Here is a 144,179-nt window from a genome sequence, read left to right as displayed (position 1 = left end):
CTGGTAATGACTTTCAGAAAAGTGCTTTAGATGGAAGTTCTGCTCTGTATTAGGGATAAGTCCTTCACTGATTAGCATATAGGGATTTTAGGGAGGAGATTCTCTCCCCATCCCCATCTCCTGATGGCAGACCCCGAATTTGTCAGGATGTTCACTTAAAACGGTGTATTTCTAAGCCTTGTTTCTAGCTCTACTACGTGAGTGAGGTAATAGTTTCTGCCCTTTCCTTTTAAATGAGCCACAACTATTTTTTAAAATAATACATTTCTCATATATGTCTTCTTTTAAAAAGTGTCTGTTCATGTCTTTTGCCCACTTTTTAATGGGTTTTTTTTTAATTGTAACAAAGACATGGAATCAACCTAAATGCCCATCAGTGATTGACTGGATAAAGAAAATGTGGTTACATACACACCACAAATACTATGCAGCCATAAAAACAAAATAAATAACAAGATCACGTCCTTTGCAGGGACATGGATGGAGCTGGAGGCCATTATCCTTAGCAAAGTAACACAGGAACAGAAAACCAAATACCACATGTTCTCACTTATAAGTGGGGGCCGAATGATGAAAGCACATGGACACATAGTGAGGAACAACACACACTGGTGCCTTTCAGAGGGTGGAGGGTGGGAGGAAGGAGAGGATCAGGAAAAATAACTAATGGGTACTAGGTGGAATACCTGGGTGATGAAATAATCTGGACAACAAACCCGCATGACACAAGTTTACCTATGTAACGGACCTGCACTTGTAGCTCTGAACTTAAAAACAAACAAACAAACAAAAATACGTTTTATTGTGTAAGTAACCTTAAAATGAGAAAAAAAATCCAAACATCAAAGACTGGTCCCATCCATTCCAAGTAGCCTGATGAGAATATCTAGGAACTAGGAAACCCTAGCTTCCCCCGCTGTCCAGATGGAAGGAATTGGGCTTACAAAGGACGCCACAGGGTCTCACTGCTAAGACTGTGGTCTGTTCTGTTTATGAGCTTATTCTGTCAAGGCCTGTTGGGTTTGGTTTTGTTTAAGGTTTAACAGGATTTCAGACTTAGTGGTGGTCTCTTTGGATTTTCTCCTTCTTTTTCCTTTTGATGCTTAAACATACCCCCACGACACCAAAGAAACAACCATGGCTGAAAAGACTAGAATTACACAGGATGGGCCGGGCGCGGTGGCTCACGCTTGTAATCCCAGCACTTTGGGAGGCCGAGGCGGGTGAATCACGAGGTCAGGAGATCGAGACCACGGTGAAACTCCGTCTCTACTAAAAAAATACAAAAAATTAGCCGGGCGTGGTGGCGGGCGCCTGTAGTCCCAGCTACTCGGAGAGGCTGAGGCAGGAGAATGGCGTGAACCCGGGAGGCGGAGCTTACAGTGAGCCGAGATCGCGCCACTGCACTCCAGCCTGGGCGGCAGAGCGAGACTCCGTCTCAAAAAAAAAAAAAAAAAAAGAATTACACAGGATGTAATTCCCTTTCACATAAATGCTGAAGAGTGTCACCCCTGGAGCTGTGACTTTGCTGCAAGGAGCCGAAAAATGAGGATTTGTTTAAATAAAGACACAGAGTAGGCTACATGTAAGTAGAGTGTGGACTTAAGGACTCCTCCTTGGGGTTGAGTCTTCAAATCCTAAGCTCCCAAAGGGGACCATTTGAAAAACATGAATAATTTCTGTTTGGCCAAGTACTGCACTACATAGCTGCATTTGAGAGAACAGGACTGAGTCTTTTTAGGTTTGCGAATTCCAGTTTTTCCTTTTTTTTTTTTTTCTAGGCAAGGTCTTGTTCTGTCATGCAGGCAGTGGTGGCTCACTGCAGCCTTGACTTCCTGGGCTCAAGTGATCCTTCTGCCTCAGCTTTCCATGTAGCTGGGACTACAGGCATGTGTCACTACACCCGGCTAATTTTTTTTTTATTTTTATTTTTTTAGTGAAGATGGAATCTTGCTATATTATCCAGGCTGGTCTTGAACTCCTGGGCTCAAGTGATCCTTCCACCTCGGCCTCCCAAATTGTTGGGATTACAGACCTGAGCCACCACGCCCAGCCCTTCAGTGTAGTGATCTACGGTGGACATCATACCTTTCTGGGGGCATTTTGGATATTATGGGGATGATTTTGGTTGTGTTTTGATTGGGGACACTGACATTTATTCAATTATTCAATAGGAGTCCAGGGACACTAGAATTCTGCCACATTCAGGACACTCAGATACAACAAAGTCCCATGACTTATCCATGTCCCTTAGAATAATTCATGAGCCTAGAAACTCACTCCATTTTACACAGAACTCTAGGTATTTGTGGCACCTTTCAAAGGACATCGAACACAGAGTTTGTAGTCTCTGTCCACAGACACCACTGTTCCTTTTTCCCTAACTGCCTGTGCAGAGTGCTGCTGAGCCGTGTGGCTTGCTGCTCTTTGATTGGCCTACTCACCACTGGAGGTGCAGACATCTCGCTGCTTCCGGAATTTGTCTAGTGTAGCTACACCTAATCATTTTCACATATTTATTATAAGTTCATTTTATAGAAGTTATTATTTTGTATTATGAGTATTATTTTATAACAAGCTTGTTTCCTTTTCCCCCTTTTATATTACAATTAAGGCAATATTCTGATTTGTTTTTAAGTTATGCATATAGGTAATTCCTATTATTTTTGAATTTCATTTTAGAATAGTAAAGAGTCATCATACGATAATATCATAAAATACAGTTCAGTCTAATAGGGCTGAGGATCGCTGTTCCCATGGAACTCTGCTGTGGACATTTGCTAAGAGGCCCAGAATCGGATTTTTCCAGCAAGAGCATCCTGATTTTGCTGTGGGGAATATTTCTCTACTGGACCCAGTCTTGATGACCTTGATGGGCGGTCTTGGTTCGGCAAAGGTTGTTTGCATTGACATTTGTAATCCACCAGAGACCCAGTGCCAATCAGCATGAGAAGTCATCTTCTCAAAGCATCAGTAATTTATGCAAAACAGCACATTCCCTTTCTATTCCATTTTAGTTCATTTCTCTGTTCTCCTTCCAGCTCTTTCCATTCCTCCAGAAAGGTCTGTTCTGTTTAATTCCTGGGTAGAGATGGCTCCTTGTACCCCAGTGTCCTTCCCTTCTTTCGGACAGTGATTTTCAGTTGGGTGCTTGGTCACCTAAGCTAAAGATTGCAGTTCCCAGTCCCCCTGCAGCAGATGTGCCATCTGACCATGATCTGGCCAAAGGGATGTGAGAAGTGAGGGATGCAGGTTGTGTGTACCCTCAGAGATAAGAGTCCTGTTAGCCGGACTCTGTGTACCCTTAGATATAAGAGTCCTGCTAGCAGGACTCTGAGTACAGAAAGGAAGCATCTTGGAGCTTGCTGCCAAAGGTCCTAGCCTAGCGATGGCAAAACAGGAAGACAGGAGGAGCTGGGGTCCCTGACAATGGAGCCGCCACAGCAGCCCTGGACCATTGCTTTTGACCATTGTGTGCTAGAGAAATAAACTTCTATCTTAACATACTGTTACTTTGCGTGTGGCAAAGGGTGTGCTCATCACAAACCCATTTCTTCTTCCTGGATTCACATGGAGACCACATTTCCAGCGTCCTCTGCATCAGGCGCAAGTATAGAGTGTAAGCTTTCATGGTGAATGCTTCAGGGCATCCAGAACAAAGATGAACGCCCCACAGAGCTACCTTGAGAGCCACAACCTGAAGGTGGCAGTGCCACAGGAGAGAAGGATCCTGGGTCCCCAAACCACAGGGGGACCCTCCCTACGCACAACCAGGAGCATTCACTTGGACAATTAGAGGAACAAGAAACAAACCTTTATTTGGTAAAGCCACTGACATTTTGGAGTTTGTTCGATACCTTGCATGACCTTAATTAACTCAAGTTTCTGTCCCAGGTCTATACATCCTAATCAAAGAGCCCTGAGCACACAAAAGAAAAAGATCTAAGTCTTTCTGGAATTTCTGCATAAAATATTCCTAAATTAATTGGTAGAAAGAAAGCTGTCAGTCATCCATTTGCACAGAAATACCCGTTGAGCTTCAACTTGAGCACAGTGGCAACAGAATGGAAAAGGAACCTGAAGGGTCCCTGCTGTCCTGGAGCATATGATGGGCACAGTCAGCGGACAGGTCAGTACTGCAGGGATTTTTATGGAAGGAGGTGTGTTAATCGAATTTTCATGAAACAAATCACATTCTGACTTCCTGCCAATGATATAATTTTATTTTCTGCTTTAGAAATCTTTCTTGGTGTGAAATGATGAATGCTTTCATAATGTAAGCAACAAATCCCCAATTTTTCATGTTTCATCTTCTGTAAGTTCTGGAGTCTTTGTCTGGGTTTCTAAAGGCAGTGCACTCTGGTTCAGCAAAGGTTGTTTACATTGACATTTTAAATCCGCCAGAGACCTATTGTCAATCAGCATGAAAAACCACCTTCTCAACGCATCAGTAATTGATGCAAAACAGCCCATTCCCCTTCCACTCTGTTTTAGTTTATTTTGAGGCTCTGGCCGGGCCTCTGTCAAGCCTGGTAGCATCTTTCAGGTGTGCACAAATGACCTACAGATATGGGGGTCTCCATTCTCATGATGAGACTGGGTGAACCCCAGATGTTCCCAACTCATCCCTTCTGGTAGGTTTCTCCAGGAAGGTACGTCCTGCAGAGCCATCCTTTGACCTGCACCATCTCATTCTGAATTTCTGGCTCAGAAGTCAACAAATTATGGCCTGTGGGCCAAACCTGATTATACTTGATTTTGTAAATAAAGTTTTATTGCAACACAGACACACTCATTCATTTACATATTGACTGCGGCTGCTTTTGCAATAAAATGGGGAGAATTGAAGGCAGAATGGCCTCCAGAACCTAAAATATTTTTTTTTTCTGAGATGGAGTCTTGCTCCGTCGCCCAGACTGGAGTGCTGTGGCACGATCTCAGCTCACTGCAGCCTCCACCTACCAGGTTCAAGCGATTCTCCTGCCTCAGCCTCCTGATTAGCTGGTACTACAGGCATGCACCACCATGCCCAACTAATTTTGTATTTTTTTTCAGTGGAGACGGGGTTTCACTATGTTGGTCAGGTTGGTCTCTAACTCCTGACCTCAAGTCATCCGCCTGCCTTGGCCTCCCAAAGTGGTGGGATTACAGGCGTGAACCACCAAGCCCAGCCAAAATATTTTCTATTTTATACTCTCTGGTCCTTTTTAGAAAACGTTTGCCAACTACTGACCTAGATAATTAACTTCCTTGGCTTTGCGTAATTGCCCTGGTTTGGGCAATTCTGTAAGTGTGACCTCTGGCTCCTCCTTACCCTGCATCTTGAAGCTGAACTTGGGTGGATGGAGTTTCTAGTTCTTTAATGGGAATTTGGCTCAGAGTCAATAGAAATAAAAGAAAAACACGCTTTTTAAGGTTTTATATTTTATTAAAATAAATCGGATTGAAAATAAAAAGCGACAGTCCTCTGCTCCCATCTTTTCACCTTCAGTCCATGCCTAGGGTTGACCACTTCTGATAGTTTCACATTTTTTTGGTGCTTCTGGAACTCTAAATATTAACCTTCAAGTTCTAGCTCTAGACTTGTCAACTTCAGACAGTGGCTATTGACTAGGAAGGCTGACATCCTGCCAATGATATAATTTTTATTTTCTGCTTTAGAAGTAGTGGAGCTTATTAGTTCACTTCTCTGAAGCTAAACAGTCTGGATTTGAAATTCCAATACTAATACGTTCTGGTAAATAAGTTATTTTACTTCTTTTGACCCTCTATTTTTACGTCTGTAATATGGAAGAATAATAGAAATGGTCTCATGGTGTCCTTGAGAAGACTGCATGTGTTAATTCATGTAAAACCAGTGTGAAGAGCTTCTTGTATATAGGAAACAGTCCATACATGATGATTTCTTTGTTTTTCTTTGACATTTTAAGTAACACTTGAGCATCTTTTTTTTTTTTTTGAGACAGGGTCTTGCTGTGTTGCCCAGGTTGGAGTGTAATGGCATGATCATGGCTCACTGCAGCCTTGACGTCCTAGGCTTGAGCAATCCGCCCAGCTCAGCCTCCCAATTAGCTGGGACTATGGGCCTGTGCCAGCACACCTAGGTAATTTTTTAAATTATCTGTAGAGAAAGGTTTCCTTATGTTGCCCAGGCTGGTCCCAAACTCCCGGGCTCAACAAATCCTCCTACCTTGGCTCCCCAGAGTGCTAAGACAATAGACATGAGCCACTGCGACCAGCCAAACTTGAAAGTCTTTATTTCTTCATCCATCTATGGATATAACCCTTGGCTCCCCATTTACCAGATGATAATACTATAAATGTACACAGTGCCTGCTTTATGTCAATTGCTGTCCTGAGAATTTGACATAAACATTAATTCCGTGTAATTGGCAACTGCATCCTCCAGTTGCTCAGGCCCCGAACCAGACAGTCATCTTGGACTTCTCCCTTTCACTCATCATATACATTCCATCAGGAATCCTGCTGGCTTCATCTTCAGAATGCATCTGAAATCCGGTTACTTCCTACTACTTCCACAGGTGCCATCCAAGTCCTGGTCATCTCTCATCTGAATTATCACAACAACCAAAGTACATGCCAGCGTCCTTGTAATGATCCACAATACACTTACCGCTGAGCCCTGGAGCCCCACTGCCCATTGCCTTCCACTCCCATACCATTCCACCTACCACCTCCCCTCCCACTGCCCCCTAGCACACCCCCTTATCACTCCCCCCTCACTCTGTCACTCCAAGGCAGCCACACAGAGCTCCTGCCATTCCTGCACAATCCAGGCACACCCGCCCTCATGGGCTCTGTGCCTGCCGTCCCTCCACCTGGAATGCTGTTCCTGCCTATAAGAAAGTAGCTCCCTCCGGTCGGGCGTGGTGGCTCATGCCTGTAATCCCAGCACTTTGGGAGGCCGAGGTGGGTGTATCACGAGGTCAGGAATTCGAGACCAGCGTGGCCAACATGGCAAAATCCCATCTCTACTAAAAATACAAAATTTAGCCGAGTGTGATGGTGCGCGCCTGTAATCCCAGCTACTCAGAAGGCTGAGGCAAGGGAATCACTTGAACCCAGGAGGCAGAGGTTGCAGTGAGCCAAGATCGTGCCATTGCACTGCAGCCTGGGCAACAAGAGCAAGACTCCATCTCAAAAAAAGAAGAAAGAAAAGAAAAGCAGCTCACTCCTTCTCCCCTTCAGGACTCTGCTCAAATGTCACCTAATCAGATAGACTCTCTAACTGATGTATCTAATAGCAGACCACACCATCACTGTCCAACCTGTTGCCCTCCTTAATTTTTCTTAAAGCCCTATCCCTTTTGGACACTCTATTAGAAATGTTAGTTAAATCTTTGTTCCCTGCCCCCCTGCACTGGATGAAGGCTGCACGAGAGCAGCCTGGGTCTGGTTTGCTCATTGTGAATCCCCCATTGTTCCAACAGAGCAGGTGCACATAGAAACGCAGTGAGCATGGGTGAGTAAATGAGTGAAGGGATCCAGCCGCTTGCTCCCTGCATCCTATCATCATGCAACACAATCACAAATGGAACTCCAGATAGCAAGACTTCGCCGCGTGCTGCCTAACTCATTCCATGAGCCACCAGTGGCAGGAGGATCACAATTTTGGAAGCATCAATCCAGCCTCAGGTGTTCTACCTCAGGGCCCCGTTCTGCTCACCTTAGTGGACCTGGCTGATGCCGGTAGAGTCTTATTTCCACCTGGGGCCCCTGCACACACTTCGCATCTGGCTGTCCCTGCATACAGGGCCCTTCACTGCCTAAAGCTGTGCCCACCCAGGACCACAACCAGCTTCCGGGGCTCCTGCACCTTCTGGTCTGCCCCCTCCCTCTTGCTCCCTCAGTTCAGGGCTCTAGTCCTGACAGCCGTCTTCTTAGCTGGATATGAGAACACAACTGGCATCCACATTCCACCTGGATTTGCATAATCAGGCACATTTACTGCCCTCACTCTGGGCCATAATTACTGACTTGCTCTGCATTCAACACTTTTCAACTCCACGCACGTCCCTTCTCCCTCCTGCATTTTTAAGGTGGTTATTACAGATATGGCAGACATGGCTTTCCCAGACATGAATCTGGCTTTAAAAATGCAAAAAGATCTTTATGACCCTTTATGTAATTATTTCTGCCTCTAAAACTGGGGGCACCAGCATGTTTAGTCACTTGAGGGGAGGGGAAGACCTATAGTGTATTCTCTACAAGCACTTGCCTTTTTAAAACATGCACAAGACCCTTGTTTCCTGCATTTTCCCAGGAGGGGAAGTACCTCTTGGTCCCCGAGAGTCAGACAGGATGCCTTGGCCGGGATCCCATGACAGCTCAGTCTGACAGAAGAGTTTGCAAGGGAGGGTGAGGCTACCGTCTGTGGAAAAGATGAGTGTGCAAATTCTCTAGATGAGGCTTCTCACTTTTTACTGTGACCCTCAGAGATAAATGTTTTATCAGATATGGTGTAAACACACTTGTACACTTACAGAGACAGAGAGAGAGAAAAAGCGAGAGTTAGCACAGGAAACAATAGTTATCCTTACCACATACAGGCGCAGGGCATTTTCTCTTCTGTTGCATTCTATCCTATCAATTCTGATCTATTTCATTCAGTTTCATATTTTTTTAATGCTGGCTAGATCAACTGAATTGATTTCATGACTCATTAAGGGGTGGCAAGCGTGGTTTGGAAACTGTGCTGTATGATGGCATTGTCCTTTCATCATGGAAAGCCAAGCCCCTCCAGGTATCTCACTTGACGAGATCCCTGGAGGCAAGCTGAACTCTTTTCCTCTGGAAGCCTCACATCACAGCATCAAGAAATAATAGATTTTGTTCAATGAAAGATTCCTATGACTCTGGAGATGCAGCGAGCAAAACCCACAATGCAAGAGATGACCTGGTTGTTTCAAAAAATAATTATTTTTTAAAAGGGAGGATGTTATAGATTCGTGCTGTCCGATTCGGCAGCCACAGGCCACATGTGTCCACTGAGCCCTTGAACTACGGCTGGTCCAAACTGAGATGTTCTCTAAGTATAAAATACACCCCTAGTTCTGAAGATTTTGCATGCAAAAAGATTGTAAAGTATCTCGTTTAATGATTTTACTGTTACATGTTAAAACAGTACTTTGGATATATTGGGTTAAATAAATTATCAAAATTAATCTTACCTATTTCTTTTTATTTTTTTTTTTTTTAAGTTGGCTCTTGGAAAATTTTAAATGAGGCATGTGGCTCACATGGTACTATTGTGGAACTGACTGATAATCCAAAGAAACCAACTGAAAAAAATTGAGACCACTGGGGAAATTTGAAAATGGGGTGTTTGAGGATATGAAAGAAACATTATTAATTATTTTTAAGTGTGATAATTTTGTTACAAAAAAGTTCTTATTTTTTAGAAATATTTATAGATGGACAGAGGTATTTGAGATTTGCTTCAAAATAATAGAATGAGGAGGCAAAAAAAAAACAAGTAGGGATGGCTGTAGCTGAAACCAGTTTGGCCACAGGGGCTGAGGCTGGGTGATGGGTATACAAGGCTCACTCCATCATTCCTTTAACTTTTGGATGTTTGAAATTTTCTAAAATCTGAAATAAAATTTTGAAAAGACTGGAGAAATTTACATTAAAAAATCATAGACAGGCCGGGCGCGGTGGCTCACGCTTGTAATCCCAGCACTTTGGGAGGCCGAGGCGGGCAGATCACGAGGTCAGGAGACCGAGACCACGGTGAAACCCCGTCTCTACTAAAAATACAAACAATTAGCCAGGCGTGGTGGCGGGCGCCTGTAGTCCCAGCTACTCGGAGAGGCTGAGGCAGGAGAATGGCGTGAACCCGGAGGCGGAGCTTGCAGTGAGCCGAGATCGCGCCACTGCACTCCAGCCTGGGCGACAGAGCGAGACTCTGTCTCAAAAAAAAAAAAAAAAAAAAAATCATAGACAAAACTAAATCAAACCCCAAACAGACAGCATATGTGATCAGTGTGGCAGGTTGTATGGTAACAATGGTGGACTCCAGAGTGGGACAGCCTGGGTACAGATCCAGACATTGCCCCTAACCTGTAAGCTGTGTGACCCTGGGAGAGTTACGTAACCTCTCTGTGCTGCAGTTCCCTCCTTCGTGAGTGGGGATAAGAATACTATATCTACACAGTGGGATCGGGGTACTCCTTCCCTATGGCTGCTTTGACAGGCTGCCATTAACTCTGTGGCTTAAAACTATGCATATTTATGATCTTACAATTCTGGAAGTCAGAAGTCAAAATGGGTCTACAGCAGCAGTCCCCAACCTTTTTGGAACCAGGGACTGGTTTCATGGAAGACAATTTTTTCACAGACCAGGGAGGGGGATGTTTTCGGGATGATTCAAGCACATTACATTTACGGTGCACTTTATTTCTATTATGATTACATTGCAATATATAATGAAATAATTATACAACTCACCACCATGTTCAATCAGTGGGAGCCCTGAGCTTGTTTTCCTGCAGCTAGACGGGTCCATCTGGGGGTGATGGGAGACAGTGACAGATCATCAGGCATTAGATTCTCATAAGGAGGACACCACTAGATCCCCCACATGCGCAGTTCACAATAGGGTCTGCGCTCCTATGAGAATCTAATGCTGCTGCTAATCTGACAGGGTGGATCTCAGGCAGTAATGTGAGCAATGGTGAGTGGCTGTAAATACAGATGAAGCTTCACTCGCTTGCCTGCTGCTCACCTCCTGCTGTGCAGCCTGGTTACTAAAAGGCCACCGACCGGTACCAGTCCATGAACCAGGGGTTGGGGAACCCTGGTCTAGAGAATTGTGTTCCTTCTAGAGGTCCTCTCTGTTTTCTTATACTTTCCAGCTTCTAGAGACAGACTGCATTGATTGGCTTATGGTCCCTCCTTCCATCCTCAAAGCCAGCAGCATAGAATCTTCTCTTTACTTTGAGCTCCTACTGCCCACTCATATAAAATCCCTTGAGGTTACCTTGGGTCCATCCAGGTAAGTGAGGAGAATCTCCCTGCCTAAAGATCCTTAATTTAATCACACATGCAAAGTTTATTTGCCATGCGAAATAACACATTCCACAAGTTTTGGGAATGAGGATATAGACATCTTTGAGGGGACATTATTTAACCCATCATCATGGAATTGTTATGAAGATTAAATATGTTGAGCACTTACAAGCATTCCTGGCACCTATGTAATCATTAATTAGGCATTAATAATATTATGATTATCATTATTGTTATGTAGTATTCATATTGAACCCATCAGAAAAAATGTTGCAGCCAGGTGTGGTTTGTAACTGAAGGAAACTTAGAAAAAGTTTAAGTAACTTAGAAAAAGGCTGTTGTATGTCCTTTGTCCCCCTTCAATTTCATTTCTTCCTCTTTCCTGCTGGCTGGGCAGTGGGTGTAATGGCTGGAGCTGGGGCTACCATTTTGTACCATGAGGTTGTCCAGGGAATGGAGGCCACTCATGGCAGATGAACAAAAATAAATAAATGTGGCACCATGAGGGCTTGGTAGAGCACAACCCCACACCCAACCTTGGATTGTCTACCTCAGCCTGTCACACAGGAGACAAAAATAAATTTATACTGTGCTCAACCTCTTGTTATCTTGGGCCTGGGTCACTCACAGCAGAATGTAATCCTATGAATACTTTAATTTTAATCTGTTTCTCATCAATCATAAGAGATGTCAAATGCACCAAGAGGCCACAGAATGAAATAAGAAAACAGTCTGTGTCTGCAGAGCCAAAGGGCTTTGCTGTTCGCTTTTCAATATGTGGGACTAAGAAGGGAGCCGATGTAATCATCCCAGCTTGTCTGAACTGAGGTTTCATTTATTTCTTCCTTTTCTTATCATGTATTTAAATGACATGGTTCTTGATGCAGCAAAAACAACATGAAAAGAAGATCAAACTCAGGCTATAAAGTCATGTGTGGAAGGAAATGACGAGCTCAGGTGGAAAGGACTCTGTGACCTCTTTGACCCCACACCCCTCACCTTTCCTCCTTGGCCTCTGTTCTTCTAGTTCTGTGCACATAATAGTTCCTCTGAGCTGCCTCCCCTGGTCCCCTGAGGGACCAATGATTCTACGTGCATTATTCAATGTTTTTCATTACGTTGTCAACATCTACAGACATGTTGTGGACACTTTGTGTTTTCTTTCCCAACATCCATTCTTCCTTCTTCTGACAATAATATTTGGGGCTCCTTCTCTCCCTGTTTCTCAATTCATGTGATCAAGAGGTGCCTTTTTCCTAACCTTCAGAGATAAAAGCCTGTCCTGGGCAAACACAGTAACTCATGCCTATGATTCCAGCACTTTAGGAGGCTGAAGTGGAAGAATCGCTTGAAGCCAGGAATTCCAGGCTGCAGTGAACCATGATCATGCCACTGCACTCCAGCCTGGGTGACAGAGAAAGACCTCATCTCTAAAAAATTTTTAAAAAATTTAAAAAAGCCTATCCCTGTGTCATATTCTCTGGGCCACAGTGATTGAGTCAGAGGCTGTCACATTACCCAAGCTGGTCCAATCAGGGTGAGTCTTAAGACTTTTATGGAAGATTTCAGGAAAGACTTTGAGGGCTGGGAGAGGAGGGGAGTATCTGAGGAGAAGGAAGGAAGTCAATACAGAGCAAGTATCTGGGGAGAAGAAAGTCAGTACAGAGCGAGGACCCAAGGAGAAGGAAGGAAGTCAGTACAGAGCGAGGACCCGAGGAGAAGGAAGTCAGTACAGAGCAAGGACCCGAGGAGAAGGAAGGAAGTCAGTAGAGAGTGAGTATCTGAGGAGAAGGAAGGAAGTCAGTACAGAGTGAGGACCCGAGGAGAAGGAAGTCAGTACAGAATGAGTATCTGAGGAGAAGGAAGGAAGTCAGTAGAGAGTGAGTATCTGAGGAGAAGGAAGGAAGTCAGTACAGACCGAGGACCCAAGGAGGTTCTGGTCTGGGCCACTAGGGCTTCCTCCCACTGGGGGCCTCTTGAAGAGCTGGGCTGTTTGTCCACTGACTCCTGTCTCTTGCTGGTTGTGGAAGGTTCCTAGGGTCATAACTGCCTGACCCTTCCCCCTACATGGGCTGAGCATGCCCCAGCAGCCAGAGAAAGCCCCTGGCCCACAATTGGAGGGGCTGGGTATAGGAAGCCATTGCGTAGATGCAAACCAGGAGCCTAAGGACCAGGCACAAAAGCCTCTGTCACACTGTCCCTGCAGCTGGGGTGAGTCTGCGAGTAGTTAAAACTGTTACAGAAAAGGAGTACCAATCCAGACCCCAAGAGAGGGTTCTTGGATCTCACACAAGAAACAATTCAGGGCAAGTCCATAAAGTGAAAGCAAGTTTATTAGAAAAGTAAAGGAATAAAAGAATGGCTAGTCCATACGCAGAGCAGCCCTAGGGTGGACCCATTTTTATGGTTATTTCTTGGTGATATGCCAAACAAGGGGTGGATTATTCATGCCTCCCCTTTTTAGACCATATAGGGTAACTTCCTGACGTTGCCACGGCATTTGTAAACTGTCATGGTGCTGGGGGGAGTGTAGCAGTGAGGACAACCAGAGGTCACTCTCGTGGCCATTTTGGTTTTGGTGGGTTTTGGCTGGCTTCTTTACTGCAGCCTGTTTTATCAGCAAGGCCTTTATGACCTGTATCTCGTGCCAACCCTCTCATCCTGTGACTTAGAATGCCTGTCTGGGAATGCGGCCCAGTAGATCTCAGCCTCATTTTACCCAGCCCCTATTTAAGATGGAGCTGCTCTGGTTTACATGCTTCCTACAAAACCAGGCTTGGCTTTATTTTCACCTCCACATTCCCAGCGTGTCTGCTGACTAAATGGATGAATCCATCTTTGGAGTTTTTTTACCCTTGGAGGGTAGGAGGAATTTTTCAGCTAGTGGGTTCAGCAGAAGCTGCAGTGACTGAATGGCCCCTAAAAAGTAGCAAATATCTGAGTTGCCATTTGTTGAAGGTTCACGGAAATGCCAAGTCCCCGTGGCAGTTAGCACAAGTCTGTGGGATTTCCCACCTGAAAAGAAAATGAAGGATTTCTTCTATTCTTCTGAATTGTAAACCAAGAATAAAATTCTAAGCCCCCCAAGCGACTGGATGGACCCCTCCTGTCAGCCAAGGGTACCCTAAATCAACCTGAAACACTAGTTTAAGCCATGATGGGAATGGGTGGTCAGACAGGCCTCATTACACCTCGTCCTTTTGCAATTCAGGCACAGCTGATCAGCATTAACATTAAAACAGAGTCCTAAAGACTGACAATAGACTTTCTATAGCAATAAGATACCAACAGGACAGATAGCAGGCTCTGAAAGAAATTGAAGTATTTTACCCCAAAATATATTTCTTTGACATATTGTGAAATGGCCCTGATAAGAAACATGTATTAGGTTGGTGCAAAAGTAATTGCGGTTTTTGCCTTTTTTTTTTTTTTTTTAAAGTAATGGTATTAAAAGTAATTGTAATGCCATTACAAGTAATACAATGTCTTCTCTCTGAAGCCTGCTACTTGGAGGCTTCATCTGCGTAATAAGAACCTCAGTCACCACAGCCCCTTATCTTAACCCAGACACTCCTTTCTATTGATTCCAAGACTTTAGGTAATCACTTAACTCTTTCAACCAATTGCCAATCAGAAAATCTTTGAATCCACCTATGTCCTGGAAGCACCCACTTTGAGTTGTCCCGCCTTTTTGAACCAAGCCAGTGTACATCTTACATGTGTCAATTGATGTCTTATGTCTCCCTAACATGTATAAAACCAAGCTGTAGTCTGACCCCCTTGGGCACATGTTCTCAGGCTCTCCTGGGGCTTTGTCATGGGTCATGGTCACTCAGATCTGAATGTGACCATGGATTGTGGTCACTCAAATCAGGATAAATCTCTCCAAATACTTGACAGGGGTTGACTCTTTTCATCAACGATAATAGAAGATAGTTTCATTTAAGGAAAGCTTTGAAAGTCACCAAAACTCCAGGCATTTCTTTTAAGGTCGCCCCCGCCCACCACCCTTTGTTTTTCCCTTCACAGATAAGAACAGGGAGTTCACTCCCACCCAGAGCAACAAGGCTCTTGAGGCGGAGTGGGGATGAAGGGGCACTTCGTCTCAACAGGGCCTCCCTTGGAGAATTTAATGTCTGCTGGATGCTCCCTTGAAAAGAAATAAACCTCATATGCCAAATATTTAGCCCTCCAAAACTGATAAAGGAGGGAAGGGAATTACCATTTCAGCAAAGGATAACTTACTTTCAGGAGTTTTTTTAGACAGAGTTTCACTCTTGTCGCCCAGGCTGGAGTGCAGTGGCGCAATCTCAGCTTCCTGCAACCTCCGCCTCCTGGGTTCAAGAGATTCTCCTGCCTCAGCCTCCAGAGTAGCTAGGATTACAGGCACCCACTAACACACCCGGCTAATTTTTGTATTTTTAGTAGAGATGGAGTTTCCGCATGTTGGCCAGGCTGGTCTCAAACTCCTGACCTCAAGTGATCTGCCTGCCTCGGCCTCCCAAAGTGCTGGGATTATAGGCATGAGCCACCACACTCGGCCCAGCCCAGACTTTTGAATGTCATTTGGTCCCACCGCCAATTCACTCATTCAATGAGTATTTATTGAGCACCTGCTATGCATCAAGTATAGCATCTAAGCACCACAGAACTTACATGCTAGTGGAGAAAATAATGATAGTCAACACTTACAAGGTACTTACCACATGTCAGGTACTGTTCTAAGTTCTAGTTTGTGTGGTTTTCATCCTTTGCACATTCTTTGAGGAACTCTGTCTTGGAGGAGGAAAGATCCATTCAACACTACATTAAATTCATTTGGCATCCTGACCAATTCAGCCCAACACACACAGGAAATGCACTTACGTGCTGCCCAAGACATCTCTGTGACTGCACAGGTGTGGGGTGTCATTGATGGCACAGCCAGCATCCATCCCTCCACCCCGTCCTCCTTCCCAAGAATCCTGGACTTGCTTAAGAGCCTCCTGCTTCTCTCTGCATCTCATGGGCCTCAGAGATGCTGACTGCACTCCAGCTATGGAGCTGCTCAAAGTTAATCCCATCTTCCTGGCCTGTGATTGAGTCAAGGGTGAACAGCATACCCACCTCAGCCAAGGGTGTTCTAGGAGGTGTCTGCTGGATCCTTGCAAGCAATGCCTTCCTTGCACTTCTGGGAGACATTCCAGAAATGACCCCGTTACTCCTGCTGGACGGGAACAGAGGTCAAACAGGAACCAGGCAGACTGTGGGCAGCAGACCAGAAAGATGGAAAACATCTGGGCCCTCAAGGACATCTTCAGGCGGCTGAATGAACCAAGCCTGCAGCCCACCCTGCCTTAATGGTCGAGATACACAAGCCAGCACACCACGTTACAGAGGGAGCCTCGTGAAATGTGGGCTCGGTCAGTGCAGGCAAAGCTATCTTGATTCACAATTCATCCCATTTGCAGTGTTGACAGAGGGCTTTGAGCTGATGTTTTACATTTTGTTGTGGTTATCGTTGTTCATTTTCTTAACTCTCTGCTTTTTACCCTCAGGCCATGGTTGAAATTTGATTTTACCAAAAATATTCAGACCACTGTTATAGCCATGAATGTCATATAAGGGGAACACTAGATTTTAAAATAGAGGTGATTTTTTAATGATCACAAGTGGGTTGGAGTTTGAAACATAACATGATTATTAATTGATGAATTTTAAAACTCACAAGTGCTTCCTCAGGTGATAAACCAAGATAATTTGTACCTAAGACTAGAACCTTCTCTGGCTCTATGGGCAACTAAGTTACTTAAAAGTGTCTCTTTTTTTCTGGGACCTTTTTGTTTTGGAATTTTTAAAAGGCTTTTTAGAGTGGTATTTATGTTTACACAAAAATGGAACAGAAGGAACACACCCCCACTTCTCCCCCAGGGTGACACAGTGACCAGGCTTCTTCCCACCTGTGGCCCTCCCATCTACAGCACAGGCCTCTCACAGTGGCCCAGGGACAGTCTCCAGTCCACTCAGTCATATTCAGCATGCACCTCTGTGGGGTGAGCTCGATTCACGAATATCTCTGAAAGGATATTTTCTTTTCCTCCATGTTTTTTCTAGAGACAGGGTCCTACTCTGTCTTCCAGAGTGGAATGCAGTGGCATGATCATAGCTCACTGCAGCCTCGAATTCCTGGACTCCAGAGATCCTTCCAACTCAGCCTCCAGAGTAGGTAAGACTACAGGCACGAGCTACCAAACCAGGCTTTTTTTTTTTTTTTTTTTTGGTAGAAACGGGGTGATCCTATATTGCCCAGGCTGGTTTCGAACTCCTGGGCTCAAGCGATTGGCCTGCCTCACCATCCCAAAGTGCTGAGATTCCAGGTGTGAGCCACCACGCCCAGCCCACATTTCACATTTGATCATTGTTTGTGTATGTACAACATGAATGAATGATGGTCACGTGGAGAGACAGAGCGACTAAGGAAAGTACAGCTCACCCATCCAAATACATTACCTCCCACATTTTAAAAAATCTGTTAAACTTCCTCTGACCCCCCGACCCAAGTACCGTGATGTGATGGAGACCATGTCATCAATGGCTTAGTCCTGAGACCCAGACCAACAGGGAACTCCTTGGAGAGATTTTGATGCATCACATTTTAACTACATTCCTATTTCCTACCAATTTCTCAATATAATTCCCAATGTAATTTATGTAGATTTTTTTTTTTTTAAAGAAAATATGGCCTTGGTGGGAATGCTGGTCTTGCAGCTGCTTCCTCCCGTGTATTCCACCCATGCACACAGCCCTAGACTCACTCCAGCTAGGAAGGAGGCTGCGTTCAATATAAATGCAAAACACTCCAGACATTCATGATTATCTGTGCTGTGCATGAATAACGACAGCAGCTTGCAAGTGGGCAGGACTTGGCGGAGAGGCCCCATCACAAATCCACTGCCACACCAACACGCTCCAACAAAGTGCCTGTGAAATCTGCCTTCAGTCACTAATTTCACACTCCAGGGACAGAGCTGCAAACAGCTCAGAGCACATAATTCTCATTTTAATAACAGTTTCCTTAACCTTCAGACACTCTTTACAGCACTTTTTGCCACCTTTTCAAAAATTAAAATGCTCCATTCCTTTCAGGTTAAATCTCAGGTTTGCTTTCGTTTAATCATCTCTTTAATTTTGTGACTTTACAAATAGCAGAGATTTTGTCTTCAGATACCTTGCAATGCTTTCTCTAGCTTGGTTGCATTTTTAAAAATCAAAATGAATCGTTCACATATTCTACATTCATTATTCTGTCTCCTGCAGCGTTCTAAATAATGTAGGTATTGTAGATGCTTCTGTGATGAGCACGGAATGCATTTGCAATGCCCTGCTAAAATATGCTTTTCATCTCCTTTCAGATCATAAAATGAGTTTTCTTCTCTTGGTTTCTGAAGGCCTGAGAAATACTCTTCTCTTTCGGAATGTATTGCAAGACACAGGGGAAGGTCCTTTGGGACAGAGGATAAGATGATTCTGATTAACTGGACCAATGAAATTGACAAATGAGCAGGCATGGCTCCAAAGTGGGAAACTTACAAGAATTTTGGTGACTGGATTTATGAACCCCAAAGAGGTTTGTACCTGGAATTATGGTTTGATTGTTCCTGTGGTCAGCTGACTTGGTTGTACTTTCCCATCAGTGACTCAGCCCAGGTGAGACAACTATTCAGATGCAAGAATATTATGATAGTATGGCTCAGTGGCTATATACAAATTGCACTGGTTTGTTACTTAAATTGCCTTGTTAGAATTCTTTTTTTTTTTTTTTCAAGACAAGGTCTTACTCTGTTGCCCAGGCCAGAGTACAGTGGCACAATCACACATCACTGCAGCCTCCACCTCCTGGGCTCAGGCAATCCTCCCACCTCAGCCTCCTGAGTAGCTGGGATGACAGGTGCATACCACCATACCCAGCTAATTTTTGTATTTTTTGTAGAGATGAGGTCTTGCTATGTTGGCCTATGCTGGTCTCAAACCCCTGAGCTCAAGCCATCCTCCCACCTCAGCTTTCCAAAGTGCTGGGATTATAGGCATGAGCCACCACACCTGGCCAGAATTCTTTTAATAAGCTATGGTTCACATGGCTGTACATTTTAAAATGAGATTTGACCGCAAGAAAATAATAAATTAATCTTAAATTTGACTTCCTAGTGCAAGTCTCTCCAGTCCTCAGAGACTCTAGGGGAAAATGCATTCCTTGCTTCCTCTAGCTGCAGGTAGCTGCTGGCATTCCTTGGCTTGTGGCCACATCCATTCAATCTCTGCCTTTGTGGTCACATTGCCTCCTCCTCTTGTGACCAGCTATCTGATCTCCCTCTGTCTTTCTCTTGTAAGGATACATGTGCTAGCACTTAGAGCCTGCCTGGATAATTCAGAATCAACTCCCTAAGATTCTTAACTTAATCACACTATTTGCCACATAAGGTAATGGTCACTCTTTTGCCATACGAGGTGATATTTTAGGCTCTAAGCATTAGGATGTGGACATGTCTTTTTAGGGGCTACTGCTGAAGTCACTGCAAGGTCCTCACTCTTTTCCTCTTTTGAGATGGTGAAAAAGGATTTCCTTTGTAGAGGGGGATGATCTGGGGTGTTCTGTTAGTTTCCTATTTGCTGTCATAATAACTTACTGCAGGGACAGGCACAGTGGCTCATGCCTGTAATCCCAGGACTTTGGGTGGTTGAGGTGGATGGATCACCTGTGGTCATGAGTTTGAGACCAGTCTGGCCAACATGGCGAAACCCCGTCTCTACTAAAAATACAAGAGTAGCCGGGCATGGTGGCACGTACCTGTAATCCCAGCAACTCGGGAGGCTGAGGCAGGAGAATTGCTTGAACCTGGGTGGCAAAGGTTGCAGTGAATGGAGATCATGCCACTGCACTCCAGCCTGGGCAACAGAGGGAGACCCTGTCTCAAAAAATAATAAAAATAATAATAATTAATTAATTAAAAAATTACCACAAATTCAGCAGCCCCGTTTTTTCTTGGCATATTCCTCTCACCACATTCTGGCTTTCTGTCTATCCAAGCAGTAATGATCCCAGCAATTCTTTCCTATCCTGTTGGATTCTCCTCCCATTCCACACTTCCACACCTCTGCTAAAGCACATTCCTTGCCACTCCTTGCTGACTATTGCAAACCCCACCCCAACCCTGACTCTGTCTCGTCTGCCAAGCCCCCATGAGGTTTGCTCTTCTGCTGTGGAGTTCACTAAAACAACAGCATTTTCCAGCATGTTCCTTCCCTTGATCAAAAGCCTTCCATGCCTCTCCTCACCCCAGCAATCTGGCCCAAAGCAGATCCTGAGAATGCACGAGATGATTTCCAGGATAACCCAGATGGACATCTTTTTAAAGGCCCATGTTTATTTTATCAGTTTCAGGGTAAAGAGTAGTCGGAAAATGAAACTCATGTCTTCACAAATATTTATGCTTAGGATGCAGCTGTAGGTGAAGTAAAGAAAATGGAATCCATTCAAATAAATATAATAAGTAAATTAATATCCAAATGGAAGGCAGGTAGGGACAAATGATGGTGGTAGTAAATGGATTATTAAAGTCTGAAAAGTCCTGACCCACAGGATAAATTCTAAATTAGTTTGGTAAAAAAGAATATTGACTCTCTGAGCCAGTCTTGCTCCCAGCATGACTAGTATCTAAAACATCCATATATTTGCCAGATGTTTTCTCAGCATCCCCTGAACTAACCACCTCATGCTCGTGGGTTTCTCCCACCTGCCATGTCCCCCATCCCTCCATCTTGCTCGTATGAATCCTTTGAGACCCAGCTCATGCTTTACCCCCTCCAAGAAGCCTTCCCTGCATGCCAGCTCCTCTGAGATCTTTTCCTCTCCTGGCTGCCTATGTTGCCTATCGCTTGAATGCCTCCTTTCTGGTGCTTTCTCCCTGAGTGATGTCCCTAAAATACAGACACTGCCTCTCACCAGAGACCATCAGAGCGCAGTGTTTCTAGAAGGCTTGGGATTTTAGTTGCAAAGATACCCCCTACCCATCCTAAAGGTGCAAATTCTTTTTTGGGCAAAAAGCCCCTTAAGAACAGGAGGTCACTGAAATCCAACTTAAACAGGCATAGGCAAAATATATATATATATGGTTTGCATAATTAATAGTTTGGTGGCCAGGTGCGGTGGCTCATGCCAATAATCCCAGCACTTTGGGAGGCCGAGTTGGGCGAAGTTCGAGACCAGCCTGGCCAACATGGTGAAACCCCGTCTCTACTAAAAATACAAAAATTAGCTGGGCACAGTGGCACGTGCCTGTAATCCCAGCTACTTGGGAGGCTGAGGCAGGAGAATTGCTTGAACCCAGGAGGTGGAGGTTGCAGTGAGCCGAGATTGTGCCACTGCACTCCCGCCTGGGTGACAGAGCTAGACTCTATCTTGAAAAAAAAATAGTTTGGGGTGAAGGGTTTCAGGCATGACTGGATCCAGTAGCTCAAATTGTGTCTTCAAGGCTCCATTACTTGCACCGTTTTCTGCGTTCTACACACACAGGCAAGTCCCTCTCTGTTTGCTGGTCCAGTTTTACATCCTGACAATAACAGATCCTGGGTTATCTTTCCTACTAGCTTTTATTGACCTGAATTGGATCATGTGATGGTCAGTGAGTCACTCTGGCTAAGGAGAAGTGGGGAGTAGAATATACTGATTGGCCAGACCTGGATCATTGGATCATGAGCCTATATCTAGAACTGGAGAGGAGTAGGGCCAATTCTTCCACATAGAGTGAAGGGGCAATAGGAGAGGTCGCCAAAAATAAAAACAGGACTGGGCTTCCAGGAGAAGAAGGAACAGACGCTCTGCAGACAGAAGCGACAGCTGACCCCATGACATTCTGTGAATGAGACAGGTAGGAAACTTGTGTATTCAACACACTATAGCAGGAGTCCCCAACCCCTGGGCCACAGGCCATTACCGGTCCATGGCCTGTTAGGAACAGGGCTACACAGCAGGAGGTGAGTGGCAGGCCAGTGAGCATTACCACCTGACCTCTGCCTCCTGTCAGATCAGCGGCAGCATTAAATTCTCATAGAAACGTGAACCCTATTGTGAATTGCGCAAGCGAGGGATCTAGGTTGTATTCTCCTTATAAGAATCTAATGCCTGATGATCTGAGATGGAACAGTTTCATCCTGAAACCATCCCCCCTACTCCAGTCCATGGAAAAATTGTCTTCCATGAAACTGGTCCTTGGTGCCAAAAAAAAGTTGAGGACCGCCCTACTACAGGAAAGAAGACGATGACATAAGAGGCAGGGAAAAAATACGATTATGAGAAAGTCGGTGGGGCTGGTATTTGTGGGTATGTTGTTATTGCCGTTTGATTGAGAAAAGAATTGTAAAGATGCATCACACGTCAATGCTTTGAAAAGGAGGAAAGTGTTTTGTGAGGTGTAATGTATTATGCAAACAAAAGGCAATGTGGAAATTACCACTGAAGACTGAGGATAGTAAATCCTTATTCCCTCGGGATCTCTGGTTTCTATAGAGAGATTAGGTTTTGTTTACCTGTTTTAAATATTAAACTTTCAGTTTTGTGCCTTAGTTCTTTAACTAAGAGAAAGAATGTGTGTCTTTATATAATGTGGATCATCAGCTCCATTTGATCTAAAGCTAAAGCTCTCTCTAAATCTTTTATCTGACTCAGGGCTTTGCTGATGTGTCTGCACTTAGCATCTGTTAAGTAAAGAACGGCGTCAAAGATGGAAACTGGCTACAGAGAACAGGCTCCTTGGGGTGTCCATGAGAAAATTCTCCTATCCCCTGATAATAAGAGTGGATCAAAAAAGGTGAGAAAAGATGAAGAAGCAAAAACCTCATTGTGGCTCCAGGAAGCAAATATCACTATTCCCCTTTCTACTCCCCTCTCTTTCTGTCCCAATCAACAGTTTGTGAAATTTCTCCATGTTCCCACCACACTCCCCACTCCGTATACCCCAGGAACACTGGCCTCAGTTCTGGTCCTTCGAAGATTCTGGTCCTAGTAGATTGAAATTCCTCAAAACAGATGAACTTCATCTATGTTGTTCACTGCTGTTTGTTTATAACCTAGTCTCTTAGTCCATTTAGGCTGCTGTAACAGAATACCATAAACCGGGCACCTTATACACAACAGGAATTCATTTCCCACAGTTCTGGAGGCTGAGAAGTCCAAGATCAAGGCAGTAGCAGATTTGGTGTCTGGTGAGGGCCTGCTTTCTGATTCATAGATGGCACCTTCTTCCTGTGTCCTCAAACGGCAGAAGGGGCAAGGCAATTTTCCAGGGCCTCTTTTATAAAAGCACTAATCCCATTCTTGAGGGCTCTGCCCTCTTCACGTAATCACCTCCCAAAGGGCCCACCTGTAATATCCTCACCTTGCTAATTAGGTTTCAACACAGGAGTTTTGCAGGAACACAGGCATTCAGACCATAGCACCTAGTCCAGTAGCTGGTGTGAAAGAGGCACTCAACAGATATTTGTTGAATGAATGTATTCCCTCATCAATGAAATGTGGTATTACTCATCTTTTTAGGGATGTGTTGCTTTGTTCCATTTCTTTTGTGTGTATCTGGTCTCTAGTGAAATGATGAGGTTGAGGGGTCAACCACTGGAATAACCCCAGAGCTTCTCAGCCTCAGCACTACTGACATTTTTATCCAGATAATTCTTTGCTGTTGGGAGTTGGCTTTTATATTGCAGGACATTTACTAGCATCCTTGGACTTTATCCACTGGATGCCAGTAGCAGGCATGGATGCATGTGCATGCACACACACACACACACACACACACACACACAGTTGTTACAACCAAAACTGTCTGTAAATATTGCTGATGTTCCCTAGGTTCTACAATTGTCGTTAGTAGAGAATCCTTGTACTAAACTAGCGTCATAAGAAGCACCAAGTGAGTGCTCAATGTACTCTTGTTGGATGAGAAAGTGCACCTCAGTTTTATCTGCCTTGAGGATTTTAGACCATCACTCTCCTAAAATCTTGCACCTTTGCTAATGCTTCAGTTCACTCATCAAGCACCTGATGAGCACTTGTGAAACACAGGCCCCCTGTTCTGGGCACTGAAGATCCGGAACAGCATGATCCAGTCCTGGACTCAAAGAACTCATGTCTATCAAGAGAAATGAACAAAAAATATCAGGCTGTGACAGGTCCTACCATGAAGGCCACGATGGAGGTTAGGGCAGCACCAAGGAAGGGGGCAGCCAGGCTGGAAGGGCAGGGGCTTCATAAAGCAGAAGCTCTTGTTTTGTTCCAGCCACACTCCAGAGCAAAGAGCATGTCCTGGCCCACAGGAGCCACTCAAGAAATATTAGCTACTGAAAGACCTCCAGGAGGAATGGGGATTGAAACACCAAAAGAAAATGACAATCCTGGTGGCCCTGAAGATACTGCATGGGGGGCCTGTTTTTATCCTAAAGAGAGAGATGAGTAAGTTGGCTCCATCAGGGAATCTGGAAGTAAATCAGGGCCCAGACTGGTTTTGGGGGAAACCAATGGTGAACCCTAGGTGAGAAAAGATACTGAATGTCACTACAAACCCAAGAAATGTAAGTGAAAGCAATAGTAAATTCCTTTGGAAATGCTGGAAATGAAGAAAGTGTGTCCACTTTGGTTGGATTCTGGTACTCTAGAAGTCCGTATAAATCCCTAGGCAAGCTCAATAAATAAATGTTAATAATAATAGCAGCTAACACTAAAATATTTATTTGTTCAGTACGTTGTTTTGACAATTACTTATTTCCCATGACTGACTTAATCTCCACAGAAAATCTGTTAGGTAGCTATTATTATCATCTATTTCTTACTGATGAGAAAACTGATGATCAGAGAATTAGCTTTTCCTAAATCACTCACCTAGTAAATTCCAGAGCCAGAATTTGAACCTAGGCAGTCTGCAACAAAATCTGTGCTTTTTTTTTTTTTTTTTTTTTTTTGGGACGGAGTCTCGCTCTTTCACCCAGGCTGGAGTGTAGTCGCGCGATCTCGGCTCACTGTGGGCTCCACCCCCTGGGGTTCACGCCATTCTCCTACCTCAGCCTCCCGTGTAGCTGGGACTACAGGCGCCCGCCACCTTGCCCGGCTAATGTTTTGTATTTTTAGTAGAGAAGGGGTTTCACCGTGTTAGCCAGGATGGTCTTGATCTCCTGACCTCGTGATCTGCCTGCCTCGGCCTCCCAAAGTGCTGGGATTACAGGCGTGAGCCACTGCGCCCAGCCTGTGCTCTTAACCACAGTTATAAATGGTCTGAAAATACCAAAAGGACTTTAACATCAAAGTCATAACCATTTTACAGAATATAGAAGAGTTGGGCATGATGGGTGCATGCGTATAATCCCGGCTACTCAGGGGGCCAAGGTGGGAGGATTGCCTGAGCCCTACAGTTTGAGATCAGTCTGGGCAACACAGTGAGACTCTGACTCAAAAAAAAAAAAAAAAAAAAAAAAGAATTTAGAGGAAAAGACAGAATAAATATAAAGATGGAGAATTTCAACAAAAAAATTTGAGAACTCTGAAATAGAACCAAAAGGACATTCTAGAACTAAAAAATTCAATATCTAAAATTAGAATCTCTTGGATGAACATAATAGTAGACCAGACATAAAAGAAGAATCAGTAAATCCAAAGTCAAATTGATAATAATTATCTAACTGAAGTGGAAAAAGAAAGAAGTGTAGAGCAACATCAAACAGTCAAACATAGGTATAATTGGAGATTCAGAAGGAAAGAAAAGAGGCAATAGAGAATAAACAATATTGACAGTTAAAATGGCTGAAATTTCCCCAGAATTGATTAAAGACATTAAGCCGCAGATTCAAGAAGATTCAAGTGGCTCATGCCTGTAATCCCAGCATTTTTGAAGGCTGAGGTGGGTGGATCACTTGAGGTTGGGAGTTCAAGACCAGCTTGGCCAAGATGGCAAAACTCCATCTCTACAAAAAATACAAAAATTAGCCAAGGGTGGTGGTGCATGCCTGTAAGCCCAGCTACTCAGGAAGCTGAAGCAGGAGAATCACTTGAACCCAGGAGGCAGAGGCTGCAGTGAACTTAGATTGTGCCACTGTACTCCAGCCTGGGTGACAAAGCAAGAGCTTGTCTAAAACAAAACAGTTTAAAAAAAAAAAGAAGCTCTGTGAATGCTGAGTAGGACAAATACAAAGGAAGTTACATTTAGGTACATTATAATCAAACTTCTAAAAATCAAAGATAAGGAGAAAATCTTTAAGACAGCTAAAGAAAATATATCCTATACATCAGAACAATCAGAATGATGGGTGACTTCTCTCAGAAATCATGGAAATCATAAGGATAAAAATTGTATTTTCAAAGCAAAACTGTGTCTGTCCCAAAGGGTTAAAGAAACCAATGGCTAAATTCTTGGGCTTACAGGATAACAGATTTTTAAAACAAACAAACAAAATATCTGATTTTTAAAACAGATTAAAAAAAAAAAAACAAAACTGAAACTGTGCTCCTAAAGAGTAAGTAACAAGTAACTAGCAAAAATTCTTGACTGGGGCCGGGCGCGGTGGCTCACGCCTGTAATCCCAGCACTTTGGGAGGCTGAGGCGGGCAGATCACGAGGTCAGGAGATTGAGACCATCCTGGCTAACAAGGTGAAACCCCGTCTCTACTAAAAATACAACAAAAAATTAGCTGGGCGAGGTGGCGGGCACCTGTAGTCCCAGCTACTCGGGAGGCTGAGGCAGGAGAATGGCATGAACCCCAGGGGGCGGAGCGTGCCGTGAGCCGAAATGGTGCCACTGCACTCCAGCCTGGGCGACAGCGAGACTCCGTCTCAAAAAAAAAAAAAAAAAAAAAAAAATTCTTGACTGGGTGCAGTGGCTCATGCCTGTAATCCCAGCACTTCGGGAGGCTGAGGAAGAAAGGTCACTTGAGGCTAGGAGTTTGAGACCAGCCTAGCCAACATAGCAAAACCCTATCTCTACCAAAAAATACAAAAATTAGCTGGGCGTGGTGGCACTGCCTATAATCCCAGCTACTCAGGAGGCTGAGGCAGAAGAATCGCTTGAACCCGGGAGGCAGAGGTTGCAGTGAGCAGACATCACGCCACTACGTTCCAGCCAGGACAACAGGGTGGGAGACTCTGCCTCAAAAAAAAGAAAAAGAAAATTGAGTTTTCAAGATAACAGATAAGAAGAAAAAACAACTTCCTGAAATGCTGAAACTCCCTCCACTTATAAAATTTAAAAACCGGCTAACATCAGTTAGAACCAAGATGGCCAGCTAGAGTTTGCACAGACGTACTTGCTGATGTCACAGCCTAAATTTCCACGTTTCACACTAACTCTTCCCCAAATTTACACGTGCTACACGTGAGTTAACATAAAAGAAAACTACACACGCCCAAAGATTTTTCAGACCTCCCCTTTTCTTCTATCAACACTTACTAATCTTGAAATCCACCCCCTGTATTTCCTAATGAAAATACTGCCTTGAAGCTGGCACAAGAAGACAGATTTGAAACCAACTCCTATCTTCTTGGGAGTTGACTTTCAATATAAAACCTCCATTTTCTCAAAAACCTATGTCATAATATTGACTTCTAATGCATTAGGCAACAAGCTGCTTTTACTAAAGTAACAAAAGTGCTAGGCGATTAATAAAAACATACTGCCAATTTGGATTTCTATACCCAGTATAAATAATCTTCAGAAATGAAGTTGCGGCCAGGCACAGTGGTTCATGCCTATAATCCCAGCACTTTGGGAGGCCGAGGCGGGTGGATCACCTGAGGTCAGGAGTTCGAGACCAGCCTGACCAACATGGAGAAACCCCGTCTCTACTAAAAAATACAAAATTAGCTGGGCATGGTGGCACATGCCTGTAATCCCAGCTACTTGGGAGGCTGACGCAGGAGAATCACTTGAATCCAGGAGGCGGAGGTTGCAGCGAGCCGAGATCACGCCATTGCACTCCAGCCTGGGCAATGAGAGTGACACTCCGTCTCAAGCAATAAAAAATAAATTCAAAAAAAGAAAAAAAAAAGAAGTTGAAATAAAGATATTTTTCAAACAAATAAAATCTGAGAGAATTTGTTACCAACAGATCCTATAAGAAATTATAAAGAAAGTTCTTCAGACTCAGGCAAAATGATCTCAGACGAAAGCACACATCCACAGAAGGAATGAAGAACAGCAAGAGGATAACTATGTGGCTGAATAGAAAACACTACTTGCATTAAAAAGCACTGATCTAAAGTAACAGTAATGACAATGTATTGTAAGTTTTATTACATATGTAGAGGAAAACATATGACATTAATAATAGAACAGACAACAGTGGAAAATGGAATTATACTGTTGTAAAGTTCTTATTAGGCACATGAATAAGTATGGTACTAATTGCAAGATTAATTGCAACAAATTAGGAACACATAGATGCAAAGACAACAGAGGAAATACAATGGAGTAATGGAAAACACTTGATTAATCAGAGACAGAAAAGACCAAAAGAACAAAGATTAGGTGAGATGAACTAAACCCTTCACTTAAAAGACAGAGATCATCACACAAGATTAAAATAAGAAAACCAATGAAGAGCTAAACCCAACTACAAGCTGTTTGCAAGAAACAGACTTGAAACAGAAGTGAAAAAGAACAAACAGTCCATGAACCCAACAACATGGAGGAATCTCAAAACATAGGTGGGCAAAAGAGTGCCTACTTATGATGAAATTTATATGAAGCTCAAGAATGAACAAAAATTAACCTACAATCAAGTATTAGGGAAGTCGGAGTGTAGTTATCTTGGGGGTATTATTTACTGCAAAAGGCCACAAGGGGATTTTTTAGTAGCAAAGGAAATCTTCTGAATTACAAAGATGAATATATATTTTAAAATTCAGCAAGCTGTGCGTTTAAGATTTGTGCATTTTGCTCTATGTAGATTGTACTTCAGTGAGTGTGTGTCTGTGCGTGTGAACGTTCTCATGGCTTTCCCTGCAGATGGGGTTTACCAGGACCCAGTGGTTGACATGGAATTGGTGAATGGATAGTTTACTGAGGTGTCTCCAGCATAGCACGTGTGAGGATGCTGAGGAGGCAAGGGAGGGTGGAGGGAGAGGCGGCAGTTACAACTAAGGCCTCAGCAAATCCACCAGACCTGGCAGTGGGATGGCCTTTCGGACTTATGCATGGTTGAGGACAGGGGCTGAGTCTTTGCACTCCTGAGTCACCCAGTTGTGGGACGCTGGCTGCCTCTAGGGAGAGGTCGCAGCCTAGGTCATGGCAGCTTCCTTCATAGGTTGGCAACTCCTGGCGAGGGACGCTGCTGTGAGCTGTCTGCAACCAACACTCTTGGCTCCTGGGGCAATGGGCACCAGGTCCCAAAGGGAAGATCAGACGGCAACCACAACATCCCCTACAACCTCCCTCATCCAAGCCACCAGCCTCATTCACCTGGATGACTGCAACAAGCTCCACTGGTCTCCAGGTTCTCACTCTGTCTTCATTAGGATTGGTTCACCATACTGATGCCAGGGGTCGTTTAAGAGAGCAAGTCACATGCATGACACCCTGCTCCATTCCTTCAGTGTCTCCCCATCCTGTCTGGATGGAATTTTTATTTTTTTAAATCTTTATTATTATTATTATTTGAGACAGAGTTTCGCTCTTTTGCCCAGGCTGGAATGCGGTGGCATGTTCTCTGCTCATGGAAACCTCCACCTCCTGGGTTCAAGCAATTCTTCTGCCTCAGCCTCCAGAGTTGCTGGGACTATAGGCTGCACCAGCACGCCCAGCTAATTTTTGTAATTTTAGTAGAGATGGGGTTTCACCACATTGGCCAGGCTGGTCTCGAACTCCTGACCTAAGGTGATCCTCCTGCCTCGGCCTCCCAAAGTGCTGGGATTACAGGTGTGAGCCACCATGCCCGGCCTGGAATGGAATTCTTTACTCTGGCTATGAAGATCCAGCTGACTCACTCCATTCAGCCATACCCCAGCTCAGGGGGCTTTGTGTAGAACAGGGTGACCAAGTGGCCCTGGTTTGCCTGGGACTTCCTGGCTTTGGCACTGAAAGGAGGAGCCAATCCACCTGCTCTCAAAGCCCAGCCCATGGTGGGAAGAGGGCAGCAGAGTCTGAGCTTTGCATTCTCTCATTCCTGGGAGATGGTTCCCAGGAAGCTCAGAGCCCCCAGAACTGTGCACAGGGAGGGGACACATCTTCTGTGGCTGGGCAGTGATTAGAACTTAGAAAGGCATGCTGAGGTGTGACTGCAGCCGAAGGAGCGTGACTCCCTCCCTCCACGGTAGTTAGAGCCACAGTGCATTCTATGCACCAGGGACTCGAGGAGCTTGAATCTGTCGGGATGTGCCTCTCCTGGAGCCGAATCTGGCTGGCATATCAGGGCCAGGCAGTTCTCCAAAACATGCCTACCAGTTGTCCCAGGGCCAGCCTCCCTGGATGTAAACTTTACTGATTCTGATATTTGCAAAGAAATAAAATAGGAGTGGGAGGAGATGAAACAAACTCTCATGTGACCTCTTCTATTCTAAAGTTGACTTTGACACTTCGAGTCCCACTCAGAGCATCTCAATAGTGGGTGCCTTTGGCATTTCGTGCAAGACAATTTTCATTGTGTGGAACTGTCTGAGATACTGCAGAACGTTTCATGTCCCTGGCTCATGCTCAGTAGAGGTCAGTAGATCACTTCTTTCCCTAACCACTGTGACAGCATAGAACACCCTCACCCCTTCCTACTCACATGGGTTTGCATGCAAATCTGACACTCAAAAATGCCTTTAAAACTAAGTGGGGGAAGCGGGAGACATGCTCCCAACAGCATTACTAGCTGGGCAGGGCTCTCCACAGGGTGCCAACCCATTTAGTTCTAAGCTCTAACGCCTGTCAAAGAATCTCATTAAATCTTCACTATTTCTGCAAAGAGAAGGGAAGGCTATTTACTGAGCATTCAGCATCCTAAACTGAGACAGTTACAACAAAATGTGAGAAAAGGAGAGAGGGATTCATGGTACCCAGCCAGCAGACGTTCTTGGAGCACTTACTCCGTGCCAGGCACTATGCCTGATGGGTAACACAAGAAGAATAAAGGGTACTGCCCTGGACTCAGGGAGCTCACTCCTCCTCTCTGGGCAACAGAGAAAAGTCACCCACTGCAGCAAAAGCCATGAGAATATGCTCAGTGATAAGGCAGTGGCGTTAAATCTGCAGGCAGTGGGCTATCTGTGGGTCCTTAAATCTATTTAGTGCATCTTGAATATATTTTTAAGCTGGGATAAGTGGAATAGGAAGGAGTGGAGTGGAGCATGATGGGATGGGATGGGATGCATGGGATGGAATGGGATGGATGGGATGGATGGATGGGATGGAATGGGATGGGTGGGATGGGACGGGATGGATGGCATGGAATGGGATGGATGGGATGGGATGGATGGATGAGATGGAATGGGATGGATGGGATGGGACGGGACGGGGTGGGGTGGGATGGGGTGGGGTGGGGTGGGATGGGGTGGGGTCGGATGGGGCGGGGTGGGACCGGACGGGATGGGACGGGATGAGATATTATCAGATGGCAAAAGTAAGAAGTGTTCATATTTTGTCTTCAAAATATAAATATGGGTGCATAATGGCTCGTGATGCAAAATACATTTCTTACTAAAGATCATGGACAAAGCACTTAAAACCACACAGTGTAAGGGACTACAGTCCCTTAGGGGCTGCTTTTGCAATAATTTACCTGAAAACTGGTATGAAAATGAGTCATGAATTGGACACTTGATGTCAGATTTTTTGAATAATTTTAGTTATAAAGCTATCTCACACACCACAAACGCATTTTTGTATCTGATCATTTAGAGGATTCCCCCAACAATCCTGGGAGGTGGCAAGATAGGATCATGCTTCTCCTTGCAAAGCTGAGACGATGGGGACTTGGCAAGGCTGAGAGACTCTCTGGAGGTTGCCAGCTGAGAGGTCAGAGCACCAGGCCTGTGGGTCCCACAGCCCAGCTCCCAGTATGGAGGGTCCTGCTGTGCCCATTGCCACCAAAAACACAGCTTCGTCCAGCATCATGCAGTATCTGCCACACAGCGTCTGTCTGCCACATGGCATCTGCCACCTGAACTATCTCCAGGCACCTCTGCAGTTGCAGCAATAGGTAGGTTGAGGGCATTCAATCGGGTTTTTGACAAAAGACTCCCTACCAAGATTTCATGGGCACAAACTCTCCACATTTCTCTCCTGAGAGAAAACCTTCCCACTGTAACTGCTGATTCTCGGTTGTTAATGTGTTTGGTTGTCAGTTCCTAAGGAGCTGTGTCCATTGAGCAGGTTGGATGGCGCCACTTTGGCGGTTCCTTCCAGCACCCTCCAGGGGCAGTGCATCTCGCTCATCCTGCAGGTGTTTGTTAAGCAATGTTCTGTGCCAGGCACAGTTCCAGGTGCTAGGGATGCAGCTGTGCCCCAGTCCCTGCCCCATGGACCTGACACTCCTGACACTGCAATCTGGTTGGGGAAAGCAACTCTTCCAAGGGCTTTATTCCAACACAGCCCTTGGCCCACCGCCCCTCAGACTAAAAGAGAAAAAAAAGTGAAATGTCAAGGTTTCTCCAGAAGGAGAGCACAGAAGGAAACACGCGGATTGAAACGCTGTCCTGGCTGGGGATCGGCAAACATCCCCTCCACCCCTGTCCATGTCCAGCGCTCCACCCCTCCCACAGGAGTGTGTGAAAGAGGGTCTTTTCCATCTCAGTGTCTGTCTGAGGGGCACAGTGCCCTGGTTTGCTGATTTGGGGGTGTCTGCATGAAGTGGACTCCGTGGAGACTGAGCCAAGTCTTGGGCACAGATGACTTCACTCTTGCTGGGAGGTCAGAAGGTTCCATGATGACCTGTGTCACGTGAGTTCATTACACCACGAAATCCATGACCTTTCAGCAAGAATTGAGGCTTAGACAGGCTGAGAAACTTGTTCAAAGTCACAAACCAGGGTCCCTGGTGGACTTGGGATTTGAACCCAGACTGACTGGCCTCAGGGCCCTGACACATAACCACGACAATAGTCCCCAGAGTCCTTCCTCCTCTTAGAGCCTGTATTAGTCCATTTTCACACTGCTGATAAAGACATACCTGAGACTAATTTATAAAGAAGGTTTAATGAACTCACAGTTCCACATGGCTGGGGGGGACCTCACAATCATGGTGGAGGGTGAAAGGCATGTCTTACATGGCGGCAGACAAGAGAGAATGAGAACAGCAAAACGGGAAAGCCCTTATAAAACCATCAGATCTCGTGATGGTTTTATCTTATTCACTACCACAAGAACCACCTCCATGATTCAATTATCTCCCACCAGGTCCCTTCCACAACTCATGGGAATTACGGGAACTACAATTCAAGATAAGATTTGGGTGGGGACACAGCCAAACATATCAGAGCCTGTGGTTCATGGACCCAAACCAAGCATCTCACCCACAGCCCCAGGATTAAGTGTAAAGGGGAGACAAGCTGGACATTTGCCATCCTCAGTCCAAGAAGGCAGAGCAAGCCTCGGTTTGTCTGGAATATCATTTATTGTCAGGACAGAACACAGATGTTTCCATGTCTGAGCAGTCATTTCCCTGCTCCTTCTGAAAAGAAGCCATTTAATCATCAGAGATGCCCCGGAGTCCAGTGTAATTGTGGGCTGGTTTAAAAGTGCCTGCTCTGACCTCCAAGGACATCTGCTAACATGGTGTGCAGCCACTCACACTCCGTGCTGCTGTGTGCTTAAGCGCTGCATGAGGATTTATTCATTTGTTCCTCACAATAGTTCCATAATCATCCCCATTCATAAACTCAGCAACAGGCTCAGAGAGGCTAATTAAGTTAATGTGTCAGTGATAGAGCCGAGATTTGAACCCAGGAAGCCTGGTGCTGACGGGGTCCACACACTTCACTACACCATGTGGCCCTTGAAATGTGTCCCAGGCTCCAACTGCAAGGACATCTTTATGGGGGCAGGGCTAGGAGTCAGTTTTTCCTTGGGTCCTGCAGTGTCCATCGGGAAGGGTGAGGTTGGCTGTGATTCAGATTTCAGTTTTGCTGCTGTCTTTGCCGGAAGTCACCCCCCAAGACCTGTCTCAAGATCTCCTCCACCTTCTCCTTCAAGACTCAGGCCAAATGCCCCCCCCCCCACCATTTACTGAGTCCCCACTGGTTGACATTCCACTTCAGCCTGGTTATATTTCTTTCTAGCACATTCACTGTCCAAAGTCATCTTGAGTGTCGCTTTGACTTCTTGCTTGTTGCGTGTCTTTGACTGTGAGTGTCAGGTCCATGGGGGCAGGAACTGGGGCACAGCTGCATCTGCATCCCTAGTACCTGGAACCATGCCTGGCACAAAGCATTGCTCAACAAACACCTGCAGGATGAGTGGGAGGCGCTGCCCCTGGAAGATGCTGGAAGAAACCGCCAAGGCAGCCCCATCCAACCTGCGCACTGAACACAGGAAGCCACAGGAGCAGGGGGCAGGAGATGGCCCCCGAGGCTGTGCTCATGACCACCCGGTGGCACTGCCACACAGGCACCCCAACCACTTACCTGTTGTGTGACCTTGAGCAAGTTTTTTAACCTGTCTAGGCCTCAGTTTCCTCATCTGTAGAATGGCGATAGTCATCATAGAGTAACTGTAAGGAATACATTTCCTGAGTCCCTCCATCCACATATTCATGTAACATAGCATCACGTGAATGGGAGTCATCATCGTTCAACTTATTGTCATCACCCAGGATGAGGACAGCCTGAAATCCTTGAGACTGGCGAGATTTGCAGGCAGAACCTCACAAGTGGAGGAGTGAGACCCTTCCACATTCATCACAGTCATCACTGGGGCCAGGAGATAAACCACTGAGACCTCTTCAGCCTTGATCTGCCAGCCACAGCCAAGAAGGGAGCCATGCTCTTGTGTTCTGGTCCCACAGGACTTTGTTGGGATCCTCCTCATCGCTGTTTGATTACACAAGTGACAGACCCCAGGAACTGCCACCTTCCAGGCCTCTAGCCTCATCCACATTTCCCTTCATTGTGAGCTCCTTTGTTCCTGTCTTGCTGGATTCTTCATTTCAAACATCCCAGTGCAAGGTCCCCTGGAAACCTCTAACTGTGTCTGTCGCCTGCATTCCTTAGAAAGTAACTAAGCACCGGCGAGATCATCACATTCTCACTGTTCAGAAGCACTTCAGGGGAGGGGTGCCGCCGGGTGACTCCTGTCTCAATTCTTCCCCAAAGGCCTGGAGATGTAGGAGAGCTCTGGAAATTACACAAGATTCCACAACAGCAGCACAATAGCCCATGATTCAACCAAGATGTCAAAATCAGCATGTAGAGGGTGCGATTGAAAGATAAACGTGGTTGGCACCAGAACATCACTTTTAATTGAGCCAGTGCCTACATTTTTGCATGCAACATGGAAATTAATAGCAGACTGATAAACCTTCGAGAAAAATTAATCACCCTTGCTGCCTGCTCCTGCCCATCCCTTGTTTAACCTGTACTCTCCTGCCCCCAACTCCCCTTCCCAGAGGGGTCCTGGAGGTTTCTGTCGCAGGCCAGGCTGCGACATTCACAACACATCCCAGCTCAGCCCAGCCCCTCCAGGGCTCTGAGAGAGTTGTCTCCCAGGCCCATCTGCTCAGACATAGCCCCATGAAAAGAGTCCAGTGTGGCAGCCAGGGCTGTGTTGACTGCAGAAAGGACAGATGATGACGGGGGGTGGGGGTCTGGGCAGTCGGGGATTCGTGCATTGTGTGGGTCTCACACGTGGCTTCCCTCCAACAAGCCCTCTGCATTCCTTGCCAGACGTGGGGAGGAAGGGAGGGAGGGGAGAAAGTGAGGCAGCAGAGCTGGGGAGGGGCCCAGGTTGCAGGGACTTGTGTACAGGGCACTAGATGTCACTGGGGGCTTCCTACATGAGACACAGTGAGCCGTCAGGATTCAGGGGGGACGCTCTGAGAAAAGAGCCCTGGGGAATACGGGAAAGAGGCAATATGAGAATCCATCAGCCACCACCCCAGTCCTTCCCTCCTCTGCCCAGGACCAGAGCTGGGGCCTGGGAGACAGGGCGGGCTTTCTGCAGAAGGGACACCCACCCTGAGAGGAACTCGGGCTGTCATAGCTGCACAGACATTGCAAGCCAGGAGCAGTGGCCACGCCAGTGGGGCAGGGGCATCAGGAGGGGGTGGAAACAGCAGGTCACCCACAGGCTGTAAGCATCTATCTTTGACGTGACCGAGGGGACCCAAAGCAAGTGACAGAGATGCACGCTCCTCAGCAAGCCCGAGAGGTCTCTGGGGACAGTGGGTCTGGAGGCAGGAAGCAGCGGGGGGCTCTTAAGGGTGCCGCATCGAGATCTGGCCCCTTCTACCGTGAGCAGCAGGCACTCCCTGGGGATTCCATGTCCTCAGCCTCTGGTTGGAGGGCTTCCCAGCCTCTCCCTTTCTCTGTTTTGGGGGATTTGGGTGGGTACTGGCATCTCCATCTGTGCACTCCTGACCCCTGAGTGACATAAAGTAGGCCCTCCCCTTAGACACATTTCAGTCCTGTCCCACACAGCCTGGGCTCAGGCATGTGGCCCTATCCCGGTGTCTCAGGAGGAAACGGGGCTTGAATTTCTCATGAGACACCAGACACCCGGTGTCTCATGTGCTGTGTAAGAGGATGCTTGACGCTGTAACCTCCTTGCAATAACCATCACCTAATAGGGCCAGGAGAAGTGGAGGAGAAGGTGCCATTAACAGGGCAGCCACTTGTTCAGAAGCAGCCCCTACCTGCACGGAAGCACCCCTCAGAGGTGTCCAGGCAGCTCCAGTCAGCAGACAATGGGTGTCCGGAATGTGCAGAGCCAGCCCGGATCTCAGCAGGGATAAGTGATTTGCAAGAAAGAACTTGTTGGATTGAGCGGCTGCCATGAGTCCCAGCGGCTTGGCATTTTCTCCTGGAGGCTGTTTTTAGAGCCAGACTGGGGGCGGGGCTCCCCCTTGGCCTCTGTGGGCCCCCGCAATCTGCACCAGGCTTGGAGTCACCAGGCTGATTTCACGGACGTTTATGGAGCCTGCAGGAGGCCATAGCTTAGCATGTCCCCTGCTAATTAAAGGACAGCGGCCAGTTGTTCCCAGTCAGAGTTTACAAAAGATGATTGCTTTGTAATCTGGAGTGTCCCAGGGAGGGGATGGGAGCGCGTCAGATGCCAAAACCTGGTGCCTGCCACCTGGCATTCTTTGGAAGTGACCCTTCAAGGAGCATCAGCCATTGTGGGAGAGACCGATATCGGGGGGCCTCCCTCTTGGCTCTCAGGGGCTCAGCTCTGCCGACATAGGGCAGGAGGATGATGCCTGAAACTATGCCTGTCCTCACATAAGGGAGAATGGGGTCTTTGCATGGTGGGATGTGAATGCCTGCAGGCTTGGGTGTCAGGGGACCCGTGTAGGGCTGGAAGAGGGGGTCTCGGCCACAGGACCAGCCCTGCTTCAGCCAGTGTAGCCGTGTGTGGAAGTACCGCCCTGCATTGCTTGACTTCCCTGGCAGCCAGGACAGCCTGGGTTTGAGTCCCTGCTACAGATAAAAAGAACCAAATTCAACCATTTGTCTCTAGCCATTCTCAGCCTCTACCTCTCTTCCCGACCCCTCCACCCCTGTGTTCAACAAAGGCAGAGCCCAGAACCTGTCGTGTGAGGCCTTGGGCTTTCCACAGCCTGATCAGTGCCAGTCTCTGGGGAGCCCTTTGGGGGACACATTTGGATTCTCACAATTATCTCATACCCAGACTGCAATCCACCATCCATCAGCAATTTCAGGACTGCAGGGGAGGGTTCATCAAATTTGCAAGTGTGTTTGTTTCTCTTTTTACCCAACATTCTATCTGTGAGATGCTTTATAGTTCACCAGATGTAATATACCTTTGGGATTAATATTCCAAGTTAAATCCTTTGAAAGCAATTAACAACTGTAATCCAATTACTATTGGCTGTATCTTTCACGCTATTTTGCCCCAAACCTCAAGCCAAGCTCACTATACACATATATACAAACACACACACACACACACACACACCCCACAGCAGATGCCAATTTTGTGCCTCGCTGCCTCACATAACATGGGAGCATTGAGTAGTAAACAGCTGATCTGCACAAATTAATGTGGGAGGTCATGTAGGCCCTGAAGCTTTCACACTCACAAACCGGTGTCAGGATGGGTTGTCATGGAAATCAGGTGGAGGGACACTAGGGTTCCCCCCAGGACTCCGGGCCTCCTCTGATGAGCAGGTCACATGGGGATCTGGGGGGAGGCACAGGCACGAACTGCATATTAAATACACCTGACTCACTGTGTCTGTGAGTGCGTGGGTGTGTGTGGGTGTGGGAGAGTGCATATAGGAGTGAGCATGTGAGTGTACATATAAGTGTCTTTGTATGACTGTGTGTAGTGTGTGCAAGAGTATATGTATGAGGTGTCTGTGTGTGTCAGTGTGTGTGCAAGAGTGTGTCAGTATAAGAGCATGTGTATGTATGCGTGGGCATGTGTGTATATGTAAGAGTGTATCTGTGTGTGAGCACGTGTATGCATGTGTGGGTATGTGTATGAGTGTATGAGTGTGTCTATGTGTGTAAGCATGTGTATATGAGTGTGTCTGTGTATGTATGAGTATGCATATTTGCATGGGTATGTGTACATATGCATGTGCATGTGTGTGTGTGTACACGTATAAGAATGCCTGTGTGAGTGCATGTATGCATGTGTGTGGTGTGCATGGGGGCATGTGTATGTATGTGTATGCATATGTGCAAGCATGTTAGTTTGCATGCACATGTCCAGGTCCCACATGGGATGCAAACTGAATGGCTCTAAAGATCTGCTGGACACATTTCAGATCCTAACAGAGCTCTTAAGCTCCAGGGGTCATTGAATGGACAATGAGTGTTTCTGAGTCCATGTGGCGCTGACTCAGCAATGCAGGAAGGCAGCTCCTAGAGCTTCAGAAATAACCCCCCACCCCCTTTCTCTCCCTCACAGTCACAGACCCCTCCCCACGTCCCTTCCTCTCCCTCTGTTTGCCTTCCGTGCCTCTCCCCTTCCTGGTCTCATTTCTTGCATATTCATCACCTCTTCGTCCTGCGGTGTAATTCCCCTCCACCCCTCAGCATGTACTGTGGGATGAGAGAGCCGCAGCCTTGCAACCTGGCCACGGAAAATGCTTAACACTGGTTTGTACCCATTTCTCAGTCTTGGGAGCCCACCCCAACTCAGGGAAAATATTCACATGCATACATACATTTGGACATAATACATGAATCATATACAAGGAATGTTCACACAGGCCGCAGTCAAGCCCTCCACCCAATGTTTAGTTTTGGTTTCCCCCAAAACAGACCCTGAGGCAAGCTTTCAAGTTCAAGTAGTTTATCTGGGAGGTCATCACAAGCAATACCAGTTGGGGTGCGGGGCGGGGAGGTCAGCAAGGTGGAAGCCAATAAGGCATTCTGCCTGTTTCTCTGGGAAATGGCCCAGGCGTGGTCTGCAAGCCCATAGAGCCTGGCCTTGCAGTGCCAGCCAGGAGATGGGCCTGGGGCAGGGGCGGCCATGTCCACCACAAGCAAGCTACCAATGTGGTGAGCACAGCACAGCCCTTCAGGGCCCTGCAGCATAGAACACGTACCTCAGAGGTATCGATCTAAGGGCCACAGGGGCTGGGGCCCACCCCCAACTCCATCAGGCGCTGCTAGGGGATCCCCTGGAAGCATTAATTTCCCAGCACCTCCGTCTCTCCAGCCCATGCAGCCCTGACCCTGGCAGCAGGAGACACAGGTGCTGGCAGCCCAAGTCGGGGGGCAGGGGCACAGCAGGGGAAGGGCCAGGGGGACCTCAACAGGGTCTGCCACATGTCTCAGCTCAGCTGAGGGAGACCCCCTCACTGGGGAAATCTCACTGTTGCTCACTTCCTGCGTTGGACCCGTCCCCACCCACCAGCCACTCTGAACTTTCCCACAAATGGCTCGGGCTCCATTTCCCAGGGGTAAGTCTGGGTTCCTCAGCCCTTGAGCACAGATCTATGCCAGCACTGTCCTTGCACAAGGGCACATCAGGGATCAAGAGACAAGGCTCTTTCCCTTGGCAGGGCAGACGTAACAGTAGGGCAGGCAAGTGAGAGGCAGAGAAATCCAAAATCACGAAGATAACGTCAGATGGTGACCAGCTATGAACAGGGTAGAGTAGGCACGTGGGATAAAGAGAGTGACAGTGGAAGCCAGAGCAGGTTGACCAGGGAGGAAACGAGGGGAGAGGCCCAGGGAGCCGTACACGTACCAGTCATGGTAACATGTCGCTGGACCTCTAATCTGCCATCTTGCTCTCTTCACCTTTGTTTTTCAGGCTTTACAATCTCATCCCCAAAATAACAGAGCCCAGACCTGCCGGGCCCCCAGGTGATTTTTCTTGGTATTACCCTAAGGCCATGAGGCAGAGATTCTCTAACATTTTTACTGCAGCCCCTTGCACGAAACCCATTGCAAACTGCCACCCAGCACACACACGCACATCCGTTTATACAGAAACGCAGCACGTTTCCCCAAACAACACTCACCCTCGCTGCACACAACACGCTCTGATGTCTCCTGACCTAGTCTATTCTGGTCTATTGCAGATTTTCAACGCGGGGCTCGACCCTCTAAATTGATTTCAAGACCCACTAATGCATCACAGCCTGCGATTTGATAAACTCCACGCTAAGACACATCCTGTTGTGAGGTGTTCGACCGAGAGGCCATTTATCCTGCAGCGAGAGAGAGGCAGGATTAACCCTGAGGCGCGCCTCCTCCTTCTCAGTCGGGCAGGGAGGACAGGGCTCTGTGCCATGGGACCTGTAGAAGTCCTGGTCTCAGAGTTCGTGCCTTGTAGCTGCTGTGTGTCCAGCAGCTGGCAGGGCGACAGGTTTGGGGGTGGGGGTGTCACTCCCACAGACACACAGCACAGGGCAGAACCCTGGCCAGAAGCCCCCAGCCCTGGGACCTCCCGAGCCCACCTGGGATCAGGCCCTGGGGAACAGCTGTGGGGGACAGGGACTCCCAGTGCACAAAACAGGCCATGAGCTGGACAAGCTGCTCCTTCCCATAACATCAGACCCTTCTGCTGACCCACCTAGGACCGGGAGCTTGCAGACAATCCTGGGCCCAGAGAAGCAGGCAGATGTGGCTGTTGGTAGCACTAATATGGGTTGTGAATATCACCTGGTGGTTATTATTACTTTACTTACTTTACCCTAGCCACTTGATCCTGCATGCATCCCCTCACTTCATGCTCTGGATGAAGTTGGGGACCCCTGGATGAGAGGACACCATGGGCCTGAAAGTCAGGGGAGGAATTATATTAGATGTGGTGGTCCGGGAGGGCTGCTAGGAGGAGGAGAAATGTGCAGAGATGGACTGGATGGACTGAGTGATGAGCAATACACGTTTCTAGAGGAAGAGAGTGCAGGCAGAGAAAATAGCAAGTGCAGAGTCCCTGCTCTGAGAACGGTCAGTGTGACCACAGTGGAGTGACCGAGTGAGGGAGGAGAGGAGGTCTGAGAGCTACCTGAGGCCAGATCATGTGGGGCTCTCCAGGCCGCAGCCAGGAGTGTGGATCTGCTTCTGAGTGAGGGAAGAAGCCATTGGAAGGTTCTGGGCAGTGAGCCGAGATGTGAGTGACATGATCTGATTTGCATCTGCCTCCGTCATGACTTTTGAAATAGCTGCATCTCATCTATATTCTGATCTAGTCAAAATTTATCTGTAAATCAGTTACATTTTTAGAATTTTTTAAAGGAAATTTGATATTCCACTACTACAAATGAAAAATCAATATCACTTGCCATAAACACAAGAGTATCCATGAAAACACACACAACAAAAACAAAGCCGTGTTATTACTTTCTAGCCAGAGGCTGCTAAAGACGATGAACCTGAAACCTGTGCTCCCTTTGTAACCACCCAAGGGGTTGACCTTGCCCACTGCCTAGACTGAGCCGATTTATCAAGACAGGGGAATTGCAATGGAGAAAGTAATCCATGCAGAGCCGGCTGTACGGGAGACTGGAGCTTTATTATTACTCAAATCAGTCTCCCTAAGCATTCGGGGATCAGAGTTTTTAAAGATAATATGGTAAGTAGGCTCTCCGAAAGTGGGGAGAGCTGATTGGTCAGGTTGGAGATGGAATCTTAGCGGGTAGAAGTGAGGTTTTCATGCTGTCTTCTGTTCCTGGGTGGGATGGCAGAACTGGTTGAGGCAGATTACCGGTCTGGGTGGTGTCAGCTGATCCATCAAGTGCAGGTTCTGCAAAATATCTCAAGCACCGATCTTAGGTTTTACAATAGTGATGTTATTCCCAGGAGCAATTTGGGGAGGTTCAGACTCTTGCAGCCAGAGGCTGCAATTTGTTAGTCCTGCAAAGGCAGACGGGTCCCCAGGCAAGAAAAGGCTATAACCAATTTTGTTTCAGAGTCAAATCATAAACTGAATTCTTTCCCAAAGTTAGTTTGGCCTGTGCCCGGCAAAGAACAAGGGCAGTTTAAAGGTTAGAAGCAAGACAGAGTCAGTTAGGTGTGATGTCTTTGACTGTCATAATTTCCTCAGTTATAATTTTTGCGAAGGCAGTTTCACCTTTGTCTCTCTCAAGCAGTCGAGAGGCATTCAAGTCACATGAGCACTGAACTGAAACTATCTCCATGACTATCAGAGAGACTGAAAGACACTGGGCAAGGGAATACATTTCACACTGTGGGATTCCAGTGTTTCATGCTGGTTCAGGAATCACCCCAAATTATCTCACATATCATCTTTTTTTTGAGACGGTGTTTCGCTCTTTCTCCCAGGCTGGAGTACAGTGGCGCGATCTCGGCTCACTGCAACCTCCATCTCCTGGGTTCAAGCAATCCTCCTGCCTCAGCCTCCTGAGTAGCTGGTGTTATAGGTGTCCGCCACCCTGCCCAGCTAATTTTTGTATTTTTAGTAGAGACGGAGTTTTGCCATGTTGGCCAGGCTGGTCTTGAACTCCTGACCTCAGGTGATCCACCCGCCTCAGACTCCCAGAGTGCTAGGATTACAGCTGAGAGCCACCACGCCCGGCCTACCTCACAGATCTTTGGTGGGCACCCCTCCACTCTTTGGGGAAACACCATTTTGAAATACAGTATATTTTCAATTTGATATTTAAGGTCCTCCAGGGAACAAAATAATAAATTTTTATCTTTTCCTCCTCAAACACGTGGTGGTAAATGCTTCATAGATTTCATCTCTACCCTTTACCTTCAGAAGCCATGGGGATGTTGCTTTGGTTTTGGGTTTTGCTGGAGTGTTTGGGTGTTTATCTTTTGCATGGTTGTTCAGGAGATAACCGTGGGCTACAGGAGAAGGAGAGATGTTTTTGCACTACTTTTCTTTCCCCTGACCATCCTGATGGGCATAGTTGCTACTGCACCAGCCTCATCCTTTCTCCCGGGTCCACTCCTGCCCCTTCCAGCCTGTTGTCCATGTGGCAGCCAGAGAGCTCATTGTGGAGTGTGAAGGTCGCAGTGCCCCCTGCTCAGACATCCATGATGCTCATGACATCACACGAAACCCTCCTTCCTCATCATGGCACTCAAGGCTGCTCCCTGCCAGCCTCTCTGGCCTGCTCCAACCTCAGGGCACCCCAAACAGACCTTCTCTCTGACCTCTGAACTTGCTGAACCCTTTTCCACCTCAGGGTGTTTGCACTCTCTCTTCCCTCTGCCAGGAACACTGCCCCAGAGTTTTGCACGGCTGTCTTTTTCTGATCCTCCAGGTCTCAGATGCCACCTCTTCAGAGAGGTCCTCCTGGTCACTTCATTGATGTGGCCCCCAGCTGAGTCACTGTCAGCCCCAGGCTCCATTTGTCTCCTTTACAGCACCTACCGCTGCAGGGCAGGGTCTAATTCATCTGCGAGTTTGTGTCTTCACTGTCACCCTCCACCAGTGCCATGAGATGGGAACACGTCTGTGCCCTGATGAAGCCCAGCACGGGCACCATGCCTGGCACGGAGGAGGCGCTTAGGCCGTGCTTCTTACATATGCACCTCAGGGAATGGGGCCAGCGGCAGTCTGTCCAGGTTCTTACCCTTCCCTCCCCACCCAAATGTGTGACATTCAGAGACAAAGACACTGGGATCATCCTAACTGCTCCCCTCCTGGTCATCAGAGCCCAGACCCACAGGACAGGGATGTCTAAGGAGGCCCCTCTGGGAGGTGTTCATGGCTGTGAATCACCATGGAAGGGAACGAGCTGGGCAGCTGGTGCCCTTTATCTGGGTCAGAGCCAGGCGGAGATTTGAAGGAAATCCTTTGGCAAAGAGCAAGCAAACCTCCCAGGGATGGCGACTGGTCAGATGTCAGCGAGTCTGGAAAGCAGCAATCACTCCTAATCCAAGAATCAGCCTGAGGGGGCCTGAAGGGGTCCTGCACGCCTTCATGTCACCTTCTACAGACCCCATGTTGAAACCAGCCTCGACTCCAGGAATCTCTCATTAGGTAGAAGTATCATCTTATAAGATTCCTTCTCTTCTTCCACCACCCATCCTGAAGACAGACAGTTAATCTGGCAAATGCTGACTGGTGCCTACTTAGCTGTGCCAGGCTGCGCCCTCAGCATAGGGGGGATGTGGCAACAAAACAAGCTCCCTGCACCCCTGAGCTCAGCAGGTCACTGGGGAAGACTGTTGCTAGGCAAGTGACGACAGAAAGCAGAGAAGTCATTTCCAACAGCAGCAGAACGAAGCAGACTCATGTGATCCAAAGTGTCATGGGGTTGCATGTTGTCAGTGTGAGCAACTGGGAGAGGCTCCTGAGGGTGGGGGTTTGGAGCGGAGACGTGAAAGATGAGAAGGGGAAAAAGGGAAAGCGACTCAGGCTGGAACTGGTATGAGAGTGCCATGTCTGTGGATAAAGAGCAGGCCGTGTGGACACCGCAGCGAGCCCAGCAGAAAGCGGGTCATGATGGGGCCCGAGGAACCAGCAGGACCCCATGACCCTGGGCCACAGTGCCCATGGTCAGGTCTGGGATTTCATCCAAAGCGTAATGGAAGGATTTGTAGCTTGAGAAATTTTAAACATCCATTTAGCTACAGTACTGAGAATTTACAACAGGGTATGAGAGAGGAATCCAGAGGGCCCTTGAGGAGGCTGTTGGCATCCACCAGAAAAGAGGCCAGACCAGGTGACCACATGGGAATGGCAGACAGAGAAGGCTGATCTTTGGGGCTTTTTAGTGACTAATTTGCCTCCTCTGAGCCCCTTCTCATTCTTTCTCTTGTTCTGCACCCACAGCACTTTTATTTATTTATTTATTTTTGAGACGGAGTCTCGCTCTGTCGCCCAGGCTGGAGTGCAGTGGCGTGATCTCGGCTCACTGCAAGCTCCGCCTCCCAGGTTCACGCCATTCTCCTGCCTCAGCCTCCCAAGTAGCTGGGACTACAGACACCCGCCACCACGCCCGGCTAATTTTTTGTAGTTTTAGTAGAGACGGGCTTTCACTGTGTTAGGCAGGATGGTCTCGATCTCCTGACCTCGTAATCTACCAGCCTCGGCCTCCCAAAGTACTGGGATTACAGGCGTAAGCCACCGCACCCGGCCACCTAGAGCACTTTTGAACAATCCATCATCAACCCGAAGACCATTCTGAAGCGCCCTCCCCTCCACCTCCTCACAGTCTCTGCTGCAGATAAAAATCACACACACCCGTTAACCTTTCTGCTGAGAAGTTATCATCAGCCCTTTAATCAGTGCAGCAGCTCTCAGCCGGCTCTGAAAGGCTTGAAATTGCACATCCATTTAAATGCCTCACACTTTCCCAGGATTTGTTAATCACTGTTTTTCCACCCAAACATGAAAAGAGGTTATAAGAAGTGTTCGATTGAAATTGCCTGTGTGTGACAAATGTCAGAGCATTTCCAAAGCTGTTCTCTTTAGTGGAACCTTTTTATAAGGCCCAGCTCAGTGACTGGGATTAAGTAGGTGTATAAGTTTTTTTTACTGCTGCCTCACAAATTACCACAAACTTAGCAGCTTAGAGCAACACATGTTTATTGTTTCACAGTTTTTAGGGGTCAGGAGTCTGGGCATGGCTCAACCGGGTCCTCTACCCCAGGGGGTCTTGCAGGTGGATCATCAAGGTGTTGGCCAAGGGTGGAGGCTCAGCGGACAAAGCCACCAGGGAAGGTTCTGCTCCCAGGCTCACATGGCTCTGGGCAGGAGTCAGGTCCTGGTAGGCCTCAGAATGGGGGCTTTAGTCCCTTGCAGGCTGTTGGCCAGAGGTCACCCTCAGTTCCTGGCCACAAGCATCTTTCCAATACGACAACTTCTTCATCAAAGCAAAGGAAGGAGTCAGCCAGCAGCAAGACAGAAGTCACAACCTTCTGTGACATAACCACAGGAGTGGCATCCCATTTGATTTTCCATATTCTATTGCTTAGGATCAAGTTACAGGCCTCATCTACACTCAAGGTGGAGGGGTCACATACAGGCATGAATACCAGGAGAGGGAGACTTTGGTGGGTATCTTAGAGGTTCAAATATAAAGTAAAACTTGAAGAAAAAATTTTAACATCACCACTGACACAATCAACTAAAAATGAGCAACATTATTTTGGTGTACGGCTTACCTGGATGGATGGATGGATAGATGGGTGGATGAATGGATTGATGGATGGCCAAATGGAAGGATGGACAGAAGGGTGGATGGATGATTGGATGGATGGATGGTTAGATGGATGGATGGGTGGATAGGTAGATGGATGGTTAGATAGAGCAATCTAATAAAAACATATCACACAAGACACATACGTGCTTTTTGTCTTATAAAAATGGAATAGTGGTTTTAATACATAGAGACGTAAACCCGTCTCATGTACACTCAACAATATTTTATGGACTTATTTTGACATTGAAAACTCTGCATATCAACATTATTGTTTTTTAGCACTGGCATTTATGGATGTACCACAATGTATTCAATGAATTTTGTGTTTTAATCAAGTTAGGATGTGATTCAGCTGCATCTAGCAGAGCTCTAACTTCAACTAAGACAAAAGTGTATTTTTCACAGAAACCAAAGCTGGAGCTTGACAGTCTAGTGTTTATACAAAATTTGAGGGAAACTGTTTTTTTCCAGTGAACTGTTCTGTACTTCCTAGGATGTGAATCTCACCTTCACAGAACAAATTGATGGGAAGAGCACCAACCATCACATCCATAGGCCAAAGAGGAGAGAGGAAACAAAAAAATAAGAAATGAGGCAGAAGATAGATGTAAGGTTTCAAAAAATGCCACACAACACTTTCATTACTTTGCATTGGTCAGAACCTGGTCACATGGTCACAGCTCCCGGCAAGGGAGGCTGGGAAAGTGTTGCAAGTGTCCAGCCACTGGGGAGAGAGGAGCGCCGGAGGAAGGGCAGGGGGCCACCAGCAAGCATTTAGGCTTCCTACTTTCTTTTTATAAACATCCTTAGAGATTCATCTTTGCATATTTTTCTGACTATTTCCTAGGGATAAATGCCTATAAGTGGAATTCAGGACTAAAGGATATGCGGCACTTTCATTGCCCAATTGCCAATTGCCCTCTAGAAAGGTTGTACCAATGAACTCACCCAAGAGGTGGGGTTCTATTTCATGAAATGTTTCTCCACCCCACATTTCCTTTCAATCCACACCCTTTGGCCTTTATTAGGCTTACACGTCTCTTCAGAATCCTTGCTTCCCACATCATAATCTTGGGATTTAATACATGTTTTTCATTCAGGTTATTATTAATATCAGATTTATCTGGTTGTGCGTGAGCCCAGCCACAGCCTTAGGGAAAGAAATGTATCTTTCAGCGCTGAAGAAAATAAAAATCAAAAATCCTCAGAGACTTTGAAGTGGGCAGGGAAGAGTGGAAAGAACAGATCTCATTCTATGAAGAGCATGGAGGGATTTTCACAGAGCGTGTAGCGCTGAGTACAGCAGACCAGGAACCTGGGGGCACCTGGAGAGCAGCCTTTCCTCAACAGAAGGGGACTGAGCACCACACAGAGTTGCGGAAAGGGAATCCTGGACAGGGGTAACAGCAGATACAAAGGCCCCACAGCAGGCACTGGCTTGGCCACTGGAGGAGCAGAAAGGAAGCCAGTGTGTCTGGAGTAGAGGGGACCAACTTGTCCAGGTTTGCCCAGAACTCTCTTGGTTTTAACACTGGAAATCTTATGTCCCAGGAAACTTCTGAGTTACAGCCAAGCTGGGATGATTTGTCCGGAACTGCCCGTTTTAAAATGGAAAGGTCTGTGTCCCACAAACCCCCTCAGTCCTGAACAAGCTGAGGCAGTGGGTCACCCTATGCTGAAGAAATGTGCGCAAGGGTGGGCAGAACAAGTGACTCTCTCCCATGTCCTCTCTCCCCTTAGCCTCAGGAGTGACAAATCTGGACACCGACATCCAGGATGAAGACATTTCCCAGCATCCCTTGCAGCAAACAGAGGTCATGTGACCAGGCTGTGGTCACTGGGAGGTGAAGCCTGTGCACAGTGGCTGCCTTTAGAGGAAGGACAGTTTGTGCTCTCTTGTTCTCCTCTCCCCTCCCTGCTGGCTGGCAGGAGACAGGATGGACACTGGGCGGGGGAAGCCACACTCTAAGGAAGTCAGACTAACAAGATAGAAGGAGGCTGAGACCCTGAAAACTGCAGAGAAGAATCACCTGACTGGCTTCGACTTTCTTGTGAAACAGGAATGAACCTCCACCTTGGCTAAGCCACTGTGATTCAGGGTCCTTGGTCACATTCACTGAGGCCATAATCTAATTGGTAGAAAGAAAGGGGAAGGGAGATGGAGTCGGAGAGGCAGGCAGAGATCAGATCACATCGGGCCTGTAGGCCAAGGCAGAGGAAGAAACAGGCGACCCAGGACTCAAGGACCACACCTGCTCCCAGGCAAAGGGAGTTTGCCCTGGGTGCCCCTCCCTGTCTGCTGGAATAAGCGAATTTTACCCACTTCCCTTAGGACTTTGCAAGATGCACATCAGTCACAGGTACTTGTCTCCTAAGGATCCTTTCAGGTGAGCTGCCCCAACAGTGAGACTGTGACTAGAGAAGGAAAGAACCCTTGTGTGCATCCCCTCTGAGCACTGGGAGCTGTGGTTGTAGCGGCTGCTGTTACTCATCTGATACATAGACACTGCCGGTAGCCCTCTCTCCTGGAAATGCCATGTAAGTTAGGTGAGGCATGACCCAGGAAAGCTCTCAAGCTGACTTCCCTTCTATCCCCATGGCTGCTGAGCAGGGCCCACATTATCTAAGATCAGTTGGACACCTGTACATCTGCCATGGCCTGGAGCAGGTGCCAGGCACTGTGGATGATGAATGCGAGAACAGCATCATCCCTGCCCTCCTGCAGGTGACTGTCTGGTCTGCTCAGACCGTGGGATTCCTCCACAACCACCTCCTCCTCACACACAGCTCACTCATGCCAAGCAGGAAGAGGAGCTTGGGATCGCCTGACTCACTGGCGCTCACCTGGGAGCAACTTATGTAACAACACATGTAGTTCACACAGGGCTGATGGTTCCAGCTTCCAAGACACCCTGAGGCCTCCTTGGCTGCTTGGTAATCAGACCGGGTACATGCAAAGAGGCATGACTCTTTATTTTCACTTAATTGAAAAAACCACACCAGCAAAGAGAGCATCCATGTTCAGTGGCCCTTTCTCCCCCCAGCAGTGACCATTAACCTTTAAAAAGATGCTTTATGAGTCATTTGCCAAACCTCCTTCTTCATGCTGAGGTGTAATGAGGCTCATAAATAGGCTAGACTTGAGAGGGGACAAACACGAGAAATGCCACCAAGGAGAGCCCCAGGCAGAGCAGGTCTCAGGGCTGCCCAGCCATGTGTGTGCCAAATGTGGATGTGTCAGTGGCCATGCCAGGAGTTAAGCCCTCAGCCATGGGCCTCTGTGTGGCCAAGGCCAAGTATTATTCAACAGGTGAGTTCAACTGAGCCAACCATGGCAGAAATACATAAGGGAGACGATGGCTCCTCTGGTTAAATCCCCTGCTAATTCCACCTGGCTCAGAGGAAGAGCCAAGTCCTCACAACAGCCTGCAAGTCCCACCTGACTCGGCCTCCTCTCAGCTCAGATTCTCCATGCCCCTCTACCCTTCTCTGTCTCCTCTCCCACCACAGAGAGGGGATCCTGCAGGTTCATCCTGGTGGATTCAAACCCATCTTTGTTACACAGTCACCAAATGAATGTGCATAAACCATACACAGCCCTATTGAAAAAGAGAAAGGCAGGCCGGGCTCAGTGGCTCATGCCTGTAATCCCAGCACTTTGGGAGGCCGAGGAGGGTGAATCACCTGAGGTCAGGAGTCTGAGACCAGCCTGGCCGACATGGTAGAACCCCTTCCCTACTAAAACCATGAAAATTAGCTGGGCATTGGTGGCATGCACCTGTAGTCCCAGCTACTCTGGAGGCTGAGGCAGGAGAATCGCTTGGACACGAAAGGTGGAGGTTGAAGGAGCTGAGATCATGCCACTTCACTCCAACCTGGGTGACAGAGCGAGACTGTCTCAAAAAACAATAATAATTTAAAAAGAAAAAGGCAAAAATTATGGCCAAGCACAGTGGCTCACACCTGTAATCCTAGCACATTGGGAGGCCGAGATGGGCGGATCACAAGGTCAGGAGATCGAGACCATCCTGGCTAACACGGTGAAACCCCGTCTCTACTAAAAACACAAAAAATTAGCCGGGCATGGTGGCGGGCACCTGTAGTCCCAGCTACTCGGGAGGCTGAGGCAGGAGAATGGCGTGAACCTGGGAGGCGGAGCTTGCAGTGAGCCAAGATCGCGCCACTGCACTCCAGCCTGGGCGACAGAGCAAGACTCCATCTCAAAAAAAAAAAAGAAAAAAGAAAAAAGAAAAAAGAAAAAGGCAAAAATTCAAACAGCTAAACAGAAACTGGACAAAAGAGTTGAACCAGCCCTTCACAGAAGGGGAAATGTGAAGGAATGGCCAATAAACACATGAAGAGGGTCTCAGCCTCACAGGATGAGGTATCATGTGACACCCACCAGACTGGCAAAAATCCCACAACAATGCAAGGGTTGGAGAGAACGGAGAGCAGCAAGAACACTCAGCCACTGCTAAGAAAGGTTGTGAACTTTTGTTGTTGTTACGCTTGCATATGAAAGGCTGTGTGTTGTGGGTTATGAGGAAAATTACATTTCTTAACTGGGATGAAATTTTAAAAATTGAAAGCTACTGACCAGAAGAAACTTGCACTTGTGTACAAAAGAAATGCCCAAAAACGTTCTAGCAACACAGTCCTAAGGGCCCAACCTGGCCAAACCCTCATCCACAGGAAAATGAAGACATTTCCCATGTTCCCCTCATACCACGGGAGATCACGCAGCAATGAAAATGAACCACGTCAATGTGGATGCGTCTCAGGAAGAGAATGGAGGACAAAAATAGACTTTGAGCAAATGTTCAGACCCAATGCAGCATAGGAGCAGCCACACAGGAGAATTTCTTCACATCAAAGTTCAAAACTACAGTCGAGACAACAGAGCAAGACCCTGTCTCAAAAAGACAACAGAAAGTTCAAACACTAAATGGCATATTGTTTAGGGATGTACACATACGTGATGAAAGAAACGTACTATGAAGAAAAGTACGAGATTAATAAAGACTAAAGCAGAAAGTGATTCCCTCTGCAGAAGGGAAGGGACTGGGATTCAGGAAGGGCCTCCAGGGAGCATCCACAGTTATGTCTCTTCAGATTTTATTCCCTAAACTTGGTGGAGGTCCTGTGTGTCTGGTGTGTCGATGTTCTTTATACCTTACCCATATTGTACAAATACTTTTTTCTATTTAATATTTAGAAGACAGTTATACACAAGATGCATTAAATAGCAAGATGGCAGATGAACATCAGGAAGGAACATTAGGAACATCCACGATGTTCCATCCAGGGACCTTTACCATGGAAACCCTTGTGCTCATGGGCCTGGTCTCAAGACACAGTCAGCTGTTGGAGATCAGAGGCCGCACTCATCATAGCAGAGAGGCAGGACCAGCTGGGAGAGGGTCCTTCTGTGATATCTACTGCATCACTGGGTTCTGTGAAGTGACTCAGCTGCCAGAACTCACACAATATCATTCTGCACCAAAACCTCACGGAAAAAATGCTAAGTTTGAAGTTTCTCCATTAGTAGCAATTCGCAGACTAATCTCTGTCCTGCATCCCTTCTCCACAAAACAACATTTTATAGCTTTGCTTGGGTTCATTTATCCATTTATTTCTTATTTTACCAACTGATGGAAAAGACATATTGTGTGCATGTGATTTTTGTCTCTCAGTAAGGATAATTACGGTATCAATCCTATTATTATTATTACAATCATCATTTAGTTTTCTTAAGCTTCTCAAATCCTAAGAGCATTAATCAGGGTCTTTCTGTCTCACGAGATAGAAGAGAAATCCAAACTGTGTAAGAGAAAAATGAATGCATTGATCACCAGGACTCACAAGTTCCCAGGCTTAACCTGCTTGAGAAACAGTTACACCTATGGTTTCAAGTGGCATCCTGTGATTCATATTCTCTCTCTCTCTCCTTCCCCAACACTGGCACCATGTCTAGCATCACGAACCTCAGACTTAAACAGCACAACAGGCTCCTCCTGCGTCTCCAGCTACGCAACCCTCAGACTTGAACAACAGTAGCACCAGCTCCACAACCCTCAAAATTAGAACAGCAGCACTGGCTTCATCCAGTCTCCAGCTCCACACCTCAAACTTGAACTACAGCACCAGCTCTTCCCTGGGTCTCCGGCTCCACGGATCTTAAACTAAAACAGTAGCACTGGCTCCTCCCCAGGTCCCCAGCTACAGACCCTCAAACTAGAACAGCAGCACCAGCTCCACATAAAGTCTCCAGCTCCACACCTCAAACTAGAACTTCAGCACCCACTCCTCCCCGAGTCTCAATATCCGCAACCCTCAAAATAAAACAGCAGCACCGGCTCCTCTCCTGGTCTTCAGTTTCACGACCTTAACTATAACAGCACCACCCGCTCCTCCGAGGTCAACAGCTCTAAGACGCTAAAACTAGAACAGCAGACCAGCTTCTACCTAAAACACCAGCTCCAAGACTCTCAAACAAGAACAGTAGCACTGACTTCTCACCAGGTCTCCAGCTCCACGACCCTGAAACTTGAACGGCAGCACCCGCTCCTCCCCGGGTCTCCAGCTCCACGAACCTCAAATTTGAACAGCAGCATCCACTCCTCCCTGGGTCTCCAGCTCCACGAACCTCTCAAACTTGAACAGCAGCACCTGCTCCTCCCCGGGTCTCCAGCTCCACGAACCTTAAACTAAAATAGCAGCACCTGCTCCTCCCTGGGTCTCCAGCTCCACGGACCTTAAACTAAAATAGCAGCACCTGTTCCTCCCTGGGTCTCCAGCTCCACGGACCTTAAACTAAAACAGCAGCACCTGTTCCTCCCTGGGTCTCCAGCTCCACGGACCTTAAACTAAAACAGCAGCACTCGCTCCTCCCCAGGTCCCCAGCTGCAGACCCTCAAACTGCAACAGCAACACCATCTCCTCTCTGGGTCTCCAGCTCCGCGACCCTAAAACTAGAACAGCAGCACCAGCTCCTCCTTGGGACAACAGCTCCAAGACCCTCAAACTACAACAGCAGCCCTGACTCCTGCCCAGGTTTACAGCACCACAAACCTCAAACTTTAACTTCAGCACTGGCTGAAGTCTCCAGCTCCCTAACCCTCAAACTAGAACAGCAGCACCATCTCCTCTCTGGGTCTCCAGCTCCACGGACCTTAAATTAAAACAGCAGCACCAGCTCCTCCCGAGGTCCCCAGCTACAGACCCTCAAACTACAACAGCAGCACCGGCTCCACCCAAAGTCTCCAGCTCCCCACCTCAAACTAGAACTCCAGCACCCGCTCCTCCCCAAGTCTCAATATCCGTGACTCTCAAACAGCAGCACCTGCTCCTCCCCTGGTCTTCAGCTTCACAACCCTAACTATAACAACACCACCCACTCCTCCAGGGTCAACAGCTCCAAGACCCTAAAACTAGAACAGCAGACCAGCTTCTACCCAGGTCACCAGCTCCGAGACTCTCAAACTAGAACAGCAGCCTTAACTTCTCGACAAATCTCCAACTCCACGACCCTTAAACTTGAACTGCAGCACCTGCTCCTCCCCAGGTCTCCAGCTTTACGGGCCTTAAACTAAAACAGCAGCACCAGCTCCTCCCAAGGTCCGCAGCTACAGACCCTCAAACTAAACAGGAGCACGGACTCCTGACCACATATCCAGCTCCACGAACCTCAAAATTAAACTGCAGTACCAGCTCCTTCCCGCGTCTCCAGCTCCACGACCCTCAAACTACAATAGCAACACTGGCTCCCCCATCCCAGGTCTCCATCTCCATGACCATCAGACTTGAGTTGCAACACTGGCTCCACCCAAATTCTCCAGCTCCAGGATGCTAACTGTAATAGCACCAGCTCCTCTGCAGGTCACCAGCTCCAAGACTCTCAAACTAGTACAGCAGCACTGACTCCTGCCCAGGTTTCCAGCTCCATGAACCTCAAACTTGAACTGCAGCACCACCTCCTCTCTGGTTCTCCAGCTTCACGACCCTCAAACTAGAACAGCAGCACCGGCTCCAACCAAAGTCTCCATCTCCACGCCGCCAACTTGAACTCCAGCACCAGCTCTTTCCTGGGTCTCACGATCCATGACCCTGAAAATAAAACAGCAGCACCAGCTCCTCTGCAGGTCCCCAGCTACAGACCCTCAAACTAGAACAGCAGCACCGTCTCCTCTCCGGTTCTCCAGCTCCATGACCCTGAAACTAGAAAAGAAATACTGACTCCCCCCACCCCCGCCACCACCAATCTCCATCTCCAGGAACATCAAACTTGAATTACAACAGCGGCTCAACCCAAAGTCTCCAGCTCCCCGACGCTAACTACAGCAGCAGCACCAGCTCCTCCCTGGGTCACCAGCTCCATGACCCTCAGACTTGAACAGCAGCACCAGCTCCTTTCTGGGTCTCCAGCTCCACTATCTTCAGACTTGAACAGCAGCACCAGCTTCTCCCCTGGTCTCCAGCTCCACAACCCTCAAACCAGAACAGCAGCACCAGTTCCCTTCTGGGTCACCAGCTCCACAACCTTCAGACTTCAACAGCGACCCGGCTCCTCCCCTGGTCTCCAGCTCCATGACCCTCAAACTAGAACAGCAGCACCGGTTCCTTTCTGGGTCACCAGCTCCACAATCTTCAGACTTGAATGGCAGCACTGACTTTTCCCTGGGTCTCCAGCTCCGTGACCTTCAGACTTGAACGGCAGCACCGGCTCCTCCCTGGGTCTCGAACCTGCCCAGCCTGCAGATTTTGGACTTGCTAGCCTTCAGGATCACATTAGCCAATTCCTTAAACTCAACCTCTTTCTCTGTATGTAGGATATGGACACCTCCTGCTGGCTCTTTTTCCGGAGAGCCCAGTGAATACACCATGCATCAGCCTCCATCACTCACCAGAGCATCTTTCCAACAGCCTTTGTGGTGATATTTCTTAAATTAAGGTCACTCCAAAGACCCTCACCTCTGGATTGTAACCAACTCAGTGGCAGACTTAATCCATTTCTATCTGCTGACATTTCTCACATGGAATAGGCTGTTTGACAGATTGAAGCAGTCTCCCCCCACTCCCCAGGCCAGTGCACACTTATCTCCCTTGAATGTTGATTTTGTGCTCATTTTAGAGACTGAGGCACAAAGACAGGCAAATACAAGGCGAAGTCAGTGACAAATAAACAATACTATTTAGGCATTGAGAGTTTGTTTTTGTGTTTGTGTTTTTTTGCTAATTAATTCCGCCTGGTAGAGAAGGGAGAGGGGAAGAAGGAAAGTAGAAGTTCCCTGGCAGGGCTGAGAGGCAGAATGGCGTCTGGGCTTCCTGGAGTGGACGGGAATGGCCTGGCTCTGCTGCCTTCTATGGGTAAGGGCCCACCGGTTTTTTTTTCTGGGACTTAAGTCACCTGGGCTTATACTGAGTGGCCCTGAGCAAGCTCTTCTCACTTGCCCCTGCCACCCAGAGCCCCAGGATGCCCTAGTTTCTGCCCCTCAAAGACCTGGGACTCCTCCTCCTGGGACTTTCTGGTCGGTTCCGCTTTTCCTTGCTTCAGGACCTTACATGGATTCTGTCACCTGCCACCTCAGAACCCTGAGTGACACACCCACTGCCTGTCACCCAGGACAGGTTCACCCAAGTCTTCCATCCCGAGAAGGTCCTTCCTGGCACCTTGTGGGCCGACAGCATCTCCAGGGAACCACAGGACTTCAGGGGGACCTGGAAAGCATCAAGAGCTTCAGGAGGGGAGTCCTTCACAGGTGGGGATTACGGAGCCCTGCAAGAACCCTTAGAACAGGTGGGTCAGGGTGGGGCTGAGGTCTCAGCACCTTGATTCAGGTTCCTGGCTTATGTCGACCTCTCTGAAATCTCCCACCCACAGCCAAGCCGCTGGCCACCCCACTGCTGCCCTGTGTCACCCTGTTTTGAAGGAGAGCTCACCAGCCTCTCCCAGCTGCTCTCCTCCTGGAGCAGGGAGTGTTGGAAGTGGGGGCTGATCTGCATATGAACGTGGCTCTTAACCAGGTGAGGGGCTTGAAGTCCTCTGGGGCTAATGACTGCTCCATGAATAATGGTCCCTCTTAACATGTAATTAAACATTTATCAGATGTATTTCTACAGAAACATCCATCTTAAGGGGGGACTGGATTTCCTACCATTTGTATCAGTTTCCTGAATTGAGGCAGAGGCACTCCTGGCTCCCCCTCCCCTCCCCGGCCTCAGTTCCCTGGGCCAGATGTCCCGCTGGGGCCTGTGGTGCAGTTTCGGCTGGTTCACCCCATGCAGAGCTTGATGGGGTTGGGTTGGTTTTAATGAGAATGGTAAATTGCAAATGATAGAGGGCCTGCGCTCTGTTGGGATACTTGTGTTGACCAAGTCCCTTGTGAATTAAATCATTTAATACTGGAAATGGAAAAGTCCCCCTCATCTTCCTTCTGAATGAGCCGTGAAATAGGCTCTGGGAACGGCCTCCAGAGTGAAGTGGTTGTCAGGGCTTGGCACCAAGATCTGATGGAGGGTCAGAAGACAGGGCACCAGTAGGACAGGGTACTTGGGGAGGCCTATCACGATGCGCAGTAGATGCATCCTGTGTCGGCAGCACCCCAAACTCGGGAGGCTGGTCGGGGTGCAACTAACATACCTGGGATGTGTGCACTGACTGCATGCCACCTGAGGCATCCTCGGACAATCTGAGAACCAAAGAATCACTCCTCAGCTTCCCAACCAGGGGACAAGTTTGGGCTCTGGCGTGGGACAGCTCTCGTCTTCACTCCGAATCTCTGACCTTTCTCAATGCAGTGCTGGGGTTGACTTGGCAGATGAGGCTGCTGGGACTCAAATCACCTCACTGGCTTGAAGTCTTATTTAATCTGCTCCCAAGAAGGTGGAGCCAAGGACTAGCTGGTCCCAGCCATGAATTCTCTGAAAATTAGAAGAATAACAAAGCATATCAAATAGGATTAACACAAACACTTTTCAACACAGTGCCTGTGAGGCAACAGAAATGTGAGCACAGGATGCCCAACAGTGGGGGGCCACCGGGCCCAATGTCTCCAAAAGCAATTTGCTGGATGTATCAAGAGCTTAAATTTAAAAAGCACTTAATCCCTGATGCAGTTATCACACGCATAAGATATTATCTTAAGGAGCTGTTTATAAATGCAAACCAAGATCATGTAGTAATATGATCATTGCCACATAAACTGCAACAGCAGAAGCTGGAAGCAGTACAAATGTCCAACAATATAGGAATGGAGAAGAGTGCACGGGTTTTCCAGACAGGGAAATATTGAAGGATTATTTGATCATATGCTTATCTGAAATTTTCAATAGTGTGGAAAGTGCTCATGATTTCACGTGAAGTGAAAAAAACATACAAAAATGTGGATTTTACACCCTTATCACACATGCACCCATATTCAGAGGAAATAGTTAAATAAGAGACAGATCAAGGTACCAACAGTAGTAACACGTCGGTGGTAACATTATAGATGGTTTTCATTTTCTTTTTCATAGTTGTTGGTATGTTTCCAAATTTTCAAGAATGATCAGGTCTTTGAAAATCAGAAGGAAAAAACTAAAGTTGCCAATTGCTACCAGGTGAAAACCACAATATTCTCTAGCAATTTCTGCAAACTATAGGATCCTTCATAAAATATACAGATCCTTTAATAACTGATATGTTCAAATTTTCAATAAAAATTCTGATGTAAAATAAGGAAAGAAACATTCAAAGTATTCATTATGATATTGTATTCATGTTTGAGAAAGATACAGAGCAGTCAAATTACTTTGGAAAGTGTAAAAATTGGTGGTTTCGTTTTAAATTGCTACCTCTAACACCTTCATGTGACTTCAGTAACCTATCTGCTCCCTGCCAACCTTAAAGTGCTTAATTACCACAAATTTCTGAAATAAATCTATCATTTGAATAACCTTTGTGAAAATCAGTAGAGTGCTTTTACATGATTTGATCACAGCAATAGAAACAGTCCCATTTGTCTCCGCACATGCAAATGACTTATTAACATTCAAGCGATGAGTTCACTTTACTGAGATTCCCAAGATATGAATAATCCCCAAACATTACTCTCCTCCCTGAAGTCCTTTAATATCATCCCTTTGCTCTAGGATGTCCTGATTCCTCACCAGCTTACATTCCCAGCAGCATCTGGCCGCCTTGCCCTCTCTGCTACCCCTGGCCTTATCACAGTTCCTTAAACTGAACAGGCTCAGCCCAACCCAGCACCTTGGCACTTGCTGTGCTTCGCAGAGCTCCCATCCAGTTCTTGCCCCCACTCAGCTCCAGCCTGTGGGATGTTCCTTAGTTCCAAGAAGGCACGGCATCCTCCTCACCCCTAGTCCTTTGCACACGCTGTTCCCTTTGCTGAAACATTCAGACCCCTCCCACCACCTGCAGTTACCTGGCTAATTCCTGCTTCCCTTTGATAGACTTTCCCTCCATTCCCAAACCCTATGCCCCAAGCTCCTATCCCCTGACCCAGGATCAAACTCTGTAATCCCCCAAATGTTTCCTTTGCAGCATTTTGCACATTCAGTTACTAGATGATATTTTCACTGAGTCTTTGAATAGTTGGCTTCCTGTCTGGTCTGGAAACTCCATGAGGGCAGAGAATGAAAGTCATGCACTAACCCCAGCAGGTTGTCTGTTAACAAAGATTAATTGAATGACTGGTGGATTTGCACAACATTTAGGCCTTTGTGCCCTGTGCTGGAATCATTCTGTGCTTGTATATTAAACACTTTACCTAAGTGGAATTTCCTTTGTCATGCTATCTGCAGGTTTAGTGAAATGACAGTCCCTGCGGAGGACAGAGAAGCTTCCAGCTGCCTCCCTATGCTGGGGTGGGAATGGGGGAACAAGACTAGATGAATCCATGAAGGAATGAAATGCACCACACAAGAGCACCAGCATCTGTTCACCTGCTACACATCAATCACTGATGGCATCCAAAAGGAAAAGACCCTTCCTCCTGTACGACATTCATCCCTGTACCTGTCCCAGCCCTGGAACCACCAGAAGGAACAGCAGAGAAGGGGACCCCAAGCCTTAGCGAGAAGTGAGTAGGGGGAGAGGAAAAGCTTGGAATTAAATATGAGATTAAAATTTAGATTTGGACCAGCCTAGGCTTTTACTACGTGGATGAGAGTGATAATGATTGATGAGCTTGTTCTTATAAATAAATGTGGGCCAGGCGCGGTGGCTCACGCCTGTAATCCCAGCACTTTGGGAGGCCGAGGCAGGCGATCACAAGGTCAGGAGATCGAGACCATCCTGGCTAACACGGTGAAACCCCGTCTCTACTAAAAAAAAAAAAACAAAAAAATTAGCCAGGCGTGGTGGCAGGCACCTGTAGTCCCAGCTACTCTGGAGGCTGAGGCAGGAGAATGGCGTGAACCTGGGAGGCGGAGCTTGCAGTGAGCCGAGATCGTGCCACTGCACTCCAGCCTGGGCGACACAGCGAGACTCCGTCTCAAAAAAAAAAAAAAAAAAAAAGTGAACAAAAACCCAAGGGATCTTCCCAAAATGTCATCCAGAAGCAGAGGCCTGAGACCTAATAATAGGGCAGGGATTAGGGTGAGGCAAGGGAGACACTCACCCCAGGCATAAAATCTAAATGGGCCCAAAAAATTCAATAATCATGATAAATAATGTAGTAACACAGTACTTTTTTTTTTTTTTTTTTTTTGAGACGGAGTCTCACTCTGTCGCCCAGGATGGAGTGCAGTGGCGCAATCTCGGCTCACTGCAAGCTCCACCTCCCGGGTTCACGCCATTCTCCTGCCTCAGCCTCTCCGAGTAGCTGGGACTACAGGCGCCCGCCACCACGCCCGGCTAATTTTTTGTATTTTTTAGTAGAGACAGGGTTTCACCGTGGTCTCGATCTCCTGACCTCGTGATCCGCCCACCTCGGCCTCCCAAAGTGCTGGGATTACAAGCGTGAACACAGTACTTTTTAAAACTCAAACTTCATGCAAAAAAACCTGTGATTAACAAAATATTAAAAATTTAAAGACAGGATCCTTTGTGAGGAAGGAGGAGGAAGAGGAAGGAGAAGAAAGACAGGAAGAGGAGGAGGAGCGGGGGAGGAGGAGAAAAGGAGACAGGATTCAACGCAGCACTTGAACAATTTGGCCTCACTTGCTCACCCTAACCCAGCCCTGCCTCACAGAAGCTACTGGAAGGCAGCTCCTGGAGAAAAGTGAAGCTGTTTCCTGCTTGTATTCAGTTCAGACCTTCCGTAAACCAGCTACAGGTGAAACAGTGATGACTCACCTGTGCCAAACAGGGCTGAAATCTACCATCAGGACCACAATAACCGGGTCCGTGTTGCCCGTTCCCAGCTGCGCTCAGACACTTTGACTTAAAGGCTCAGGCCAGTATTGCTTCTCTCATTGACATCGAGAACTTGTTAAGAGAAGTATCAGCTATAGGAAGTCAGATCTTCCCAAGGGATGCAATCAAGGAGTTTATTTATTTAAAATGCAGCCCTGTGTGGGGGTAGGAAGGGGAATGATTCTTTTTTTTTTTTTTTTTGAGACGGAGTCTCACTCTGTTGCCCAGGCTGGAGTGCAGTGGTGTGAGCTCTGCTCACTGCAAGCTCCGCCTCCCAGGTTCACGCCATTCTCCTGCCTCAGCCTCTGGTGTAGCTGGGACTACAGGCACCTGCCACCATGCCCGGCTAGTAGAGATGGGGTTTCACCATGTTAGCCAGGATGGTCTCGACCTCCTGATCGAGACCACCCACCCACCCACTCGTGATCTACCCACCTCAGTCTCCCAAAGTGAGCCACCAGACCCGGCCAGGAAGGGGAATGATTCTTATTCTTGTTTTCATCTTTATTCACTTTCTCTGTTGTGTCGTCTCTGGCCATGAGCCTGTCACTTCCGTAATAAAAGAGCAGCAGTCGCTAGGGTTCTATTTGGAGGGGAAAGTACAGACCACCATCAACATGGTCAGGTTTCTCCCAGATCAGCCCCAGGGAGCAAGAACTGCCAGCTTACAAGGACAGGTCTGTGCTCTGCGGATGGGCCAGAAAGAGGGTGTGCAGCGAGGGAATGGTAATCACATAGGAGAAAATGGCCAGGGTCACAGCCTGGTTTGTCCCCTTCCCACTGGGGGCCTGCAGAAGGCTGGTCCAAGCCAGCAACACCCGTGCATAGGGGTCAAAATGGACTGGGACCCTTCAATTGCTTCCTGGTGTCTTGAGATAGCCTCCCACCCACCGGCCCCCACGGTGGGCTCCTGCACTGGCTTCACCAAGAAGAAACTGGGAGGCTGAGGGGCTGACCTGTGGGGAGAGCTTTTACTCAGTCCCTGTGGACCTGTTGAATGTTTAACTTATCCTTAAAAAACATGCCTGCCTCTTTGCATGTCTAACTGTCATAAGGAACATGTGTTACTTTGCTAAAGAAGGAAAACATCACTCCAGACCACCTGTGCATTTAGTAAACACCAATTCCCAGCCCAGAGCAGTGGGTTTGCTGCTGCAAAAAAAAAACAAAAGCTCAAAACCCACGTGGAGCCTTCAAAGGCCACCTGGCTCCAAACTCACCCTCGGAATTCACTAACTGGTGTGTCTGGAGCTGTTTCTTTTTTGGTGTCTGGTGTCAGGAAAGAGAAGACACAGGGACACCAGTTGGGGGCTTAATCCCATCAGACCCAAACCTCGGTTCTCTGTGTCCCATCTAGACGCCACTGGGGCTGAATGAACCACAAGCTGCTGCCCTGAGCAGGGAGTCGAACCCACCCTTGATCAGATGGTTGAAGCCGCACACACCCTCTAGGGCCCTGCATGGGGGTGGGGAATCACCTGTTGGTTTTATCTCACAGCAGGGATGACCCCTCACTGGGCACCCCAGCTCAGACCTCAAGGGAAACAGGACTGAGGGAAGATGGGTGGATGGATGGGGCCCCTGGTGGGAGGACTCACAGGGTAAGAGACCCCACCCATTTGGGCAATTCACACTCGGGGTCTTTGGGGCCCTCGAAGGAAACCGTTGGTTCACAGTGAACACAGACAGGTCCAGCTATTCAGGGTCACAATTATCTGCAGCAGGGACAACCACACACTCCCAAAAGATGAATTCAGTAAGGCAGAAACTTTAGCTTATGATGAATTTCTTACTGAAAATGATTTCTCTAATCATGTTTTATTTACCTGCATTTACAGATTAAAGTTTCAGTATGGCACCTTAATTCCTTAACAAAGAGAAAGAATGCATATCTTGTGGTAATGGGGACCAGCAGCTCCATGAATCAAAGCTTTCTGTGGCTCGGTCTAGTTCAGGGTCTGAGTGGTACATTTAATGTGCCTGTAAAAGCCTCTGTAAACAGGGAGCAGCGTTAGAGCCAGCAGAGCCCAAGGGCTTGCCGGAGCTGATGGAGATTTAAGGGAGCAGGTTTGAACTCCTCCTGAGGCAGAATGAGAGGAAGGCTCTCCCCATCTCCTGAGTGTCAGCTGGACTCAAAGGGGAGAGAAAATACTTTAAATAAAACAAAACACTGTCATTGCAATGTGACAATTCTCTTCCCTTTTTTTTTTTTTGGACACAGGTTCTTATTCTGTCACCCACCCAGGCTGGATTACAGGGGCATGATCTTGACTCACTGCAGCCTCAACCTTCCAGGCTCAAGTGATCCTTTTGCCTCCTCAGTAGCTGGGACCACAGGCATGTGCCACCACATCTGGCTTTTTTTTTTTTTTAAGACATGAGGTCTCGCCACATTGCCCAGGCTGGTGGATTACAGGTGTCAGCCACCACACCTGGCTCCCTTCTCTTTCTATCTCACCTGACAGTGTCTCTGCATCCCCATCTCTTACCACTCTCCCAACTTCTTAGTTACTCTGGCCCCATCTCTGATCCTCCTGATCTCTGGCCTTTGCACTTGCTGTTCCTTCCACCTAGCATGCTGTTCCCTCAAATCACCCATGGCAGCCCCATCTTATCCTTCAGGACTCAGCCCATATGTCACCTCCTCAGAGAGGCCTTCCCAGATCACTCAAAATGAAAAAGTAGCTCCGCCCTCATGACTCTTTATCCCATCTCCCAATCTGTGTCCTTTATTGTATTTTTCACAGTCTGAATGATGTTTATGTGTTGACCTGCATGCTGTCCATCCTCAGAGACTGGAACTTCCTGAGAGTGTCATGAGATCAGATGGCTCTTACTCACCGCTGTGTCCCAGACACCAGCACAGCAGCCTGTGTTTAAAGGTGCTCCATCAATATTTAAGTGACTGGACAGATACAGAAGTGGATGGTTACACTGACAGTTTTCACAGGGGGACGTGTTGCTTTGTCTTCGACTTGTTCTATTGTTCTCGTATATAACATGGGCCTGACCAGAAACAGGTGGTGCTTGGACATGACAAAAAATGTTCACACCATCTGTTGGACAATAAACCACGTAAGTACCCCTTCTCTATCCGTTATTCTATACCTTTGTGGATAAATCACTAGATTTCATGTGGGCTCAGGAATTTTGAAACATATGTTTTAACAAATTGCTCATGTAGACAGGGATCCTAAAATATAGAGAGACATATAGTTGCCTGAGCCCTGCATGCTCTACGCATGACTGCAATCCATTCTTCGAGTTAGTCTGCAGCGAAGATGGCCCTTCAGAACTGTGATGAATTGAGTCAAGGGTCTGGACCTTTAGACCCCTGTGTTTACTACCAGTCTTTGGAGATGGATGGACCCCAGGAAGGGTGACTGGACAAAGCAGTTCCTTTCGGCCAGGGGCATTTTCTGGGGAGGGTCTCAGCTGTGAGCTCTCAGCAGGCAACCCCCGGGACAGTGGGGCATGTGTGCCTGCTCCTGAAAGGGGACGTGGGGGACACATCCCAGCATCTGGTCCAAGCCATGAGTCTTTCTCACCAAGGCCGTTGTGCAAAAGCTTCCCGACAGGCCTCCCTTCTTCCACTCTTGCTTTCCCCATTTTCCACACAGCAGCCAGAGGAAGCCTGTGAAACGCAGGTCAGGTCCCGTGCTTCCTCTGCTCAGAACCCTCCATGGCTTCCACATACTCAGAGTAAAACCCCGAGCTTCATGATAACCATGAGGCCCACAGCGTCTGTCCCCAAGGCTTCTCTGACCTCACCTCCCGCTGCTCCTCTCCTCACTCCGCCCCAGCTGTGGCTCCCTCCCCGGTTCTCCTGGAACATGCCAGCACACCTGTTGCAGGCTTTGTACTCACTGTTCTTTTGCCTGGAAGGCTCCACCCTCTATGTTATCCTGGCCCACAGCCTCAGCTCCTCCGGTCTTGGCTCAAATGGTGGCTTCTCAGCAGGGTCTTCCCTGACCATCCTACTGAAAATCACCAACCACTCCCCATAGGGGGGCTGAACAAGGGCCCCCCCATATATGTCCACATTCAAACCCCTGGGACCTGTGTGCATGTCCATTGCAAAGAGGCTTTGCTGATGTAATTAAGTAAAGGATCTTGAGATAGAAAGATGACTCTAGATGACCTGGGTGGGCCCAGTGTAATCACAGGGGTCCTTATAAGAGTGGGGCAGGAGGGTCTGAGTCACAGGAGCTGTAGTGACAGGGCAGAGACTGGAATCATGTGCTTGAGGATGGAGGAAGGGGCCACGAGCCCAGGAATATGAGGGGCTTAAAAGAAAATACAGGCCAGACCAGCACTTTGGGACGCAGAGGCAGGTGGATCACTTGAGGTCAGGAGTTTGAGACCAGCCAGGCCAACATGGTGAAACCCCATCTCTACCAATACAAAAAAATTAGCCGGACATGGTGGCGCACACATGTAGTCCCGGCTACTTGGGAAGTTGAGGCAGGAGAATCTCTTGAACCCAGGAGGCAGAGGCTGCAGTGAGCCAAGACTGCACCACTGCACTCCAGCCTGGGCGACAGATTCCACCTCTAAAAAAAAAGAAAGAGACAAAGAAACAGGGCAGGGTGGGATGTTGGAGAGACACAGAGAGAGAGAGAGAGAAAGGAAAGGAAAGGAAAGGAAAGGAAAGGAAAGGAAAGGAAAGGAAGAAAGAGAAAGAAAGAAAGAAAGAAAGAAAGAAAGAAAGAAAGAAAGAAAGAAAGAAAGAAAGAAAGAAAGAAAGAAGAAAGAAAGAAAAGAAAGAGAGAGAGAGAGGGAGGGAGGAAGGAAGGAAAGGGAGGGAGGGAGAGAGAAAAAGAGAGAGAAAGAGAGAGAGAAAGAAAGAAAGAAAGAGAAAATACAGACACTGAAAACGCAAAGAATCCTGCCCTCAGCGCTTCTAGCAGGAGCCAGCCCTACTGACACCTTGACTTAGCCCAGTGAAACTGATGGCAGACTCCTGACCTCCAGAGCTAGGAGAGAGTCCATCTGTGTTGTCTGAAGCTATCAAGTTGATGATAATTTGTCACAACAACCACAGGAAGCTAACACACCCTCCCACATACCTGGAGCTTCCTATCCCCAAGCCTGCTCAATGTCTTCCTGTAGCATGGATTAGCAGCTGACATGCGTACCTTTCACTGATTTGTTTATCCCTCTCCACTTACTGAATGTCTGCTTCATAAAAGCAGGAATTTTGTTTGTTGCGAGATCCCCTGCACCTAGCACAGTGCCTGGCAGATAGCAGGTGCTCAGCAAACATCCTCTGCAATGCTGCACTGAGTCCTGAGGAGGGAGGAGGAGCAGATCCTGGGATGAGCCAGGGGACAGAGGTCCAGGCAGAGGCAGCAGCAAGGGTAGAGTCTGAGTCACAGCCAATCCCATCCTTCTAGGTGGTTGCTGTAGAACCTAATGGATAAACTTCCTCCTAGCCCTGCCTCCACAGAGAAGCCCCTTCAACTGAAGCCATGGAAGCTGGGGACTCACTTAAGAGCCCCTACAATGAGAGATTAAGAGCATAGACCCTAGCCAAGCTGCCTAGGTTCAAATCTCAGCTCTGCCACTCAGTAGCTGAGTGACTCTGGGCTAGTTAATTAACCTCTCTGTGTCAATTTCCACATCTACAGAATAAGGGTAATGATAGTGCCCATCTCATAGGGCTATTGTGAGGATTGAAATAGCTAATGCATTTAGCACAGTGCCTGGCACACAGTACACATGATCTGCTGTTCCTATTTGGGTGGAAAAGTCCAGCAAGTTGCAAAGATTTCTAAAAAGCAATGAGAGTATACCAGGATGTCTAAACTGACAAGCAAAGGGTGTGATTAAAAGACAAGCCAGGTTGGCAGCAGAACATCAGCTTTGTGCCTGGGCCATAGACAAGGAATTGAAAGGTAGCCTGGCAACACTTTGAGAAAAATTAATCACCCCTGTTGCCTGCCTGCCCCTGCCCATCCCATTTAACCTGCACTCTCCTGCCCCCTACCCTACCCCTAAAGGGATCCTGGAGCCTCCTGTTGCACAGGCCAGGCTGTGACATTCACAACACACCCCAGCCCATCTGCCCAGACACAGCCCTGTACAGAGAGGGCTGAATGCAGAGCCAGGGCTGTGTTGACTGCAGAAGGGATGGAAAAAAATAGATGGGGTGGGGTCTGCACAGTGGGGGTTGGTGCATCGTGTGGGTCTCACATGTGGCTTCCCTCCAACAAGCCCCCTGCACTCCCTGCCAGATATAAGGAGGGAGGGGTGAAAGTGGGGTTTCCGCCAGAGGCAGCAGAGCTGGGGAGGGGCCCAGGCTGCAGGGACCTGTGTACAGGGCATGAGATGTCACCGGGGGCTTCCTACATGAGACACAGTGAGTCATCAGGGTGCAGGGTGGAGGCTCTGAAGGAAGAGCCCAGGGGAATACAGGAAAGAGGTGACATGAGAATCCATCAGCCACCACCCCAGTCCTTCCCTCCTCTGTTCAGGAGCAGGGCGGGGCCCAGGTGACAGGGTGAGCTTTCTGCAGGAGGGACACCCGCCCTGAGAGGAACCTGGGCTGTCATAGCTGCACAGACACTGCAAGCCAGGAGCAGTGGCCACACCCGTAGAGCAGGGGCATCAGAAGGGGGCGGAAACAGAGGCTTGTCACCTGAGGGCTGTGAGCATGTGTTTGCAGTGACCAAGGGGAGACAAACCAAGTGACAGAGACGCCTTCTCATCAGCGGGGGTTCCCTCTGCAGGTCTCCAGGGACAGTGGGTCTGAGGGGCAGGAACGGTGGGGGGGCTGTCACGGGTGCCGCATCAGGATGTCCCCTTCTGCCCTGAGCAGCAGGCAGTCCCCTCGAGGATTCCACATCATCAGCCTCTGGCCTGAGGGCTTCCCAGCGCCTCCCTTTCTCCGTTTTGTGTGACTTGGGCAGGCACCGGCATCTAGATCTGTGCACTCTTGGCCCCTGGTGGGTGTGACCTGGGCCCTCCCATCAGACACACTTCAATCTCATCCCACACAGCCCAGGGCCTGGCCCTGGCACCTCATGCACAGACTCAGACGACACACCTGGGATCCGGGCACTGAGACTCTGCATGTGGCCTTATCCCAGTGTCTCAGAGGGAAATGAGGCTTGAATTTCTCCTGGGACACTAGACACCCCGCATCTCACGGCGCTGCAGAAGAGGATGCTTGGCGCTGCATCCTCCCTGCAATAACCATCATTTAATAAGGCCAGAAGAAGTGAAGGCGAGGCTGATGGGGCCGCCATGTGTTCAAAAGCAGCCCCCACCCACGCACAAGCAGCCCTCAGAGGCGTCCAGGCAGCTCCAACCAGCAGATAATGGGCGCCCAGAATGTGCAGAGCCAGCCCAGATCACAGCCTGGATCTCAATTTGCAAGAAAAAACTTGCCAGGTTGAGCAGCTGCCACGAGTCCGGATGGCTTGGCATTTTCTCCTGGAGGCTATTCTGAGAGCCAGACCAGGGACAGGGACTCCCCTTGGCCACTATGGGTCCCCGCAGTCTGCACCGAGCTTGGAGTCACCAGGCTGATTTCACGGACATTTACGGAGCCTGCAGGAGACCATAGCTTAGTGTGTCCCCTGCTAATTAAAGGACAGCGGCCAGTTCTTCCCCATCAGAGATTACAAAGGATGAATGCTTTGGACCCAGGCAGTGGATAGGAGCATATCAGATGCCAAAACCTGGTGCCTGCCACCTGGCATTCTTTGGAAGTGACCCTTTGAGGAGCACTGGCCATTATCGGGGAGATGGGTATTGGGGAGCCTCTCTCTCAGCTCTGGGGGCTCAACTCTGCCTACATAGGGCAGGAGGACCATGTCGTGAAGCTGTGCCTGTCCTTGCCCAAGGAGGATTGGGGGCTTTGCAGGGGGGTATGTGAATGCCTGCAGGCCTGGGGGTCAGGAGACCTGTGCAGGGCTGGAAGAGGGGGTCTCGGCCACAGGGCAGCCCTGCTTCAGCCAGTGAAGCCATGTGTCGAAATACGGCCCAGCATTGCTCAACCTCCCAGCAGCCAGGACACCCTGGGTTTGAGTCCCTGCTACAGATAAAAGAATCGAATCCGACCATTTGTCTCCAGACATTCTCAGCCTCTGCCTCTCTCCCCAGCCCCTCCACCCGTGTTCAACGAAGGCAGAGCCCAGAACCTGTCTTGGGCTTTCCACGGCCTGATCAGTGCTGGTCTCTGGGGAGCACTTTGGGGGACACATTCAGATTCTCTCGAATGCCTCATACCCGGACTGCAATCCCCCATTCCACCAGCGATTTCAGGACCGTGTGGGAAATTTCATCAAATTTGCAAGTGTGTTGTTTCTCCTTTTACCCCCATTCTATCTGTGAGATGCTCTAGAATTCACCACCAGATGTAATATATCTTTGGGATGAATATTCTATGTTAAGCCATTTGAAAGCAATCAACAACTGTAATCCAATTACTATTGGCTGTATCTTTCATGCTCTTTTGCCCCAAACCTCATCCTACCTGTGTGCCAAGCTCACCACACACACACGCGCGCACACACACACACACACCCTGCAAGAGATGTCAATTTTGTGCCTCACTGTGTCACATAACATGGGAGCGTTGAGTAGTGAACAGCTGATCTGCATGAATTAACGCGGGAGGTCATGTGGGCCCGGAAGCTTTCACACTCACAAACCGGTGTTGGGATGGGTTGTCATGGAGATCAGGTGGAGGGACACCAGGGCTCCTCCCAGGACTCTGGGCCTCCTCTGATGAGCAGGTCACATGGGGATCTGGGGGGAGGCACAGGCATGAACTGCATATTAAATACACCTGACTCCCTGTGTCTGTGAGGGCGTGGGCGTGTGTGGGTGTGAGAGTGCATGTAGGAGTAAGCGTGTGTGTGTGTACATATGTCTATGTGTGTTAGTGTGTGCATATGAGTGTGTGTATGTATGAGTGTGCGTATGTGCGTGGGCATGTGTTTGTATGCATGTGTGTATATGTATAATGAGCACATGCATGAGTGTGTGTGGGCATGTGTATCTGTGTGTGCATATGTGTAAGTGTGTTCGTTTGCATGCACAGGTGTCCAGGTCCCACATGGGATGAAAATTGAATAGCTCTAAAGATCTACTGGGCACATTTCGGATCCTAACAGAGCTCTTAACCTCAAAAGGGTCACTGAATGGACAATGAGTGTTTCTGAGTCCAGGTGGCACTGACTCAGCAATGCAGGAAAGCAGCTCCTGGAGTTCCAGGAATGACCCCCACTTTCTCTCCCTCCCAGCCACAGACCCCTCCCCACGTCCCTTCCTCTCCCCCTCTCTGTTTGCCTTCAGAGCCTCTCCCTTTCCCGGTCTCATTTCTCGCATGTTCATCACTTCTTCCTGCAGTTCATTTCCCCTCCACCCCTCAGCACCGACTGTGGGATGAGAGAGCCACAGCCTTACCCCTGATGTAACCAAAACTCTTGGCACCAGCTTAGAACTGTTTTTCAGTCTTATAAACAGGTCTCAAATCAGGGAAATGTAAGGTTCTGAGGAAAATGATCACCACTACGTGATTCCCCTTTGTGTTACCGTAAGGCGGTGAGTACAGAGATTCTCTAATGTTTTTAGTGCAACCACTGTAAGAAACCCATTGCAAACTGCCACCCAGCACACACACGCACATCCGTTTATACAGAAATGCAGCACGTTTCCCCAAACGACACTCACCCTCGCTGCACACAACGTGCTCTGATGTCTCCTGACCTAGTCTCTTCTGGTCTGTTGCAGATTTTCAACGCGGGGCTTGACCCTCTAAATTGATTTCAAGACCCACTAATGTATCACAGCCTGAGATTAGATAAACTCCACACTAAGACACATCCCATTGTGAGGTGTTCAACCGACAGGCCATTTATCCTGCAGTGAACGGGGGGCAGGATTCACCCTGAGGCATGCCTCCTCCTCCTCAGTCGGGCAGGGAGGAGGAGGCTCTGTGCCATGGGACCCACAGAGGTCCTGGTCTCAGGGTTCATGCCCTGTAGCTGCCATGTGTCCAGCAGCTGGCAGGGCAGGAAGGTTGGGGATGGGGATGTCACTCCCACAGGCATACAGCACCCGGCAGAACCCTGGCCTGAAGCTGCTTAGGCCTGTGGCCTCTTGAGCCCACCTGGGAGCAGGCCCTGGGGGACAGCTGTGGGGGGCAGGGACTCCCAATGCACCGAACAGGCCATGAGGTGGGCAAGCTGCTCCTTCCCATAACGTCAGACCCTTCTTCTCACCCGCCTAGGACCAGCTCCTGGGAGCTTGCAGGCAATCCTGGGCCCAGAGAAGCAGGCAGATGAGGCTGTTGGTAGCACTAACATGGGTTGTGAATATCATCCTGTGGTTATTACTTTACTTCCGTCACCCACCAGTACACTCGATCCTGCACGTGTCCCCTCACTTCACGCTCGCGGGGTTTGCATGATGGGACGAGTGCTCCCAGCAGGTGATGAGGGTGATAAATGGCACCGGACATTCCTGGAGCACCTGTTGGTGCCCAGGGCGGGGCTTAGTGCTCCATTTGAGTCTGGAGACTTTACTCTGCAATAGCAGCTGTGTGACCCCCGGTAAGTGGTTTAACCTTTCTGTGCCTCTTCTTTCTCAATTCTAAAGGAGGATAATAAAGTCCACGCCCCCAAGCAATAAAAGATGTGTAAGGAGGGCCTGGCACATGGCAGGCAGGCAGTATACATGGTTGGGATCAACCCCACTATACAGATGAGGAAACTGAGGCTCAGAGGCACTGGCCTGGCAGGAAGTGGGACCTGCACCCAGGCTCATCTGACGCTGAGCTCTTTGGCCTCCCTCCCTTACGACTGCCTTCAGAAGGGACAGAGTAGAGGGCCACCCCCCTCGCACACACAGAGGGGCTCACCATCCAAGGACCCCAATCACCTAGCTGAGAGCACCCCTGCTCCCACAGGGACACTGACCGCTCCAAGTTCCCGCCATTCAGGACTCAAACAACCCACTCCGCACAGCACAGCACAGGGCCTCCTTGGAACGAGTCCCTCCCCAGAGGCTATTTCTCTGCGGGTTGGAACTGCTGCTGTGGGGAGGACTCCTCCTCTCTCCTTCACGATGACCTGCCCTCACCTAGCTCATCTCTTGGTAGACACTGTCCCACACATCTCTGTCATTTGCATGCCACAATGGTGACAGTCTTCCTGGCCACGCTTATGACAGGGTCTTTTAGTTTCTGACACAGTCACAGCCTGATTTCACCTGATTTCACTTACAAAGGCAGGTTTCCCTTCCCAGCCTCACATGGGGGTGGTCTCAGTGGAGTTCAAGAGGCTGTGGGCTGGGAGGAGAGGCAGCAAAGAACCCCAGCCCACCCCAAGCAGGAGGTGGCAGGGTCCATCTGGCCGTCTGGAGACAGCCGAGGCCCTCGGCCACTGTAGTTCCCCGCACTGAGCCTGGGCCTCCACCTCCACTCCACACTGGGACAGATGCTGGAGGGGCAAACCCCAAATACCCTCCCTAACCAGAAACAGAAATCCCAGAATCCACCAGATCCCAGCCCGGCCTGGCCAGATAGTCTGACTTTCCAACAAAGTCAAAAATACAGATTTTTAGAATTAAAATGCAAATACTGGCAACTAGTTCAAATTAATTTTTTTTTTTTTTTTTTTTTTTTTTGCGTGGAGCGCTTTCTGGTGAAAACCTGACCCCACCTGGGAGCAGGCCCCAGGGGGATGGTTGTGGGAGATGGGAACCCCCCCACCAAGTGCAAAGAATAGGCCACGAGCTGGGCACAGATGCCTCTTCCCCAGCCTACCTGGGAGTGACAACCAGAAAACGTGCTAGACAAATTCTGAAAGAGCTGTAACACCTTACATTATTTTAGAAGTCTGCAGGTTGAATTTATCCCAGACCCTTTACAGCTTTTTCCTTCTGATTGGTGAGGCCTCAGCTCAAATGTCACCTCCTCAGAGAGGCCCTCCTCCACGGCCCTATTTAAGTTGCCCCCACCAGAGTCTCAGTCAGCGACATGCACCCTTCATTTCCTTCTTGGAGCTGACGCCTACCTGCAAGTGCCTCGTCATTTGCAGTTGACATCTGTACTGTCCGTCTCCACCAGCACTTAGGCTCCGTGAGGACAGAGGCACGTTGCCTTGTGCCCTGGTGAATCCCAAATCCCCGCCCTGAGCACAGTGCCTGGCACAGAGCAGACACAGGCAATGAGTGCTGCTGAAATTTCCCCATGGAGCCAGTGGTGATCTGTCCAGGCTCTACAGCCCTCCCCCTAAACGTGTTCAGAGATGGGGACACTGGGGCCATCCTCCTTGCTCTACTCCTGGTGAAGAGCCCTCAGACCCACAGGATGGGCTTGTCCATATCACCTTCTCAGGTGAGCCTCATACGTAAGCAGGTTCAGCGGGTGAACCAAGCCTACGTCTTTAACCCACGTGATAACCACACAGTACCAGGTTTCTACCATCAAATCTTTTCTATCCTCAGTCCTGTCTTGGGAATTCAGACTCACCCTGAATTCAGTTTCACAGACTCAGAAGAGAATGTGATGCCAGATTGTTCTGAAATGTTTGGTTTTAAAGCAACATCAAATGATTACATTTGTGATCTGAAATTATTTGTTTGCTTCATACCAAACCAAATGTCCTTCCAAATTATTTTCTTTAAATTATTCCCAGAATGGGGAGCAATGTTAATTGTTTCCAATGAAAAAAGTGCCCCTTTCATCAAAGCCATGAGCTTTATCTGCTGTTTTTTAATATAATGCTGGCTTGGAGAAAGTGATTGTAAATAGCAGGTCTTCTTGGTGCATTTTATGCTTTCAAATATGCTAGTTGGAATAAAGAAGTGAAAAGTTTAAAAATCCTCTCTTGTAAATCTTTAGAAATTGCACTAGAGTTATTTCTTGCTCTTTGAGGGGAGAGGTCACCCTGCAAACGTACAGTCACAGCTGTTCGGCTCCCCCGGGTTCTGAATGTCTCTAGACCCCCACTTCACCCCGACCTTGGCAGGTCAGACTCTGTGAAGGACGCTCACTCTCTGTGCGACCTCACACCAGGTACAGGGACCGGGGGAAAGAGGCACATCTGGCTTGTGGGACGGTCCTGCAAGGCCACTTTTCTGGCATGGAAGTGACACCTGCAAAGGAATCTCTCATTTCTCCCAGCTCCAGTCAGTTTCAACAAGACGTGGGGTTTTCTTTCCTCTCAACTAGTATAGTTTTTTTTTCTAATAATCAAAGTCATAACTCATTTCAAAGGTTTTTAAAAATAGAAGAAAACAAGCTTTTAAATCACACGTGATTCCAACACCAAAGATAAGCAGCATTCGCATTTTGCTATGTAGTGCTCCTGTTAGACATACACACATATTATCACACTTACACACTTACACATTTTTGCTTCATTAAAATAGAATAAAGCTTTATGGGCCAGGCGCAGAGGCTCATGCCTGTAATCCCAGCATTTTGGGAGTCCGACATGGGTGGATAACTGAAGGTTGGAAGTTTGAGACCAGCTTGGCCAACATGGCAAAACCCCATCTCAACTAAAAATACAAAAATTAGCTGGGTGTGGTGCATGCACCTGTAATCTCAGCTACTTGGGAGGCTGAGGCAGGAGAATTGTTTGAACCCAGGAGGTGGAGGTTGCAGTGAGCCGAGATCACACCATTGCAATCCAGTCTGGGCAACAGAGTGAGACTGTCTTAAAAAAAAAAAAAAAAAAAGCTTTGTTTACACTAAGCAATATTTTGTGTCCATATCTACACATAGATAACAACAGATCACTACCATTTTTGGTATGGGCATAAGTAGATATAAGTATTACATGAATTTCCTACTTTTTATCCAGTTATGGTTATATCACACCTATCAGTGATGTAACTTCAGCCAAGACAGAGGATTATCTCATAAAAACCAAGACTGGGCCAGGCGCAGCAGCTCATGCCTGTAACCCCAGCACTTTGAGAGGTTGAGGCGAGTGGATCACTTAAGGTCATGAGTTCGAGACCAGCCTGGTCAACATGGTGAAACCCTGTTTCTACTAAAAATAATTAGTGGAACATGGTGGCACACACCTGTAATCCCATCTACTCGGGGGGCTGAGGCATGAGAATCACTTGAACCCAGGAGGTGGAGGTTGCAATGAGCTGACATCACACCACTGCACTCCACCCTGGGCAACAGAGCAAGACCCTGTCTCAAAAAAAAACAAAAAAAGAAAAAACAAAACTGGAGGTTGTCAGTCTAGGGTGGCGTTAGGGACTTTCATTTCCTTCCAGAGGACATTCTGCTATCTGCAGGGTAGAAGCCTAATCCTCAAGGTTCAAGGTGACAAGAATAGCTCCAACCATCATATGCTTATTCCAGGAAGCAGGTCAAAGGATGGAACAACTAAGAAATGACACTAAAGATATGTGTCCATCCATCTGCATTGCTATAAAGGAATTCCTGAGGCTGGGTTATTTAGAGAACAGAGGTTTAATTGGCTCACAGTTCTGCAGGCTGTACAATCATGGCACCAGCATCTGCTCCTGGGGAGGCCTCAGGAAGCTTCCAATCATGACAGAAGACGAAAGGGAAGAAGGTACATCACATGGTGAGAGAAAGAGCAAGAGAGGGAGGAGGATGTGCCAGGCCCTTTAAACAACCAGATCTCCCATAAACTCAGAGCAAGAAACGTCATTGCCATTGGGACGGCACCAAGCCACTGTGAGAGGGATCTGCCCACATCACCAAAACACCTCCCAGCAGGCCCCACCTCCAACATCAGGGATCACATTTCAACATGAGATTTGGAGAGGACCAACATCCAAACCATATCAAGAAGCTATAAAAGGGGGTCTCCAAAAATACCACCCAACACTTTCATTGCCTCCCATTGGCCAGAACCTGGTCACATGGCCACAACTCACTGCAAAGAAGCCTGGGAAAATGTAGCGTGTGCCCACCCACTAGGAGAGGGGAGCACTGGTGCCAGGGTGCGGGACCACCAGCAGGCATTTATGCTTCCTACTTCTTATAAATATCCTTGAGATGCATCTTTGCATATTTTTCTGACCATTTCCTAGGGATAAATGCCTATAAATAAAATATGGGATGAAAAGTTATGCACTTTCATTGGCCAGTTGCCAAATTGCCCTCCAGAAAGGTTGGACCAATGAACTCACCCAAGAGGTGGGGTTCTATTTCATGAAATGTTTCTCCACCCCACATTTCCTTTTAATCCACATGCTTTGCCCTTTATTAGGCTTACACATCTCTTCAGAATCCTTGCTTCCTACATCATAATCTTGGGATTTAATAAACGTTTTTCGTTCAGGTTACTGTTAATATCAGATTTATCTGACTATGCGTGAACCCAGCCACAGATTTAGGGAAAGAGATGTATCTGTCAGTGCTGAAGAGAATCAAAATTAATAATCCTCAGAGACTTTGAAATTGAAGTGGGCAGGGAAGGGTGGAAAGAACAGATCTCATTCCATGAAGAGCATGGAGGGATTTTCACGGAGCATGTAGTGCTGAGTACAGCAGACCAGGCATCTGGGGACACCCAGAGAGCAGCCTTTTCTCAACAGAAGAGGACTGAGCACCGCACAGAGCTGCAGAAAGGGAATCCCGGACAGGGGTAACCGTAGATGCAAAGGCTGCCCACGGCAGGCATCAACTTGTCCAGGTTTGCCCAGAATTTTCCCGGTTTTAACACTACAAATCCCACGTCCCAAGAAACTTCTGAGTCTCAGCCAAGCTGGGATGATTTGCCTGGAACTGCCCCTGTTATAAAACTGAGAGGTCTGTGCCCCACGACCCCCGTGAGTCCTGAGCAAGCTGAGGCAGTGGGTCGCCCTAGACTGGAGCAACGTGCATGATGGTGGGAAGAGCCACTGACTCTCTTTCAGGTCCTCTCTCCCTTCGACCTCAGGAGTCACCCAGGTGGGCACTGGCATCCAGGATGAAAACTTCCCAGCGCCCCTTGCAGCAAGCAGTGGCCACGTGACCAGGCAGTGGCCACTGCACATGAGGCCAGTGCACAGCAACTGCCTTTAGAGGAAGGAAGATTTGTGTCCTCTTGTTCTCTTCTCCCCTCCCTGCTGGCTGGCAGTAGATAGGATGGACACTGTGGGGGAAGCTACACCCTAAGGAAGTCAGAGCAGCAAGATGGAAGTAGCCTAAGACCCTGAAAAATGCACAGAGAAGAATCACCCGACTGGCTTGGACTTTCATGTGAAAGGAATGAACCTCTGTCTCAGTAAAGCCACCGTGATTCAGGGTCCTTGTCACATTCACTGAGGCTGAAACATAATTGTTAGAAAGAACAGGAGCAGGAGGGGAGATGGAGTCGGAGAGGCAGGGAGAGGTCAGGTCACATCGGGCCTGTAGGCCAAGGCGGAGAAAGAAACAGGCGACACAGGACTCAAGGACCACACCTGCTCCCAGGCGAAGGGAGTTTGCTGAGGGTGACCCTCCCTGTCTGTGTGTCCAGTGTGTGGATATTCTTTATACCTTGCCCATATTGTACAAATACTTTTTTCTATTCAATATTCAGAAGGCATTGCATTAAATAGCAAGATGGCAGACGAACATCAGGAAGGAACATTAGGAACATCCATGGTGTTCCATCCAGGAACCTTCACCATGGAAACCCTTGTGTTCATGGGCCTGGTCTCAAGACACAGTCAGCTGTTGGGGATCAGAGGCCACACTCATCGTTAGCAGAGAGGCAGGACCAACTGGGACAGGGTCCTTCTGTGACACCTACTGCATCACCGGGCTCTGTGAAGTGACTCAGCTGCCAGAACTCACACAGTATCACTCTACACCAAAGCCTCACGGGAAAAATGGTAAGTTCTCAGTTTCTCCATTAACAGCAACTCTCAGATTAATCTCTGTCCTCCCTCGCTTCTCCATGAAACAACTTTTTATGGCTTTGCTTGGGTCTATTTTTCCATTTATTTTTTATTTTACTAACTGATTGAAAGATATATATTGTGTGTGTGTGTGATTTTGTTTCTTCAGCCAGGATAATCATGGTTTAATTCCCATTACTATTATTACCAACACCCTTTACTTTTTTTAAGCTTTTCAGTTCCTGAGGGTATTAATCAAGATCTTTCTGTCTTGTGAGACAGAAAACAAATCCAAACTGTGTAAGAGGAAAAAGAATGCACTCATCACTAGCATTGAGAAGTTCCCATGCTTAGCTTGCTTGGGGTACAGCTACATCTACCGTTTCCAGGGTCATCCTGTAACTCTCTCTACTTCCCCAGCTTTGGCTCCATGTTTAGCTCCACGACCCTCAGGCTTAAACAGCAGTACTGGCTCCTCCCCAGCTCTCCAGCTCCCTGACCCTCAAACTCCAACTCCAGCACCAACTCCGCCCCGGGTCTCCAGCTCCACAATCCTCAAACTACAACGGCAGCACCAGCTCGCCTGTGGATCTCCAGCTCAATGACTCTCAGACTTGGGAGGCAGCACCGGCTCCCCACCAAGGCTCCAGCTCTACAACCTTCAAACTAGAACAGCAGCACCGGCTCCTCCCTAGGTCTCCAGCTACACGACCATCAAACTTGAACTGCAACACCAGCTCCTCTTCGGCCTCCAGCTCCACAATCCTCCAACAACAACAGCAACACCGGCTCCTCCCTGAATCTCCAGCTCAACAACTCTCAGTCTTGAGAGGCAGCACCGGCACCTCCCCAAGGCTCCAGCTCCGTGACCCTGAGATTTGAACAGCAGTAGCACCGGCTCCTGTCCAGGTCTCCGGCTTCATGATCCTTAAACTAGAACAGCAGCACCGCCGCCTCCCTGGGTTTCCACCTCCACGACCCTAAGACATGAATGGCAGGACCGGGTCTCCCCCAGGACTCCAGCTCCAAGACCCACAGATTTAAACGGCAGCACCGGCCCTTCCTGGGATCTCCAGCTCCACAGCCCTCAAACCAGATCAGTAGCACCAGCTCCTCTCTGGGTCTCCAGCTCCACAATCCTCAGACATGAACAGCAGCACCGGCTCCTCCTTGGGTCTCCAGCTCCACAACCCGCAAAGTAGAAGAGCATCACTGGCTCCTCCCCGAGTCTCCACCTCCTCAAGTCTGAGGGTTGTAGAGCTGGAGACCCAGGGAGGAGTCAGTGCTGCTGTTCTAGTGCGAGGGTCGTGGAGCTGGAGACCCAGGGTGGAGCCGGTGCTGCTGTTCTAGTGCGAGGGTCATGGAGCTGGAGACCCCGGGAGGAGCTGCTGCTGCTGTCCTAGTTTGAAGGTCATGGAGCTGGAGACCCGGGGAGGAGCCATTTGAACAGCAGCACTGGCCCCTCCCCAGATCTCAGGCTCCACGACCCTCAGACTTAAAAAGCCGTAGTATGGGCTACTCCCTGGGTCTCCAGCTCTACAACCCTCAGACATGAACAGCAGCAGCACTGGCTCCTCCCCCATCACCCGTTCCAAGACCCTCAAACTACAACAGCAGTACTGGCCTCTCCCCAGGTCTCCAGATCCACGACCCTCTAAATAGCATGGCGTCACCAGCTCCTCCCTTAGTCTCCAGCTCCCAAACCCTCAAACTTCAATTGACACAGCGGATCCTCCCCACAGTTAAACAGCAGCATGGGCTGTTCCCCAAAGTTCCAGATCCACGACCCTCTGACTTAAATGGCGGTAGCACCGGCTCCTGCCCAAGTCTCCAGTTCCACGACCCTCAAACTACACAGCAGCACCGGCTCCTCCCCGGGTCTACAGCTCCACCACCCTCACACTAGACACCAAGACTACCTCCTCCCCGCTCTCCAGCTACACGACCCTCAGACTTCAACAGCAGCAGCAGCTCCTCCCTGTACCACAAGTCCCATGACCTCAGATTTGAACAACAGCAACAACAGCTCCCCACAAGGGGTCCAGCTCCAGGAGCCACAGATTTAAACGGCAGCACCGGCTCTTCCTGGGATCTCCAGCTCCACCACCTCAAACTAGAACAGCAGCACCAGCTCCTCCTTTGGTCTCCAGCTTCACTACACTCAGACTAGAACAGCAACACCGGTTCCTCCCTGGAACTCCAGCTCAATGACTCTCAGACTTGAAAGGCAGCACCGGCTCCTCAAAAAGGTTCTGGCTCCAAGATTCTCAAACTAGAGCAGCAGCTGCTGCTCCATCCTGGGTCTCCAGCTCCACAACCCTCAAAGTAGAAAAGCATCACTGGCTCCTCCCCGAGTCTCCAGCTCCTCAAGTCTGAGGGTTGTAGAGCTGGAGACCCAGGGAGGAGTCAGTGCTGCTGTTCTAGTGCGAGGGTCGTGGATCTGGAGACCCAGGGGAGTCAGTGCTGCTGTTCCAGTGCGAGGGTCGTGGATCTGGAGACCCAGGCTGGAGCCGGTGCTGCTGTTCTAGTGCGAGGGTCGTGGAGCTGGAGACCCCGGGAGGAGCTGCTGCTGCTGTCCTAGTTTGAAGGTCATGGAGCTGGAGACCCGGGGAGGAGCCATTTGAACAGCAGCACTGGCCCCTCCCCAGAGCTCAGGCTCCATGACCCTCAGACTTAAAAAGCCGTAGTATGGGCTACTCCCTGGGTCTCCAGCTCTACAACCCTCAGACATGAACAGCAGCAGCACCGGCTCCTCCCCCTGTCTCCAGTTCCTCGAGCCTCAAACTACAACAGCAGTACCGGCCTCTCCCCAGGTCTCCAGATCCACAACCCTCAAAATAGCATGGCATCACCAGCTCCGCCCTGAGTCTCCAGCTCCCAAACCCTCAAACTTCAATTGACACAGCAGATCCTCCCCACAGTTAAACAGCAGCATGGGCTGTTCCCCAAAGCTCCAGATCCACAACCCTCAGTAGCACGGGCTCCTCCCAAGGTCTCCAGTTCCATGACCCTCAAACTACACAGCAGCACCAGCTCCTCCCCAGGTCTACAGCTCCACCACCCTCACACCAGACACCAAGACTACCTCCTCCCCGCTCTCCAGCTACACGACCCTCAGACTTCAACAGCAGCAGCAGCTCCTCCCTCTACCTGAAGCCCCATGATCCTCATATATGAACAACAACAACACCAGCTACTGCCTAGGGCTTCAGCTCCAGGACCCACACATTTAAACTGCAACACCAGCTCGTCCAAGGATCACCAGCTCCACCACCCTCAGAGGAGAACAAGATCTCTCCTCCCTGGGTCGCCAGCTTCCTGACCCTCTAATAACAACATTGCTCCTCCCTGGGTCTGCAGCTCCATGACCCTCAAACCAGATCAAGATCTCTCCTCCCAGTGACATCAGCTTCCGGACCCTCGAACTATGACAACATTGCTCCTCCCTGGGTCTGCAGCTCCACGACCGTCAGACCAGAACCAGACCTCTCCTCCCTGGGTTGCCAGCTTCCTGACCCTCCAACTAAAACAACGTTGCTCCTCCCTGAGTCTGCAGCTCCACCACCCTCCAACCAGAACAAGATCTCTCCTCCCTGGGTCATCAGCTTCCTGACCCTCAAACTATGACAACATTGCTCCTCCCTGGGTCTGCAGCTCGACGACCCTCAAACTAGAACAAGACCTCTCCTCCCTGGGTCACCAGCTTCCAGTCCCTCTAATAACAATATTCCTCCTCCATGGGTCTGCAGCTCGACGACCCTCAAACTAGAACAAGACCTCTCCTCCCTGGGTCGCCAGCTTCCTGACCCTCTAATAACACCATTGCTCCTCCCTGGGTCTGCAGCTCCATGACCCTCAAACCAGATCAAGATCTCTCCTCCGTATGTCATCAGCTTCCTGACCCTCAAACTGCTCCTCCCTGGGTCTGCAGCTCGAAGAACCTCAGACTAGAACAAGACCTCTCCTCCCTGGGTCGCCAGCTTCTGGACCCTCGAACTATGACAACATTGCTCCTCCCCGGGTCTGCAGCTCCACGACCCTCAAACCAGATCAACATCTCTCCTCCTTGTGTCATCAGCTTCCGGACCCTCGAACTATGACAACATTGCTCCTCCCTGGGTCTGCAGCTCCACGACCCTCAGACTAGAACAAGACCTCTCCTCCCTGGATTGCCAGCTTCCAGTCCCTCTAATAACAATAGTCCTCCTCCATGGGTCTGCAGCTCGACGACCCTCAAACTAGAACAAGACCTCTCCTCCCTAGGTCGCCAGCTTCCTGACCCTCTAATAACACCATTGCTCCTCCCTGGGTTTGCAGCTCCATGACCCTCAAACCAGATCAAGATCTCTCCTCTGTGTGTCATCAGCTTCCTGATCCTCAAACTGCTCCTCCCTGGGTCTGCAGCTTGAAGAACCTCAGACTAGAACAAGACCTCTCCTCCCTGGGTCGCCAGCTTCCGGACCCTCGAACTATGACAACATTGCTCCTCCCTGGGTCTGCAGCTTGACGACCCTCAAACTAGAACAAGACCTCTCCTCCCTGGGTCACCAGCTTCCAGTCCCTCTAATAACAATATTCCTCCTCCATGGGTCTGCAGCTCGACGACCCTCAAACTAGAACAAGACCTCTCCTCCCTGGGTCGCCAGCTTCCTGACCCTCTAATAACACCACTGCTCCTCCCTGGGTCTGCAGCTCCATGACCCTCAAACCAGATCAAGATCTCTCCTCTGTGTGTCATCAGCTTTCTGACCCTCAAACTGCTCCTCCCTGGGTCTGCAGCTTGAAGAACCTCAGACTAGAACAAGACCTCTCCTCCCTGGGTCGCCAGCTTCCGGACCCTCGAACTATGACAACATTGCTCCTCCCTGGGTCTGCAGCTCGACGACCCTCAAACTAGAACAAGACCTCTCCTCCCTGGGTCACCAGCTTCCAGTCCCTCTAATAACAATATTCCTCCTCCATGGGTCTGCAGCTCGACGACCCTCAAACTAGAACAAGACCTCTCCTCCCTGGGTCGCCAGCTTCTGGACCCTCGAACTATGACAACATTGCTCCTCCCTGGGTCTGCAGCTCCACGACCCTCAAAAACCAGATCAAGATCTCTCCTCCTTGTGTCATCAGCTTCCGGACCCTCGAACTATGACAACATAGCTCCTCCCTGGGTCTGCAGCTCCACGACCCTCAGGCTAGAACTAGACCTCTCCTCCCTGGGTCATCAGTTTCCTGACCCTCCAACTATGAAAACATTGCTCCTCCCTGGGTCTCCAGCTCCACCACCCTGAAACTGTAACAGCAGCACCAGCTCCTTCCTGGACCTCCAGCTCAATGACTCTCAGACTTCCAAGGCAGCACCAGCTCCACCCCCAGGCTCCAGCTCCAAAACCCTCAGATTTAAGCAGCGGCAGCACCAGCTCCTTTCTGCGTCTCCAGTTTCACCATCCTTAAATGAGAACAGCAGCACCATCTTCTCCCTGGGTCTCCAGCTCCACGAACCTCAAGCTGCAACAGCAGCACCTGTTCCTCTGGGATCTTCAGCTCCATGACCCTAAGGCGTCAGTGGCAGCACTGGCTCCTCCCCTGGGCTGCAGCTCCAGAACCCTCATGAATAATCCCTTCTCGTGAAATGTAGCAGTCAGGAAAACTGCAGAGGAATAAATAAATAAATAAATGTTTTCTTTCAAATTGATGTTTCTTTTCTGTTCACGCAAGTCAGGAAACTTTTCTACTTTCCATCAACCTTACAATCTACTTATATTGAATTGTAAGGTGGAAATCCACCATTTGAAATCACCTTTAAAAAGTTAGTAACTCTGTTTTACTATGATCTTATCTCACAGCTCTAGAAACGATCTCTCCCTTCGCCTGTGCAGAAGTCTTATCGACATTCAAACTATGAATTTAGTTGGTTGAGATTCCTAGAATACACATTATCCCCAAATGTTCCTGCCCTCCTTAAAATATTCTAACACGTTCCCCTCACCTGAGCATAAGTGCCAGGTCCCAATCACAGCCCACAGTGCCCAGCACGGCCCTGCCCTCTGCCCTGTACTTATGGTCTCCCCTCTGCTGTTACTTTCCTCCCAAACAGGCCTCTGTCACTTCCTCAAACCACACAGGCTCAGGCCTGACTCCGGGCCTTTGCCCCTGCTGTGCCCTCTGTGTGGAGTGCCTTTCCCCGGCTCCCCATCCTCCTCTCAACCCGCTCAGCTCCAGCCTGCTGGCCGCCCCTCAGGTCGATGAACACACGATGTCCTTCCCCCATAGGCCTTTGCACATGCTGTTCTCTGTGCCTGAAACACTTCCCCCCCTCACCAGCTGGGTTCACTTTTCTAATTTCCATTCATCCTTGGAGTCTCCACTGAAATATCGCCCCCTGCCCACCCCCATCGCTTAGACTTAACCTTGCTTAAGGTTGAAAACCCCCGTCTCCTGACTCCAGGAAGCTAAATGCTATCCTGGCACTTGGAACTTTCCCACTGCAACGTTGTGCACACTCGTAATTATTCTATTAGTTTGGTGCAGAAGTCATCGCAGTTTTTGCCATTAGTTTTAATGAACTGCAGCGCCGGCTCCTCCCTGCTTTTGATTGCCATTACCTTTAATGGCAAAAACCGGGATTACTGCTGCACCAACCTAATAGAATAATTTATATTCATTCACCCATCATCTGTCTTCCCCCCTAGAAAGTAAGCTCCATGAGAATAGGGACCAAATCTACTCCAATCACTCCACCTTCCTAGCACATTGTCAATAATCATTTACCAACTGACTGATAGAGAAATATCTTCATTGTTGCTGGGATGAGCCACGTAACATGACACGCCCCTTTGAAAGTCAATGTCATCGACAGTTAGCATTTGCTTTTCACTCCTGCACCCGTGGCTTGGCTGGGCTTAGGCTGATCTAGTCTGGGCTTGACTCCAGGCTGAGGGTTGGAACCCTGCGTGCTCCACACGCCTCTCATCCTGCAGCCGGAGCCCAAGTTCCCTGGGGCATGCTCGTCTCATGGGAAAAATCAAGAGCATTAGAGGGCAGGCCTGGCAGTGCCAACACATTCCAGGCTTCTGCCTGTGCCGTGTCTACGAAAATCTTGTTGGCATAAGCAAGTCACCCAGCCACGAGCAATACCTATGGGATGGATAAGTCTATCCACCCTCCCTCGGGCCCTGGTAAGGATGTGGATGTGTCATACTCTTACAGGGGGAGTGAGATATTGAGGCCCAATATTAAATCACCTACAGCAAGATATGTCAGCCTCTGTGTCCCCACGCTGGAATCATGCTTCACCAGCGGGTTTACCTGAGCTGACTCCCCTTTGCAATGGTGCCTGCAGGTTTAGGCCAACGCTGCTCCTTGTGGAAGCCAGAGAAGCCTCAACTGGCCTCCGACTGTTGGCAAGAACAAGATATTAGGTTGGCGCAAAACAACCACAAGCCCCAGGTGGCCCGTGCCCAGTGAGACAGGAGAGGGGCAGGAAGAACTATGGGGGCTCAGGGAGGCTCCCATCCCCAGGCCCCTCCCTCCCCTGCTTGTCCCATCTCTGCTTTCTTTTTTTTCCTTTTTTTTTTTTTTTTCCTTGAGACAGGGTCTGACTCTGTCACCCAGGTTGGAGAGCAATGTTGCGATCTTGGCTTACTCCAACCTCTGCCTCCCAGGCTCAAGCAATCCTCCCACCTCAGCCTCCCCAGTGGCTGAGACCACAGGCGCATGCCATCACACCCAGCTAACTTTTTTTTTTTTTTTTGTAGACACAGGATTTTGCCTTGCCCAGGCTGGTCTCAAGCTCCTGAGCTCAAGCAGTCTGCCCACCTCGACCTCCCAAAGGTTAGGGATTACAGACGTGAGTCACTGAGTCCAGCCTGCTTTATTTTGCTTTACAGTACCTGGAACGTTCTAATGTGCTAAGTACATGTGTATTTTCTTTCTTTTTACTCTTCCCTAGAATAGGAGCTTAACGTGGGCAGATACTTTTGTTTATCTCATTTATCACCCTATCTCCAGTCGCTGGAACAGTCTCCGGCACATGAATGGTGTGTTCTAAATAAATATTTTTAACAAATAAGTGAAATATCCTATAAGAGAAAGCTAGTGTTTGGAACTCACCCATCAACAGAACCAAAAAGCCAAAAACCTTTAGCCTGTCCCTACCTCTGAATGCACCCAACCCCCACAGGAGCCAGCAGAGAAAAAACAGGAACAAAGGTGGGGAAAAAGAGTGGGTGGTTCCCCCCGCAGCTAAGGACCCTCAAGGCTTAGGCTGAACTTGAGCTGGAGAAAGGACTAATCTAGGAACTGGGTGTGAGATAAAAGTTTAGATTTGTCTGGCCTGGATTTCGTAACACCTAAACACGAGTTATTCCATCCATTTTTGTTTTTGATTTTTGAGACAGACTCTTGCTCTGTCTCCTAGACTGGAGTGCAGTGGTGTGATGTCAGCTCACTGCAACCTCCGCCTCCCGGGTTCAAGTGATTCTCCTGCCTCAGCCTCCTGAGTTGCTGGGATTACAGGTGCATGTCACCATGCCCAGGTAATTTTTCTATTTTCAGTAGAGATGGGGTTTCTCTATGTTGACCAGGCTGGTCTCGAACTCCTGACCTCAAGTAATCTGCCCACCTCAGCCTCCCAAAGTGCTGGGATTACAGGCATGAGCCACCAGGCCCTGCCATATTCCATTCATTATTAACAAGTCTGTTATGATAAATCAAAGTAACTAAAATCCTAAGGAAACTTCCCCAGATATCATCAAGAAGCAGGGACCAGAGACCCATCAGCAGGATGGGGACTAGGGCGAGGCAGGGGAGGGAGGCGCTCATCTCTGGATTATCAGGGTCCAGCAAGGGAGGCATAAACTTTAAGGGGGCACCAAAAAATTCACTGATCAAAATAAATAATATTTTAGTACAGGATTTTTTTAAAAAGTTAAATTCAATGCAAAAAAAAATCCCTAGTGGGAAAGTTATCAAGATTTCAACTAAGACACAATTTGACCCTGTATTTGCATGACTTGGCCTCACTCACTCACCCTAACCTGGCCCTGCCTCACAGAAGCTGCTGGAACGCAGCAGCTGGAGAACAGTGCAGCTGTTTTCTGCTCCTATCCAATTCAGACCCTCCACAAACCAGCTACAAGTGAGACCATGATGAGCCACCTATGCCAACCAGGACCACAATCTACCATTAGGACCACAATAACCGGGTCCATGTTGACTGTCCCCAGCTGTGCCCAGACGCTTTGGCTTAGAGACTCAGGCCAGGGCTGCTTCTCCTGTTGACATCGAGCACTCATTAAGAGAAAACAGACAAGGCCAGGCACGGTGGCTCACGCCTGTAATCCCAGCACTTTGGGAGGCTAAGGTGGGCAGATGACCTGAGGTCAGGAGTTCTAGACCAGTCTGGCCAACATGTTAAAACCCCCGTCTCTACTAAAAATACAAAAATGAGCAGGCATGGTGGTGCCCAGCTGAGGCACAAGAATCTCTTGAACCCAGGAGATAGAGGTTGCAATATCACGCAGCTGCACTCCAGCCTGGGTGACAAAGTGAGACTCTGTCTCCAAAAAAAAAGAGAAAACAGCCTCGGTTATAGGAACTCAGGCCTCCACACAGGCACAATCAAGGAGCTTAGTTATTTGAAATGCAGCCCTGTGTGGGGGTAGGTTGGGGAATGATTCTTATTTTCAACTTTATTCTCTTTCTCTGTTGCTTGGCGTCTCTGGCCATGAGCCTGTCATTTCTGTAATTAGAGCACAGATTGTGGGGAGGGGAAGGACAGGCCGCCTGGCAATGTGGTCCTGTTTTTCCTGGACCAGGCTTTGTGTGAGGACCTGTGCCCAGTGGGCAGATTCGGGTCCCTGAGGAAAGAGGAGGAGCCAGGGAGTGGGACATTTGAGGTGACGGCCCTTCCCCAGCTGCCCAGGGCCCGCTTGGCACCGATGGTCATTCCCAGCATGTTGGGTTGGCCTTCGGGGATCTGGTCAGGACTCTCGGGACCATCAGGGTCTGGCAGACCCAGGTCTGGGTGTGAAGACACCTGGGGCATCTCAGACGCCCTCTCCGGCCACTCGCACACCCAGCACTGAGAGGCCACAGCATGTCTGTCCACGCCCCTGTTCTTGTTCACTTGGCGGCTGGCCAGTCATCGTGGACACTGACCTGACCGTAGCTCAAGTGTAGGGTCCCCAAGTTCCTGCTGGGCCAGCAATTGTGCCCCTTGTGCTGCTGTATCTTGGGGTGCCAGCATGGGGTCTCCACAGGGATAGAGACAGCATCTCTGCACCAACCAGTGGGCACACAGCTGTGTTTCAATACAAACACCAGGGCCAGCTGGACAACGCAGCCTCGGCCCAGCAGCTCTGATTTGCCTGAATCCCAGAGTTGGCATGGTGGGGTCATTCTTTCCAGCCAAACCAGAGAGCACGTCCTTGGGCAGGACGAGGAGTGCTCAGAGCAGGTGAATGCAGCTCTGCAGGGAATGACATCTCCTCCAAGAAGTGAGGGCCCTGAAATCAATCCAGGGACACTCTCTGAGCATCCCCAGGGGGCACACCTGGCCTCAGGGAACAGGGAAATGTCAGCCATCAAGGACAGGTCTGTGCTCTGTGGATGGGCCAGAAAGAGGGGGTGCAGCAAAGGAATCATAATCACAGAGGAGAAAACAGCCAGAGTCACAGCCTAGTTTGTCCCTTTCTCACTGGGTGCTGCCAGGAGTCCAGTCCCAGCCAGCGACTCCCGAGCACAGGTATCAAAATGGACTGAGACCCTCTAATCGCCTCCTGGTGTCTTGAGATAGCCTCCTACCCACCGGCCCCCACCACGGGGCCCTGCACTGGCTTCTCCAAGAAGAAACTGGGAGGCTGAGGGGCTGACCTGCGGGGACACCTTTCACTCAAGCCTCGTGAACCTGTTGAATGTTTAACTTATCCTTAAAAAACATGCCTGCCTCTTTGCATATCTAACACTCTGTAAGGAGCATGTATTACTTTGCTAAAGAAGGAAAACATCACTCCAGACCACCTGTGTGTTTGGCAAACACCAATTCCCAGCCCAGAGCAGATTTGCTGCTGCAAAAAGCAAAAGCTCAAAACCCACGTGGAGCCTTCAAAGGCCGCCTGGCCCCCAGCTCACCCTTCGGAATTCACTGACGGGGTGTGCTTGGGGCTGTTTCTTCCTGGTGTCTGGTGTCAGGAAAGAGAAGACACAGGGATACTAGTTGGGGGTTTAATCCCTTCAGACCCAAACCTCGGTTTTCTGTGTCCCTTACGTTACCCCATCGAGACGCCACTGGGGCTGAATGAACCACGAGCTGCTGCCCTGAGCAGGGAGTCGAATCCATCCTTGATCAGATGGTTAAAGCCTCGCACGGCCTCTAGGGCCCCACATGGCGGTGGGGGCTCCCTCCTCAGCTTTATCTCACAGCAGGGATGACCCATCACTGGGTATCCCAGCTCAGACCTCAACGGAAACAGGCCCGGGGGAAGGTGGGTGGAAGGACAGGGCCCCTGGTGGGAGGACTCACAGGTGAGAGACCCCACCCACTTGGGCGATTCACACCCAGGGTTTTTGGGGTCCTCAGAGGAAAAGTTGGTTCACAGTGAACACAGATCCTGCCATCCAGGGTCACAATTATCTATAGCAGGGACAACTACCCACTACAAAAAAGATGAATAAGGCAGAAACTTTAACTCAAGATGAATTTTTTATTCACAATGTTCCTTAGGCTGCCTGATGAAGTTTAAATGTTGTCAAATGCCTTTCTAAGGAGATTTGGTTGTTTATTGCTCTTCTTCAACTGTTGGTGCAGGAGGGAAGTTGAGTTCACAGTCACCTTCACCTTCACTCCTGCAAGGCCAGGCCCCCTCGCCACTACCGCTAACCCAGGTCCATTTCCGTGAACTCGGAAAACTCACATTCTCGTTCAATGTGATTTCAGATTTATACATGAATTAAGTGTGGTGTCTAAAAATGAAGCAATGGGAGGGTTGGGAAAAAATATTCTCAGGAAATGGGTATCTTGTTCTTCAGCCATGTGGTCCCCAGTGAGCAGGGAGGTCCAGTGCTGAGTTCTCCAGGACAGAGGGGGTGCCACAGGCCATGGCCCATGAGCCAGAGGAGAGACGGACATGAGTTGGAAGACACCCCTGGTTTACCCGCCCAGCACCTGCTGCTGCTTCTGGGTCCCGAGCCCCCTTTGGGAAAGCCACCCCTCCGGAGCCCTCTGTCCACAGGTGGGGTAGACCCAGCCCTGTTCCCTCAGTGCAGGGTTTCTGTCACAGACCAATGGTAATCCATTCCCTGGTGCCAGAGAGCATATTGCTTCCCAACATATGAGCAAAATCAGGGCTCTGTTTGCAAGGAAATAGGATATCTGAATGTCAGCGTCTACACCAGCAATTAACCAATTGTGAATTAACAGTGGAATGGCCAAATGCCTTGTGAATGAATGAGCAATGTACTTGCAAAAAGACATATAAATATTCCATATACACTTCAGAGCCCTCTTTTTGGAATTTCTGACACGTCTGAAAGTTTGACTTTTCATTAGAGGCTATGATTCCTACACGATTCATTCATAATATCAAGGATCCATTCTCCCCAGGATGCACTTGGGATGCCCATCAAAGTGCCGTTCTGAGAACATGTGCAAAAGCAGATTCTCATACTTCTGTCTCCCTTATCTTGCATTGGGCAACACCAAGGCATGTTAAAAAGATTGTGCCATTTATAAATGAGGTAACTGAGGCCCAGAAAGGGAAGATGGTCTGCCCAGCTCTCAGAAAAGGTCTTGGGACCTCAGCAGGTGTACCTTGGCCTGAAGAATTTCAGTGATGCTTCAGCATTCTCACCAAATGTCACAGGGACATTAAACATGTCCTTGTGTTGGCAAGAAACTTGAGGCTCATTCACAAGAAGACATGATGAATGAACTATGGCTGCATCTTCAAGCTGTGCCTGGATGTCTTTGATCTTCTGATAAAAGTCTTTTTAACCTGAATTATCTGGGACACCACCCAGCTTCTCCTTTCTTGGTGTATACTGGTTCTCACGAACACCTGGACATGAATGCACATTTGCATCTAAGCTTTCTGTTTGTTTTCTTCTACCTGTTTGAATGAGGAGGAACCAGGGACATTTAACCTGCTTCCACTCACTGGTTCCATGATAGTAATTTGACTACACAGGATCTTTAACACTTCACCATCACAAAGGCTCAATTTCATATGTGAATGAGTCAATGTCAAAGGGTAGGAGGAGGAGGTGGGGACCTGCCATGTTTTCCTCACACCTCTTAAATGGTTTATTTCATATTGGTACAGATCAGGGACCATGGATCATGCTGACAAGCTCATCAATTATCTGCTACTCACCAACAATATCAAGGTCTTGCTTTCTTGGTGTGGTAGTTGATGTTGATTGCTGAGGATGTCTGTGAACTTGAAATTGTGTTTATCTGCCGGAGACCTTGAACCTGAGAACTTCTTTCCCCACACAGTTGTACAGATGGCGTGCTTGGTGTGAGTATTGTCGAGGGACATAAATTAGAGCAACTGGAGTTGGGAGAGAGAGAAGGATGCATTGGTAATTGCATCATCATTACAGGGCTTCCTAGAAGCTAAAAGAGACACAGTGTCAACAGTGAAACCCCAGAAGTGACAGACAGTGTCTATCTGTGCAGAGACCAGTGACTGCATATGGAGCCAGAGGTCATTATCACGGGCAATTTATAGGCTCTATGACTCTGCAGGGGAGAGAAATTCACTCTGACATGCAACAATATGTTAAAGTAGGCATCTTATTATTTTTCAGGAGCCATAATTTTCAAATGACAACTTCACGGATCCTTTAAGGAGGATAATTGATTACCTGAAAAAGAACTTGTAGCATTTCCTCCTCACAATGGAAGAGAGAAAAACAGCAACAATCAGCTCTTTTGAGCAGAAAACGAGCATTTCTCAGAGAAAACATTGCGAAGTTTATAACAATGGGAGCCTGAGGAAACACAAATACATCTTGCCTTCTTGACAAATAAGATTTAATTAAGACAACCTTCCTGCTGGAAAATCAGGTCTTGCCCGTGCCGTGCAGGGAAAAGCGACAGGCTTAGGAGTGAGAATCTCCTTAAAATGTGGTCCTGTGTCGGCCTCTTAATTATTCATGAGCATCCTCGTCACTGAATTTCACTGCTTCACCTATTTTTAGTAAATTTTTTTACTCCAAATGCTACTGTGTTATTTCATGAAATAGTTAATGCGTCCACGATAGGCAGAGATGAAATGGAGAGGCTCGCGCTCACCCCTGAGGAATTCCAAGTGTGGTTAGCACTTTGCAGGCAGGCCGGTAACTCTGCCGTGGGAAGCCGGTGTCTGAGAGCAAGGTCAGTGACACCATCTTGTTCTTGGGACTGAACCAGAGGCAGAGAAGCCAGGAGAAGCCCTGGGACCCGGTCCCTAGATGTTCACCATGGGCAGGCAGCTGTTTGCAGGGAGATGCCTGAGTGACCCCCAGGTTCCTCATGAAAACCTACAGCTCCGGTAAAATCTGCACTTCCCAGCCTGGGCTGCTTCCCACTGGATGCTCCCGAAACCAGATGCCTTCACTCTGACCCCTGGCAGTTCCCTGCATAGGCCCGTATGAATCAGGAGGGTCCTGACCTGGCTCTCAGACCACTGCTTCTCATGGCAGACTTCCCGGCCAAGCATTTCCTGAAAATCGGTCTTCTCAGATTTTCTTCTGAGATGTGGCCAAGGCCCTGAAACAGAGGTCTCCCCTCCCACCCAGGTTCTTACCTGTGAAACAGGCCATGGTGGGAATGGGGAGGAAAGGATCAGCCCTAGACAAAGAGGCCCTCCCATGGGGACATCTAAAGACAAAGATCGGACCCATCAAACCACAGAGGCTGCCCTTGGACCTCAGGATGGCATCCAAACCCCCACAGGTCCCTGCCCCCACTCCAGTCCCACCTCCCACCACTCACCCCTGTGTCCACTCGGTCATGGCCACACTGGCCTCTCCGCTGGCCTTGGACAGACCAAGCTTCCAGGAACCTCAGGGCCTTGGCACGTGCTGGCCCCTCCTCCTGGTATGTTCCCCACCCCCACCCTGATCCTCACCCAGTTAGCTCCAGGAACCTCATCATCTGTTAGGTCTCAGATGAATGTCACCTCCTTGAGGGATTCTCTTGTGTCCTCATCACCTCCTCGCCCAAGCCCAGGGCCCAGGTCAGGTCCCCCAAGGCCCCTCTTATCACACTGTGGTGTCTTTTCTTCCCAGCCAGGACCATGTGTAATGAAACAAGGACATGTTATCTGAGGACAACCCATACAACTAAAAAGCCCATTCAAGGTAAATTCAATTGAGTACCAAAGTTTCACAACAAATGCTTTGTGATTTAGTTAACAAACATTTACCTTGGACTCACTTTAGGCCAGGCGCTGTTCCCCATACTCCATGTGTATTAAATCACGTACTCTCCAAAACATAGGCACTACTACATCACCGTCCCCATTTTGCAGATGAAAACACAGAAGTACAGAAAGGTGGTTGCTTGTGTAGAAATCAGCATCATCAGGACTGGATTAGATCACCCTGCACCAGGGCCCCTGCTCTCAGCCATGTACTTGCCACTTCTTCTAAAAAACAAAACAAAACAATCAAAAAAGGTCTAATGAGGGTTTTCTCTAGAAAAGTAAAGCTAAATGTGATGAAAATAAGTTTTTATTTCCTAACATTTGGGTTATAGTGACAGATGTACCCCAATTCTTAAGTAATCAAAGAATGAATCAAGTACTAATTTTTTTGCATATTTTTTTCTGATAAAACTGTAGCCACAGTCAACCTCTTTCTCCCCAGGTTTGAGTTTTGCAGCCTGATCAAAGGAGTCATTTTCAAAAACCCCCAGGGGCTCCAGAGCCTCCACAGGGGCCTCTCTTCCTCCTGGCATTGTCTCTATTCCCTTTGGGAGATTCTGCTGGATTTGAGGAGATCCTCATCCCTGCTGGTTCCATTTCTTCGTGTTTATCAGTCTACATGTTCCAGGTCCTCACTGTTGGACTCTGTGGGTGACGCAAGGAATGCTTCCTATTGCATGGTGGGATATATACAGGCTCGCCCACAGCCCCATGGTGAACCCACCCCACATCCGCTGTGAAACCCCTAGTAGGGACCAGACCAGTCATTCACACCCAGTGGAGTGCAGGTAGCCAGCTCTGAGAACCAACTGTGAAATGTTCAGAAATTTTGCTAATTGGTTGTTAAACCTCTGGTAGTTTGAAATCAGCCATGTTGGGAGTATTTACACCAGGAAAACTGGGCTTTTCTTGACCCTAAAGGGCTGGTTTATCGGCCCAGCACTGAAGTTATACCTCACGCACAGCCCTGACTTTTGGATGAAAACCACTGTTATCCTATTTGGGGTCCCTTCCCAGTGGCTCCCATGTCCAAGACCCCAGCTTCCTCTTTCTCTCTTCACCCACTTTGGATTGTGAGCCTCAAAACCATTGTGCTGAAACCACTTCTAGGCATCAGCACCATTCACTAACAGCACACCGGCCTTTGTTCTAAGACAGGGATTCAGCAGTTACATAGATGTGCACTGAGCTGTCCTAGGTGCTGAAATGATTTCATCAGGAGCAATCAGAGGCTGCCTAGTCCAGGAATCTCAGACATTTGACTCTGGCTGAATGCACTTACTGGAGAAGGAAAGAAGTCCAACAGTTTGCAATAAAATAGGCCTCTCCTTTGCCATCCAGGGACACACACAAAGAAGCAACAGTGAACAGTCAGTACTTCACCCAGATTCAAGCAACACATCCTGACCCATCCTCCCTGTGACACAGGAACAGGGTGGGAAAGGAGTTCTCTGGCCACTTGCCTCCCAAGCTCATCCATGGGAATGCACCTCGGTCCCAAGCTGTCAGGGAGAACCACAAAACCCTCCTCAGCCAGCAGGAAGCTGGCCCCACCCTCTTCCCCATTCACCACCTCACTTTCTCCCCTCCTCCAGTGACACTCCTCAACTCCCTGAACTGTCCACTCCACCCCAGACCTTATCTCTTCTGCCCCCACTGTGGCGTGACAGTCAGCCATTCCTCCCTAGTCCAGAACTGTCCGTGAGGGTGAGAGCAGGGGGAGGACAGGACCCTCCAGGATGACCTGGCCTCAGAAAAGAGCATCTAAAACACATCAGAGGTATCGCCTTGTGAGGCTTCAACTGCCACCAAGTCCCATCTACCGACTCTGTCTTCTTTGCACAAACAGCATCTGCCTCCTTCCTAGCCTGTTGTTACCAGAATCTCAAGAGATGCCAGACCCCAGGAAATGTGGAAGGGCTCTGATCTGTCTCATCTGTTTGACTATTTGATTAATATCCTCCTTTGCTCTGCCTTCCCCACCATTTCATCATCAGGCCCAGCCACAGGCTTGGCACGTTGCAGGCGCTGAACAAATACTTTCCTGAACAAATGATGGAACACTTTGGTTTGGACGGGGGCTATTAACTTTTTGACCTTGGGGTGAGAACCATTTCACAGACTTTCAATAATCAAGAAATATTTAATTGTAATTTATTCAAGGGTATTTTTTCTGAGATGTTGATTTAGTTCCTATTTTCGTTTCTTTGTCCATGTGGGAAGTCAACAGCACATTGCCTGCATGTAGAATGTATTCAGTGGAGCTGCCTTAATTAGCTAATTTACTCATGTCTCACTGGAGAGCAATCAGAAAGAGTCCTTGTCAGTGCTGTTTAAGTTTGCAAAAGTGTCCTTCCCTTTCACAGCCACAGGTGTCCTGGGCAGCTGGACCTGGGGAAGGGGCAATATATTCCCACCCACTCACCCTAATTTCCACACCCAGCCGCTGACTCCATCTTAACACAGCACTGGGCAAAACATTTCTGTGCCTAAGATTCTTCCTCAGGAGCGTCTTCAAATTGTGGGAGAAGCCCCTGAGTTTATGCCCGTGGAGCTCTGAACCCTGTAAAGGGCTGGCCAGAGGTGGGGAGGCTGTGCCCCACCCTCCACTCAGGGCTCACCCCAAGTCCCCCAGGGGTCTCCAGTACTCACTGTGAAGCAAGGAGTGGAACACCCTGATGGGGAATGGCCCTGCCAGGGTCATGTCCCACAAACTGCGTAAGCAGCAAAGGAGACAGCACCTGCTTTCCAAGGCCTGCCCAATGGGCCAAGGTTCAGCTTAGGTGAGAGGGCCAGGCTATCCCTACCCATGTTTCAGCTCAGGGGATAAAACCCTTCCTGCTACAAAGCTTCCTTTTACAAACAGATAAACCCTGGCCAGGACTTCTAAAATCTTTACATTCAGGTAGCTTTTGCCCAATCTTTGGTGAATTGGTTTAATCATATTTCTTTACTGGAAGTCATTATCTGAATGAGCAATTTTTCACTGGGGCAGGTTTGTGACTTCAGTGAGCCTTGCCTTCCTTATCTCTTAAAGGTCACCATTGGAAATAGATCGACAATGTAGCAGGAAGTAAGTAGCACAGTGCCTGGCTCAGACATTCTATCAGCAGCTACCTGCCTCCAGTCTGTCCTCCTCTCTCCCTGTTTTCTGCATTAGCTCTTTCTCTAGTATTAAAGAGACAACTTTTCTTCAAAGCTGTCTAGATGTTATCCTTTGGAAGTTCAAAAACATTGGCCAGTTACCCATGTCATAGGCAGGAGAATAGGGAATTGGGGTAACAAGGTTAAGATAGAAAGAAAAGAACAGCAGGTGCAGCCAATTTTAGGCAAGATTAGGCAGCACACAGTCCACACCCTCACTTCTGCAATAATGAGGCAGAAGGTTCCACTTCAGCCTCTGATTGGTCATGGGCCAATCCTTCATAGGGTGTATCCAATCAGAGGCCTCTAAAAGAGCACCTAGAGGTGTTACCAAATTTTTTTTTAGCTTAATAAAAACCCCTAAAGATTGTAACTGGGGCTCTTGAGCAACTTGCTTGAGCCCACTCCCACTCTGTGGAGTGTACTTTCACGTCAATAAATCTGCACTTTTTTTCTTTCATTGCTTCGTTTTTCTGTTGCTTTGTCTGTGCATTTTGTTCAATTCTTTGTTCAGTGTGCCAAGAACCTGGACAACTCATAGTCAGGATTTTCCATCTGGTAACAATAGCATTAATTGCAGTAAAAGGATGAGCTCTCAGGGCAGGCTGAGCCCAGATGCCCACAGTCCTGACCACAATACCTGTCCCTTCTGATTTTTTTTTCATTTTTTCCCAACTTCTTAGCTTTAAAAAATGTCAACTATTCAGAAATGTACATAGTAGTATAGTGATCACATACCCTTCACATAGCTTCATCAACTGATAACACCATGTGTGGATCACCTATCTCCATGAGCATTTAAAGAAAATTGTGTGACTGTGTGTGTGCACGACTGTGTGTGTGTGCATGCGTGTGCACAATTGTATTTTTCCTTTTTCTGGCAAAACTATTGGAAAGTATGATGCAGGGGTCGTGATATTTAACCCCTAAACACTTCAGTGTATATCTCCTAAAGAAAAAGACAATTTCTTACATAATCTCAATGCTATTTTCACACCCAAAACATTTAATGTTGGTGCAGTAATATAATCTAAAATACAGTCTAAAGTGAGAGCTTTTATTTTCAATTCAGCATCCAGCCTAGGACCACACTGCATGGCTTGCCATGATTCTTTCATTCCCTGCAATGTAGAACAGCGAGTCCATCATTTCATCTCTTGGGATGTTGACTTTTTTGAAGATTCCAGCCAGTTGTATTGTACCAGAAAGCCAAGAAGTGCTCAAAAGATGACGGATATTGGTCAAAAGGAAACAGAAGCTATAGGCAGAGGACTTTCAATGGACAAATGTAGAAGTATTTGAGCATCAAAAATATATGGGAGCAAGAATGAACACACTGAATTTTTTAAAAAAGGATTTATGAGTTCATAGAGATACTAAAAAAAGCTGATTGGAGCCAGGAAGAATTCTTTACAGAATAACAGCAGCTGATATATATGAAGAATGACGGAATTTGAAAATGTTACAATTGACTCATGTGAGGACCATCTGTGGATGCCAAAACCATTGGGGGACAGATTTTGAAGAACAGGATATCCACAAGGTCCCAAAGCATCACCGCATGTGTTGCTTGGCAATTACACAAGGGAAAAATCATCCTTTGCAATAGAGAAATCTGATGGCCAGCACTTTAACCAAGTGCTCAAGCTCAACATGAGCAGTGAACAGACATCTCAAGCCTCGCTCCGGCTGTAATGAGCTGGGCAGAGCCTCCCTCTGTAGCAATCCTGGCCATGGCGTTCGGCCTGCACCTCCCCAGGGAAGCAGCAGACTCGGGCAGACTGTGGCCCTTCTGCAGGCCAGCGACATGGGCTCTTGTCTGACTTCACCTGGGTGGTCCACAGACACTCCTTGCTTTGAGCTCTGCCTCCTGTCCGGACCTGTGCTGGAGTTGGAGATACAGAGATGGATGATTTGCCTTCAAGGATGGGAAGGATGCTCAGGAATCTGTGTCCGGGGTCTCCGGCACTTGGACAGCTTCCAAAACAACTGTGACTCCTCCACTAAAGGAAGAAACGAAAATACACATATCTGTTGTTTCTTCTCCTGATCAAACCAGGTGGAACCGCTTAGAAAAAAATCTGTTGTTAGAGGTGCACTCAGGAACGATTTGTGGACTCTTGGTCGTCCTATCAAATGAGACATTGGATGAAATAGGGACCATTATCATCACTCTGCCATCAGGATTCGTGACTACATCATCAAAGGGCAGCTGTAGAAGCATTGGAAAAGCACCCAGTGTAAACGGAGCTTTTATCAGTAGTCTGAGCCCCTCTCCATTGCTGCTGCTGTTGGAAAAGCCAACTTGGCTGCAAACAGTAGCAACAGGCTTCGGAGTCGGCCCAGAAGGAGCAGCAGGTGGAGTCTGCATCAGCCAAATCGGGTGACTTTGCCTGGGATCTGGGTTCTTTAAAGATGCCAAATATTCACGTCAGAAGCCTGCAGAGGCGGACCCAGGAAGCGTCACTCACTCAGCACATATTTAAGCAGGGCCAACTGTGCCCCAGGCACGGTTGTAGTCTCTGGCCACAGCAAAGAACAAAACAAAGACCCCTGGCTTCAGGGAGCTCACGACCCACAGAGGGAGACAGAGGACAAGCAGGTTGACAGCCCGAGAGAGTGCGCAAAGCAGAAGCTGGTGGTGCTGCCTGGGTCCCGCAGGCCTCACAGTCTTTGCCCTGCGATGGCTTCTTGCTGCCCCTGCTCTCCTGCGGGTCCTCTTCGGGCTGCAGGAGCCTGTGTGGCCTGGGAGTGGAGTCCTGGGAAGCTGCCCTGGGTGAACGGAAGCTGGTGGGGAGCAGACCTGTCTTCCCCGCCTCTGCAGTGCAGTCCTCTGACGCTGCTCCTCAGCGTCTCCCTGAGGTCTCCAGTGCAGCTGAGCACCAGCAGCCCACGGTGGGCACCTGCTACTTATCCCACCAGAATGGGTATTTTTTCCTTCCTGTCTCCCTCCCCGCCGTCCTGCTCGAGCTTCCTGGGGACTTCTCCAGATGAACTGAGTCATGGCCAGTCTCAGAGTCGGCTTCCAGAAGAATCCAACAGAAGGCCATGTGTGACACGCAAACTATGTCACATGGTGGGAAGTGCACTGGAGAAAGACAAAGCTGGGAAGGGAAGGGGTGGCGGTGGTGGGCTGTGATTGCTCACGGACATCAGAGGAGCCCCCCCCCAAGGAGGAGGCCTTGCAGCAGGTGGCCCAGGCGGTGAGGGCTCAGCGGGCGGATGTTCCGGAGAGGAGCATACCTGGGCAGCCAGGACGGAGGGTAAGACCCTGAGGTGGGGAGCTCCTGGCCTGCCCTAGGAAGACCAAGAGGCCATGTGACCAGAGGGAGGGGACATGGGAGAGAAGCAGGAAAGAGACCAGCAGGTGGAAGGCACCAGAGGCTCAGGGCCCTGTCGACTGGGGAAAGGCTGTGGCTGCACAGTGAGGCTGGAGACCTGGGCTGGGTGCAGGGCGTGGCTAATCTGAATCGTTGAATAGAATAGACTGTGGTGGAGGCTAGGCAGGGAGACCGGGGAGGCCCATGATGTGATCATCCTCCGAGAGCAGCCAGGCAGGAGCAGGCAGGCGGGCAGAGTGCAGGAATCGGTCCATGTGGACAGCAGGGGGATGGAGGTGCTGAACGGTCAGAGGAGAGGAGCTGGCCATGTCAGCCTGAGCACCTGGGCAGGAGGTTGGGGGGTGAACTGAGGAGCTGGAGAGGAAAACCCACGACTATTTGAGTTGGAGAGAGCCCAACCACAGCTGAATACATGAATCTGGACATCAGCTAAAGGTCTGGGCTGGAGAGAGAAGTAAACATTTAAAAATAAAAATAAAAGTCAAATCAGGTCAAAATCCCCAAAATATGTCACGATACTTTTTTTCAATCTTGGGACCCCTCCATCTGTGGAACAGACTTGTGATGCAAACTAGGAACCAGATGGGGACTTGTGCTGTTGGAGCTGGACTACATGGATCCCCCACTGTAGCCCCCACACCAACCCATTGCTCTTGCCCCGGGCTGGGGTCTCCAGAAGCAGAGACTGAGATGGAGTTTTCAGTTCAAAGTATTTCTAAGGACCAACACTTGTGAAAGGTACTTGGTGAGGAAAGGCAGGCTGGGCAGGGGAGAAGTTGATCTGCAAGGCAGGCCTGACATCGCCTTCGCAAACTTGCAGAGGTTCTGAAACAAATATTGCTTGTAGGAGTCAACCCATGTTGGGCCCAAATTTCCAGGCTTTTATTCCCTGACTTCCCCAGCCACCAGGAATGAGCTGTCCTGGAAAGGTCATGACCATGGACAGGAGGGCTCTCTATAGCTTTATCCCTTATATATAAAAAAAAAAAATTTGCAAGAAACTCTAAGATATTACAATTATAATCTAGGGAGGTCGACGACACTTTACAAACCAATATGGATAATCTTGATATTTAAAAAACTGAAAATACAAAAATTTGAAAATTTTGTACATAAAATGATTACATAAACAAGCTATATAAACCTGTATAAGTATTTATAAGTGAATACTAGACAGTGAGCTAATTTTCATAATATACAAATTCTTACAAATTGACAAGAAAAAGAGGTGATAGCTATAAAGAGGTAATTCACAGAAAAGCATATCTCTGCTCTTGAACTGCTAGAAATGCAAACTGTAAAAATAAAAGTACCCATACCTTATCCTAAAATGCACAGATGTTTACTGCAAGTATTGTTTATGGCTTCTCAGAACTGGAAACAAAACACATTCCCATTATGAGAAGAATGGCTGAGCATTGTGCATGTATAGCCACCCAATGGAATTTCCACAGCTATTGTAAAGAACAACTTTAATTTAGAGCCATATAAGATGTCTTGAAGGTATATCAACAAGGAGTTAAGTGATAAAATCAAGATGTAGAAAAATGTTAGTTATGGGTCTGTCCATTCTGGTGATCTCTTTAAGGAACTAACTTTTATCTTTGTTAATCTTATCTATTGCCTTTCATGTACTATTTCATTTACTTCCGCTCTTCTCTTTACCTACATATTTCATAGCTATGTATCGATGTATTAATTCTACATATCTATGTATTAATTCTACATACTTCTGGTTTACTTTGATTTTTTTCTAATGTGTTGAGGTAGAATCTTAGGTCACTGATTTTTTACTTTTCTTGTTCTATTACATTACATTGCATTTAAAGCTATAATTTTTTCTCTCTGCACCGCTTTAGCTGCGGCCCCCAAATTTGATGTTGTATCTTATCATTTGGCAAAATTCTCTTTTAAAATAAATTCATTTGGACAAAACACTGGAATGATTTAGAACAAAATATGAAGCAAACCATAGTTCAACTGGTGCACAAATTTAGCCAAAAGATCCTCCCTCCATAGCCAAGGTGAGAGGATCGCTTGAGCCCAGGAGTTCGAGACCAGCCTGGGCAACATGGGGAGACCCTGTCTTTACAAAAGAAAAACAGAATTTACTGAGGTTTGTAACTTGATATTGTGGCATTAGTTGAAAAAGCCATTTTACTTCAAAATTGGTTAAAGAGGTTAAAAAAATGTTCTGTCAGGAGTGAAACTGAAAGCTAATTGAGAATCCCACTTGAGATCTTGGAATTTTGTTTGTGTGCTTTACACTTGGAATTGTCCACCTTACATGCTTACAATGACTGGGTGTCCCCCATTATCTGTACAGCTTTCCTTTAGTAATAGAACCCCTGTTAATTAGCAGTTTAGCTGGTGCATGGCAGCCCAGAAGGACGGCCGTTCCCAGCCTTCCTTGCAGCAATGTGTGGTCAGGTGATTAAGTGCTGCCCAGTGGAATGTGAGTACAGGAGTGGCGCTCCTACCAGGTTGTGCCCAAGGAGGAAAGGGTGTGCCCAGCTCTTTTCTCTCTTCTCACTGGCTGAAATGCAGACAGGGGTGGGGCATCTGGACCAAGTGAAGGAAGCCAATGGCCTAGGGATAACAGAGCAAAAAGACAAAGGGAAACGGGGTCCCTCAATACTTCACAAACTGGAACTGGCACACCAGCTTAGCTGTTGACATGAGTGAGAAATGCACTTTCAGCTTGTATAAGCCACTGTCTCTACCACAGCAGCCAAAGCTAAATCCCAATGGATCCAGAGCCCAGAGACACCAAGTGATGACCTATGGATATTCTGATCTGGTCTGTGGAGACTGGGTTTCTCTGGGTATTTTCTACACAATCAAACTCAATTGAGGATAAATATGCAGGTTTTAGAGCCGTTAAACATAAACTGGGCCAGAAATAGGAGCTGATTTTGTGGGTGGAAAAAATGAGTCCTAAACAGATGGAATGAATTACTCACCAAAATTAGAAGCATGTTTCCTACAATTTGCATATTAATGGTCTATCCCAAACACAAAGTAAAGGACCACAGGCCACATCTGGCTAGAGGATGTGATCAGCCCACAGCACTCGGGTCTGTACACTTTGTTTTCAACATTTAAAAATGAGGCCAGGTGCAGTGGCTCATGCCATAATCTCAATACTTTGGGAGGCCAAGGCAGGAAGAACACTTGAGCCCAGGAGTTTGAGACCAGCCTGGGCAACATGGTGAGATCCTGTCTCTACAAAAAAATAAATTAAAAATGATCTTGGAATCGTGGCATGTTTCTGTAGTCCCAGCTGCTACTCGGGATGCTGAGGTGGGAGGATAGCTTGAGCCCAGAAGGTCAAGGCTGCAGTGAGCGGTGATCGCGTCACTGTACTCCAGCCTGGGTGACAGAGTGAGACCTTGTCTCAAAAAAAAAAAAAGAAGAATATTTTATATTAAAATATACATTTCCATCTTCCTCTGAAAAATCAAAGACACAGCAAACTGGATGCCCTTTTTACTGGGTGACTCATGGCCTGAGGATGTCACAGCCACCTCACTGAACCAGCCAGTGAGCCTAGACTTGCCACAGTGCTCACCACCTGCTGTCCCTCAACAGAGAAGGCGAGAGTCATCACTACTTACTACCTCTCTCAGGCTGCTGGCCTTTATTTCCATCATGAAAACAAATCTTTCTACCCACCTCTCTATTATAAAAATAAATAGATGGAGAACCATGTGTTTCAAGAAATGTAGGATCATGTATTTCTTTGTGAAAATGAATTCCCTGGGTATTTACTATGCAAACAAATACATTTGTGTTGAAAAAAATACACTCAACAGGCTTCCCTCATACACATGCCCCACCTGGCCTCTCGAGGCATTTCAGTTAGGACCCTGCTGCCCAGAGTTTGTAGGTGTAGTCTCCATCCTCCTAACCACAGCTCCCCATAGCCAGAGCAGAATTCCTGCAGCCCCTTCCTTCTTGGGGAATGGTCCTGGCTCACATTTTCCAGATGACATCATCCTCGCGGGAGCCAAGTCTCTATTTGGAGGTGTTTTCATTGACTCTTTGTTTTTTCCTTCTTAGACCCAGGAAGTAACCCAAGCAATGTGTGCTTTTCCAACACGTCAACACAAACAGCCGTTTCGCAAACTGAAGAGGCACATGCTACCGTAATCGCACGGCTGCTATTGAAACACTCAAGTAATAGACAAAACCCTTCATTTGGGAGGAAAATTAATTGTACACAAACAAGAGCACATTTCATCTCGAATTAAAGTCTTTGACATTCCTTTGGCAGAGAACCCTTCAGCTGTTTCTTTTCTTTCTGGCGTTAAGTCTCTCCTTTTCCATGAGAGATTTTCTTGGCAAACAGGGTCAGGCTTTGAGGTCCCAGGAGGGTTTTGCTGTCACTTCTCTTTATTGGTCATTCTGTGGCCTTTGTTGCTTCACTTGCTCCAGCCCATCTCCAGCCATGACTCTGAGACAGTCTCACCCCAGCCCTGTCCCTTCCTACAAGGTTCCCTCCCCGAGCCTTTAAAGAATAAAAACTGTCCCAAGTCCATGATACGCTGCCCTCCCAGTGCCTGCGGTGGTCCGAAGTAAGTGAATGATCAAACATGATGAATAACAGAGTGGAAGATGCAGCGTGGGGAAAGAGCTCACTTTAGCTGCAACTCTGAGATTTGTTGCTGAGTGCCACAAATAATGAAATCATCAATCTTCCCCAAACCAAAAAAAGGAATCCACCACAGCAAGTTTAAAAGGGCAGGGAGGAAAAGTCCTGCCTCCTCGTTGGAGCAATTTGTGGCCTGGTTGCTCTGTGATCTCGCTGCCCAGTTAATCCACACAGGCACCCTGGGAACGGTGCAGAGGGGACATCCTTGCCCCCAGAGGTCCTTCCTGAGAGAAATGGGTCACCAACACCTTGTCCCGCCATCTGCAGGGTTCAAGTTGTCCTGACCCTGAAATTTGCTAACTCACTTAAGACTTACCCCCTCAGCCCGGAGGAGGAAAGGAAGCCAGCCAGTCCCCACTCCTCAGTCGTGGTCACACTTAGGTGTTACTGACATAAAAACAACTCCGGTTTCAGCAGTTTGCTGGGAACATCTCGGTAGCACTCACCCTGGAATCCTGGAATCTGGGATGAGAGTGCATTTCAAGGCTGCCAGAAATCTAGGACACGCTTTCAGAACCTTCCGTCATGCTAATGCCCCAACTGTTAGCACATGCATCAGTCAGAGTCTCTGCATCAGTAGCAGCAGATGACCTCACCCCACTCCATGCCCAGAGGAGCCTGGGAAAGGCAGGTTTTAGCTTTCCCACCTCTGCAGCCCAGGGAGCCTGTGGGATGGAGGTGCCCACCCACCGTGCTCAGCACACAAGTGTACCCTGGGCTGGAGTCTGTTTTCCTCAGCACAGGCCCAACTCACTCATGCCCCTTCCTGGCCCTACAGCCCCTAGAGCATGTACTGTACTCAGCACCAACATCTTCAAACCAGGATCTTTCTTAGATTCCAAGGAGATGCTTTGAAATCTTCCACATGGCCAGGGGAAAGACAGATGGGCTGGATTCCTTTACCCCCAACTTCCATTCCAAGCCCAAAAGCTCCCCTTTTCTTGGTTTTGCAAATTAGAGCTCAATATGAGATTCTCCTTAACAGTGAGAGTTTGGGGGCTAAAAAGATGTTTGAACATAACCCATCTGCCTCATCCTCCAACAGAAAAGCTGCTAAGTTATATTACACAGTTTCCCAAACTGTGGAAAGGTCCTCACAAAGATGATCAGGGCTCTTCATAGATGACCATTGTCCCATTGTCTGTTTTAATTGTATAAAACAATCTGGTGAGTATTAGAAAACAAAAAAGTAGCTCGTCAAATACGTGATTTCACTGACACTATTGCCTAAGACGAATTGATAAGTAAACTGATTTTTTAAAAAAATGTTTTCATAATACTGGAGGCAGCATATGCAAATGACAAAAGTCATGAAGGTAGCTCGGGAATGTCTGGGGTTGAGAGCTCTGTTGTAGTTGGAAAATCTGAGGCTGGGAGCCTGTGGGCTGGGATAGGCACCCTCCATCTGTACCTGCTGCCTGTGACAGTGGACGTGCTGCATGACCTTGGGCTCCAGCTCCTCGTGTGCAACACCATGAGGCTGCTGCCATGGCTATGTGGGTTCCTCTCCCTCAAAGGCAAAGATCAGTCGGGTCATGGATACCAGGGTAGGGCCTACATAAGATGCCTCCCAGTTCCTGCTACTGAGACCTTCTGGTAAGACCCTGGACTTGTCCTCTTTACTCCTGGTCCCCTGCCCCTCCTGTGTCTGAGAACTCCACACAGAGGCAGCCACTACATTCCTGTTTGGATTGAATTATACAGCTGTCTCTTGCAGCCAAAGGGCCCTAATGGATATAAATGGATCTAGATGGTCCCATCATCCTGGATCACGTCCCAGATCATGTCCCTCTGGCCTTGTCGGCTGCACCTTTGCATGTCCTGGTTTTCCTCTCTCCTCCTGCGACCCCCTTCCTCACTCTGCCACCTTCTCTGCCCAGCCTGGCTCACATGTCAGCTCCTCCTGGGAGACCTCCCTGACCTTTCTTCTATGGGCTGCATGGCACTTGCTACCCTGGGCAGGCTCACCTGCGGCCCTGCCTCCTCCTGAACTGACCCACCACAGCAGGGTCTGGGTGGGTCACCTCACCCAGCTGGGGACTGGGGGACCACAAGTCTCCTCCCTCTCTAGACAGGGTGCCAGACACCCTGCTTGGGCTCATTTGGCCCCATAGGCCCCATCTTTCTGTCTGAACTTCTATTTCTCCTGACACCAATGTCTTTGGATTTGTAGCAAACAGCTTGATCACCTCCCAGCACATACACAACCACAGGATGACTCCACTGGTATATGTGGGCTATTGCAGCACGCATTTCATGGATTGCGGGGTGAACATCATGAGTATGGGTCTCGCCCAAGCTTTGTTTTCCACCATGAGAACATTCTAGAGAAGGCCTGGAAGCTTGCAGCATCTGCCAACATACTCTTAGTTATAAATTCATCACAGCTCATAAGTCCCATGTTTGGAGCATCTCCATAGGAACGGTGCAAAGTGACCTTGGATTTGCTTCTGACTCCTTTCTCCCTTACATAATTTCCAACTGATCAGAAGATCCTGCCGGCTCTACTTTCAAAATCAGTTCTGACTCCCACCACTTCTCCCCACCTCCACCATCCCACCCTGGACCACCAGGCCACCCTCATCTCTTGCCTGGAATATTCCGGAGCCTCCTCACTGCCCCCACCTCCTTCTCACCCTCTATGGGGCCATTTCTTCCATGACAGCCACAGGGCTCCTGTTAAACCCATTGGATCACATCCTTCCTCTGCTCAAAATCCCCCAGCGACTCCGTCATGCTTGAGTCAAATCAACACTCCTCACCATGGCACGAGGCCTTGCACATGGTCCAGAATCGTCCTAATGCTTGGACCTCATCCCTGGCCTCACTTCCCTCTGCCCACTCCACCCAGGCCCACAGGCTCAGTGACTTTCCTGCACTCCGTGCTCAGCCCACTCAGGTCCTGCCCTCTTTGGAACACTCTCCCCTAGACGTCCCCATAGCCCACGTCTTAGCTCAGCTGAGACTTTGCAGAGTGGCCTCTCCTGACTTCCCCTGCAACTGTCTACTAGGGTGAGAGTCACCCCAGTTTACCGGACTTTCCCAGTTTCAGCAGCAAAGCTCGCATTCCAGGAAAGCCCTCAGTCCTGTGCAAACCAGAACAGAACTACTGGTCACCGCCTGGTCGATTCGCTAAGCTGTGTGCTGCCTTACTTCTGTTTGCAGGTCCACGTTCAGCCCCCTCAACCCTGCCTTGTGCCCCTGAGGGCTGACCTCAAGGGACTGCCTCAGCCAGGCTCCCTGGCCTCTGGCCTCACCGGGAATTTGGCTAACGGGAGAGAGCAGGAAGTAGTTAGGGCAAGATGTCGATTTTCCGTGCTCCCACACTGGACGGCAGTTCCTGCAGTGGCCGCATCACCCGATACTCACGGCTGCACTTGGGTGTCCTCTAAGGTTTCAGCTCAACCCCTTTTTAAGAACGCTGCCCCATCCTCCCCCCTTCAGGCCTCAGGCAGCTAGGGCTTGCTCCTGGGTGCAGCGCCACCCCCATGGGTTCTTGTAACCCTGTCCCACCACTGTCAGCCATCTCTTCCTTAAACTGTCTTCATAGTTTCAAAAGAAGACATACAAAAGGCCAGTAAGCATATGAAACAATGCCCAACATCACTAATCATCAGAGAAATGCAAATTCAAACCACAGCGAGATACCATGTTACACCAGTCAGAATGGCTACTAAAAAATCAGGAAATAACAGATGTTGGTGAGGATGTGGAGAACAGGGAACACTTCTCCACTGTTGGTGGGAATGCAAACTACTGCAGCATCCATGAAAAACAGTATGGAGATGCATTTAATCCAGCTATCCCACTGCTGGATGTCTACCCACAGGAAAAGAAATCACTGTGTCAAAGATACCTGCACTTGTATGCTTACCTCAGCACTATTCACCACAGCAATGATATGAAATTAACCCAAACGTCCATCAACAGATGATTGGATAAAGAAAATGTGGCATATATACTTTCTGCCATAGTATTCCTAAATGTGGAAAAAAATGTATGTATATATTCATAGAATAGAATATAGGGTAGGAATACTACATTCTATGAATAGGAATAGCATACAATAGAATAGGAATACTATTCTGCCATAAAAAAGAATGAAATTGGCCAGGCACGGTGGCTGACGCCTGTAATCCCAGCACTTTGGGAGGCCGAGGTGGGCAGATCACAAGGTCAGGAGTTTGAGACCAGCCTGGCCGACATGGTGAAACCCCATCTCTACTAAAGATACAAAAAATTAGCCAGGCGTGGTGGCACACACCTGTAATCCCAGTTACTCAGGAGGCTGAGGCAGGAGAATCGCTTGAACATGGGTGACAGAGGTTGCAGTGAGCCGAGATAGCACCATTGCACTCCAGCTTGGGTGACAGGGTGAGACTCCGTCTCAAAAATAAAAAAAGAATGAAATTATGTCTTTTGCAGCAACATGGATGGAACTAGAGGCCGTTTACCTTAAGTTAAATAACTCAGAAACAGAAAGTCAAAACTGCATGTTCTCACTTACAAGTGGGACCTAAATTATGTGTGCATGTGGATATAGAGTGTGGAATAACAGACACTGGAGACTCCAAAGGGTGGGAGGGCTACAGCAGGGTGAGGGATGAGAAATTCCTTAATGGGTACAATGTACATTAGTGGAGCGATGATGACACTAAAAGCCCAAGATTCAGCACTATGTGGCATATTCACATAACAAAACCGTACTCCTGCCCCTTCGATTTATACAAATAAATAAATAAACTCTTCAACCAAACCTTGGTGATTGAGCCATTTGTGTCCTGCCATTTGTTCTCTGACAGGTACACCTGGCTATTTGTTTCCTTTCATAGTCATTATTATGACCTGAAGTACTAGAGAATGTCATCAAATCTAAGATGCCAACAACTATAAGATGCACCATTATTTTACACACTGCTGAGAAAGGAAAAACACTGACAAACTACAACACAACGACACTAATAAGATGAACTCCAATTTTAAATATTAAAATGTGACAACAAATGGTACATTTCCAAATCAACAAAATATATTATAAATTGTGCTTTTTGTCTACCTCCTCCCCGGGAGGCATAAGCTCCCTGAGGGCAGGGAGGTTGTCTGATTTCTTCCCTGTTGCATCCCAATGTTTGGCTCATGGTAGGGGCTCAAGAGATACTTTTTGGATGAAAGAATAACATCCACCCCTCCATGAGCACTCCTGTTCCTTGGGGTGTAACCCTGGCACACAGTACACTGAGCCACGGTAGAGCACTTACCACCTTCCTATGATGATTTAGAAATGTCCTGTCATCCTTTTTCACCACCGAACCTTCCAGGACCGACTCCATCTTCTCTCCCAGCCTGAGCCAGAGGCTCAGTTGAAGGTGGGGACTTCCAAGCTTCACTCTCAAGGTCTCCAAGAGCTTTGTCCTTCCCTAGCCCCAACGCTGTTGCTGGTTAACTTTCCTGCAGTCTCAGACACCTGGGCGCCAAAGTCTTATGGAAACAAAATGGAAATATACATAAGAAAGAGCCCTTGGGGATTTGCAGAGGCAACATTCCCAAGGCTTAATCACATGGAATTGTTCATATAGAGCTTCTTCCAGCTTGATGTGAAGGGATTTAAACACCTTCCTTCAATTTTATTTAGCAGCCTGCTGTGGAGATGTGTGTAATTCTTATCTCTGTCACAGTTAATCGAGTGCCCATACTAAGGAGATAACATCCCTTCCCTCCGCGCCTGTCTTACGGAATGTCTTACGGAATTAAACGGCTGCATATCTGTTGCTCCAACTGCATGGAAGTCCACAGTCCTCCCCAAACCTCACCTCGAGCTTTTCAAGTAATGGATTTTGATAAGGGCATAATAATCAACATCTTCTTTCAGTTTAAAAATGCAGTGCTGGGTAAAATAAGGTTTCTAGTAAGAGCAGAAAACATGGGAATGTCGTGGATAAAGTGCAGACAGAAATGGGAGATAACGGAGGTGGGGAGATGGGAAGCTCTGGGTGAAGATGAGGATGGGGACGGGGTGGGGATGAGGTCCTGGAGTGCGGGTAATGATAAGGAAACCTAAAGCTGCCAACATAATTAAGATTGCCAGAGCCAGGAGACACATGGGGCATTTTTTAAGGACATAAGGTGTGAGAGATCATTAAACTAAGTTACCAGAGCTTCCAAGAGACAAGGAGAGTAATTGAATGAGAGAGGCCCTGACATTGCAGAAAGTCTTAATTAATTCTTTTCTTGGCTGCTCATGCAGGAGGCTGCAGCAGCAGTTGACAGAAATAAAAGATAACCAAAATATTTTTGAACATACACAAAATGAGTGTGTGTGAGGGGGTACGGAGAGAAGACAAATAAAGAAGTGGAGAAATGAGGGGGACAGGAAAAGAAACCCTAATAAAGGGAATTGAAAAAATCATTTATTTTTTGATGTTACAGTGGGAGTTTCTGTGACACAAATATACTTGAAAAGTCACCTTTGACCTGCCTTTTGAGCCATAGCTGATACTTACCTGATGCAGGGCAGGTAAGCCCCACAGTGGGGCTTAGTTCAAGAGGGTTCTTGGCTTTGTGCAAGCAAGAATTCAAGGGCAAACCAGAGGTAGAAGAAAACAGCTTTATCGGAGAGCCAGTATTACTGCTCTGCGATTGCTCCTGCAGAGTGGGTCTACCGCATAGGCAGAGCAGCAGCAGCTCAGGGCAGTTTTGCAGTCATATTTATACCCACTTTTGTTTTTGTTTGAGACAGTCTCACTCTGTTGCCCAGGCTGCAGTTCAGTGGGCCATCTCAGCTCACTGCAACCTCTGCCTCCTGGGTTCAAGTGATTCTCCTGCCTCAGCCTCCCGAGTAGCTGGGATTACAGGCGCGCATCACCACACTCAGCTAATTTTTATATTTTTAGTGTGTTGTTTTGCCATGTTGGCCAGGCTGCTCTTGGAGCCCTGGCCTCAAGTGATCCACCCGCCTCGGCCTCCCAAAGGGCTGTGATTACAGGTGTGAGCCACCATGCCTGGCCTTATACCTACTTTTAAAAACATTCAGATTAAAGACTGTTTCATGCAGAAATTTCTAGGGAAAGGAGAGTAACTTTTGGGTATTCACGTCATTGCCATGGAAAGGGGTAGTAACTCCCAGGTGTTGCCATGGCAATGGTAAACTGACATGGCACACTGGTGGGCATGTCTGATGGAAAGCTGCTTCCACCCAAGCTGTTTTAGCAAGCACGGATTTTGGTCCAGTGTCTGAGCCCCACCTCTGGAATTGAGTCCCGCCTCCTACCTCACATTTCCAGGTCCCAGGCTTTGTAGGAACCACAGCAGCCCCTTAGAGCTGATCTGTCAGGGAGCCAGGGCCAAGGCCGCATCGCCCATCCTTTGTCCTGTGAATCCTACATCCTCACTGCCTGCAGATGCCCCCAAATCCCCACTCCAGGGTGAGCACAATACATTCCAACACCGCTCCCTGCTCTCTTCTCCTACTCAGAGCTTCACAAATCCCAGTGTGTGATGTGAAATCTTTGCACAAACCAAACATGGCACTCAGTAACATTACATTCTATACAGAGTTTCTCTTGGTTCTTCCAATTACCTCGAAGAAAACATCTTGATCTGGTGCTGATGTGCCTCTCCCACCTCCCCAAGCCCAGATTTTCATCCTTTCCAACAAGGGAGAAGCCCCCAGGCTTACTGCAGAATGTGGCGCCTCTGCTAAAGTTCATTGTTTTTATTTTTACAGTTACCTTCCTTCCCAGCAAGAGATGCTGGTTTCACATTTACTCTGGATGATGTAAGTGTTTCTTTCAAATAAAAGTTGCTTAGTGGAAAAAGAAAATGGGCTTAAAGAAAACTATCAGAGATCAGCAAACTACAGCCCTGAGGCCAACTGCCTGTTTTTGTAAATCAAGTTTTCCTGGGACACGGCAATGCTGATCTGTGTATAAACCGTCTCTAGCTATGGCTGCCTGGCATTATGACAGCAAAGCGGGGCACTTGCAACAGAGGCCATGTGCCCCACAAAGCCCAAAATATTCACTCTCTGGCCCTTACCAGAAAATGTTTGGCCACCCCAGGAGCAAAGGATCATCCTGGAGAAAGTGGAGACAGTGGCAGGTGAATGATTTAAATTGAGTAAACAGGGAGCCCTGGTGAGGAGCTTGGACCCCAGGGTGAGACAGCACAAGGTGAACCCCAACTCCCCTATAGACCATTGAGTCCCTTCTCATGGAGGATCCTAGACTCCCTCATCTGTAAAATGGGAAAACAGGCCTCACATGAGGCTCTTGTGCAGACTGGTGAGATACTGCGTGCAAGGCATAGGTCTGTGCCTGCCACAGGGTAGACAGCCAGTAAGTGGCCACCTTGAATTACCAGGGCAGAAGGTTAAGAAAATCCATTTATCACCAGCTGAGATGAGAGTTGCCCAGAGAAGAACTATTCAGACTTGAGTGGGGATGTGGAGTCGAGGTCAAAGGCAGGAGGTAGAAAGGGATGGGGTTGCTAAGCAACACATCCGGATGCTGGAGGTGGCAGAAGTGGCCAAGCGACCAGGGCACAGATAAAATTACCCACCTGTGTTGTTCCAACGTCACCAGTAAAATCTGTCCATCACAGCTGCCAGGAACATGGAATTTGAGAAAACTAATAACAAGGAAAGGCCAGGAGTGGTGGCTCATGCCTATAGAGCTTCAAGAGGCCAAGATGGGATGATTGCTTGAGGCCAGGAGTTCAAGACCAGTGCCAACAAAAAGATTGAAACTCTGTAAAATATTTGGAGAGATTTATTCTGAGCCAAATATGACTGACCATATTAGGGGCTCATGACACAGCCCCAGGAGATCCTAGAACATGTGCCCAAGGTGTTGGGCTATGGCTTGGTTTTATATGTTTAAGGGAGACATAAGACATCAATCAATACAGGTAAGATATATATTGGTTTGGTCAGGAAAGGCGGGACAACTCGAAGGGGGTGAGGGGTGGGCTTCCAGGTCATCGGTGGATTCAAAGATTTTCTGATTGGCAATTGGTTAAAAGTGCTAATTTATTACCTAAAGTCCTGGAATCAATAGAAGGGAGTGTCTGGGTTAAGACAAGGGGTTGTAGAGACCAAGGTTTTATCATACAGATGAAGCCTCCAGCTAGCAGCCTTCAGAGCTCTAATCAGGCCTAAAAATGTCTCTTTTTTAGACTTTTAGTTAATTCTCTCCTGGGTCAGGAACTAGGCCTGGAAAGGGAAAGAGATTCTCTACAGAATGCAGATTTTTCCCACAAGAGACTGCTTTGCAGGGCCATTTCAAAATAGGTCCAATAAATATATTTTAGGGTAAAATACTTGGATTTCTTTCAGAGCCTGCTGTCATTTTGTGATGTGTCACATTGCTGCAAAGAGTCATTTGTCAGCCTTCAGGTCTCTGCTTTAATGTTAATGCTGGTCAGCTATGCCTCAATTCCAACAAGAGGAAGGTATAACCCATTCCCATCGTGCCCTGCACTCTCATTCCAGGTTTACTTTGGAATGCCCTTTGCTGAGAGGAGGGATCCATTCACTTGGTTGAGGGCCTCAGAATTTTATTCTTTGGTTTACACCAGTCTGGACAACATAGTGAGAATCTGTCTCTGCAAAAAAATTTTTTAAAAAATTAGCAGGGCATGGTGGCACGCACCTGTAGTCTCAGCTACTCAGGAGGCTGAAGCGAGAGGATCGCTTGAGCCCAGGAGTTTGAGGCTGCAGCGAGCTATGATTGCACCACTGCACTCCAGCCTGGGTGACAGCAAGACCCTGACTCTGAGGAAACAAAAACAAAAAAATACAAGGAGGAGCCCATGCCATGCTTGGATGTGTCAACCTTAAATAATGAGATTCAGAAATTACAACTATAGTGCTTGTTTGAGCTCCAAGCTTGAGGATGACCACCTGGAAGCATAGATCCAATTTGCCCTGAACATGCATGATAATTAGCCAGAGTTACAAGTTGGTTTTTAAGGAAAAAAGAAGAGGCACTTTCTAAGTTGTTCACCAAGAATTTGCATTAAAATAACATAAACCATTGACTAGCTACACATTGTTCTTTGTATCACAAACTCCAGGAACATCAAGATAATAGGTAAGGCAGCTAGTCATGACTAAAATGCCTTTAAACTATTGCTCCTGGGCATGGGGCCAGAGGGCTGAGTGAAGTTTCATACTCCTGTCTCCCCGGACCTGATACATTCTGCATACCTAACATAGCTCAGATTTCTCTGGGCTATTTTTTTTCCTAAGATGAATAGACTCCTGCAGAAACAAGAAGAGCAGCTACAAGAAATAATGTACAGAGTAAGAGCTCAGCAGAGGCCAGAAATGAGAGCTGGAGGAGCAGGAAAAAATGTCAGCTTCATGCTGCAGAAATCTTGAGGATAGCTTTGTACATTTGGACAGTCTACATCTGGGATTCAAACACTTGGGTTATGAGATTCTGTGGTCCTTTCAAGCCGGAATTGTTGGTGACCTGAACAAATTTATTGTGAAAATAACAGGAACAGGTAAGCCAGTCAGGACCCTCAGGCCATAGATACACAGACAGGCAATGTGTCCTGCATTCCATGAATACAGGGGCTCTGACCTCAGCTGTTCATCTCTCCACGAATCTGCTTTTTCCTTGAGCTTTTGCTGAGATTATGCCTGTATTTGTCAGTGTTACCATCATTTCACCTGGATATGCCACAAAAGCAAAAAACTATTATTTGGAACCTGGGTTTGGGGTATTTACCTTGTTACCAAATTCCTCCCTTTGGTCCCCACTTCTTCCTGAGTCATGCCTGAGGCAGTCCCTTTCAGGAACCCTCCAGTTATCTGCACCAATAAATCCCTTTTTCCCTCAGACTGTGGGGTTGGGTTTTCCATCATTCAGCAAATGAAAGCTTCCTAATTTATAGAAACCAGAGGAGATAGGTACAATTATCCCCACAGTTACTGAACCAAAGCTGGGTCTGCTCACCTGGTACAGCAAAGCCAAGCACTGACACTGAGGTTTGTAGTAAGAGAAAGAAGGCTTTAAGGTAGGGCACCAGCAAGGAGAATCAGGCAGCTAATGCTGGAGACACAAACTCCCTAGTGGCTTATAAGGAAGGGTTTTTAAAGGCGGGAGTAAGTTTCAGGAAAGGAGAAGTTGCAGGCAAAATCATAAACCGATACATAGATGTTACACATTGGTCTGCCTTTAAAAAGGCAGGATATTTTGGATTGGGGGCTTGAAGGTCACAGGTGGATTCAGAGATTCTTTGATTTGCAATTGGTTACAAAAACAAGGTTTGTCTAAAATACTCAGGGTCAGCTAAAAGGAATGTTAAGGTTCGGCCTACGGGTGTGACTCTCCACAGGCCCCTCGGGAAGAGATTTAGAACAAAAATGGAAGTCAGGTTCGGTCCTCAGTTCCCACTTATCTGAGGTCTACATGAGAACAGTCAGCATTTTCCATCTGGTGGGGTCCTAGTTCCTGAAAAACTCACTCAAGGACATAGGTCAAGATGTTCTCTTTTACTTTCTGTAGGGAACTGGGATGGTTAATATTGTTAACTTCATTGGATTAAAGGATACAAAGTATTGATTCTGGGTGTGTCTGTGAGGGTGTTGCCAAAGGAGATTAACATTTGAGTCAGTGGACTTGGAAAGGCTGACCCACCCTCATTCTGGCTGGGCACCATCTAATCAGCTGCCAGTGCAGCTAGAATGTAAGCAGGCAGAAGAACATGGAAGGACTAGACTTGCTGAGTCTTCCAGCCTTCATCTTTCTGCTGGATGCTTCCTGCACTCAAACATCAGACTCCAAGTTCTTCAGCTTTTGCACTCTTGGACTTACATCAAGAGTTTGCCAAGGGCTCTAGGCCCTTCAGCCACAGACTGAAGGCTGCAATGTCGGCTTCCCTGCTTTTGAGGTTTTGGGACTTGAACTGGCTTCCTTGCTCCTCAGCTTGCAGACAACCTATTGTGGGACTTCACCTTGTGATCGTGAGTCAATACTCCTTAATCAACTCCCTTGCATATATACATCAATCTGTCCCTCTAGGGAACCCTGACTAATACAGGAACCTAACATCTTGTGACTCTGGCTTACCTGGGTGGCTTTTATTACCTTCTTTTTTTTTTTTTTTTTTTTTTTTTTTTTTTTTTTGAGACGGAGTCTCGCTCTGTCGCCCAGGCTGGAGTGCAGTGGCGCAATCTCGGCTCACTGTAAGCTCCGCCTCCCGGGTTCACGCCATTCTCCTGCCTCAGCCTCTCCAAGTAGCTGGGACTACAGGCGCCCGCCACCACGCCCGGCTAATTTTTTTGTATTTTTAGTAGAGACGGGGTTATCACCGTGGTCTCGATCTCCTGACCTCGTGATCCGCCCGCCTCGGCCTCCCAAAGTGCTGGGATTACAAGCGTGAGCCACCGCACCCTTCTTGCTTAGCAGGTGATATGGTTTGTATCTGTGTCCCTGTCCAAATCTCATGTGGAATTGTAATCCCCGATGTTGGAGGTGAGGCCTGGAGGGAGGCGACTGGATCATGGGAGCAGTTTCTCATGGATGGGCTAGCAGCATCCTCTTGGTGCTGCTCATGATAGTGAGAGCTCGTGAAATCCGGTTAAGTATGTAGCACCCACTCCCCCTTCTCTTTCTCCTGCTCAACCATGGGAAGTGCGGGCTCCCCCTTTGCCTTCCGCCATGATTGTGAGCCCCCTAAGGCCTCGCCAGAAGCAGATGCTGCCATGCTTCCTGTACAGTCTGTGGAAGCATGAGCCAACTAAACCTCTTTTCTTTATAAATTGCTCAGTCTCAGGTATTTCTCTACAGCAATGCAAGAATGGACTAATACAGCAGGTTATTCATTTACTTCCCTAATTGCTGGCTGCAGAACTAGTTAGGTGCTTGGAATCTCCCTTGAAGGGACTCAAAATTTTTCTTTTATCTTTATGGGGGTGGGGGTTGGGGGGAAGCCTGGCAGACCTCTAAAAGGGGTCCCTGCTCCATCTCACCCGTTGTATAGATAAAGACACTGAGGGTACTTCCACCTTACACCCTGCCACGCCTGGGTTGCCTACCTCTGTTCTCTCTCAGCCAAAGGAAAGAGAAAGAGAGATAATGCTCACACCCCATTGGCCATGTTTTGGTCACAAGGAGGCCTGGAAAATGTAGTCTTTATTCCAGGCAGCCAGGCTCCCTGCTACCAGGAGGAATGCTGAGGTCATCCAGCAGTCTCTGCCATAGCTGGGTAATCCCCACCCTGTCCCTGTCCCCCATGGGGCAGCCTGGAGTGCAGGACAGAGGACCCGCAAGCCCCACACCAACCTGACAGGGCACCTTCATCACATGGCCTGACCAGGTCATCCCCAGAGGAGGACAGCACTGGGGTCTCGGCAGGACCAAGGCTCTGGACAGGCCAGAGGGAAAAGGCATAAGCAGTGAAGGGAGCAATATCCACAAAGGTTCTGCCTCCTTCCTAGGTGACCAGGGAACCCCAGGGTCTCCCTTGGTGCTGCTGGCTCCTTCCCACACCAAACATCTGAGACAGAGGCTACGGTGAGAGGACCTCATGGTCAGTCACTCTTGCATTGGATGGGAAACTCCCACCTTTGAATGAAATGCTAATTATAGCCTCTATGTACACTCTGTTACCTACTAAAAATATGCTGTCTTATTCTAGTCTCCACAGGTGCAGCTGAGTTAGGGGAAATAATGCTGTTTTTAGCATGGGTACAAGGAGACAACTGAATCCTAGACTCTTGGGGACAGCGTCTGTCTGGGAACTTGTTTCCAGGAGCATGACCGATGTGAAGGGCCAGTCAGAGGAAGTGCTGCAACCCCAGGGGCACAGCAGAGTGGAGCTAACTGTGGGAGGAAGCGTCTTCCAGACTCAGCCTCGCAGTGGAGGCAGCCTCAGCTTCCAGGGCTGACAGACATTTGTCATCACGGCAGGAGGGAGACTGTTAAAACAGGCACTGAAGGAGTGCAATGGGGCCCCCAATCCACCCAAGAAAGCCCAAAAACAGGGATGTTGGAATGAGATGGGGAGGAGAAGGTCCAGAAGACAGTAGAGGCGGCAGGTATGGGGAAGGATTGAGAGATGTCATTCATTTATTCTACAAATATTTATTGAGTCCCACTATGCACCAGGCACTCTGCTAAGTTCTGGGTTAAAGTGATAAATAAGGTCACTGCCCTCATTTATTAAAATAATATTTCAACATATATGGAGTCAGGAACTGACCTAGGCACTAGAGACACACAGTAGAGAAAAACCCCTCCCTCTTGGAGCTTGAATTCTAATTAGGGAGGGAGAGGTCTGATGTTCCTTTCCCAAGAACAAATTGTATATGTCCGTTTTCACACTGCTGATAAAGACATACCCTAGACTGGGTAATTTAAACAAGAAAAAGGGTTTCATGGACTTACAGTTCCACGTGGCTGGGGGGCCCTCACGATCATGGCAGAGGGCAAGGAGGAGCAAGTCACATCTTACATGGATGGCAGCAGGCAAAGAGAGAGAGCTTGTGCAGGGAAACTTCCATTTTTAAAACCATCAAAGCTCATGAGACCCATTCACTATCACAGGAACAGTGCAGGAAAGACCTGCCCCATAATTCAGTCACCTCCCACCAGGTTCCTCCCACAATACATGGGAATTGTGGGAGTTACAATTCAAGGTAAGATTTGGGTAGAGACATAGCCAAACCATAGCACAAATGAACAAGGAAAGGATGACAAGAGTTGGGGACTCCCATGGGACCCTCCCATCCTTGTCCCTGGGTCTCCAGTTCAGCCTTCCAGGTCCAGGAGGTGTTGGCTTTCCCACCTGGCCACATCTGCTGCTCAGTTTCTCTCTTGTGCCCTTCGAAGGTTCAAACCAGCACCCTCAGCCCTGATATTCTCCCTCACTCTGGGGACGTGACCACAGGGTCCAAGCAAGCCAGACAGCAGGGGAAGCCTCACCTCACTTCTACCTCCCAGATCTAGGTAAGAGGATCCAGTTGGCAGAGCCAAATTCACACACAGACCCAAGTTGCGTGAGATTTTGGGAAATGCCATTTTTAACATCCAGGCTCTACTCAGGAAGCAAAGAAAGGAGGGCGGTAGAGCAGACAGCCAGGCCAGGTGAGACTACCCTTGCTACTCACCACCCAGGCTCGCCCCTCCACCCACTTCTGAACTTCCAAATACAACGTTTCCTCTGCCTACTCCTGTGATCCTGTGCAAAGGACAACACCCCCTTCCCAGGGAGGCCAGAGTCCACCAGTGCTAAGAAATGGGCCAGGAGTGAAGAGGAATAGCTGTCTTCCTGCCTCAGGAAACTCAACATTGGCTGCAGCTTGAGAGGGGTCCATGGTGCCAGAGGCCCCTGCATCCCCTCAGACTGGCTCCTCCTACCCCTGCAGAGATGCCCCAGACCAGAGAGCTGGCCCCTGCCCCTATGTGCAATGACCCCTGGGGCATCACCTGTGAATGAGCCCACAGGAAGAAGGTCACAGCCAGCACTCAGGCTTTAGAAGGGTCCAACCTAGAATCGATGACACCCTAAGTGGAGGGTCAGAAGAGGGCTCCCCCAGTTGCAAATTCCTCAAAGGTTCAAAGAGGGCCCAGTTCCCCTGCAAGCTGAGTCTTGAGGCTGCTGCTGGGTTCTATATGGTCAGAAGGAGCTACCCTGCTGTGCAGACAGACATGCTGTGTAGACATCGCACCCACAACCTGCAAAGTTCACACAGCAGGATGCTGCACAAAGTCACCAAATGCAAAGTTCACCTGGCATGAATATTCAGTTGCCTGCTCCTAGAAATGGTATTTCTATCTTTATCACTCACGGGTGGAATTGCTGTGGAGTTTCTCATATCACTGACATTCACCTCTGGTGAGCCAGTCAGGTGATGGCCTCAGAGGGCTGCTCCAGCCCAGCTGGGACGGATCCGTCTCCACAGCACGGGATGTTTGCTTGAATTCAACTAATATCTACCCTCAAGAAGGACCATCTTTGCTGTCAGCTCTGGTTTTATGTTCTCCTGTGAAAGGGGAGACATGTCTCCATCCAGGGTCAAGGCTCCAAGCCCCTCATTCTCACCCGCAGGTGGATCCTAGCATAACAGGAAGTTGAACATCATTCCCCACCGGAGTTGGAGGTCCAGACACCCCCTGCAACTCCGTAGGTGTGGGGAAATCAGGTGCCTCTGCCTTTTCCTGGTGGGGTCGGGGACTGGAGTCTGGAATAGAGAGTGGGAGGTCACCAAGGGGAAGATGGCGTCTGGGGAGAGGAAACATCTGGGAGAAGCTATTTGCATTTTGTCATTTCAGAAGCCAGATGTTGGAATGCAAAGAAATTCTACTCACAGTAACACACTGAGAACATTTTCACCAACAGTTTTCCACGGATGTGAACCGGTTAGAACCGTGAGCTTTCTAGAGCACAGTGGCTGGAGGCAGATTCTCTGGGTTCAAATCCCAGTCCACTATTTACTAGCTGTGTGACCTTGGGCAGGTTATTTAACCTCTCTGTGCCTGAGTGTCCTCATCTGTAAATTGAGAATAATGATAGTTCCTGTTACATAGGATTATTGGACAAGTTAAAGCAAAAAATATCAGCAAAGTGCTCAGTGCACTGTCTGCCCATGGGATGCGAGGGTTTAAACTGTTAGGCATCATCACCCTCATTATGCTTGCATTGAATTTCATGTTGATTATTGGCTTTATATTATTACTGATTAGCTTTATACTGATTATTGGCTTTATATTGATTACTTCTGATTATTACTGATTGGTTTTATATTGAGTATTATATGGCATCTGATAACATTCTCATGACCTTCCTTCCTGGCCCCACAGCACCATGTGTTTTTTATGCTGGGATCAATTCCATTCCCTTGATCCGAACTTTCCCTGCAGAAACACAGGCTGGGAAAGGAGCTCTGAGGTTATCCCCCTATCTTTATCACAATCAGCAGCTATGGATGTCCCTGAGCCCAGAGCAGGTGCTGGCCCATCGTCCTTCAGAAGGTGGCACTCTACGCTCTACAGAACATGTGCTTCCCATTCCACCTTCCAGCATCTGCTAACCCTGGATGGCTGCCCAGCCTTACCCTGGCCTCCCTTCCTGCTCATGAGCATCCCATTCCCCACAGCAGTTAAAGGAATCCTTCTCATGCTGAATCAGCCCCAGGCACCTCTCTGACCACAACCCTCCAGTGCCCCCATCACAGGACAGACTGATCAGGTCCTGCCTCCTCTCAGCTCCCATCTCTGCCCAGGCTCCCCTCACACTTGCCCTCAGTCACTCCAGCCTCACTACAGTGTCCCACTCCCCACCTTAGCTTGTCCCACCTTAGGTCCTTCTATCAAGAATGACCATCCCTGAATATGCCCACCCTCAACTGGCTCCTCCTCGTTACACGGATAGATCAAGTGGCACCACCTCAAAAGCCCTACTGACTCCCCAGTCCAACATCAGCCACCCCCTCCCATCTGTCAAGTCATTCTCCCTTCCTGGAAGGGAGACAGGGATGTCCAAGAGGACAGGGATGCTGGCAGCACTGGCCACTGCTGCATCCCCAGCACCCAGCGCCCAGGACCCAGTGGGTGCTCAGTGACATTTGTGGTGCACGTGATGAATCAAAGTGGCCTGGGGCTACAGGCAGGAGCAGCGCCCCCTCGGAAGCATGGGGGGTTGTAATAATAATGTCACCTGTGTTTACAGCCTGCTTCACCACCTGCAGAACTTAAGCACCCGCCATCCCTGAAAGAGAAAGATAAACACAAATCCAGACGTTTAGCCAGAAAATGAAGCAAAGACGGAAAGGTTTAAAAATGAGTGAGAGCATATGTTTCTTCCTGGCTTCAAGATAAAAGAGGATACCCAAAGGAGAAAAGCACTCAAAAAACATGCTTTATTCAAAAATTAGCCCACAGCAGAGTGTCAGGGAATCTGTAGTAACGAAGACTCTGGGATAAATTCTTTTAAATTAAGAAGCAGCAGGAGAAAAGGCAGCAGCCCTGAGCCTCGACTTTGAAACGTCCTCCATCCGTCTGCGCCTGTCATCAGCTGGCAGAGTGGGTGCATGGCAGGGGGAGCCAGGGCCACCGTTCCTCCCCTCAGCCCTTTCTGCTCTGTTTAGGGATAACCAATGTTTGATGGTTTCTCTCTCAAGCGTGATTAGAAGCAAAGCTGCCCATTACAGGCTAAATATCAAAGCGCTCCTACAGAAATCTCACTTCCTAAGCCCAAAGCCCTGATTCTGGGCTGCCTCTTGACCCAACTCATCTGGGACCCTGACTGACACCAGCAGACGATGATAGGCTGACACACACAGTGCTTACTGCAGACAGGGGAGTACAGTTCTGAGCTCTCCAGGTGTGTGAACTTACTTAATCTTCACCTGAACTCAATGATGCTATTGGATTCAGCTCACAGATGAACAGAGCCGGGCTGGGTAGAATCAGTGCTCCCTAGGCCCATGGCTGCAGGACAGTGGAGCCACTTCCAGTACCCCCGGCCAGCACCAGGCCCACACCGCTGACCACTGACAGTGCCCTGTGATGGGAGAGGGGCCTCAGCGACAGCCCCAGATACCAATATTGCTCCAAGTGCCTCTTTCCAGGAAACAGTCCTCTTCTGAGACAGTGAATCCAGCATAACAGGACAGTGAACAGACTTTTCCAGAGCTCTCAGAATCATGACTGCAGTTCTACAGCTTCAAAGAGAGTGTGCAAACATCCGCACAAGCCCCTGGCCTCCACCCCAACAAGAGAGGGACATTGGAAAGGTGATTCCTGGGAGGGTGTGTGATAGAGTTTGGATATTGGACCCCTCCAAATCCCATGTTGAAGTGGGATCCCCAAAGTTGGAGTTGGGGCCTAAAGGGAGGTGTTTGGGTCATGGGGGCAGCTCCCTCATGAAGGGCTTCATACCCTCCCCATGGTAATGGCTTCTTACTCTGAGTTCCTGTGAGAACTGACTGGTTAAAAGCCTGGCACCCCTCTCCTCTCTCACCATGTGATCTGCATACACCAGCTCCCTTCCCATGCCATGAGTGCAAGCAGACTGAGGCCTCACCAGAAGCAGACGCTGGCACCATGCTTCCTGTACAGCTGTAGAACCATGAGCCACACAAACCTCTTTTCTTTATGAATTACCCAGCTTCAGATATTCCTTTATAGCAGCATAAATGGAATAAGACAGAGTCTTAATCAGTTTGGGCTGCTATAACAAAATATTATTGACCAGGTGGCCTAAACAACAAAAATTTATGTCCCACAGCTCTAAAGGCTGGGAAGCCCAAGATCGAGGCACCAGCAGATTCAATGTCTGGTGTGAGCCTGCTTCCTGGCTCACTTACGGCACCTTCTTGCTACATCCTTGCAGGGCAAAAAGGGCAGACAAGCTCACATTCTCCTTAAGATAACTTCAGTGTTGTCAAGGGGTTCACCTCTTTCCATGCAACCCCTGTGGCCTAGGATCCTCCACTCCAGGGTGATTCTGTTCAGTCTGAGCCTGTTTGCATATGGTATATGCCCCTGCTGATTGGTATTTGCCCAGGGCTTGGGGCAGGTATGCCAAAACAGGCCAAATACACTAAAAGAAAGGACTTGCAGTGCATGCTTTGAGGGAGTTTTTCTCCTGTCTTTACCCAGTGGGCCCACATAGTGCCATGTGGCCTCAGACGCTGGTAGCAGCAGTCTTGTGACGAGGAGGTGAACCAACCTCAAAACATAGCCAATAGAGTGAGCAGCAAAGTGGAGGCCAATTAACCCTGGATCTCTGCAGACATCATAGAGCTGCTGAATCAACCTCCCCGGAGGTCCAGCTCCTGGCTGGTCTTTGAACTGGGAGATAACAAGTTCCCTTACCATGTTAGAGTCATTAGAGGTTTCAGTTACTTGCAGGCAAAAAGCAAGCTAATTGACACAGCATCTTTTCCAAAGTTCCTTCTCTGATCCCCCCAGTAACCGGCAACCCCCTCCTTCTCGGAACCTCAGGGACTTTTCTCACCAGACTAACCCGCTGTATCATGTGTGCCATTTATGTCTGTGTGTATCGCCCCCATGAGCCATGGGCCCAAGGAGCATAAGATCTAAGTCATTTCTTTCCTCCTGAGCCCAGGGCCTTACACTTAATAGGGACTTTGTAGATGTCATGGCATAAATGAATGAATAATTTAGAAGCCAGGTAGCTCCACTTTAGATTTATGTAAAGAAACACATTACTGTTACTTCAACTGCTCTTTCCAACTGTATGGAAGTATTTTTATGTCAGTAGAAATGAATGTTAAGATGTTTTGTTGTAATAAACTGCATGTCCATAAACCACCCTATCCCTCTTTTTCCCCAGTCAATGGCATTTGAAGACTCAGTAACTTTCTTCTAGCAAATGATGTCCCTCTTTAAAGTTCACACCTCTTTAACAGATGTAGAAATTCCAACAAACACATCTGGATGGGTGGTTGCCAAGATAAATCTCCAAAATAGGTCCAAAATGGGACTCGGGGCCACCAGTGAGATTTTCAACAATTCATCTCCCCATGAACTGTGAGGGCCACCCGTCCTTATCACAAATAAACCTTGACCTCCAGGATATGACGCAGGCTGGGCCTTGCAAAGAGGAAATACAGACTCCCTTGGGCAACCTTAGAATAGGATTTCAGGAAGGGGAGTGGTGGTCGTGCTGTAAGATCAGAGTGGACCTCATCTTACGGAGGCCGTGGAAACCAAGAGCAGGAACCCCCAACCTCCAGCTTGGGACCATGGCACACCACTGCACATTTCTGAAATCTCATCTCCCCCAAAGCCTACCCCTCCCACCGTCTTACTTATTATAGTGATGTAGGCCAGGCAAGCTCCAAAGTGGAGCTTAGCCTGGGAGGGTTCTTGGCTTTGCCCAGGAAAGAATTCAAGGGCAAGCCAGAGTTATAAGAAAACAGCTTCATTGGTCAGGTGCGGTGGCTTACACCTGTAATCCCAGCACTTTGGGAGGCTGAGGCAGGCAGATCACGAGGTCAAGAGATCGAGACCATCCTGGCTAACACGGTAAAAACCTGTCTCTACTAAAAATACAAAAAATTAGGTGGGCGAGGTGGCAAGCACCTGTAGTTCCAGCTACTCGGGAGGCTGAGGCAGGAGAATGGCATGAACCCGGCAGGCAGAGCTTGCAGTGAGCCAAGATCGAACCACTGCACTCCAGCCTGGATGACAGAGCAAGGCTCCGTCTCAAAAAAAAAAAAAAAAAAAAAAAAAAAAGAAAGCAGCTTTATCGCAGCAGCAGTGTTACAGCCAAAGTATTACAGCTCTGTGACTGCTTCTGCAGAGCGGGGCTGCCCCATAGGCAGAAAGTAGCAGCTCAGGGCAGTTTTGCAGTCACATTCATACCCACTTTTAATTGCACACAGATTAAGGGGCAGTTTATGCAGAAACTTTGGGGGAAGGGGTAGTAACTTTTGGATCACCGAGTCATTGCCATGGAAAGGGGCAGTAACTCCAGGTGTTAGCATGGCAAGGGTAAATTGACATGGCACACTGATAGAAAGCTACTTCTGCCCTGGCCCTGTTTCAGCTAGTCCCCAATTTGATCTGGTGTCTGAGCCCCGCCTCAGGAGTCGAGTCCTGTGTCTCCTACCTCAATAGTAAATGGCAACTCAGCCCTTCCCGTGGTCTAGCCACCTCTTTCACCTCCACCACGAATACCACGGCCCAGGCACCCATCACCTCACACCAGACCGTAGCAGTGCCTCCTCTCTCATCTCCCCAACCCCACTCCTGTTCTCCATGCAGTTCATGCTTCACACACAGCCAGAGGTACTCGCTACCAAATCCTCTGTCCAAAACCCCTGGTCAAGTCCCATCTCATCAGAACACAATCCAAAATTCCATATCGTGTAGAGTGAATGATTTGTCCCAGCTTTCTGAAGACTGTCCCAGTTTTATCACTCAAAGTCCTGTATTCTGGCAAACCTCAGTCCAGGCAAACCAGGAGGGTTGATCACCCCAGGATCACAACATTCAAGGCCCCACATAACTCAGACCATCCTCCCCCTTGCTCACTCTACTACAGTGGCCACACAGGCATTGTTGTTCATTCTAGAATACGCCAGGCACACGCCTACCACAGGGCCTCTGCACCGGCTGTTCCCTCCATCTAGAGCATGCTTCCCCCAGATATGCACCTGAAAGACTCTTTTCATTCCTCCAAGCCTGTGCTCAAATGGCACACTTCAGAGAGGACTTCCATGCCCCCATGATCTAAAGTAGGCCCCAGACACTTGACTGAAAAGCCCTGCTTTATTGCTTTTTATGGCATCTATTACTACCTAGAATAGTACACACTCACATATGTATGTGCATGTTTGTGTGGCATATGTGTATGCATGCACATGTATGTCTATGTGACTATCTGTGGTGGGGCAGGCTGTGCCTATTGTTCACTGCCCCCAATCCCCCCGGAACATCAGCTCCCGGAAAACTGGGCCTTGGTCTGTTTCATCCACAGCTGCATTGCTGGTGCCTAGAGCGTGCCTGGCACATAGGAGCTGCTCTGTGAAGAGCAGATGAATGAATGAACAGTGCACTCTTCTGAGAGTGCTGCCTCCATGGAGAACTCAGGGAGACAGAAGGTGCCTGGCCCAGAGTATCTGAACCCAGGGGCTGGACTCCTTGTCCAGTGTCCCTTCAGGGTAAGAGCTAAGGTTGCATTTGTGTTTTTCTTCTCAGCACAGAGGATCTTTTTGCAATTTTCTGGCCATGGGAACCGTCGCAGAAGCCAGTCACCAAGCTTGGCCTAGGTGAACACACTCTCCTAGAACGAGCCTCAGATCATCGGATCTTCCCATCTCCAGCAACCCAGTTCCTGGACAGTCACCGCAGGCAGCTCCCCTGTCTATTAGGACAGAGCTGGACAATCAGGGTGTGGAGCTTGGTGAATCTGAGGGCTCATCTCGGGCCACCCCCGCTCTAGTGAGGAACCTACAGGCAGAGGAGGGACATGACTGGCCACTGAGGGCATTGCAGGCAGAGCCAGCAAGACCAGCTTTCTCCTACCCCAGAGCATTTTCTCGATGGAAGATTCTGGGAGTCTTTACCCAATTCCCTTCTCTCACCCTTCTTGCAAGTCAGCAGGGCAGAGGCAGGGGCGGCAGAGGAAGGGGCGACAGGGGCAGCAGAACCCCACTTGGCAAACAAAGAAGCTGAGGCACAGCCAAGGTCAGTGACTCACCTTTCTTCAAAGAGCTCATTACTGTGGGGCCCCAGCAAGATGGTTACATTGTGGGCCCTGAGCCGTGGCCTGGGCTGTGTCCTGGCTCTGCCACTTTCAAGCTGAGCAAATTACTCACCCCTGTGTGCCTCAGTTTCTCCATCTATAGAACTGGTAATCAGCCTAATTGACCTGTGGCTTTTACGAGCATAATGAAACCCAGGCATCACCAATGGGAGAAGTCCAGCCCTGGAGGCAGATGCCAGCTCCACCCCACTCGGCCCTCCACCCGCAGGCTCCCAGGCTCCCCCGACCCCTTCGCAGTTGGAGATAACAGCAGCACCACTGGCATAAGGCAGTTGTGAGAACTGATGGTGATGTTTCATTGGTTTCTTTCAATGCTTCTTGTTTTGTTTTGGAAAACAACCAGAGCAGTGCCTCCACACAGCAAGTGCAATGTAAGTATTTGTTAAATAAAAATACGGAGAACACACTTACAGTGCTTAGGCCAATGTCTGATGTAAGTGATGCTTTTAGTGACAAGGACCAGAGCGTGAGTCATCCTGACCCTCCTGTTTCCCTCCCGTCAATGGTAACCCCCAAGCCACATCTCAGGATCGCGGGGCCACTTGGATGCCATTTCTTCTCAGAGATCACCTTGCTCTCTCTGCTTCCATATCCCACCGCCCACCTCCTCCAGACACCCTGTCTCCCACACACACACAGGCTCACACACACACACACACTCAATCACACACACGGGCTCACACACATCACGCACATTCGCACATGTACAGACTCACACACTCATATACTCATTCAATGTATAGTTACACACCCTCACACATGAACATAGTCAAAAACAAACACACACATACACACTCAGACTCACACACATGAAGACCCTGGGGTCCGTGCAAACCAAAGCTCTAAACCTAAGGCTCTGAATCCCAGCCAACATGCAAGCTCCACACTGGGCCTCCTCCAAGCCCCCATCCCTGCCCAAATACCCAGTTCAAACACTGCCAGGACTTGCCAACACCCCAGCAGAGCGTGGAGTCTTGATTTAGGCATCGCCTGCCACCTGATCACAGAGCGCAGCCTGTGATGGCATTAAACACTTTAAAGATCAAGTTATTATTTATAATTATATATATACTTATTTTAACAGTAACTCTTATCTACTTAATTGGAATATAAACTGGAATATAAAATAATATTATAAATTCCTACTAGGTGCTATTTTCTTCTGAAGGCCCTGAGCCAGAGGCCTGTTAAAAAGAAAGATCACGTTTTGGAGAAATGTTAAAGACATAGTGCGTGAACTTGAGACTTCCCCTAAGGAAGGAGAGTTAAAAGGAAGGAGGGTTTGAAGGGCCAGCTTCCTCACGATGTGTCTCCGCATTACGTGCTGAGTGTCTGTGTGATTGCTGGAGTGATGTTCCATGTCATCCTCGATCATGGAAGACCTTCTGCCCTACCCACATCCTCAAACACTTCACTGGACTCAGGCCCCCTTACGCCTGCTGACGTCTGCATCTCTTGCTTGAGGGCTTCTTCCAGAACACAAGGTGGCCATTCTTCCAGCACACACATGCGTGCACGCATACACACGCGCACACACACACGGCAAGCTGGAAATCACAGGGAATAAAAAAAACCCCACCACTATCACCACCACCAACTTCCAACCAACGAGTCCTGAGAGTTGGAGCACAAATAACCCAGGCCTCCGGACCTGCAGGCGGGGCAACTCTGCCCCGTGGCTCATGCTGTCTGCAGCCCTTCTCCGTAGGATGAAGCTCCCACGGCCCTCTGCAGTAGCCCACTTAGTAACGCACCCTCTTGCACCCTCTTGGTTCTTTGCTTCCTGTTCCATTTCCCCTCTCCCAACTTCTGGTAAAGGAATAATTTGCACTCAAATCCTTGTCTCAGGAACTCAAACAAATACATGTATACGCATGTTCACAGCAGCATTACTCACAATAGCCAAAAAGTAGAAACAGCCCAGGCGTCCATCAACAGACAAATGGAGAACCAAATTGCGATCTATCCACGGGATGAAATGTTATTCAGCCCTAAAAATGAATGGGGTTCTGATCCATGCTGCAACGTGAACCTTGAAAACACGATGCTAAGTGCTTAAAAGGAGCCACACATAAAAGCTCACATGATCCCATTCATGCAAAAGGTTCAGAATAGGTAAATCCATAGAGACAGAATGCAGCTCAGGGGCTGGAGGATGGGAAATGGGAGCAAGGGGTTTGGGTTTCACGGTTATAGGTGATACAAAATATTTTGAAACTAGATAGAGGTGGTTGTTGTACAACATTGTGAATGTACTAAATGCCATTTTGTTCACTTTAAATGGTTAATTTTAGGCCAGGAAAGGTGGCTCACACCTGTAATCCCAGCACTTTGGGAGGCCGAGGCAGGCAGATCACATGAGGTTAGGAGTTCAGGACCAGCCTGGCCAACATGACAAAACCCCATCTCTACTAAAAATACAAAAATTAACCAGGTGTGGTGGTGCGTGCCTGTAATCTCAGCTACTTGGCAAGCTGAGGCAGGAGAATGGCTTGAACCCAGGAGGCGGAGATTGCAGTGAGCCAAGATGGCACCACTGCACTCCTGCCCGGGCAGAAGAACAAGATTCTGTCTCAAAAAAAAAAAAAAAAAAAAAAAAAAAAAAAAAAAAAAAAAAAAATTAAAAAAAAGGTTGATTTTATGTCATGTGAATTTCACCTCAATTTTTAAAAACTTCTTATCTCAGGGTCTGCTTCTGGGGGGCCCAAACTAAGTTACCTGGCACCATGGGCGGCAACCCATGCTATGGACTGTGCCACCTCTGATAAGATATGGGGAGCCAGGAGCCCTGCGTGACCTCCCTCTTCTGGGGAGGTTCTTGGTCTGATCCACTGCTTTTTCCTGAGATCAGAACTTTCAAATCTACCTTGTAAAGTCTAGAAAAGCACATCTTTTACAGAGAGTGGGATTAGGAAACCGGTCATAATCTTACTGTTCTCAAAAAGAGCACTTTTTCCCAAACAGGCTGAGAGGTCTCCCCAGCTTTTCTCCCTATGCCCTATGACAGACCTCAGACCGTGACATTCAGTCCAGAAAAATCCTGGAGGCGTCTTGACTGTGAGAACCAGGAGTGGAGTCAGCTCAGGAAGGGGCTGCCTAGAGATTTCCACTGGGAGGGGCAGCTGCTGTTTATAAAATATTTTCATATGGCATCGATTACTGAAAAGATGAACAGGAATGGAGTTGATCAGATTTGCAATTACAGACGATCACTCTGGCTGCTGCTGTAGAGAAGGAACTTGAGCAATGTCAGCAAGGACACATGACGCTGATCAGGAGGTCATTGCAAAGACTCAGGCAGGAGATGATGGCAGCTTAGACAAGGGTGGTGGTGGTGCAGATGGAGGGACCAGATCTGGGAGATACATGGGAGGTGAAATCCACAGGCCTGGGTAATGGACCGTATGGTGGGGATTAGCAAGCAGACAGTTGAAGGAGCCATTGTCTGAGAAGACAAGCATAGGAGGGGAGCAGGCAAAGGACCGGGGTGGGAGATCCTGGCTTCATTCTTAGATGCACTTAGTTTTGGGTGCCTTTGAAACATCCTGGTGGAGATTCCAGGAAGCCAGGTAGGTACAGGGGTCTGGAACTCAGAGGAGAGGCATGAGCTATAGAGACCACCTGCCTGGAGATGGTAAAGGAAGGAAGAGAATCTTTAATTACAGACCAGGAAACAAAGGCATAGAACAGGAAAGAGATCTAACAAGGTTCACAGTCTCAGTGGCCTAGAAGCACAGTATCATCAGTGTGGTGGGGTCAGTAACAACCCTCCAAAGGTCTCCACATCCTAAATCCCTGGAACATGTCAATTGTCATTGTGGAGGGCTCAGTAATGACCCTCCAAAGATGTCCGCATCCTAATCCCTGGAACCTGCCAAGATGTTACCTTACTTGCTAGAAGAGGACTCTGCAGATGTGATTAAATTAAGCATCTTGAGCTCGGTAGATTATCCCGGATTCAGGATAATCCAGGTGGGTTCAACGTAATCACAAGGGGCTCTGTTAGAGGAAAAGACGATGTGGTGAGAGAAGCAGAGATTGGAGCAATGAAGCCAAGGAAGGCAGCCCCTGGAAGCTGGAAGAGAGAAGGAGCACATTCTCCACAGAGATCCAGGAGGAGCCACTGCTGACACCTCGATGTGAGCCCCATAAAACTCATTTCTGACTTCTGACCTCTAGAGCTGTAAGAGTGTGAATATGTGTTCTTTTAGACCACTAAGTTTGTAGCAATTAGTTACAGCAGCCATAGAAAACTAATACAGCTGAACTCACATTATTATTGACCACATAAACCTGGATCCTTGGGGGGACTCTGACTGTAAGTAACAATACTGTCAGGACATTTCCTGCTGACTTAACAAGAGGTCTTGGGGCTGGTTCAGCCACTCAGACTCACCCTCCTTTTGCTCAGCCTTCAGGTTGGTAAAGCCTCTGCCCACCATCATAATATGGCCGCCATAACTCCAAGCATCAGCGCTTCACGGGACAGTGTCTAAAGCAGGATGAAGGGCACAAGAGTCAGGGGCCTCCAGATGCTCAAGACCTCTGGATTTAATGAAGAGAACAATTATTCCTGCAAAACCCAGAACACTTCCTTTTACATCTCATTGGCCAGAACTGATCACAGGCTCACTCCAGGACTGCACTGGTTGACTCAGAGCAGTGTTGGTTCCTCCCCCTTGAGGGACAGGTTCCTGCCTGAGGGCAGAGTATAACATTCTGCTTTGAGCTCTCTTCCAGGTTCCCAGGTCCTGAGAGATTAACCCGCTCCCTCCAAATTGCTTCTCTGTGTCAAGATTCTGACAACAGGACATGATGGACACAGACTGGACAAGTCACAAAGAAAGCTCTTTTCTGCAAGGTTGCAACACCTGCCTCCTCATCAGAGCCTCCAGACTTGTGGCCAGCACTCTGCCCATTTTGGTTCCTCCTCCTCTGAGCCCTCCTTTCTCAGGTTTTGGGAGACACTTCCTTGGGGGAGTGGCAACAGCCATTCCTTGGCAGTGTGAATCTCACCAACAGGTTTTGAAAGTTTATCATGTGCTCCGAAAAAAAAAAAAAAAAGCAGAATTCTATTAACAAAAGAGACTAGGCCGGGCGCGGTGGCTCACGCCTGTAATCCCAGCACTTTGGGAGGCCAAGGCAGGCAGATCACGAGGTCAGGAGATCGAGACCATCCTGGCTAACACGGTGAAACCCCGTCTCTATTAAAAATACAAAAAATTAGCCAGGCGAGGTGGCGGGCGCCTGTAGTCCCAGCTAGGCGGGAGGCTGAGGCAGGAGAATGGCGTGAACCCCGGGGGGCGGAGCCTGCAGTGAGCCGAGATCGCGCCACTGCACTCCAGCCTGGGTGAAAGAGCGAGACTCCTTCCCAAAAAACAAACAAAAAAAAAAAAAACAAGAGAGACTAGATATTGGGTAAGCAACTAGTAGTTACTGCCACAAAATCTTTGTATGCTTACTTGGAGTAGCCTACTAGGTTTAACCCAGTTCTCAGCCAAGGGCGACTGTCATAGGAACATGTGGCAATATTTGGAGACATATTTGGTGTCATATCATGGGGGATGTTTCTACTGGCATCTAGTGGGTAGAGAGAGGCCAGGGACGCTGTCAAGCATTCTACAATGCACATGACAGCCCCACAATGAAGAATGATCCGATTGCAAATGTCAACAGTGCTGAGGTTAAGAAACTCTGACCTAATCCCTTGGGAGCAGGATAAGGGTGCCAGGTTTACCAAGAGGTGTACTCATTTTTTTTTTTTTTTGGGAGACGGAACCTCGCTCTGTCATCCAGGCTGGAGTGCATGGTGCAATCTTGGCTCGCTGCAAATTCCACCTCCTGGGTTCAAGTGATTCTCCTGCCTCAGCCTCCCAAGTAGCTGGGATTACAGACGCCCGCCACCACGCCCGGCTAACTTTTTGTATTTTAGTAGAGACGGGGTTTCACCGTGTTGCCCAGGCTGGTCTCAAACTCCTGAGCTCAGGCAATTTGCCCATCTCTGCTTCCCAAAGTGCTAGGATTACAAGTGTAAGCCACTGCGCCTGGCCTGTACTTGTAATTATACTAAAATACTATTCCTTGTTTATTTGAAATTCACACTTAACTGGGTGTCCTGTGTTTGATCTGGCAACCCTAGAATAGAGTCAGACTCTATACCCCAATGTTTATTGTGGCCCAGGACTTAACCTAATACACATTTGTCAAATGAATGAAAAAATGAGGCTCTCACCAAAGATGCCCAAGGCTGCTGCACACTCCGGTCACCTTGGTCAAAACACCTTCCTGGAGCCCAGGCAGATAGCCTCCAAAACACAAAGCAGCCATTTGCTTCCCGGGCTCCATGATGGCAGCAGATCCCCTGCAAAGCAGCTCAGATATCTTCCCTTTCCCTCCCCTTCCTCCAGGGAAGGCTGGCTGCCTGCTCTGCAGTGACACTGCAGGGTCAGAACTCAGGTGTGAGTAACCCAAGAACAGTGCCTATTTGAGGAGTTCCTCGCTGCTGAGACAGAAAGCCTGTGGCCATCAGTCCCAAATAGCGTCTGTTAATGGCCCACTGGAGTATGGTCCCTGTCAAAGGCAAAGAAAAAAGCCCTTAATTCACTAATCATCTAAACAGACAACACCAGCTGATAACTCCTATAGCCCAGCTTATGATTCTTTATGAATCTCAGTGAATGCAGCTGCAAACAGGCTATAAAATTTGTTTTATCCACAGGGGAACCCTTTAGAGGACTGATGGTGGAAATTGGATTCATGAGGACCCACTGCCCTGGATTTTCATAGTCAAGTTTTGCAGGCAATGGAAGAACATCCCAGGGCCCCATATGACAGCACATTTCTGATTCCATGAATACTCATTGTGCACCGCCCTAAACCAGCCACCGAGTATGCATTTTACCTTCATTAATCTTAATCCACATGACAGCTTGCAGTGTCCTTGATAGTAACCCCATTCTTAAGATGAGGAAACTGAGGCCCAGGGAGGTCAGCTAAGGAGGAAAGAGGGGCCCGCCGGTGGAGGCAGAGCCCAGGTTAGTTAGAACATTGGCCTAGGGGCTCTACTGCTCTTTTATTAAATCACCACCGTAATATATCAGCTCATAAGTGATTTTTCTGGACGGGGATTGCAAAACCAGGTGTGCTAACTTAAGAGCCCTAAACTGAATTGCATTTATGGTCAAATAGATCCTGTTTTTCCCCTTTCAAGAATTTTTGTCCACCAAAGATCCATGAGCTCTACCTTTTCCACAGACATCTGGAGCTGTGCTGCCTGGGGACACCTTATTTTAATATTCACTTACATGTGTATTAATGCTGCTTAACCAAGGCTTGTGTGCCTCAGTTTCATCACACAGTGAAATCCACGTTTAATCTTCTTTGCCCGCTTATCCAAAAAAGAACTATGGGTGGATGGTTAAGCAGCTAGACAAATTGTCACTGCTCTCTGCAAATTGTCCTCCTAATTGGAGGCAGCCCTGCTGTCTTTCACTGGTAAGAATTGATTAAACCTCATTGCTTTCCAAGGTTAAAGGCACGCCACCCCAGAAGACAAGTTACACCTGTTTAGAATCCACTCCCAAACTAACCCTTTATTCCTGAACGTGCACTTTGAGGCCTCAGGCATTAGTATAAACTACACTACACAATTATTTGTAATTAAGGGAGAAAATGTGTACTGTGCTGCAAAAATTAGCCGTGCTTTGTTGATGTGAATCATGTCTATGCCAGCGTGCCAGCCCAGAGAGGCAGCATAAAATACAATTAAATTTCTTCTGACTTAATAGTTATGTTGCTGTTTTTCATAATCATAATATCTCAAGACACAGAAACAGTTTTTCTCTAATGTAATTGTGTTCTACCAATGAGACAGCCTGGGTTTAAATGAAAACTCAGGCAGAATTAACCACAAGAGTTTATTATATGGATGATACTAGAATTTTGTTATAAAGCCCCATGCACAACTGTCCCCACTCAGGAGCTTAGATGTTTATCCCAACCCCATGAAGGTGACTCTGCAGGCTCTTCTGCTCTCGTGGAAGAGTTTGAGCTAAATTTCGTGAGCTATTAAAGCCACCTGTGCCCCAGTTTAGTGTCCTCGTGCTCCAGACCCCAGTCATTTCCCTACTTTCAACGTTTCTCCTTTACACATTGATTTGGTTCAGACACATTAAAAGCTTGACTTTTACAACCCTCATAAAATCCCATCTGCTCCAAGCTCCAATCCAAACTCAGCCAGAACATGCTCGGACAAACTGTTCGGATTGTACTTCAGCCTCTCAACGGAAGGACACACATAGCAACAGCAATTCTCTCTGTCATTAAACGTAAGTCATGCATTCTTCACAAAATGCTGCCAAGAAAGCCATAGAAGGAATAGTGTGGCTTATACACATCAAAAGAAAGATCCCCTCGAGGGGGTTTGGGAAGAGTCGGGGTGGCATGAAGAGCTTGAAAGGCCCAATTGTCCATCCAGGACGATATCGGTGAGAAATGTCATGAGGAGCGAGAGACATGGGAGGAAAAAGGCTGTCCCAGACACTGTGGATGGAGGCAGCAGGGGCTGGAGCATCAGGAGGCCGTGGGGGCCCCAAGGATTCTGCTGAGCCCCACCCAGGCCCGGCTGAGTCATGGCTGAGAAACTTCCCAGGCCAGAGACATCTGAGACCCCTAAGTTTCCCAGGCAGACACCGAGCTCCAGAATGCTGCCAACAGTCCCCACCTGCATGGAAGGACCTGGAAAACAGGCTGAGGCCTTGAACCCAGCGGACCAGATAGTTTGCTGGGAATTATGGGGAAGAAACGTGGCTGAAGCAGCTTTCCAGACCCTCTGAGCTCATGGGTGTCTGAGCTGGTAAGTTAAGTTCAGCCTAAAACACCTGACCTACAGCACCTGCCTACAATGAACACACACACACACACGCACACACTTACAGAGGCACTCACAGGCAAACACACACATGCATACACACACACATGCAGAGACAGCGGGACTCACAGGCAAACACATACATGCATACACACACACACACACACACACACACACACAGAGTCACAAACAAGATTTGTCCCCTCTCCCCTAAAGGAGAAGGGGCAAAATGCAGACATCACCACACGTGGCCTTTGAACAGTGACAATGAAAGAAAACCCAAATAAACAAGTGATACCACCAGCCCAGCCACAGCCCCCTCTTCTATGTTAAATACAATTTGCCACGTCCCCTTCATGGTGTTTCCTTGATGGTGGGAAACGGATAGAGTAGAAAATCATAGGCAGGGCCAAGTGTGGAGAAGAGAGGCCTCAAAAACCCAAGGCCCGAGGGAAGGCAATGTGCGGTGACACAGTGGCTTCCAAAACTATTTTTCCTCTCTACATACACACAGCCAGATTCACCAGATTCAGCACACACAAAAAATGTATTTCAGAAAAGCAAAGAATAATTTCTTATGTAAGTATGCACCAAATATCACATAGGACATGGTTATACTAAAAAATTAATTTCTTGTTTATCAAAAATTCAGATTTAACCAAGAATCCTGTATTTTATTTGGCAACACACACACCCACACACACACAGACACTCTCTCACACATCTTATCTAGGACTCAACATAAAAAGCAGCTAAAAGGCAGGTCCTACCCCTGGGCCTCCCTGCCCCAGCCCCTAGACCCTGATGGCACCTTCTTGGACTCTAAGGGCCCAATTAGAAAATCACTGGTGTAGCTGGGCATGGTGGCTCATGCCTGTAATCCCAGCACTTTAGGAGGCCGAGATGGGTGGATCACCTGAGGTTAGGAGTTCGAGACTAGCCTGGACAACATGGTGAAAGTCCAAGTCTAAATATACAAAAATTAGCTGGGTGTGGTGGTGCACGCCTGTAATTCCAACTATTCTGGAGGCTGAGGCATGAGAATCGCTTGAACCCAGGAGCTGGAGGTTGCAGTGAGCTGAGATCACGCCACTATACTCCAGACTGGGCAACGAGCAAAACTCTGTCTCCAAAAAAAAAAAAAAAAAAAAAAAAAAAAAAAAAAAAGCACCAGCGCTGTGGAAAGGGTATGCGTTCCACATCAAGATACAGTTCCACCTGGTTCAAACCCCACTTGCCAGCCTCGTGACCTTGAGCAAGACCTTTTACATCTTTGAGCATTAATTTTTCCATAAACTTAGGTTTATGTTTGAATCTGGGTATTTGCTCATCTGTGTGTGTTGGAACACTGCCCTCTCGCCCCTCGTCACCCCTGTCTCTTTCCGACCAGGCTGTCACTGGGGAAGAGAAGACGAGGCTGCTCTAAAGCAGGTTCTCAGTGGAGACAGACTTTCCCTAGAGGACACCCCCGGATTTGTTCACCTTGTAGTGAACTGTGAAGGGGATTTCTTACTGCATCTCCACCTCCTGTTACAGAGCCACCGGAGGATTCTAATTAATTTAAAGTCATTAATGGCTGGGCACAGTGGCTCATGCCTGTAATCTCAGAACTTGAGGGGCCAAAGTGGGCAGATCACTTGAGATCAGAAGTTCAAGACCAGCCTGGCCAACATGGTGAAATCCTGTCTCTACTAAAAATACGAAAATTAGCAGGGCACCTGTAATCCCAGCTGCCGGGAGGCAGAGGTTACAATAGGCTGAGATCGTGCCACTGCACTCCAGCCTGTGCAACACAATGAGACTCTGTATCCAAAAAAAAGTCATTCATTAAATATGGAAACGGGGTGGAGAGGACAGACTGAAGACCCCTGGCCTCTTGCTTGTGCAGCATCGTGGAGGACAGAAAACTCAAGGCAGCCCACAAGGTGTGTACTTTGAATTGCTTATGAGGACACTAAAGAGTAATGGTGCTGGTCTAGGCTGGTGGCACATAGGACATTTGTTCATGAAGGCCCTTCCTTCCCTGGGCCAAGTTTAAGTACACACCATGGCTTAGGAGGTGGGTATGAGGTTCAGGCTTTGGTGATACTTGCTGGCCTGCTTTTTTGTTTTTCGGGGTTTAATATATTACTTCTCCTGAAGCATTAATAACATGTTAAGTTTCCAAACTTATCAGCTGAGTGATGAGTTAACTATAAAACGCCGGGCTGGAGGTGACAATGTGCCCCTGGGTGTGCGTGCACGCCCGTGTATCCACATGAACCTGCGTGTGTCTGTTGCCCAGAATATGGCTCCCATGCAATGATCTTGAACACCTGGTTAATGTATTTGCAAAGGCAATACAATCATACAGGGAACATCGCTGGCATTTGGAGCTCATTCCCCTTTGATTGAGGCATTTTTCTCTCCACTGTTCTGGAATTGGTGAAGTGTTGGAGACCTGCATCACAGGTTCTAGTATCCTGATTTAGGCTGGATGGGGAACATTCCTGGCCCATCCTGTCCAATGATAGAGACTACCAGTTCTTAGACATCATCTCCCTCAGAAGCAGGGAATTCTCTCCACCCAGGACCGCTTTATCTGGAGTTCATGCTCGCTTATGATTTTGAAACCCACTTCTTATGACTTTGAGTCTGTGTTGCCCAGTGGTCCTGGCCTCTGACCCGTAGCTTCATCTTAGGAAAAACTAGCCCCCAGTTTTGTACACCTGGGCTCTGCTGGAGACTTAAATAATTTCTATCCCAACCCCAGGATCATTTTGGGCAGCTTTCCTTTGTAGGTTGATGGTCAGGGTCCATCCCTGGGGATGGACCATAACCACTACCCAAGTGTGTGACCAAGTGGAAGCCAAGAGTGTTAGGGGAAGAAAGTTGCCAACAGCCTTTCTCACTTGCTCCCATTCAGGGCCCCAGGAGTGACTTGACCCACCCCAGGGGCTGGAGGAGAGAAGCTTTTTGGCTAAAAGTTTGAGAAAACTGTTCACACACAAGTCCAGAAGAGATTCATGCTCTGGTGAAAATCGGATCATCCAAAAAATTGTGTGTGACCTGCTGTAGAGATAGACAGTAGCCAGGAGACACCACGCTTCTGAATGCATATCATCTAGCTCTTTCGGAAAAAGGGAACTCTTGATGGGCTGGGATTCTTAGTGCCTTGGAGTGCTGACTATTTGAATGTGAATCAGGATTTGTTCAGCTGCAAGCAGTAAATTAACAGTTGCTTAGTCAGTGCTTCTCAAACTTTCATGTACATACAAATCACCTGTGTTCCTTGTTAAACAGCAGCTTCTAATTCATTAGGCATAGAATAGCATCTATAATAAGCTCCTAAGTCCACGCTTCTAGTCCAGGGACTATGCTTTGAGTAGCAGAGGGGTGTACACTGCAAATACCAGGGAGCTTCCAATTTAATTGGAATCCTCCAGATTTCCAATTTAATTGGTATGGGGTGTGGTCTGGGAATTGACAAATTTTAAATCTCCCCAGGTGCTTCTAGTGTGCAACTAAGAACCACTGACTTAAGCAATAGAGACTTTTCCTTACCGCATAGAACAAGAAGAAGTCCAGAAGGCCGCATTTTCCAGGCTGGTTTGGCAGCACTATTGTGTCCGAAATTGGTAGGTTCTCGGTCTCACTGACTTCAAGAATGAAGCCGCAGACCCTCTCGGTGACCGTTACAGCTCTTAAGATGGCGCGTCTGCAGTTGTTCGTTCACTCCCGGTGGGTTCGTGGTCTCGCTGGCTTCAGGAGTGAAGCTGCAGACCTTCGCGGTGAGCGTTACAGCTCATAAGAGCAGTGTGGACCCAACAAGTGAGCACCAGCAAGAGTTATTGCAGAGTAAAAAGAACAAAGCCTCCACAGAAAGATAAAATGGCCCGAGGGGGTTGACGGGGGCGGTTCCGGCAGCCTGCTTTTAGTCTCTTATCTGGCCCCACCCACATCCTGCTGATTGGTCCATTTTACAGAGAGCCGATTGGTCTGTTTTACAGAGAGCTGATTGGTCCATCTTGGCAGGGTGCTGATTGGTGCCTTTACAATCCCTGAGCTAGATATAAAAGTTCTCCACGTCCCCACTAGATTAGCCAGATACAGAGCGTGGACACAAAGGTTCTCAGGGCCCCAGGAGTGACTTGACCCACCCCAGGGGCTGGAGGAGAGAAGCTTTTCGGCTAAAAGTTTGAGAAAACTGTTCACACACAGAAGTCCAGAAGAGATTCATGCTCTGGTGAAAATCAGATCATCCAAAAAATTGTGTGTGACCTGCTGTAGAGATAGACAGTAGCCAGGAGACACCACGCTTCTGAATGCAGATCATCTGGCTCTTTCTGAAAAAGGAAACCCTTGATGGGCTGGGATTCTTAGTCCCCACAAGAGTAGCTAGAAACAGAGTGTCAATTGGTGTATTCACAAACCCTGAGCTAGGCACAGGGTGCTGATTGGTGTGTTTACAAACCTTGAGCTAGATACAGAGTGCTGATTGGTGTATTTACAATCCCTTAGCTAGACATAAAGGTTCTCCAAGTCCCCACCAGACTCAGGAGCCCAGTTGGCTTCACCCAGTGGATCCCATACTGGGGCCGCAGGTGGAGCTGCCTGCCAGTCCCATGCTGTGCGCCCACACTCCTCAGCCCTTGAGTGGTTGATGGGACTGGGCACCGTGGAGCAGGGGGCGGTGCTCATCAGGGAGGCTCGGGCTGCACAGGAGTCCATGGCAGAGGGGAGGCTCAGGCATGGCGGGCTGCAGGTCCGGAGCCCTGCCCCACAAGGAGGCAGCTAAGGCCCCGTGAGAAGTTGAGCATAGCAGCTGCTGGCCCAGGTGCTAAGCCCCTCACTGCCCAGGGCTTGCGGGCCAGCAGGCCGCTCCAAGTGCAGGCCCACTGAGCCCATGCCCACTGAGCCCATGCCCACCCAGAACTCACGCTGGCCCGCAAACGCTGTGCGCAGCCCTGGTACCTGCCTGCACCTCTCCCTCCACACCTCCCTGCAAGCTGAGGGAGCTGGCTCCGGCCTTGGCCAGCCCAGAAAGGGGCTCCCAGGGTGCAGCGGCAGGCTGAAGGGCTCCTCAAGCGCAGCCAGAGTGGGCGCCAAGGCCGAGGAGGCACTGAGAGTGAGCAAGGGCTGCAGGGCTGCCAGCATGCTGTCACCTCTCACTATGGTGGAATTAGGAGCCAGAATCTTTCCGTCCTTGTGTTCCACCATCCTCATCATGTCTTCAACCTTAATGCCTCATGGTCTCAAGATGGCTGCAGAGTTCCAGACATCATATCCGCCCACAGGGTGGGAAGAAATGGCAGGACACTTTGCTGTCTCTCTCTTCAGCAGGGATCAAAGTCTTTCATGGAACTCAGCCCTTCCACCCACACAACAGACATCATTTTGTCTTTTTGCCCAGGGTGGGTTATATATATGGTTGCCATATTCAGCAAATAAATGTACTAAATTTAAATTGGGACAAGTTTATGCTAAACAATTATTCATTGTTTTTCTGGAAGGTGACTGTAACTAGGCATCGTGTGCTTCATCTGGCCCTAGTAATATTTAATACATCCACCCCACCCTCTAATTAACCCATCCCTTTATCCTTAGCTGAGCCTGAGTTCCTCTCTCTTATTGGCCAGACCTGGGTCACATGTTTGTCTCTGAGCCAATCGCTGGCTAGAGAAATGGGATGTGCTGACTGGCTTAGCCTGGGTCACATGCTCCATCCTACAGCCAAACATGTAAGGTGGATAAGGGAGAAGGCGTTACCTCCCTTATCCGGGCCAAAGGCTACAGCTAGGAGGAGGGTGCACTAACCATGTGTTTTATTTTCTGTATTCTGACACTTTGGTGTCTGGGACCATGCTGACCCTGGCCTGCCTTTCTGAGGGTTAGCCAGTTCCTGATAAGCATGCTTTTCAAATACAAACCAGCCAACTCAGAGCCAATGCTCCAACCACCTCCTTTATTGGATCCTCCTATTCCATTCCCTAGTCACGCCAGGGCCAGGTGCCAGACAGCTAGGGGCAGTCCGTATGCCCCAGGGTCTCCTGAAATTATTGAAACTAACTAGCCAATCCCAAAACCTGTTTACCTCGCGTTCCTCATTTCGTCCCTCCAAAGCCACAATCAAGGCTCTTTCCCACATTCACTCCCTCTCCCTCTGCCTCTGGCAACCCCAGCGCTTCCCTGGGTTGGTCCCCATGGTGTGGTGTGCCCCCTCCTGTCCGGACCTGTAACAAACCCTCTTTTGAGTGGCAGTCCTTTCCTGATCTGTTGGTCTTATTATACCTCGAATTTTTCCATCAATCCAGTGTACTTTAAAACAGAGGGAAAGCACTTTTTCAAATAAATGTATTCAAGAACCTACTAGTACGCCAGACATTGCTTCAGTGGTGGGATACAGCCATGAACAAAGCCCACACAATGCTCCTGAAACAGACATTCTAGTGAAGTAAGATAAAAAAGCACACGCAAAATATGTGTCATGTCAGATAGTGGTGGGTGTTGGCAAGGAGGCCAGAGAATGGGCAGGAATCGTAAGAGGCTGCAATTTCAAATGGAGCAGCCAGGGAGGGCCTTACTGAGAAGGCGACATTTGAAGAGAGAGCTGAGGTAGCTGAGGGAGGAAGCCACAAAGACATCTGGTGAAAGAGCCATCCAGGCACAGAGCACAGCAAGTGCAAAGGCCCTGGGGTCAGGAGGGATTTTAACCGGCTTCCCCTGGGTGTTGGGTGGAGAAACGTGATTGGCACAGACAGTCATCAGCCCTTATCCACAGGGGGCTGAAGCAGGTGGGATAAAGCCAGGAAGAGGGGCGCTGTGAACTCTGTGCTCAGTGCCCTGGCACTCATGCTGAGAGCACTCCCAGGCAATAATGATCCCTCTGCGGGTTTCTCCAGTGTCAGCTGGGGTTTCTGCTCTGTGGGCAGCAGCTGGAGGGAAACAGGAGTGAATCAGTCCATCAAATGGAGCCATGGATGGACCAGTGTCTGAAGATAATGCTGTCTTCTTCTGACCTGGGGCTACGGTTCTCCCCAGATGCTGAAGAAATCATTGAAAGGACATGCAACAAATAGATATATTATAAAGCAAGAATAGTAAAATGTTAATGGTGGAGTCTAGGTGGTGGGTATAAGGTGTTCACTGTAAAATTTTTTGTTTAAAAACATTTAAAATAAAATATTGGGTAAAGTGACATACAGTCCTTTTGTTTTTTTAATTCCTTTTAAGTAAAAGGTTGACAGTGGACGAGCTGAGATTGTCTCTGATATCCTAGCTGACCTGACCCTGTTTACGGCATGGAAACCCTTCAGTCCTTATTTGCACGTTTCATGGTCACACCATTGGGCTCCTTCTTTTTGTCCTGTGTCTTCTCACAGACCTTGGCAAAACAAACACAACAGTAGTGATGCCAGCCATTTGGATATGCCAAAGGGAAGCCATAAAGGGCTTCCTTTAAGCCTTAAGAGATGAAAGTTTTTAAATTAATAAAGGAAATAAAAATTGTATGCTGAGGTTGCTAAGATCTTCCGTAAGAATAAATCTTCTATCCTTGAAATTGAGAAGGAAAAAGAA

General features: G+C 48.3%; 1 long non-coding RNA gene and 1 other non-coding gene across 4 annotated transcripts; both read right to left on the bottom strand.

Moving 5' to 3' along the window:
- Nucleotides 1-56,801: 56,801 nt before the first annotated feature.
- LOC129474654 (uncharacterized) lies at nt 56,802-140,547 on the bottom strand. Of its 3 annotated transcripts, none has more exons than XR_010119328.1 (5): nt 140,166-140,547; nt 109,762-109,981; nt 93,365-93,586; nt 91,325-91,569; nt 56,802-57,703 (listed from the first exon to the last, which is right to left on the bottom strand). It is a non-coding gene; the product is annotated as an uncharacterized lncRNA (long non-coding RNA). The 3 variants fall into 3 exon arrangements; XR_008654603.2 differs by having other exon boundaries at nt 91,325-91,504; XR_008654604.2 differs by lacking the exon at nt 56,802-57,703 and adding an exon at nt 89,743-91,009 and having other exon boundaries at nt 91,325-91,504.
- On the bottom strand, nt 72,912-72,974 carry LOC129474934 (U7 small nuclear RNA). The gene has a single exon (XR_008654681.1). It is a non-coding gene; the product is annotated as a U7 small nuclear RNA (small nuclear RNA).
- Nucleotides 140,548-144,179: the final 3,632 nt, after the last annotated feature.

This window comes from Symphalangus syndactylus, chromosome 24, assembly GCF_028878055.3.
Source record: "Symphalangus syndactylus isolate Jambi chromosome 24, NHGRI_mSymSyn1-v2.1_pri, whole genome shotgun sequence".
In the NCBI taxonomy this organism is placed as follows: Eukaryota; Metazoa; Chordata; class Mammalia; order Primates; family Hylobatidae; genus Symphalangus; species Symphalangus syndactylus.
This window is presented reverse-complemented; position numbering and strand designations above follow the sequence as displayed.